Raw genomic sequence first — 144,179 nt, forward strand, 5'->3', positions numbered from 1 at the left:
GACAGTGTCACCGGCTCAGGGGTCACGCGTGGGGGGACTGATGACCGGTCCTCCAAGCGGAGGGACCCTGACTCTCCTGACAGACGACGGCCTTCTAAAGGACGGAAGTCAGATGAGGGCCCTGCTGAACCGGTATAGCTTCTGGGCATCGGTGGGTGAGTGCAACTCAGATGTTCCGCTTTTCATGGCGGTCATATTGTGTTTTTTTTATAGGATCGCAGTAAACCTAAGAAGTGTTTATCTAAATCCAGACATAAGGAATGCGCCTTGTGCTGTAAAGAACTTTCTGGTTCTTGGACTAAGAGATTGTGCAAAGGCTGCATTCAGCAGACTTTGTCGGAGGAACAGCCAGGATTTGCCTCCGACCTCCGGACCCTCATACGGGAAGAGGTCAGGGACTCCCTCCGATCCCTGTCTAGAGCACAAAGTGCTGGGGGTTCTCGAGCCCCTTCGCTTACCCACGAGACCTCTGATAGGTCGGATGGGGAATGTGATTCCTCTGGCTCTACTTCTCGCTCCTCCTCTGATAGTGATTCAGGGGGTCGCCAGTGCTTCCCACTAGATAACATGAAGAAGTTAGTTAAGGCGGTGAGGACCACCATGGGCCTCACGGATGAGAAACCTGAAAAATCTATCCAGGATAGGATGTTCGGGGGCATGGAGCAGAAGAAACGACGCTCCTTCCCGGTGGTGGATAAGATACAAGCCTTAATTACACGGGAATGGAAGAGACCTGATAAGAAGCATTCCATTCCTGGCGCCTTTAAGAGAAAATATCCATTTGAGGAGGCCTCCTGCTCCACATGGGATAAGGCGCCAAAATTGGATGTGGCTGTCGCTAAGGCGTCCAAAAAGTTTGCCTTGCCTTTTGAGGACATGGGCTCCCTGAAAGACCCATTAGATAAGAAAGCTGATCACTTCCTAAAAAATACCTGGGAAGCTGCTGCCGGAGGACTACGACCCGCCATTGCGGCTACCTGTACGGCTAGATCCCTGACTATATGGATTGACGAACTGGAAGACCAGTTTAGATCCCGAGCACCTAAGGAGGAGATTGCGTCCTCCCTCTCCAAGTTGCGGGGGGCGGCGGCCTTCCTTGCGGACGCCTCGGCGGACTCCACTAAGTTGGCTGCAAAGTCAGCTTCCCTCTCCAATGCGGCTAGAAGGGCTCTCTGGCTGAAATGCTGGCCGGGGGATCTGCAAACTAAGTCTAAACTCTGCAATATCCCTTGTCAAGGGGAATTTCTGTTCGGGCCGGTACTGGATGACATCCTGGAAAAAGCTAGTGACAAGAAGGGAGGCTTTCCCTTTCCATCGTTTCCTTCTTCACGGCGGTCCTTTCGGAGGAAGCCAGTTCGCCGCCCCACCCGACCACGGGATCGGAATACCTGGTCCGATAGAAAGACTCAGGGAAAGGGGTTCATGTTCAAGGGCCCCTCAAAAGATCAGAATAAGTCGTCCAAGTGACTCGCTTTCCCAGGTCGGAGGGAGGCTCTCTCAGTTCCTTCCGGCTTGGGAAAGGATTTCCTCCAGTGCATGGATACGGGCCCTGATACGCTCGGGCCTCCGGCTCCCCTTCCTTCGGCCTCCTTCTCCCCGGTTCGTGGTTACCCCTCTGCGTCGTTCTCCGGCGGAACAGCTGGCGTTGGAAGCAGAGGTTAGTCTCCTCCTCTTCAAGAGGGTGCTAGTGGAAGTTCCCACAAGGGAACAGGGAGAAGGGTTCTATTCCACCCTTTTTCTGGTAGGGAAGCCCGACGGTTCCTATCGCACAATCATCAACCTGAAAGCCCTCAACCGGTTCCTTCAAATAGACAGCTTCAAGATGGAGTCCGTGCGATCCATAGTGAAATATCTGTATCCCCACTGTCACATGGCGGTCATAGACTTACGCGATGCATATTATCATGTTCCAATCCACTCTCTCTTCCAATGCTTCCTCAGGATAGCCCTCCACATGGGCGGTCGGGTCTGCCATTTCCAATACAGAGCCCTCCCCTTCGGTCTGGCCATCGCCCCGAGGATTTTTACAAAGATAATAGCAGAAATGTCGGCATATCTGCGTCAGAGAGAGGTCCTTCTGATTCCTTATCTGGACGACTTCTTGATTGTGGGCGCCTCAGCTATTCATTGTGCGTCCCTTCTCCGGCAGGTGCAAGCTTCCCTGCGGGAGTTGGGCTGGTTGATCAACGAGGAAAAGTCCAGATTAATTCCATTAAAGGTTCAGCTGTTTCTGGGACTCACTTGGGACTCCAACTCTCAACTGTCGGTTGCCTCCTTCAAAAGTGGAAGCCCTTCGGAACCAGATAGACCGGACTCTGAGGCACCGGCGTCTGTCTCTCCGGGGTGCGATGTCCCTCCTGGGCTCCCTGACTGCGGCCATCCCGGCCGTCAGATGGGCTCAGGCACACACCAGGGTCCTCCAGTGGAATATCTTACAGCATCAGACGGCTCACGGGGACCATCTGGACAGACTCATCATTCTCAAACATCGCACGTTGCAATCCCTCTATTGGTGGCTAGATCCGGTCCACTTGGGCAGAGGGGTGCCTTGGAGGGCGCCAGAGCCCGTGGTGGTAACCACCGACGCCAGTCTCTACGGTTGGGGGGCACATCTGGACGCTCATTTCATTCAGGGACAATGGTCTGGAGAAGAAGCTCAAAATTCCTCGAATACAAGGGAATTGCTGGCGGTGGAAAAGGCGTTAGGTCATTTCATGCCGTGGTTAAGGGGTCGACATGTAAAAGTTCTGTCGGACAACCAAGCAACAGTAGCTTATCTCAACCACCAGGGGGGTACTCGCTCCAGACACCTCATGTCCGTCTCCAGCAGGATCATGTCTCAGGCAGAGGCTCATCTGAGTTCCCTGTCGGCAGTGCATATCCGAGGGAAGGAGAACGATTTGGCGGACTTTCTCAGTCGCACCCAGTTTCACCAAGGCGAATGGTCTCTAAATCAGTCCGTTTTCGACCGGATAACGGAGATGTGGGGGGTTCCCGAGATAGACCTATTTGCAACTCGAACCAACAGGAAGGTTCCCCGATTCTGTTCCCTGGATCCGAGGGATCATCCCCACTCGGTGGACGCGCTATTGCTCAAGTGGGACTTCCGCCTCGCATATGCCTTCCCTCCACTCATCCTCCTCCCGGCAGTGCTCAGGAAGATAAGGGAGGATCAAGCAGTCGTGATTCTCATAGCTCCCTTTTGGCCGAAGAGGCCTTGGTTTTATTGGCTGACGCACCTGTCCGTCACCGATCCGTGGGTTCTCCTGGACCTACCGGATCTCCTATCCCAGGGTCCAGCCTTCCACCCGCAGCACACCAGGTTACATCTGACGGCGTGGCTCTTGAGCAATCGCTGTTAGGCAATATGGGGTTTTCTCAGGGTCTGATATCCACCTTGATGCAGTGCAGAAAGCCTGTCACTACTCGCATTTATGGGCGCATTTGGGCCAAATTCCTGACCTCTACGGGGGCGGATCCTACTAAACCTCCTTCCGTCCCGGTTGTCCTGGAATTTCTCCAGAAGGGTTGGGAACTGGGTCTATCAGTTAATACCCTTAAGGTGCAAATCTCCGCACTGAGCGCCTTGTATAACCATGCCCTGGCCGGAGATCCCTGGATCTCTAGGTTCGTTAGGTCCTGTGCTAGGTCTAAGCCTCGGGGAACCATGCCACTACCATCCTGGGACCTTAACTTGGTCCTTTCAGCTTTAACACGGCCCCCGTTTGAGCCCTTAGATTCTATCTCTATCAAGCATCTGTCCCTTAAGACGATTCTCCTGGTCGCCCTCACTTCTGCCCGTAGGGTTAGTGACCTTCAGGCCTTATCCATTTCTCCTCCGTATACCCAGTTTTTTGATGACCGAGTTGTGTTACGAACTGATCCTGCCTATTTGCCGAAGGTGCATTCCCACTTCCATAGATCACAGGAAATAGTGCTCCCCTCTTTTTATGCCAACCCTTCTACTCCGGAGGAGGTGGGATGGCACTGCCTGGATGTTAGGCGTTGTCTTCAACGGTATCTGTTGGTCACCTCGGAAGGGAGGAGGGATAAGTCTCTGTTTGTGGTCTTCCAGGGTTGTAGAAAGGGGCTTAAGGCTTCTAAATCCACCTTGGCAAGGTGGATCAGGGATGCCATCTCGGTTGCCTACGCGGCCGGGGGGGAAGAAGTACCTCCTGGTTTGAAGGCGCACTCCACGCGAGCGATGGCATCTTCCTGGGCGGAGAGATCGGAGGTCTCCATTGAGCAGATATGTAAGGCGGCAACCTGGTCTTCTCCGTCCACCTTTTTTAATCACTATCGCCTTGATTTGTCGTTCACCGACATCACCTTTGGGAGACGGGTTCTGCAAACTGTTGTCCCTCCCTAGGTCTTCCTCTCTGTAATTCTCTCGTGGTGCCGTCATGGGTGCTGGAAAAATACGTAATTACTTACCGGTAATGTGTTTTTTCTGAACCCATGACGGCACCCTTACATTCCCTCCCTGCACTTGGGGTTGCTAGTTTGCTTCCCTTTTCACTACTCTTCACTGGGCGGTTATGGTGGCGGGATATGTTTTTTAACGGTGTTCCTTGTTTCGGAGGTCCTGTCACGCTCGGTAATCAACTGATGCGGGGAGAGGTGCCGCCCCTTTTTATTCTGGAGGTTTCCTGTCCTTGAAGGGCGGATCCCCTCTCTCGTGGTGCCGTCATGGGTTCAGAAAAAACACATTACCGGTAAGTAATTACGTATTTTTGAGCAACAATAGTAAAAGTTATATATTATATAGGACATTTATGCTTCATCCTACTGATGTGTCCATGCCGTTAGCAATCTTTGGTAATTATGGTGAATTGAGATCTAGGTATTATGATTGGAAAATATAGGTGCACTGACAATTGGGTGGAGGGGGGGGGGATGATGGTGCTGTTGATCACACAAATCAAACATTTGGTATGTGCACACATAAAGGTCTGAACACTGCACCCCGCTAACCCCCAGTGCAGAGTTTAGAGTGGATAGATCTCGACTTGACCGATTATCTGATCAGCAGCTGAATGGATGATACTCACTGAGCATCATAGCGATAAAAATAAACATGAAAAAAAAAAAAAAACACACGCAAAAAGCACAAAACTACATAAAAACAAAGCATACTAAACAAAAAAAAAAAAGTTGTCAAAATGAATGGATTTTGTAGCAGTTCAATAATCAGATATCTAAAATGAAGGAGGTGACCAGGTAAGGCAGATTCTTACACAATCCTGTAATCATACGGCGTGGCATTCCTGTTTTACACGGAGTGGCAGCTTTATTCTTTTTTCCCTGCTTCGTGAAATAAAAGTCTAAAACAGCCGTCATTTCACAGTGAGACGCCGGTCATGGGGAACTGATGTATGAACCATACCTACTATAAAAATACTCTACTACAGATTAGTACATGCCAGTTTGGATTAATTTATGTACATGTAGTGTTACCCTGATATACAGCTTTTATATACATATGTAAAAACTGGTGTTCCTCTACAAAAACTTTCTGCTAAAACAAAAAAAAGTTACAAAATCCATAATTGTAAAAGAGAAGTCTGAAGCGTTCTGAGCCCCTGGACACCTCGGCTTCAATATACGCTCTAAAATCTCCGCTTTACGGTCTTCTCAGGTGAATAAAGTGCCGCCACTCACGCTGAAAACCTGCAAGCAAAACAAAAAGGTTAGTTTAGCCGATGAGCTGCCTGTGGCATGCACGTACCGGTAGTATATATCGCTTCCCTCTAGTAACATAAGCATTTCCCCTGGAGCCTCTTCCATACAAACAATAAAATGAATTTTCATTACATGCTCATGCAGGACCGCTGATATTATTCGCCTGCTGTGAAATAGCAATAAGAAGCGTCACAGGCTGCGTGACATTTGGGGAATTTGCAGCTTTAGGGGATCACAGTGCCGGGCTATGTGCTGTCACATTAACAGGCTGTAAACCGTGATGCCTGATAGTGGGGATGTGTGAAATGACCAGACTACCGACGGCCAGGGGACCAGTTAGATTAAGCAGAGCAGGGAAGAAGCGTGTCAATTCATTTCACAGATGGAAGGGCTCAGACATTCTGCTGACACCAGATGAAGATGTAAAAGGGACTAATAATACAGTAGTGCGACCGTAAAGTAGTATGGCGAGCGATAGCCTGAAACGCACCGTGGAAGGAAAGATAGTTACAAAACTACCTGTAAAGTTTTCTATAAAAATTCTGGAATTTTTTTCTTTATTCTTTAAATTTCTATCCTTCTAAAATTAAATCCTGAATTTCTGCTCTCTTAAGATAAAACTTTTTGTCCAATTTGCAACTTGTGCAGAGTGTCCAGGAGGCAGGGTCAGCAGGCATCTCCGCTCGCCCCTGCAATGGTTACTGCAGAGAGATGGCACTGTATGCACGGTGGTACAATTACGTTTTTTTGCCATCAGTTACAATCTGTTTTTTAGACGGATCAGTCGCACATTGTGGCTAAACGGATGTGACGGATCCGTTTTTCGACAGATCTAACGAGCTGGGGGCTAAATAAATTGGAGCATGCTCAGTTACAAAAAAACGGAATCCGCCGCCAGATTCCGTCATTTGACTGACTACGGATCCCGCGCCCATAGGCTTCCATTCTACCCAACGACGGACAGCGACTGATCCGTCGCTGTCCGTTTTTTTGGACGTACACAAAAAACGTTACTTTGGCCATCGTCTCCGTCCGACGGACAAACATTTTTCGACGAATCCGTCAAATAACAGATGAAATGTGAGGCTATCCATCGCAATCAGTCGCTAATACAAGTCAATGAGGAAAAAAAAATGATCTATCGGCATCAGTCGACTGTTCCGTTTTTTCTAAAATTCGACGGATTGTGACTCATGGCAAAAAACTGATGCGTGAAAAGGGCCTAACACGGCAACCTTCCGGTACTCAGCAAGGAGCATGCACAGGTTGTATTTATAGGGATATGACCAAGATATGATTCCCATTGGGTCTTGACCTTGACAATAGTACAGTCTCATCTCGCCGCACCCAAGGGGCTATACTGTCTTGCACAGATTGGCTGCAGGACAGATTTCCTCCTTTCTTAAAAGCCCGCCTATATGATCTCACACGGACATTCACATGTCGTAAGCAGAATGCCCAAGATCTACTCATCATGGAAAGTCTAGCTCCAGGAAAAACCAGGGATCCCTGAACACTTTACCAGAAACTATTACTCACACTTCAGGTGTCCACCGAGCTCCGATTCTGTAATAAAGACAGAAACATAAAATTTTAGGCCACTTGATCACTTTAAAGCACAAAAAAACAAAAAAAAAAACAGAAGAATTGCAGGTTACTGAGCAGGACATGGCGCCTCTTCTATCTACCAAATATCTACATATTATATCTATACAATATTTATACAATATCTACCAAAGTAATTGTTTATGTGCACAGTAGGGGAAGAAATGCTATTAAATTCATTTCTAGAGCATGTTGAAGAGTGCCAGTCACTTACTATACATATATATATTATTATTATTACCAGGTATAAACACGGCTGTCCTCCTGAATCTGGTGTTTTGCCTTTGTTCCTGAAACTGTCTATTCGTGATATAAGGTCCTCAATTCCATGCATTTAAAACTAATCTTATTTAGCAAGTTGGTGTGGCCCTCAACACTTCTTGTGTGCACTCACGCCCCCTTGCCTAACAAGATTAGATTTAGTGAATGGGGGCCGTATCTCAGGGACAAAACAAGTACGAACAAATGGAAATAAGTGAAAAATTCAGGAGAAAGGCATTAAAATAAATCTTAACTTTTTCTTTTCTTAAATAGATATCTATCTATCTATAGCTATATCTAGCAGTGCAAAAAAGAGGAACATGAAAGGCATTGGCCCCTGAAAAGATGACAGTAACAAGATAATTATAAGGATCAAAGAAAAGGCTGAGATATTAAATAGGCACTTTTCATCTGTATTCAACAATGAACCGACTGATTTAGTCTTGCTGAATGATTCCTGGAACAAAAGTTCACCACCTGATATAACTAATTTAAGACAAGACATATGGTGCTAAATAAGTTAAATACTGATAAATCCCCAGGGCCAAATGGAATTCATCCACAGATATTGAAGGAATTGAGCTCAGTAATTGACAGACTGCTTAAATGTATTTTTTTGGCATATTGTGTGATACACAAACACTAAGCAGTAAGAATTTGTGAATTTTATAAAGGTTATGATGCATGGTTTTCTAAATATATTAAAAATATAAATCTAAATTTTGACATGCATTTGTATTCAGCCTCTTTAAGTCAATATTTTGTAGGACCATATTTTTATGTAATTACGGCTACAAGTCTTTTGGTGTATGTCTTTACCGGATTTGCACATGTGGAGGCTGAATTTTTTTGCTATTCTTCTTTGCAAAATAGCTCTTCTCAGTGAGATTGGATGGAGACCTCAGTGAACAGCAATTTTCAAGTGTTGCCATAGATTTTCAATGAAATTCAGGTCTGGACTGTGACTGGGCCATGTATACACATGAATATGATTTGATCTAAACCATCCGTTGTAGCTCTGGCAGTATGTTTAGGGTCAATGTCCTGCTGAAAGGTAAAGATACGCCCCAGTCAAGTATTTTGAAGCCTCATACAGGTTTTCCTCCAGGATTGCCCTGTATTTAGCTCCAGCCATCTTCTCATCAACTTTGACCAGCTCCCCTGTCCTTACCGAGGAAAAGCATCCTCACAGCAGGATGTTGGCACTACCACGTATGACAGTGGGAAAGGTGTAATTAGGGTGATCTACAGTGTCAGTTTTACACCACACAGTTTTGTATTTCCTAAAAAGTTCTACTATGGTCTCATCCGACAAGAGAACCTTACACATGCTAGCTGTTCTCCCACGTGGCAGTAGTTCTTATGGCTCACTTTCTTACCACTCTTCCTTATAAAAAGGTCGGATTTGTGGAGTATATGACAAATCGTTGTCCTGTGGACATATTCACCATGGACCTCTTGGCTGCTTCTTTAGTTAGTGTAGTCCTTGCTTGGGATATCAGTTTAGTTGGACGCCATTGTCTTGGTAGGTTTGTAGTTGTCCCATACTCCTCTTTTTGAATGATGAATTGAACAGTTTTGCCTGAGATATTCAGAGCTTGGGCAATTTTCTTTTTAATAACCTAACCCTGCTTTACTCTTTTCCACAACTATTCTATCCCTGACCTGTCTGTTTTCATTATTTTTTATGTTTATGTTTGATCCCTAATGTTCTCAAACAAACCACTGAGTTCTTCACAGAACAGCTGTAGTTCTAGTAATAATAAATTACTCCACTCACTCAATTTACTAATTAGGTGATTTTTGGTGTCCCTCAGGAGTTTATTTAAGGTTGTCAGTCTACAGGGGTCTGAAAAGAAATGTATATCACATTTTTGTGAGTATAACATAAAAAAATGTGGAAGTTTCATAGAGTATGAAGACTTTTACAAGGCACTGTATGTAAGTATGTATTAAAGGGAGTCTGACAGCCCAATATAATTGTATAAACCAAGAAGTGACATGGCCAGGTAGTTCAGTGCACCTAGTTATTTTCCAACCATCTCTGACGTCCTCAGACTACGGTAAAGCCAGACCTGTCGAGCAAAAAAGAAAGGGCAGAGATAGAGGGAAAACAAGTAGAAGGGAAGGTGTAATAAAATGCTCGGTCGTGCCAAGGGTGCGCCGAGCGTCTGTGCTAGGTTTGAACAGTCATGCTATGCTGACTGACTTCCTCTAACATTTTCTCCAGCTCAATTTATAATAAAGCCTGTATATTGCTTCCATTTCAGCACTCCATTATAGCAGGGCACACTGACTGCCAGGTTTCCATACCTCTGCCTCGGTGCCGCTTCGTTGCCTGGTGTCCACACTGACCGGTGTGGGAGGAACTTCACCATTTGTTGCTTCTGTGCCATCAGACATTAAACGTTTCCTTTCTTTAGACTTTGGCTCTACCTTTGTGACTCTGAACCTGCAAATGCAAATAACAGAAACCATAGAACTGTGAGAAGAAAAAAAAAAACAAAGCACATTCATAACCATGAACAAACATGGTCAAAAATACACGTGGTTAGAGTTCACCGTATGAGGACAAGTCAACATCGAGTCGGTCGGCGCCCCCATTCCCATTAGAGTCTTAGCTGAACCCATCGATAATGGTGGATGTAGCTGCTGGCATTGGGGCAATGTGTGTGGGGGGCTTTAACAGAGCACCTAATCTGATCACATACAATCTTGGCTGAATTTCAATTTAACAGATTTTGATAGGATCCAAAATTTGAGATTGACTAAGCTGCACAAGAGAAAGAAATAATCAGTGAAACAATCTGTTCACAAGGTCATTACCAATCGTACAAGGGAAGTTTTACGAAAAATCAAGCGGTGTGTTTGAAAATCTCCACTGAGGGCGGTCACTGCAGATTGAGGACGCAGCTCTGCTCATAGACAGGAGATAAAGCATATACAGATACAGAACGCTTCAAATGAATGTATTACCTCCAGCACAATCTGCATTATTAATCACATTTTTGGGAAGTTACAGCTTATAAATAAAACAATGAATATCTGAAAAGTTCTACAACTTTGTCTTTTACTTTGTGTTTTAATCCATTTCCAATCAAGCTATTTTTTTTACATCCAAAAGCAGCAAACCTGTGCCCTTCCTTAGCCCTGCACCCCTTAAAGGGAATCTGTCAGAAGATTTTTGCAAAGCTAAAGCCAACATGCTGCAAGGTTTAACACAGAAAATTCAGGCATGCCTGTCTTGTCACAATCCGATCAGTTTTTTATTTGAGATGTTTAAGCAGCCTTATCATTGCTGGACTACAATGTCACGCACACTGCAGTCTGACACACCCCCTCCTCTAACACCTCACTGTAGAAAGTGGGGTGTGGGCGGGGACAGCTCTCTTGATTTACTACATGAGTAAATCTAAAAATTCTGATTGTCTCAGAACGGCTGTACCCAGCAACCTCAGGTATAAATCGTTGGATTCAGGACCACTTTGCCTACACCAAAAAGCTCTCAGATGAGGTAACAAAAACCTGCTGACAGATACCCTTTAAGAATTGTGCCTGTAAGCCCAGGTCCCTTAGACCCTGCTACACACGTGGTTAAAATTTGTGGTACCCCTCATTTAATGAAAGAAAAACCCACAATGGTCATAGAAATAACTTCTAAAATCTATGAAAATGAACAAATGAAAGTCAGACATTGCTGCTTTTTAGCTTCCACAGAATAAAAAAAAAAAATATAACTCATGAAATCGGCCTGGACAGAAATGTTGGTTCCTCCTTAACTTAATATTTTGTTGCATAACCTTTCGAGGCAATCACTGCAATCAAACGATTCCTGTAACTGTCAATGAGACTTCTGCACCTCTCGACAGGTATTTTGGCCACTCCTCAAGAGCAAACTGCTCCAGTTGTCTCATGTTAGAAGGTTGCCTTTTCCAGACGGCATGTTTCAGCTCTTTCCAAAGATTCTCAATAGGATTTAGTTCAGGGTTCATAGAAGCCACTTCAGAATAGTCCAATCTTTTCCTCTTAGCCATTCTTGGGTGTTTTAAACTTTTTAGCTGTGTGTTTTGGGTCATTATTCTGTTGCAAGACCCATGACCTGCGACTGAGACCAAGCTTTCTGACACTGGGCAGCACATTTCTCTCTAGAATCCCTTGATAGTCTTGAGATTTCATTGTACCCTGCACAGATTCAAGACACCCTGTGCCAGATGCAGCAAAGCAGCCCCAGAACATAACAGAGCCTCCTCCATGTTTCACAGTAGGGACAGTGTTCTTTTCTTGATATGCTTCATGTTTCTGTCTGTGAACATAGAGCTGATGTGCCTTGCCAAAAAAGTTCCAATTTTGTCTCATCTGGCCATAGGACATTCTGCCAGAAGCTTTGTAGCTTGTCAACATGTAGGTTGGCAAATTCCAATCTGGCTTTTTTTATGATTTTTTTTTTCCCCAACAACTGTGTCCTCCTTGGTCGTGTCCCATCAAGTCCACTTTGTCTCAAACAAGGATAGATAGTGCGATCTGACTCTGATGTTCCTTGAGCTTGCAGTTCACCTTTAATCTCTTTAAAAGTTTTCTGGGCTCTTTTGTTACCATTTCTATTATCCGACTCTGATTTGTCAAAATTTTTCCTCCTGTGGCCACGCCTAAGGAGGTTGGCTACAGTCCCATGGATCTTAAACTTCTGAATAATTTGTGCAACTGTAGTCACAGGAACATCAAGCTGCTTGGAGATGGTCTTCTAACCTTTACCTTTAACATGCTTGTCTATATTTTTCTTTCTAATCTCCTGAGAAAACTTTTTCCTTCACTTCTTGTAGTCCATGTTGAATGTAGTACCCACCATGTCACCAAACAGCACAGTGAGTAACTGTAGCCCTATATACAGGCCCACTGACTGATTACAAGACTGTAGACATCAGTGATGCTAACTAGTGGACATACCTTGATTTAACATGTCCCTTTTGCACATTATTTTCAGGGGTACCATCATTTCTGTCCAAGCCTATTTCAGGAGTTTTATTTTTTTAAGAAATCTGTGGAAGCTGAAAAGCAGCAATGTCTGACTTTTATTTGTTCATTTTCATATATATTTTTTATTATTACTTTTGTCAGATTCAAGCTATTTCTTTGACTATTGTGGGGGGGGTTCTCCATTAAATGAGAGCTACCAACACTTTTGACCACGTGTGTGTACCTCAATCCCAGCTGCCGTTACAATAGAATAGTCTCCAGTGTAGGCAATGTTCAGCCTGGACTCCTGACAGACACATTGCAGCGATCCGTCAGTGAGATTTCTGCATGACCTTGTGATGTATGTAGCTCAAAGTATTGTCTATACTGGATAGAATTGCATCCAATTCTTAACTGCAAGGACTAGAGGATGTTCATAGTCACTGACTACAAACAAATTGTTTTAAATACAAGGGGCTGCTGATACGTTTTTGGCTTTACCCAGAAAGAAATGAGATGGGATGATGAAACTTTACATTTATTCCACATACTCTCCACGGATGTCAACACACTTCTTATAGTGGTATTCCAAGTTCTGAAAGCCGAGCAAAAAGAAGAATTTCAGTTGTTCTTTGGACAGTTTGCTGCGCCTTTTGGCCTTCAGAGTTGCCTTCATATGGTCCAAAAGTTCGATGTAATACCTTGCATTGATGGTGGAACCCTTTTGAAGGTAGTCCACTAGCAGCATTCCCTCCTTTTTCTAGAACACAGACGCCATCACCTTAGTGGCTGATTTTTGCACCCTGGACGAGGAGAACCACTGTGCCTCTACTCTTTTGACTGCTCTTTGTTTTCAGGGTCATACAAATAAATCCAGGTCTCATCCATAGTGACCAGTTGATCCAGGAAGTTCTGATCAGTCCAGAAACGCTGGCAAATGGACCGGGAAGTTCTCACTCGCATGCTTCTCTGATCTGTTGTCAAACATTTGGGGATCCACTTTGTAGATAGCTTCCTCATGTCCATACATTCATGATTAATTTACACAAACACGTTCACGGGAAATCCCCATGATGTCTGCTATTGCTTTAGCTGAAATTCGTTGATTCTCCAGTATGAGGTTGTGCACAGAATCGACGATCTCCAGAACAACCACCACTCTCGGTCGTCTAGGACGTTCCTTATCATTGGTGCTGAAGTGGCTGAGTTTTAAAGAAGTGTTTCACCCATATCTATTATTTGCTAGATCGATATGTTGAGAAACTATCTTTCTCTCAAATACCTTATGTTGGCAATAGTGCCTGTGAGCGGCGCTATTGCAGTCTGCTCTTCCCCATCGCTTGATCCCCGGTGTCCGTGACCTCGGGGGGATCCGATGATGTCACGCCAACTTCCTAATCACGTGACATCACTGAGGCCGGCCCCAGTCTTCCTGAGTCAGTGGGCTGTGTTTCACTGCTCGTCACAGCCCAGTGTGTCTCCTGCTTGCAGCACTCTGCTGTGAGGAAGCTGGGAGCTGATGGGTTGTCATGCTGGGTTGTGTTGAGCGGTGAAACTCCGCCCATAGCAAATCACTCATGGAGACTGCGGCCGGCCGTGGTGATATCAGGTCAGTAGGAAGTTGATGTGACATCACCGGATCCCCAAGGTCACAGAGCCCGGGGGTCAGGCGATGGGGAACAGCAGTGCGCAATAGCGCCACTCACAGGCACTATTGCCAACATAAGGTATTTGAGAAACATTGTTTCTCAACATAATATCGATCTAGCAAATAATAAATATGGTGAACCACCCCTTTAAATTTGTCAACCCAGTTCTTAAGTATGGAATATGAAGGGCATTGATCCCCCAATGTCTGTGACATATCACCAGCAATATCCTTTGCGGACTTTCCTTGCAGAAACTAGAATTTTATCACTCCTCTGCTTCCAGTTGCTGTGAATATCGCATTAGATGCTGCCTTTTTGTTTCCCCGCGTGTGTAGAACACTGTTGCCATAAGCAACAAACACAAAATTTTAAAATCATATATTAGACACATAAGGCTTTAGTGTGATGTAACATTCGTTACCATAGAAACAAAAAAGATCACAAACTTAGCAGCCCCTTGTACATGTAAAATCTCATTTATAGAGTGACACCAGAATCAGATCAGTGGTGATCCGACACCCAGTGATCACCGATCTGCTCTTAATCCAGCTCAAATCAAAATTAGTCACATCCCTCTATTGCAAAGTAAGGTTTATTAACTAAAATCTACAAACGTTGTGCCGTTTGCAATAAATAAAAAAAAACTCAAATACAAGTAATATAACAAGTTATTTCTCCAAGTTAATCACTAAAGGCAACTTTTACTGACTACTTCAAGTCTGAGAACTATTCACCCCCGTCTTGATGAGCCTCTTCAGTACTTAGTAAAGCACTTTGGCGGTTATAAACTGTTGCAAACGTGATTCAGAGACAGACACCAGCTTCCTATAGCATTTCTGAGGAATCTCAGGCCATTTCTCATGGCCAATGGTCTACAGCTCTCACGATTATTGTTTGGTGGCAGTAGCGCAGCTAGCAGGGGGGGCAGAGGGTGCAATAACCCCGGGCCCCGTGCTCAGAGCTATAATACAGCTAACTATATCAGTGACACTGCACCTTTAAATATATCGACTTGGCCGCGTCACGAGGTTTAGGTCCTATCATACAGCAGCGCATTGTGTGCAGAGGATTCCCTGCTGTCCTTCCAGGACCTGTGCCGGCTCTGCCTCCCTCTTCCTCTGCTGCAGACGGAGCTCTGGGCTGATAAAAGACGCAGAGAGGATCTAGATTATGTGCAGTGAGGAAGGGACAAAAGTTACTGTGGTGACAGGTGGCAGAGTGCTCATTACTGTGCAGTGTTTGGGCCTGATACCATGTATACAATGAGGGGATGTGTGTGGGGGAGGGGGGCTATTACACTGTACAGTGTTTGGGCCAGATACCATGTATGTAATGAGGTGGTGTGTGTGGGGGAGTGGGGCTATTACACTGCAATGTGGGGGCCCGATACCATGTATGTAATGAGATGATGTGTGTAGGGGAGGGGGCCAGATACCATGTATGTAATGAGGTGGTGTGTGTGGGGGAGGGGGGCTATTACACTGCAATGTGGGGGCCAGATACCATGTATGTAATGAGGTGGTGTGTGTGGGGGAGTGGGGCTATTACACTGCAATGTGGGGGCCCGATAGCATGTACGTAATGAGGTCATGTGTGTGGGGGAGGGGGCTATTACACTGCAATGTGGGGGCCCGATATCATGTATGTAATGAGGTGATGTGTGTGGGGGAGGGGGCTATTACATTGTGCAGTGTAGGAGGCCGATACCATGTATGTAATGAGGTGATGTGTGGGGGGAGGGGGCTATTACACTGCAATGTGGGGGCCCGATACCATGTATGTAATGAGATGATGTGTGTAGGGGAGGGGGCCAGATACCATGTATGTAATGAGGTGGTGTGTGTGGGGGAGGGGGGCTATTACACTGCAATGTGGGGGCCAGATACCATGTATGTAATGAGGTGGTGTGTGTGGGGGAGTGGGGCTATTACACTGCAATGTGGGGGCCCGATAGCATGTACGTAATGAGGTCATGTGTGTGGGGGAGGGGGCTATTACACTGCAATGTGGGGGCCCGATATCATGTATGTAATGAGGTGATGTGTGTGGGGGAGGGGGCTATTACATTGTGCAGTGTAGGAGGCCGATACCATGTATGTAATGAGGTGATGTGTGGGGGGAGGGGGCTATTACACTGCAATGTGGGGGCCTGACAACATGTATGTAATGAGGGGATGTGTGTGGGGGGGGGCTATATATTATAAGGGTCTGATAACATGTAGTGTGGGTTCATTACACTGTGAATAGGGAGCAGTGGGCCCATCATACTTTGTATAGGAGAGCTATGGGCCCATTATAATTTGTAGAGGGGAGCTGTGGGCCCATTATACTGTGTATAGGGAAGTTGTGGGCCAATTATACTGTATAGGGAGCTGTGGGCTCATCATACTCTGTATAGAGAACTGTGGGGACATCATACTTTGTATAGATAGCTATGGGGACCATCATATTGTGTACCTGGGAGACTCAGGAGACATTGTTAAATGTTAAGTAGTGGACACTTAAGAATCATTATTGTTATAGAGGAACTCAGGGTATTGTGACCATCACAGGCACACTGGGGGCATTATTACATTCTAGGGGCTAAATGTGGACACTTTTCTAGGGCACTTTCCAAGGGCAGTAATAATTTTGAATGGGGCAATTTTAATATCTATAGAGCACAAATGAGTCATTATTACCATGTGGGGGTACAGCGGTGGCATTAGTATGTGGGGTGCTAAGAGCAATGTTATTGTACCACACAGCAGGTGCAGTAATAGGGGCACATATGGCAGCAGTGGCTCAGTATTGGGGTATCAGGAGGATGAGGGGTTTGTGCAGGTCAGGAATAGATGGGGTCCGGGCTAGAAATGTGTAAAGTCAGATGAGTCTGTGTTGTCTTTTCTGCAGATGAGCCCTGGCTGGAGAAGTCGTCATGTCGGGCTGGGCCAGAAAGAAAAGACGAGTAAAGTGAATTACGCCATCAGAAAGAACATTAGCTGTAAGTCACTACCTATATCTGTACTATAATCTCTCACATGTACTGCAGGACTGATATCTACCACTATATGGTCACCATATGGCGGTAATATCAGTGTTGGCCTTTGTGTAGATTTATTTTTTTATTTTCAGTAACAGTGTGGTCATCTGCTGAGGCTCCTCTATACCCATTATTAAGGCGTGATACTATAGTTGTTACCAGGTTAGGCGCTCATTCATATGTTTTGCCCCCCCTCTCTCCCCCCCCCCCCCCCCCCCTGAGCTGAACCACTAGCTACGCCACTGTTTGGTTGTCAGTGTTTTATAAAAAAAAAAAAAAAAAAAAAAAAAAAAAAAGAAGAAAAGAAGGATCATTGTCTTGCACAAAAAAAAGATACAAAAAAAATAGCAAAGGCAATGAATATTGCTGTAGATACAGCTGGAAGCAGAGTTCACAAGTTCAAAGTTTAATGAAAACACGAGCTACACTCCCTGGACATGGCTGAAGGAGGAAACAGTCGCCGCCTTACATCAGATTCCTGAGAGGACGTTTGTCAAAAACCATCAAGTGACCACAAAAACCTGCAGCAAAACTTGGAGGCAGCAACCACTGAGGTTTCACATTGCACAGTAATAATACTACACACTGATGGTCTCTATGACCAAACCCAAAGACATATCCTCTACTGACCCAAAAGCACAAGGAATGTGAGATTCAATATACTCAAAGCCATAGTGCAGAATTTTGGAGATTTTGTTCTATGGAGCGATGTAACAAATATGTATCTTTCCAAGCCTATGGATCAGCAAATTTTGTAGGAGTAAGAATGAAGCATATGCTGAAAAGAAAACTTTGCCTACAGTGAAGCAGATCGGAAGCTTAGCGATGCCGACAATGAAGCATGGCAGAGGCTCAGCAATATCTACAGTGAAAGTGATCCTATAGTCAAGCATGGCAGTGGCTCTGTGACACCTACAGTGAAACATAACGGAGGCTTGGAAACACTTACAATGAAGCATGGCGGAGACTCACTGACACCTACAGTAAAGCAGGGCAATAGCTCTGTGATGCCTATAGTGAAGCATTGTGGTGGCTCGGTGACTAGTACCGTGAAACATAGCGGTGGCTCGGTGATGCCTACAGTGAGGCGTGGCGGTGGTTTGGTGGCACCTAGAGTGAAGCATGGCAGTGGCTCGGTCATGCCTATGGTGAAGTAGAGTAGTAGCTTGGTGACATTACAGTGAAAGATGGTGGTGGCTTGGTGGTCAGGAAATCCTAGGTGAAAATTTCATGCCACTGGACCTTTCAATGGGTCAATGAACCATCACACTAGAACCCCACTGAAAATCTTTGATTGGATTTGAATAAAGCATTGGGGATGTAGAGTGCAAGATCCCCGCCAATCTGAAAATGATAAACCTATTATAAGAACAGGTCATGAATAGCATATGACCAGGCAATCCCTTTAAGCTTTATTTAGATAAAACAAACTATCAGTATAGCTGTATACTACAACAATAAAGCAATACCCGATCTGGGAGAAATGGGAAATTAAGTTTTGCAGACACACAAATTAGCCTAAAATGCACTGTGAAGTCAAAGTACTCTGAATTTGCATGTGTTACTCACAGCAAGTTGGGCTGCAGTGTGTACATCGCCCTGGCCAAAAACTGATGCTCTAGCAGGATACAGCTAAACCCCCACTAAGTGAAGGCATCACAGGTGCAGGAGAAGCACATCACACTCACACCTTCATGGAATGGAGGGGAGGTGACTGCTAGATGATAAAACTGCACACAAGTGACTTGCATAGAGCGCTGTTCACATGCAGATGACACAGTCACAAACCCGCAGCCTATTAGGTAACGCCCTTCTATTAGATCAGGCGGGCTGCCAAGCCGTACTCCACTGTATATCATGCACGGACAGACACTCTACAATGCAAGGCCCAACAGAAAGGGGCCTGGCTGTATCCTGTACAAACAAAAAAATATGAGGTTTTTGTTGGTATTTATGGCCATAAAACGTAAGCCTACACCCTCGTCAAGGGACCTCATGTCTGTAGGTCCCTACACTAAATATAAAAAAGCAACAATAAGAGGATAATGTCCTCCAAAAATCAAGTATTACTCACAGCAAGTTGGGCTGCAGTGTGTACATCGCCCTGGCCAAAAACTGATGCTCTAGCAGGATACAGCTAAACCCCCACTAAGTGAAGGCATCACAGGTGCAGGAGAAGCACATCACACTCACACCTTCATGGAATGGAGGGGAGGTGACTGCTAGATGATAAAACTGCACACAAGTGACTTGCATAGAGCGCTGTTCACATGCAGATGACACAGTCACAAACCCGCAGCCTATTAGGTAACGCCCTTCTATTAGATCAGGCGGGCTGCCAAGCCGTACTCCACTGTATATCATGCACGGACAGACACTCTACAATGCAAGGCCCAACAGAAAGGGGCCTGGCTGTATCCTGTACAAACAAAAAAATATGAGGTTTTTGTTGGTATTTATGGCCATAAAACGTAAGCCTACACCCTCGTCAAGGGACCTCATGTCTGTAGGTCCCTACACTAAATATAAAAAAGCAACAATAAGAGGATAATGTCCTCCAAAAATCAAGTATTACTCACAGCAAGTTGGGCTGCAGTGTGTACATCGCCCTGGCCAAAAACTGATGCTCTAGCAGGATACAGCTAAACCCCCACTAAGTGAAGGCATCACAGGTGCAGGAGAAGCACATCACACTCACACCTTCATGGAATGGAGGGGAGGTGACTGCTAGATGATAAAACTGCACACAAGTGACTTGCATAGAGCGCTGTTCACATGCAGATGACACAGTCACAAACCCGCAGCCTATTAGGTAACGCCCTTCTATTAGATCAGGCGGGCTGCCAAGCCGTACTCCACTGTATATCATGCACGGACAGACACTCTACAATGCAAGGCCCAACAGAAAGGGGCCTGGCTGTATCCTGTACAAACAAAAAAATATGAGGTTTTTGTTGGTATTTATGGCCATAAAACGTAAGCCTACACCCTCGTCAAGGGACCTCATGTCTGTAGGTCCCTACACTAAATATAAAAAAGCAACAATAAGAGGATAATGTCCTCCAAAAATCAAGTATTACTCACAGCAAGTTGGGCTGCAGTGTGTACATCGCCCTGGCCAAAAACTGATGCTCTAGCAGGATACAGCTAAACCCCCACTAAGTGAAGGCATCACAGGTGCAGGAGAAGCACATCACACTCACACCTTCATGGAATGGAGGGGAGGTGACTGCTAGATGATAAAACTGCACACAAGTGACTTGCATAGAGCGCTGTTCACATGCAGATGACACAGTCACAAACCCGCAGCCTATTAGGTAACGCCCTTCTATTAGATCAGGCGGGCTGCCAAGCCGTACTCCACTGTATATCATGCACGGACAGACACTCTACAATGCAAGGCCCAACAGAAAGGGGCCTGGCTGTATCCTGTACAAACAAAAAAATATGAGGTTTTTGTTGGTATTTATGGCCATAAAACGTAAGCCTACACCCTCGTCAAGGGACCTCATGTCTGTAGGTCCCTACACTAAATATAAAAAAGCAACAATAAGAGGATAATGTCCTCCAAAAATCAAGTATTACTCACAGCAAGTTGGGCTGCAGTGTGTACATCGCCCTGGCCAAAAACTGATGCTCTAGCAGGATACAGCTAAACCCCCACTAAGTGAAGGCATCACAGGTGCAGGAGAAGCACATCACACTCACACCTTCATGGAATGGAGGGGAGGTGACTGCTAGATGATAAAACTGCACACAAGTGACTTGCATAGAGCGCTGTTCACATGCAGATGACACAGTCACAAACCCGCAGCCTATTAGGTAACGCCCTTCTATTAGATCAGGCGGGCTGCCAAGCCGTACTCCACTGTATATCATGCACGGACAGACACTCTACAATGCAAGGCCCAACAGAAAGGGGCCTGGCTGTATCCTGTACAAACAAAAAAATGAGGTTTTTGTTGGTATTTATGGCCATAAAACGTAAGCCTACACCCTCGTCAAGGGACCTCATGTCTGTAGGTCCCTACACTAAATATAAAAAAGCAACAATAAGAGGATAATGTCCTCCAAAAATCAAGTATTACTCACAGCAAGTTGGGCTGCAGTGTGTACATCGCCCTGGCCAAAAACTGATGCTCTAGCAGGATACAGCTAAACCCCCACTAAGTGAAGGCATCACAGGTGCAGGAGAAGCACATCACACTCACACCTTCATGGAATGGAGGGGAGGTGACTGCTAGATGATAAAACTGCACACAAGTGACTTGCATAGAGCGCTGTTCACATGCAGATGACACAGTCACAAACCCGCAGCCTATTAGGTAACGCCCTTCTATTAGATCAGGCGGGCTGCCAAGCCGTACTCCACTGTATATCATGCACGGACAGACACTCTACAATGCAAGGCCCAACAGAAAGGGGCCTGGCTGTATCCTGTACAAACAAAAAAATATGAGGTTTTTGTTGGTATTTATGGCCATAAAACGTAAGCCTACACCCTCGTCAAGGGACCTCATGTCTGTAGGTCCCTACACTAAATATAAAAAAAGCAACAATAAGAGGATAATGTCCTCCAAAAATCAAGTATTACTCACAGCAAGTTGGGCTGCAGTGTGTACATCGCCCTGGCCAAATACTGATGCTCTAGCAGGATACAGCTAAACCCCCACTAAGTGAAGGCATCACAGGTGCAGGAGAAGCACATCACACTCACACCTTCATGGAATGGAGGGGAGGTGACTGCTAGATGATAAAACTGCACACAAGTGACTTGCATAGAGCGCTGTTCACATGCAGATGACACAGTCACAAACCCGCAGCCTATTAGGTAACGCCCTTCTATTAGATCAGGCGGGCTGCCAAGCCGTACTCCACTGTATATCATGCACGGACAGACACTCTACAATGCAAGGCCCAACAGAAAGGGGCCTGGCTGTATCCTGTACAAACAAAAAAATATGAGGTTTTTGTTGGTATTTATGGCCATAAAACGTAAGCCTACACCCTCGTCAAGGGACCTCATGTCTGTAGGTCCCTACACTAAATATAAAAAAGCAACAATAAGAGGATAATGTCCTCCAAAAATCAAGTATTACTCACAGCAAGTTGGGCTGCAGTGTGTACATCGCCCTGGCCAAAAACTGATGCTCTAGCAGGATGTGAGTAATACTTGATTTTTGGAGGACATTATCCTCTTATTGTTGCTTTTTTATATTTAGTGTAGGGACCTACAGACATGAGGTCCCTTGACGAGGGTGTAGGCTTACGTTTTATGGCCATAAATACCAACAAAAACCTCATATTTTTCTGTTTGTACAGGATACAGCCAGGCCCCTTTCTGTTGGGCCTTGCATTGTAGAGTGTCTGTCCGTGCATGATATACAGTGGAGTACGGCTTGGCAGCCCGCCTGATCTAATAGAAGGGCGTTACCTAATAGGCTGCGGGTTTGTGACTGTGTCATCTGCATGTGAACAGCGCTCTATGCAAGTCACTTGTGTGCAGTTTTATCATCTAGCAGTCACCTCCCCTCCATTCCATGAAGGTGTGAGTGTGATGTGCTTCTCCTGCACCTGTGATGCCTTCACTTAGTGGGGGTTTAGCTGTATCCTGCTAGAGCATCAGTTTTTGGCCAGGGCGATGTACACACTGCAGCCCAACTTGCTGTGAGTAATACTTGATTTTTGGAGGACATTATCCTCTTATTGTTGCTTTTTTATATTTAGTGTAGGGACCTACAGACATGAGGTCCCTTGACGAGGGTGTAGGCTTACGTTTTATGGCCATAAATACCAACAAAAACCTCATATTTTTTTGTTTGTACAGGATACAGCCAGGCCCCTTTCTGTTGGGCCTTGCATTGTAGAGTGTCTGTCCGTGCATGATATACAGTGGAGTACGGCTTGGCAGCCCGCCTGATCTAATAGAAGGGCGTTACCTAATAGGCTGCGGGTTTGTGACTGTGTCATCTGCATGTGAACAGCGCTCTATGCAAGTCACTTGTGTGCAGTTTTATCATCTAGCAGTCACCTCCCCTCCATTCCATGAAGGTGTGAGTGTGATGTGCTTCTCCTGCACCTGTGATGCCTTCACTTAGTGGGGGTTTAGCTGTATCCTGCTAGAGCATCAGTTTTTGGCCAGGGCGATGTACACACTGCAGCCCAACTTGCTGTGAGTAATACTTGATTTTTGGAGGACATTATCCTCTTATTGTTGCTTTTTTATATTTAGTGTAGGGACCTACAGACATGAGGTCCCTTGACGAGGGTGTAGGCTTACGTTTTATGGCCATAAATACCAACAAAAACCTCATATTTTTTTGTTTGTACAGGATACAGCCAGGCCCCTTTCTGTTGGGCCTTGCATTGTAGAGTGTCTGTCCGTGCATGATATACAGTGGAGTACGGCTTGGCAGCCCGCCTGATCTAATAGAAGGGCGTTACCTAATAGGCTGCGGGTTTGTGACTGTGTCATCTGCATGTGAACAGCGCTCTATGCAAGTCACTTGTGTGCAGTTTTATCATCTAGCAGTCACCTCCCCTCCATTCCATGAAGGTGTGAGTGTGATGTGCTTCTCCTGCACCTGTGATGCCTTCACTTAGTGGGGGTTTAGCTGTATCCTGCTAGAGCATCAGTTTTTGGCCAGGGCGATGTACACACTGCAGCCCAACTTGCTGTGAGTAATACTTGATTTTTGGAGGACATTATCCTCTTATTGTTGCTTTTTTATATTGAATTTGCATGTGGTTGCAAAGCCTGATTTCTCTGCACTGGAGCATCGGATTACTGCAAATCAGATATCACTTTTATAAATGACTTGAGAACCATACCAATGTTTTCTGCAGAAAATCCTCCTGTCAGATCCCCCTTAGGCTAGGTTCACATTTCCGTTGTTTTGCATCAGTCATATGCGTTGCTTAACGCATGTGACTGATGCGTTGTACAATGGATGACAAAGAACAGAATTCATTGTCGGACTCCGTTGTGTGCGGGGGGTGGAGCACGAGGGGGGCGGAGTTCGAGGTGGGTGGAGCCGAGCGGGGCCGTGGCGCTGAGGACGTCAGTGCCGCGGGGACTGCAGGGCTGGGGACAGGTGAGTGAGTGCGCGTGCGTGAGTGTACATGCCGAGTGCGGGAGGGGGCGTAGCCGAGCGGGAAAGTGTCGGCCTCCCTGCACATGTATCCAGGGTAAATATCGGGTAACTAAAAGCAAAGCACTTTTTGCTTGGTTACCCGATATTTACACTGGTTACCAGCGTACTCCGCTTAGCGCTGGCTCCCTGCTCACGTAACCAGTGTAAATATCGGGTAACTAACCAAAGCGCATTGCTTGGTAACCCGATGTGTATCCTGGTTACGGGTGCAGGGAGCCAGAGAGAGCATGCGCAGCAAAATCCTACGGATTGCGCTGCTCAAAAAAGTTACAGGCTGCGTTCCTTCCGCCCTGCGGTCAGTCGTTCCACGACTGATCAGTCGGGCGGAGGGTGCAACACAGCATCATCAGTTACAATCCGCCGCTCATACAAGTCTATGGAAACAACGGAATCCACCAAACGGATTCCGTTGTTTACCAGAGCAGCGGATTGTGACTGATACAATTTAACGGAAGTGTGAACCTAGCCTTAGGAGCACTGTAATTAAGCGCACAAGGTGAATATAAGACTCATGTTTAGTAGGTAGATTATTATGTACACGCACACAGTAACACAGCTTACAGGGATATTACCTTCCTACAGAAAGGACGGTGACGGCTCCTGGTCTGACCTTCTTCAATTCTTTCTGCTTCAGTGGTGACCTGATCATATTCCAGCGTTTGTTGTTGCATCGACTGCACACGTTTTTGTCGGCCACTCCCCCAATAGTATGAAGATGGTGCCCACGACAAGAGTGCTTGGATGGAGTCCCGTCAGGAGAGGATGGGCTGACCGGAGACGTGGGGCTCACAGGAGTGTTCGGAGTGTTTGGGGTGGTTGGGCTAGAAGTAAAGGAAACAATCAGTATTGAAAGAGCGATGGCTGAACCCAAAACCCTGAGTATTTACGTAAGTAACCCAGGACCAGCAATTCCTTTCCTGGGATCATGGACAATCCAAAAATTGTTTAAAGGGATCATCAACTTATATATATATATATATATATATATATATCAATGCATTAAGAGTATCAACAGATTGCTTAGAATTCTACTTGTATTAAGAAAGTTGACCTATGTCCAGATTTCGGCGCCCGTCCTTACAGCTGGATGGCTATCTCGTGCTCGTGATGGGGCTCACTGACTCATCAGTCGCTAAGCCAGTCCCTTGCTTGGTCTATACATCAGATGTGAGGGAGGGGGCTGGCCAGTGAGCCCCTCACAAACATCACAAATTACATATTGGCCCAGGAAAGCCAAAAACAAACCAGAAGTGGAGGGCTGATATCCAGAGATCAGGCCATCTGTGTAACAATCCAAGTACAGAAATTAGCTGTGTATAACATCTAAGGTGAAAAACCTCTTCTGTGAATTGCTTCTTAAAGGGGTTATCCTCTACCCAACCAGTAGGTGAGTATTACTTTGTGTTTTGTGTGTGCACCATTCTGATCCCACCAATAACGTGTGTAAAGCACTGGTTTATCAAGAGGGAATATTAACAAAGGTAATACAATAATAGTGGGATCAATTTAGTAAGAAGCAATTACTGTAAATGAAGGGAATTTTGTTTACTTACCGTAAATTCCTTTTCTTCTAGCTCCTATTGGGAGACCCAGACAATTGGGTGTATAGCTTCTGCCTCCGGAGGCCACACAAAGTATTACACTTTAAAAAGTGTAACCCCTCCCCTCTGCTATACACCCTCCCGTGCATCACGGGCTCATCAGTTTTGGTGCCAAAGCAGGAAGAAGGAAACTTATAAATTGGTCTAAGGTAAATTCAATCCGAAGGATGTTCGGAGAACTGAAACCATGAACCAAAAGAACAATTCAACATGAACAACATGTGTACACAAAAGAACAACAGCCCGAAGGGAACAGGGGCGGGTGCTGGGTCTCCCAATAGGAGCTAGAAGAAAAGGAATTTACGGTAAGTAAACAAAATTCCCTTCTTCTTTGTCGCTCCATTGGGAGACCCAGACAATTGGGATGTCCAAAAGCAATCCCTGGGTGGGTAAAAGAATACCTTGATAAAAAGAGCCGAAAAACGGCCCCCTCTTACAGGTGGGCAACTGCCGCCTGAAGGAGTCGCCTACCTAGGCTGGCATCTGCCGAATCATCGGCATGCACCTGATAGTGTTTCGTGAAATTGTGCAGACTCGACCAGGTAGCCGCCTGACACACCTGCCGAGCCGTAGCCTGGTGTCGCAATGCCCAGGACACCGACGGCTCTGGTAGAATGGGCCTTCAGCCCTGCAGGAATCGGAAGCCTAAAAGAACGGTAGGCTTCAAGAATCGGTTCCTTGATCCACCGAGCCAAGGTTGACTTGAAAACCTGAAATCCCTTACTCTGGCCCGCGATAAGGACAAGAGCGCATCAGACCGGCGCAGGGGCGCCGTGCGAGAAATGTAGAGCCGGAGTGCTCTCACCAGATCTAATAAATGCAAATCCTTTTCACCTTGGTGAACTGGATGCGGACCCAAAGAGGGTAAGACGATATCCTGATTGAGATGAAACGGGGATACCTTAGGGAGAAAGTCCGGGACCGGACGTAGAACCACCCTATTCTGGTGAAACACCAGGAAGGGGGCTTTGCATGACAGCGCTGCTAGCTGAGACACTCTTCTGAGTGATGTGACTGCCACTAGGAAGGCCACCCTTTGCGAAAGGCGAGATAGAGAGATCCCGCATCGGCTCGAAAAGTGGCTTCTGAAGAGTCGTCAGCACCCTGTTAAGATCCGAGGGTGTTAACGGACGCTTGTAAGGTGGGACCGGAAAGCGCCGATACTTGTCCCTTGAGAGAGCCGAGAGACAAGCCCTTGTCCATTCCGGATTGAAGGAAAGAAAGAAAAGTGGGCAAGGCAAACGGCCAGGGAGTAAAACCCTGATCAGAGCACCAGGATAAGAAGATCCTCCAAGTCCTGTGATAGATCTTGGCGGACGTTGGTTTCCTGGCCTGTCTCATGGTGGCAATGACATCTGGAGATATCCCTGATGACGCTAGGAGCCAGGACTCAATGGCCACACAGTCAGGTTTAGAGCCGCAGAATTCAGAAGGAAATATGGCCCTTGAGGCAGCAAGTCTGGTCGGTCTGGGAGTGTCCACGGTTGACCCACCGTGAGGTGCCACAGATCCGGGTACCACGATCACCTCGGCCAGTCTGGAGCGACGAGGATGGCGCGGCGACAGTCTGACCTGATCTTGCGTAACACTCTGGGCAGTAGTGCCAGAGGAGGAAAAACATAAGGCAGTCGAAACTGCGACCAGTCGTGAACTAGCGCGTCTGCCGCCAGAGCTCTGTGATCCTTGGACCGAGCCATGAATGCCGGGACTTTGTTGTTGTGCCGAGACGCCATTAGATCGACGTCCGGCGTTCCCCAGCGGCAACAGGTCTCTAGAAACACGTCCGGGTGAAGAGACCATTCCCCTGCGTCCATGCCCTGGCGACTGAGAAAATCTGCTTCCCCGTTTTCTACGCCCGGGATGTGAACTGCGGAGATGGTGGAGGCTGTGGCTTCCGCCCACAGCCGAATCCGCCGAACTGCTCGGAAGGCTTGACGACTGCGCGTGTGCCGCCCTGGTGGTTGATGTACGCAACCGCTGTGGCGTTGTCCGACTGAATTCGGATCTGCCTGCCCTCCAGCCACCGCTGGAACACCTTTAGGGCTAGATTCACTGCCCTTATCTCCAGAACATTGATCTGAAGGGAGGACTCTGTCGGTGTCCAGGTTCCCTGAGCCGAGTGGTGGAGGAAGACCGCTCCCCACCCTGACAGACTCGCGTCCGTCGTGACCACAGCCTCAGCTGGGGGCCGGAAGGATTTTTCCTCCGCCCAGGAAGTGGAAAGAAGACACCACTGAAGAGAGGTTTTGCTGCAAGGGAAAGAGAGACGTTCTTGTCTAGGGACGTCGACCTCCTGTCCCATTTGCGGTGTCCGATAGAATCGGACGCAGACGAAACTGCGCAAGGGAACTGCCTCCCTTGCTGCCACCATCTTCCTTAGAAAGTGCATGAGGCGCCTCAAGGGGTGACTGGGCCCGAAGGAGAGATTGCACCCCTGTCTGTAGTGAACGCTGACTATGCAGCGGAAGCTTCACTATCGCTGAGAGAGTATGAAACTCCATCCCGAGGCAAGTCAGTGATTGGGTCGGTGTCAGTTTTAACCTTGGAAATTTGATGATCCACCCGAACCCCTGGAGAGTCTCCAGAGCAATGGTCAGGTTGTGTTGACATGCCACCCAGGAGGGTGTCTTGACTAGAAGATCGTCTAGGTAAGTGATCACCGAGTGGCCCTTGTAGGACCACCACCACTGCTGCCATGATGAAGACCCGTGGGGCTGTCGCCAGGCCGAATGGCAGTGCCACGAACTGAAGTGTTCGTCCCTGATGGCGAAACGCAGAAAGCGTTGAAGCTCGGGTGCGATCGGCACATGGAGATAAGCATCCTTGATGTCAATTGATGCTAGGAAGTCTCCTTGTGACATCGAGGCTTCAGAGTGTTCACCGCCTGAAAAAGTGCATCGGCTCGCTCGGGGGGCGGAGATGTTTTGAAGAAACGAGTCGGAGGACGAGAGCAGAGCTCTATCCTGTAACCGTGAGACAGAATGTCTCTCACCCATCGGTCTTGGACATGTGGCCACCAGGCGTCGCAAAAGCGGGAGAGCCTGCCACCGACCGAGGATGCGGTCTTGGTGAGGCCGAAGTCATGAGGAAGCCGCCTTGTGACTTAGACCGCCATGCAGAAGAGTTCTTCTAGCCCTCCTCTGACCTGTTGGACGTGGAGGAACGGAACTTTGCTGAGGACCGAAATGACCGAAACCTTTGGACTGGGGCAAGGACGAGACCTTTCCCTTGGACTGTCTAGTAACTTCATCCAATTGCTCGCCAAACAAACGGTCGCCAGAAAATGGCAAACCGGTTAAGAACTTCTTGGAAGCAGAGCCTGCCTTCCATTCACGTAGCCACATGGCCCTGCAGACTGCCACCGAATTGGTGGATGCTACCGCTGTACGGCTCGCAGAGTCCAGGAACGGCGTTCATGGCGTAGAACGAAAAAACCTACGCCTGAGAAGTGAAGGACACAACCTGCGGGGCAGAGGTATGTGCAACCGCAATAATCTCAGCCAGAGAAGTTGAGATAGCTTGGAGTGCCCTCACGGCTGCGAAGGCTGGAGCAAAAGATGCGACTATGGCTTCATAGATGGATTTCATCATAAGCTTTATTTGCCTGTCAGTGGCATTCGTGAGAGATGTGCCACTAATACTACGGATCTAGCCGCCAGCCTAGAGACTGTAGAATCCACCCTGTGACACTGAGCCCAACCCTTAACAACGTCAGGGGGGAAAAGGGGTAACGCGTGTCAATAAGGCGCTTAGTAAGCGCTTGTCCGTAAAGTTCTGTGCTTTTAGACGGCCCCTCTGGAGTTAGAGTGATCGAAACACGCACTCCTGATGAAGTCGGGGAAGGTTCCCAGCGGGCCCGCTTAGCCTATCAGAGGCCGCGGTCCGTGACGGAGTTCTCACCGTGGGATCTGGGTGTTACCCCAGGAGCCCCTTGTTGTACCGACCCAGAGGGACCCGGGAGCGATGAACTCACAGCTCCCTGGCCCTGTGTTATCGGTCTGGACTGCAAGGCTTCCAGTATCTTAGCAGACCCTCTGTCCATAGACTGAGTCCTGGAATGTGAAAGCTACTCAGAGATTTGCTGATTCCAACATGCAAACTCTGTCCCTGTCATCTGTGCAGTGGAAACCGGCGGTACCACCTGGCCGAGGGTCCCACCAGTGCCGGAGGCTCCGGCTGAGTGAGTGCCCTCGGGGCCAAGCATTGTACACAATGAGGGTATGTGGAACCTGCCTGTAATATAGCCGCACAAGAGGTACAGGTTGTAAAATAAGCCAGTACCTTGGCACCCTTACTCTTTAAGAGCAGACAACAGCATGTCGTCCGCAGAGTAATCAGTGAGGGTATACAGCCAAAAGCAAATAATGCTGCCGAACAGTGAGATCATATACCATATAAATAAACATATATATATATACACTGCGGCACCAAGGGGGGTCAGCACCTGAAAACTGGTGCCCCACAGTGCTCAGTGAGGGGGAAGGAGGATACCAACGTATGCTCCAGCCCTCCCTGCCGACGTCCAGTCGGCCGTCCCGTCGTTACCCCTGACTGGCAGGCCCGAGAACGGGAGTATATGGTACTAGGCCGCAAGAGCCGGGGACTAAATTTAAAAACGCGGCCGGCAAACATGGCGCGGTCGGCGCGGTAGTCCCAGTCTCACAAACCACTCAGCAACCGCTGCGGCATTTGTAACACAGATGCTGCATGCACCGTCCCTCAGGGGACACAGAGTACCTTATGATGCAGGGCTCTGTCCCTGATGATGTCCAGTCTCCTATCCGTCAGAATTCCCCAGGGGCTGCGGATGGAGTCCGGTCCCAGTGCATGGCGACCGGTTAGGATCCCCCTCTCCCAGAGCAGTGTTGAGCAGATTCTGAGATCCTCCACCGGCAGAATTATAACAATGGCTGCCGGCGTTCCGAGGGGAGGAGAGAGCCGTGGGCGGAACCGCAAAAGTGCGGGAACCTGGTGGCCCATAGTGATCAGTGAGGGGGGCGGAGGACAGCGAAGTGTGCTCCAGCCCTCACTGTCGGCATCATACCGACCGTCCCGCCTTTCTCCCTGACTGGCAGGCTCAGGGGCGGGAGTTTAACACACTAGGCCGCAAAAGCCGGGGACTAAAGTAAAAACCGCGGCCGACAAACAGGCACGGTCGGCGCGGTAGTCCCAGACAAAAAATCCACACCGCAGTCGCAGCTGCGTCTGAGGCCAAGGTACTTCATGCACCGTCCCAACGGGGACACAGAGTACCTGTAGATGCAGGGCCATGTCCCTGACGATACTCCGTCTCCTGTCCGGCAGATTCCCCCAGGGGCTGCGGAGGGAGCCCGGTCCCAGTGGCTGGATGACCGGTTAGGATCCCACTTCCCCAGAGCCCCTAAGGGATGGGGAAGGAAAACGGCATGTGGCTCCTGCCTGTGTACCCGCAATGGGTACCTCAACCTTAACAGCACCGCCGACTCAGTGGGGTGAGAAGGGAGCATGCCGGGGGCCCTGTTAGGGGCCCTCTTTTCTTTCATCCGATATAATCAGCAGCTGCTGCTGACTAAAATGTGGAGCATTGTGTGCATGTGTGCCTCCTTCAACACAAAGCATAAAACTGATGAGCCCGTGATGCACGGGAGGGTGTATAGCAGAGGGGAGGGGTTACACTTTTTAAAGTGTAATACTTTGTGTGGCCTCCGGAGGCAGAAGCTATACACCCAATTGTCTGGGTCTCCCAATGGAGCGACAAAGAAAGGGGGTTTATATGGGACGTCCATAACAATATTTCATGAACTCTTAAAGTAGATGGTTTGTAAGAAAAAGCAGACATGGAAAAGTGCTGGAAAATGTAATACCCCCCTCCCCCATACTGCTCACACAGAGCTTACATAAACGATGACTGAGGAAATCACCATGCAAATTTCCAATGACAAAACAGTCATTTCCAAAAACATCCACTAGGTGGCAGACGTTACCATTCATTTTCCTGCTCTAGAAGGAGCAGTCACTGCTGTTTAACCCCTTATATATGGCCCCTTTTCTGATGGCAGCTGGTGGGTCTACTGAAGCTCCCATCATTGTCATGTAGGTACCACTATGCTGCCATAGGAAGGGTTTTTATAACAAATGGATAATGTGCTCTATAGAATGTACCAGTCTGTGTACTCTAACTTATATCTATATTCTATATGTAACCCCTTCTAATGTACAGCACCATAGGATCAATGTTGCTCTATCCACCACCACCACCACTACTACTACTAATGATAATAATAATATGCATCAATACTAATGTACTGCAGCACATGGAACAGGCGACCAAGTAGCTGCAGGTTCCAGTTCATGGTTCCACAGATTTATAAAAAAACAAAAAAAGTAAAATTACAATATAACTACAACTCATTACCCCCCAAAACGAGCCCTCATATGCCTATGTTGCCTGAGAAAATTAAAAAAGGGACAAAGAACAAAGAACAAAGGCATCAAAAAATGGCTTTGATGGGGAGGGGGTTAAGAAATCATTAATCTGTACCAGGGCTGGAAATGTCATGGCACGAGCAAAGTGTATATTTCTGAAGTTATACAAGTACATCTCAAATTAGAATATTATCAAAAAGTTCATTTATTTCAGTAATTCAATGCAAAAAGGGAAACACATGTTATATAGTCATTACACACAGGGATCTATTTCAAGTGTTTATTTCTCTTAGTGTTGATGATTATGGCTTGCAGCCAATAAAAACCCAAAAGTCATCTCAGAAAGTTAGAATAACTGCCACAAAACACCTGCAAAGGCTTCATAAGCGTTTAAAATGGTCCCTTAGTCTGGTTCAGTAGGCTACACAATCATGGGGAAGACTGCTGACTTGACAGATGTCCAGAAGGCAGTCATTGCCAAGGAGGGTAAGTCACAAAAAGTCATTGCTAAAGAAGCTGGCTGTTCAGAGTGCTGTATCCAAGCATATTAATGGAAAGTTGAGTGGAAGGAAAAAGGGTGGTAGAAAAAGGTGCACAAGGAACCGGGATAACTGCAGCCTTGATAGGATTCTTAAGAAAAGGCCATTCAAAAATTTGGAGGAGATTCACAAGGAGTGGGCTGCTGCTGAAGTCAGTGCTTCAAGAGCCACCACACACAGACGTATCCAGGACATGGGCTACAACTGTCACATTCCTTGTGTCAAGCCACTCATGACCAATAGACAACGCCAGAAGCGTCTTACCTGGGCCAAGGAGAAAGAACTGGACTGTTGCTCAGTGGCCCAAGGTGCTGTTTTCAGATGAATGTAAATTTTGTATTCCATTTGGAAATCAAGATCCCAGAGTCTGGAGGAAGAGTGGAGAGGCCACAATACAAGCTGCTGGAGGTCTAGTGTGAAGTTTCCACAATCAGTGATGGTTTGGGGAGCCATGTCATCTGCTGGTGTAGCTCCACTGTGTTTTATCGAGACCAAAGTCAGCGCAGTCATCTACAAGGAAATTTCAGAGCACTTGATGCTTCCCTCAAAATTTTTGGAGATGTAAATTTCATTTTCCAGCAGGACTTGGCACCTGTCCACACTGCCAAAAGTACCAATACCTGGTTTAATAACCACAGTATCACTGTGCTTGACTGGCAAGAAAACGTGCCTGACCTAAACCCCATACAGAATCTACGGGGTATTGTCAAGAGGAAGATGAGAGACACCAGACCCAACAATTAGCAAGAAATTGGCCATAATAAAGTATTAGCTTATGGGACCACTCAGTAGTGTCCCATAAGGAATTGCCTGCTCCATGAAGCATAAATGACTGGAGAAAAACAAGAGATACGGCAAAGAGCATGTGTCAAAAGTTCCATTTTATTCATAAAAATATCAATTGTAATAAAATCACAACAATATGTGATAAGAAGGACAAGGATCGGACAGAATGTGGGGGAAAAGTGGGTATGGGGGGGGGGGGGTTTGAATGTGGAAGCAACCTGCCTCTCAGAAGCAACTAGGGTAAAAAATCAAGTGACTAGGTTGCCATCAACTGTAGGGCCAACCTATAGTAGAAAGCTGGTGGTGAATTGGGACCAAGAGAATATGTGTCATGTGAACCACATGAGATATGCAACCAAACAGCAAGTGGGTATATAAGCATGTAGTAAGCCCATCTGGAAAATGTAAGACCACAGTGAAAATAAGGCAGAGTGACTGCGCGGGGCCACAGGTGAGGACCAAGTGATTCCTCAATTTGCACATAAAAAAGTGTATATATATATATATATACACATGCACAGCAAGTCTGAGCCAGGTGCACCGCGCGATCAAAGCGCCTGAGAATATGGAAAGTTTCTCAGTTATGACTGTGGCAGAGAAGCTAACCAGAGAGGGGCTGCTGAAGTGTACATGCAACCATAATCACCGGCTGAAAGCAGCACACATATAATCTCCCATTATAATACCACAAGCAATTAAGGGTTAATGCTGGTGCTGGACAAACTAAGGGAGAGTATATGGCATTACAAGGCACAGGGTAAATGTGCGATTATTGGTCCCAATCCAAAACAGCCTCCTGACAGCTGTTTCGCAGCGTTGCTTTTTCGAAAAAGCAACGCTGCGAAACAGCTGTCAGGAGGCTGTTTCCTGCCCCTCAGAATCCACCACCAGGTATACTTATTGATGTTGCCTTTCCATTGTTCCGCCTTCCCTTGGCTGTACGGTGTTTTGGATTGGGACCAATAATCGCACATTTACCCTGTGCCTTGTAATGCCATATACTCTCCCTTAGTTTGTCCAGCACCAGCATTAACCCTTAATTGCTTGTGGTATTATAATGGGAGATTATGTGTGTGCTGCTTTCAGCCGGTGATTATGGTTGCATGTACTCTTCAGCAGCCCCTCTCTGGTTAGCTTCTCTGCCACAGTCATAACTGAGAAACTTTCCATATTCTCAGGCCCTTTGATCACGCGGTGCACCTGGCTCAGACTTGCTGTGCATGTGTATATATATATATATATATATATATATATATATACACTTTTTTATGTGGAAATTGAGGAATCACTTGGTCCTCACCTGTGGCCCCGCGCAGTCACTCTGCCTTATTTTCACTGTGGTCTTACATTTTCCAGATGGGCTTACTACATGCTTATATACCCACTTGCTGTTTGGTTGCATATCTCATGTGGTTCACATGACACATTCTCTTGGTCCCAATTCACCACCAGCTTTCTACTATAGGTTGGCCCTACAGTTGATGGCAACCTAGTCACTTGATTTTTTACCCTGGCTGCTTCTGAGAGGCAGGTTGCTTCCACATTCAACCCCCCCCCCCATACCCACTTTTCCCCCACATTCTGTCCGATCCTTGTCCTTCTTATCACATATTGTTGTGATTTTATTACAATTGATATTTTTATGAATAAAATGGAACTTTTGACACATGTTCTTTGCCGTATCTCTTGTTTTTCTCCAGTCATTTACCAGACCCAAGAATGCAGACGACTTGAAGGCTGCTATCAAAGCAACCTGGGCTTCCAAAACCCCTCAGCAGTGCCACAGGCTGATCGCCTCCATGCCACGCCGCATTGATGCAGGAATTCATGCAAAAGGAGCCCCGACCAAGTATTGAGGCATTTACTGTACAGACTTCTCAGTAGGCGCCAACATTTCTGACTTGAAAATCATTTTTTCAGTTGGTCTTATATAATATTCTAAATTTTCTGAGATAATGACTTTTGGGTTTTCATTGGCTGTAAGCCATAACCATCAACATTAACAGAAATAAACACTTGAAATAGATCCCTCTGTGTGTAATGACTATATAATAAATATATAGGAATAGATTCCTCTGTGTATAATGACTCTATATAATATATAAAAATAGATCCCTCTCGGTGTAATCACTCTATATACTATATAGGAATAGATCCCTGTGTGTAATGATTATATAGTATATGTGTTTCCCTATTTGTATTGAATTACTGAAATAAATTAACTTTTTGATAATATATTTTAAAGGGAACCAATTACCAGGATTTTCGTGTATAGCCTAAAGCCAGTGCTATACTGGCACTATCAGGCTGATTCTATACATACCATTAGTGGTCAGCTCGGTTGTTTAGGCTTTCAAATCCAAGAAAGTAAACTTTAAAAAATCATCAGCTACTTGATTGGCATTTGCAACGCAGCAAATATATATGGGTAGGTATTCATATGGATTCCCGCCCCCTTCCCCACCTGTTGTCCCTCCCTCTCTCTGTTCTCTATGGTAAGTATTATACAAACGATTCACTTTGTTGAAGGACCTGTGTGATGTCATACCCATGTGACCTGGTATCCAGCTATGTTGGCGGAGGCCCTGCCCCTTCTGGTCACATGGGTATGACCTCACACAGGTCCTTCAACAAAGTGAATGGTTTGTATCATACTTACCATAGAGAACAGAGAGAGGGAAGAACAACAGGCAGGGGGGCGGGAATCCATATGAATACCCACCCATATATCATCTGCTGCGTTGCAAATGCCAATCAAATAGCTGATGATTTTTTAAAGTTTACTTTCTTGGATTTGAAAGCCTAAAGATCCGAGCTGACCACTAACGGTCTATAGATAATCAGCCTGATAGCGCCAGTATAGCACTGGCTTTAGGCTTTATACGAAAATCCTGCTGATTGGTTCCCTTTAAATTTATATACCTGTTCATTATGGATGTAGCCAGGCTCTGCCTCCCGCAAGCATAATCCATACAGGCACCATTATACCTCCTCCCACCCCTCCAGAAATGAAAGACACTCACCAAGTCTGGCACCAGAGAAGCAAGGAAAAAATGCGAGATTTAAAAAATAAATAAATAAATAAATAAATAAATAAATAGAACAATGTATGGAGAATCCTCAGTCACTCACTTTGTAAGGTTGTTACTATTTTTAAAAAGGGTTATAATGTTGTTATAAAGGGGTTGTCCATTACTTGTATGACACTGTGTCCCATTTAAAATAAACAGCATCCCCTCCCCTCTTGGACCAGTGGTGTTGTAGCAGTGTCGGTGCTGCGACGCTCAAGTGACAGCATGTGTGCACCGACAGCTCGTTAGCGGCTGCTGAATGCGGTCACGTCATGACTGCAGACATAGCACTGACACCCTTGATCCAGGAGGAGAGCATATGCGTTTTCCAATTCACATGGAGCACTGGTGCATATTAGAAGTAGATGTCCAAATAGTGGACGACCCCTTTAACACTAGAAGTCCCAGGAATTTCGAGCTCCATAGGGTTCCAGTGGTAGAAATGTTAAATGATCCCTCTCTGGGACTTCTAGTGTTAATTCTAAAAACAAGACAATCACAGCATAAAATGGAAATAAGCGTGGATAGCCATTTGATAGCCACCAAACCATGTATCCTGCATTTTACTAAAAATATGAAGACCCCAATATTGACCAGTAAAAGTGGGGAGTTTCTGCGAACGATCCTGTGTGAACATAGGCACCCACTAAAGGTCAGTTTACATACACAGACCGGCGGCACAATCCAACCGCCAAATCGGTAATTTTTTCTATATCAGCAGACGTTTAATAGCCAGTTTACACAGTCACACCAAAGCAAACTATGCACAGAGCGACCTAGACTAGACCGTTCAGTGCACAAAGGCGGCCATAGTTCTGTAGTGCAGCACAAAGGATCATTTCCCCTGGTGAGCGAGCGTTTTGCTCATTCATCGGGGGATCCCGAGCCTGTTTACAAGGCAAGGTAATTGTGAAATGAGTGTTAATAACAAAACTCATTCAACGCGCCACTATCCCCATAAGGGAGAAGGCACACAGCCGTATGACTTGTCCGAGGATCACAACACAATGTTCGGACCGGCTGGCGGCTCTCCAGACCTCAACGTGATAGCCGCCTAGAAATACATGAAGCTGACCCGCTCGGGTCAGACAAGCCGCCGGCCAGTCCAAGAATTGCAATGTGATCCTCGGACAAGTCATACAGCCGTGTGCCTGCGCCCTAAGGCCGGGGCCACAAGAGGACTACTGCAATCCTCGCATGATACTCGGCTCACGCTGGCAGCACAGCAGGAGCAGAGTGTCATGCGAGTGTCACTGCGACTGAGGGCCGATCTTGCAATCGGACCACAGCTGCGGGGGGCGGGCCGTCTCTGAGGAGGGGAGGGAGGGACTTATCTCCCTCTCTCCTCTGTTACAGGCTATTGCCATTTTCACCCTGCACTCGCGGTACACCGATGTAATGCGAGTGCAGTGCGATTTTTCTCTCGCCCCATAGACTTGAATGGGTGCGAGAGAAACAAGGATCGCATTGCACCCACAGCATGCTGCAACTATTTTCTCGGTCCGATTAGGGCTGAGCAAATAATCGCTCATGTGTGCTGAAACATAGGCTAATATTGGCCCGAGTGGAATGCGATGTTTTATCGCACTCCACTCGCTTTGATTTTCATTCCATGTGTCTTAGGCCTAAAGAAGTGAAACACTCGACAAGCTATGTGCGCACATTGAGAATTTGGTTACTGAAATTTTTGCATTATTTCTCATTTCTGCATCTCTTGGCAGGAAAAAAAAAAAAAAAAAGAAACTGCAAAAATGCATGTTTTTGTTGCATTTTTACCTGCGTTTTTAAATGGAATTCAACGGGTGAAAAATGCAGGCAAAAATAATGAAAGAATTGACATGCTGCAGATTATATTCTGCACCAAATCTGCAAGGAGAAAATACACTTCAGGATTCTTATCGACTTTGCTCGAATTGGGATTTGCTTGCAATTTTTGTGACAAAACTGCACTAAAAAAAACCCTAAAAAATTAAATAAAAACGCTGTGTGAACACATCTTAAAACTTATGTACTTTTACGCTGCTCTGGTAAAGCAATTGGAGCTGTCTGGATGCTATTGGCAAAGAATATGATTTTACATTAAAGGACCCTATCCATAGACTAAGGGTACCGTCACACTTTAGCGACGCACCAGCAATCCCACCAGCGATCTGACCTGGTCAGGATCGCTGGTGTGTCGCTACATGGTCGCTGGTGAGCTGTCAAACAGGCAGATCTCACCAGCGACCAGTGACCAGCCACCAGCCAGAAGCGACACATGGAAGCGATGCTGCGCTTGCAGGGAGCCGACGTCTGGAAGCTGCGGACACTGGTAACCACGGTAAACATCGGGTATAGTTACCCGATATTTACCTTGGTTACCAGCGCACACCGCTTAGTGCTGGCTCCCTGCACTCGTAGCCACAGTACACATCGGGTTAATAAGCAAACCTTTGCTTATTTACCCCATGTGTACTCCGGCTACGTGTGCAGGGAGCCAGCACTGGCAGCGTGAGAGTGGCGGACGCTAGTAACTAAGGTAAATATTGGGTAACCACCTTGGTTACCCGATGTTTACCTTGGTTACAGCTTACTGCAGGCTGCCAGATGCCGGCTCCGTGCGCATTCAGATCGTTGCTCTCTCGCTGACACACACAGCGATGTGTGCTTAACAGCGGGAGAGCAACAATACAAAAATGAACCAGGGCTGTGTGTAACGAGCAGCGATCTCACAGCAGGGGCCAGATCGCTGCTCAGTGTCACACACAGCGAGATCGCTAATGAGGTCACTGCTGCGTCACAAAAACCGTGACTCAGCAGCGATCTCGCTATGTGAGAAGTACCCCATAAGCTTAATGAACCCCCGGACTACCTAAAGATAATTCTGGGGCCGGATAAGAACCCACACAAGGGAAACAGGCATGCATTATTTTGGCCTACTCTGCATAAGTGTCCTATAATAGTAATATATAGGAAACAACCTGAAAACCATTGTACCATCCCTGGCTTTCACCATAAGGTTGTAATCCCCAAGGATTGTGCTGATGAGACGGGGTCCCACCTCATACAGCCCGTGATCAGGTTACTATCACCCAGACGTATTTTGGTCAGTAATTGTAATGCAAATCAGTAGAAAAAACTACAGAAAAAAGCAGAATACTGGGAATACTTGTTTTTGAGTCGCTCCAGGTCTTTGCTTCCTACTAAGTGTGAAAGTGACGAAAGCAGAACTATTCCCAGTGGATGATCATTTTTCAGAGCAGACGTCAGCTCTGACCAAATAGTAAAGGCTGTCGCCAGTCCACAGCCTCTGATTGGCTGCAGCATTTGTGTGACAATATCCCATGATTGCCCCGAGACCCGGAGCAACATCACCGGAACAGTGCCGATCCAGGACGAGAGTATACATTTTACTTATTTTACTAGAGGGATTCAGCAATTTAAAGCAGTTGACCAAGTAGAAAAAAACACCTTTAAAAGGGATTTTCCCTCACAGAAATTTCTGTGATATTAGTAATACATGCTGTTCTTTACTAATTTGGTGGCGTCCAAAGGACCCAATAATAAAGCAGCTGGTCGAGGGCTGTGTATTCACTTTAATACAGATGTGCTGCAGTTTTCTTGGTGGTGGGTGGTACCACTAACAATTCTAGATGGCGCTCTTCTCACCAGGTCCTTTCTAGCAGGATGCCAAGCAGTTATAGAGATTGTCACTCCCCCAAACCCTGCTCCTGCATAGTGGGAGTCGTTACCAGTTTATGAGCATATGGTACAGATAGACTTAGCATCATACGCACCGTATTCTACAGTTACTGATGATCTTACCTTTCTGGGTCAAACAGGCTGTTGTCTCCCATCCCTGACGTGTCCGCGACCATGGCTTTCAGAACGTCAGCATTTGCTGCAGAGACAAATCAACTAATGTTATAAAACGACACCAATAAATGCAGACACCTACAGGGTCTCCTTACAGAATACACGTGCACAGCCTGCGATGTTCAGAGGAGCAGACCCCAGTGCTACATATGTAAGCGTCAGTACAATCACCTAAGGGCAGCACAAAGCCAGGAATATAATACGTGTGCGACTTCTACGCTCCATTATAGCATCCGCACCGGCACAAAGGGAGAAGCTCCAATAACACATGAAATAACTGTACTTTTCGCAATCCACAAAGAAGAAATTCCATCAGAATTGTTATTGCATTAAGTTTCCCACATACCTATATAATAATGATATGTGAGTGTATGAATATACTTAGCGACAGCCATTTTCTCCAGTGGTGTTCCAGTCCCACGTGACGCTCCTTTGGGGCAGAGTTGTGTGGGGCAGAGATACTTCCTTCTACATAAAGCTGTGAAACCTCAAAACGAGACTCTATAGACTTATAGAGAGAAAGCGACTTCCAGGTGACAAACTCCTGTGTCAGCCGCTTAGCCTGTTTGCAGGTCACATGGGAAAGAAGAGCACCGGAGCACCGCCGGAAACTGGGGAATACAGCAATCAGCAGGCATAGTAATACACGTACACATAACGACATAGCCATGAAGGACAGAATTTCTTCTTTAAGGAAAGTTCTACACATGCAAGGAATAAACAGACAAGCTTCCGGCAATTCTCCACTCACCATCACAGCAGAATAAGATCATAAGAAGTTCTTCGTACAGGTAGGTGTATGAATACATGCGACCATCACTTCTAGGTGACAGAGATGGAAGGTACAGGTCCGAGTCCTCTGCGTCTACAGTCACCAAGATGTAGGCAGGGTGAGGCGATGTCAGAGAAAGCTTTACCCTGGGAGAGTAGACACAAGCGTCACTGTCCCCTCACTCTGCCACCAAATGAGCTACACTATGGGCAGACGATAGACAGTGTGCCAACAGGCAAAGTAACATCAGACGGGAAAGGCAAGGTGCAGGGACACTGACAAGGGGATGAGCAATTTGATATCTGCTTCCCTGGTCTGCCATCTAGTCTGGCCCTCCCTGGCAGCCGGTCTTCAATTCTCAGCCTGGTGCCTCCTTTGCTTACTAGACCCTTCAACAAGGCCTAGCAAAGGCCAGAGGTGCCCAGGATGCTGAGGGCAGAAGACCGGAGGAGATATTGCTCCTCTACATCACAGCAAGTGTACCGTCACGTCCTAGCCGGCGAGGATTATTTATACCAGAACACATATCAGACCATATTGGATAACACAGCATGAGTGAGAAATGCGCTCATTGAGCAGCTTTAAAGGAGTTATTCACTACTTTTACATTGATGGCTACTTACTATCCTTAGAATAGGTCATCAAATGTCTGATCGGTCAAGGTCCGACACCCAGTCCCGCTGCCAAGCAGCTGTTTCTACTGCAGCCAGAGACAGCAGGGAGTCGGATATGCTCAGTTCTGGAGCTGCCCTGATTTCCGACAATGCCCGCAGTTGGATACTGCACATCCACCTCATACTGATTTGAATGGCAGGCAACTGTGCAGAAGCCAGACGTGGCAACTATCGGAAGATGGAGCAGCTCCGGAACGGAGCATTACCTGCTGCCGCCGGCACAGAGAACAGCTGACTGGCGGGAATATCGGACCCTGGCCGATCAGACATTGAGGCCATCAGTGTTAGGCCGGGGCCACACGGGGGACTAATTCGATCTTCACATGACACTCGGCTCACGCTGGCAGCACAGCGGGAGCTGAGTGTCATGCAAGTGTCACTGCGACTGAGGTCCGATCAAGCGATCGGACCTCAGCTGCGGTGGGCGGGTCGGCACTGAGGAGGGACGGGCCGGAGCTGAGGAGGGGCGGGCCGTCGCTGAGGAGGGGCGGGAGGGATTTATCTCCCTCTCTCCTCCGTAGCCTGCTATTGCCATTCTCGCACTGCACTCGCGGTACACCGGTGTACTGCGAGTGTAGTGCGATTTCTCTCTCGCCCCATAGACTTGAATGGGTGCGAAAGAAACTTTAGAGCTACAAGGACCCCTAGAAGTGAACTGCTTCAATACAAACAAAAAGAGGAAAATAGTCGAGTACCTCTGGTGGTGACCTACAACCCACAGCTTGAGGTACTGAGAAAAACGGCCAAGAAACTTCACCACATTCTACACAAGGATAACCGGTTAAGAACAATATTTAAAGATCCTCCATTGCTATGCTACTGACAACCTCCTAATTTAAGGAGCATCATGATCCGAAGCTCAATGCCCTCAGACACAACAAGAGGAACTTATCCTTGCAATGTAAAGAGCTGCAAAACCTGCTCTCATGTAGAGACCAAAGACCGGATACAGATCCCTAACACACAGAAGGACTATAAGATTCCTGGGACATTCACATGTTCCTCTTCCAACGTGGTGTACTATATCCTGTGCACTATATGTCCTATTGGGGGCCTCTATGTTGGAGAAACAGGATAGAGACTAAAGGGGGCTTTACACGGTAGCGATATTGCTAGCAATTTCTAGCGATAGCGACCGTGTAAGTACCCGCCCCCGTCGCATGCGATTGTTTGTGATCACTGCCGTAGCGAACATTATCGCTACGCAGCGTCACACATACTTACCTGGTCGGCGGCGTCGCTGTGACTGCCGAACAATCCCTCCTTCAAGGGGGAGGGACGTTCGGCATCACAGCGACGTCACCGCAACGTCACTAAGCGGCCGGCCAATGAAAGCGGAGGGGCGGAGCTGATCATGATGTAAACATCCCGCCCACCTCCTTCCTTCCGCATTGGGGCCGGCGGCAGGTAAGGAGACGTTCCTCGCTCATGCGGTGTCACACATAGCGATGTGTGCTGCCGCATGAGCGATGAACCACAACGCTAAACAACCCTTACCGATTTTTGACTTTGGGACGACCTCTCCATGGTGAACGATTTTCACCATTTTTGAGGTCGCTGGTAAGTATTACACGCTGCGATATTGTTAATGAGGCCAGATGTGCATCACTAACAATGTGACCCCGACGATAAAACATTAACGATATCGTAGCGTGTAAAGCCCCCTTTAGAGCAAGAATGAGATCTCACTGCCACACAATTACAGACAAAATAACCCATTTACCTGTGGCCAAACATTTCTGTGCTCCAGGACACAACATAAACCACATGAAAGTTGTCATATTAAAAGGCAACTTCAGATCACAGAGCCATAACAGGGTCTGGGAATACAAATTCATTACAATGTTTAACTCTATGGACATAGGACTCAATCTGTCAGGAAGATTTATGACACTACAGAATCTGAGGAGTCTGCTCCAGAGACTGAAGGCACCAGGCCTCTGATCCTACATGGATATTGGGACAATAAAACTCACACCACTAATCAAAGCTAATTAAGGATTCATTTTCTAAGGGGTACTTCACACACAGCGAGATCGCTACTGAGATCGCTGCCGAGTCACGGTTTTTGTGATGCAGCAGTGACTCATTAGCGTTCTCGCTGTGTGTGACACTGAGCAGGGATCTGGCCCCTGCTGTGAGATCGCTGCTCGTTACACACAGCCCTGGTTCATTTTTTTATTGTTGCTCTCCCGCTGATAAGCGCACATCGCTGTGTGTGACAGCGAGAGAGCAACAATCCTGAATGTGCAGGGAGCAGGAGCCGGCGCCTGACAGCCTGCGGTAAGCTGTAACCAAGGTAAACATCGGGTAACCAAGGTGGTTACCCGATATTTACCTTCGTTACCAGCCTCCGCCGCTCTCACGCTGCCAGTGCCGGCTCCTGCTCCCTGCACACGCTAAGCTAAGCGGTGTGCGCTGGTAACTAAGGTAAACATCGGGTAACCATACCCGATGTTTACCTTAGTTACCAGTGTCCGCAGCTTCCAGACGCCGGCACCGTGAAAGCGCAGCGTCGCTTGCACGTCGCTGCTGGCTGGGGGCTGGTCACTGGTCGCTGGTGGGATCTGCCTGTTTGACAGCTCACCAGCGACCATGTAGCGACGCAGCAGTGATCCTGACCAGGTCAGATCGCTGGTGGGATGGCTGCTGAGTCGCTAAAGTGTGACGGAACCCTAAGCTCAGTGTTTGTTTATTTAAAATGTCCTTTTATTATGCCATCCCTCTGCTCTGTTTGTGCATATATTTGTGTTTCTTCAGATATTTTGTCATACCATGCCTGATGAAGGGACCCGAGATGTCTCGTAGGCTTGCTTTGTAACATCATTTTATTTTAGCTAGCCATTAAAAGGTATCACAAGTACAAAAATTTTAATTTTGTTTCTCTCACTGAGAGCAATCAATCAGAAAAACCAGGATCGCATTACACCCGCAGCATGCTGCGATTGTTTTCTCGGTCCGATTAGGGCTGAGAAAATAATCGCTCATGGGTGCTGGCACATAGACTAATATTGGTCCAAGTGGAATGCAATGTTTTATCAAATTCCACTCGCTCCGATTTTCATGCCGTGTGGCTTAGGCCTTAACGTACCAGTACAAGCTCAACCTACAGAGTCCAAACGACTGAATTGGCCTTAATGGGTTAAGCTTTACGGACAAAGATCAGTATTTTTTTTTCAAGGAGACCTTGAGGGGGTAATTACTTTGATACACAATGGAAGAAACAATCAATGTCTAAGTAAACATACAAAAAAGTTAATCATTGACATGTCCCAGTGCAAAAATGACCACCTTGGGAGCTTTACCCACTAAGAATAGGAACAAATAGATGGAAGCTTAGGAGGAAATGTTTCAGGAACAGGAAGAACCAGCAGAATACCCCTCATACCATAACCCTGGGACCTATCAAATATTCACAGCAGAAATCAAACAAAATAGTGAAAATGCAAAGTAGTATGTACGCCGGGAGCGACTGTACGCTCGTACATGTGAGTGCACTGACTGTATAATTGTAGTTACACATAAGTGACCATACACTGTATTAAGGAGAATTTGTCAACCATTTTTTTCAGCAATTGCAAAAAATGTAAAGTATTACTGTTTCCATCTTTAAAAAATTTTGTTTAATGGCATAAATTATGAAAAATAATTTAACACTTTGATATTTTCAACTTTTAAACACTAGGGGGAGCTGCTGCTGAAGTCCGCCATGATAACCAGTGTACTGCTAGCTCGCCTTATGACTGCTGTAAAAGTGGGTGGGATCTGCTCACATCTGTCTGACATCACTCCTCCCTTTCTGGCTGCTTGCAAAAGGCAAAGGGAGGATAAAGTTAAGGATCACTGTAAACACAATGGATCCAATTCATCAAAGCTTCTACGCCAGGAATCTACTGCAAAAGGCTTTGAAAAGTTCCAACTTTTTGGCAAGTCTCAAAGATGCACTAAAAGTTATAACTTGGGTGACGTTAGGGAGCTGGGGCGGCATCTGATATCCAACAAATCTTCCTCCAGTCTTCAACTGGCGAGGCCGAAGATACACGGCTCAGCAGACTGCATCATCTATGGTGGGTTGAGATACATGGCTCTGCTGAAAAGTCTCATTTAGATGTCTGTAATGCAGGGAGGCTTTACACTAATTCAGTGGTGTCAGTGTGCAGAGCACAGCAGGCTGGCTGCTCAGATCCTTCCAGTAGTGAGCACAGCTCCGCTTCTGTTATCGGTGTGCTGTTCTAAGTTGTCCTCCTGACTTCCTGCCTGTAGGCGGGCGGGTAGACAGACATACACACACACAAACATACCTGGGTGATTTTGCAGGCAGGAAGTCGGGAGGACAACAGAATTGGAGCTACCCCACCAGCACATGCGCAGTAGATGCAATGGGGGGTGAATGAACGCAGGCTGAAGAACACTCTACTGCACACGTGCAGGATTTAACAGCTGTGACTCTGTGAATGTGATGCGGAGAAGAGGTGACAGGAAGGATAATGAAGCTGGGAGGTGGGAATTTCTTACAGGGAAGCAACCGCTCAGTAGCCGAAGCACAACGCCCAGTAGCCTGGTGGGAAAAACTGCATATAGCGATCTAAAGTAATATTTGTGGAATAAGGCATCTACTATGAGACATACAGGTAAGACTACTTTCAACATACTATTACCTGCATGCCCATAGTAATAGCTTAAAACGGTCAAAGGGGGTGACAGACTAATAGGAAGTTGATGTCAATTGGTAAAAAAAAAAACAAAAAGAAAAATCAAACAGTCGTCGTAACCTGTAATACACATCTGCTTTACATACCTTCATTTTTCATGATAAAGCTCACAATCTGTCCAACAGTATCATTGTTTGTGTCCACAACGCTATCTTGCAATTCTGGGAAAACAAAAAAAAAAAAAAAAAATAAGCAATTACATAAAAAAATAATAACAACATGCATAAATTGTCTGATAGAACTCAAAATCTATCTGCTAAGGAACAAGCACCAAGGCACCGCCGACGCTTGTTATAGAAATCGAGATTTTCTGCTGATCTGAGGTCGTGGTCGTCACACATAAGACTGGCGGCAGATGGCACAGAAATAGGCAGAGTATTCCAATGATCTGCAGATTAATGCCCAATTCCTGTGCTAACCCCCCATACACACTGCACTGATGTCACCCAACCTGCCGATGTTGGTCTACAGTCCTGTGTCAGGCTGTTCCCAACAGGTGATGTCAAGGGAGAAAAGTATCCGACAGGTTGGACTGATCTTCATGTTCTCCTAGAGATAATCATCAGCCACAAGAAATGTCTGGCAGGGGAAATCCCATAGAGAACACCGGTGCTGAGCATTCCTGTGCATGGGGCACTGAGGGTATAAGGCACAGCCTGCACACTGAGTATCGGAGCTATTAGGCCTCTTGTACATCGTACTATATGAGCAGTATTTTGCAGAAAAGGATCCACACCACAATATATTATTCAATTATGCTTTTTCTCTGTGTAGTTTCTCTAGTTTTTGTTAAATGTATAATAGTGACCCAAATACTGGTATGTGAATGTGACCGTACTGATAAAAAAGGAAGACTTATACCTTGCCCAATTACCACTCGCAGCCAATTATCACGAGAGAGGTATGCGGGATGCGGCTCCATCATAAAAAACACACCGCTATATTCAAACGGATTATTCCTTGTTGTGGATTTTGTAGACCCTTGTGGCCATTACAATAAAGCAAAAGAGTAAAAATCCATTTAAAAGCCCCGACCACATTCACGGAGAGGGATCATGGCCGCCTCTTGGCTAGGACCCGGCTCTTGTGTTACTTTTATTAGAGAATGATTGTGCCAAGTCTTCATTCAATGAACCATTTTTGTGCCATAACCCCAGAAAGCCTGCAAATATAATGGATCACATTCAGGTCATTGGGGTTTTCACAAACCAGTGCACGAACGCTAGAAAATATCGGTGCAGATTCTTTCTGAAAACACAAAAACCAGTGGATTAGGCCGGCTCGGGGTAAAGGCCGGCTCGGGGTAAAGGCCGGCTCGGGGTAAAGGCCGGCTCGGGGTAAAGGCCGGCTCGGGGTAAAGGCCGGCTCGGGGTAAAGGCCGGCTCGGGGTAAAGGCCGGCTCGGGGTAAAGGCCGGCTCGGGGTAAAGGCCGGCTCGGGGTAAAGGCCGGCTCGGGGTAAAGGCCGGCTCGGGGTAAAGGCCGGCTCGGGGTAAAGGCCCACTGAATGTGTAGATATCAATGTGTAATCCCTTGTTCCCTGTAAAGTGATTGGCAGCGGATTATGGATTAGTTTACATCTGTACAAAAGGGCCTTTAAACGAGAACTAATTGACTTATTACAAGGTCAGTAGGTGCTGTTTTGGGCAGGAAATCTGCCGGTGTACTGCCTTCAGGCGCCTGCAGCCTTGTGGAATCCAACGTATACGATGGCAGCGAAACCGTGCAGAAGAGGGATCTGCAGGGTTAGGCTATGTGCGCACGTTGCGTAATTACAAGCAGTTACGCTGCGCTTTGTAGCGCAGCGTAACTGCATGCGTCCTGCGTCCCCTGCACAATCTATGGAGATTGTGCAGGGGCCGTGCGCACGTGGCGTCTTAGAGGGCAGTGCTTCGGCTGCTGCCCGAAGCGCGCGTTCTAAGAATTGACATGTCACTTCTTCCGTGCGCTTTGCCGGCAACCCCTGCTCTGTCTATAGCAGGAGCTGCAGGCAGAGCGCACGTTCTCTGCCGGCACCATGAGAACGGAGCTTTTCAGCTGCGCTCTGAAGCGCACCTTTTAGGTGCAGTGTAGAGGGCACACGTGCGCACATAGCCTTAAACGTTACAATCCTATACCTTTTTTTAATAGACATTTATATTGCAGGATGAAGAGGCAGTGCAGGCAGATGTCTCGTGTGATCCACTTGAGCCTCCTTGAAAATTAAAACTTTTTAGCCACTTGTCACACAGAGACACAACCCCCTTCACACATGATAGAGACTCTGCACGCATCTCTCATCGCATCAGCCATGTGGCCAAACCAGTTTACAGGCTGCAACAATAAGGAAACGGCAGCCGTGTCCTCCCCTCCCCAAAGCCACTAAAGATACAGCACATCCCCCCCCCCCAGACAGAGCGTGGAGAAGAGGAAACAGCATGTGACGTCCAAACGTGCTTGTGTAAAGGCAGCGACTGTGCCCAGGCAGGGACGCCATGGATTGCATTACTAGTAGGTAATCAATTTAATGTACAATATACAACAGGTCATAAAGAAAACTCAAACTATCATAAAAAGAGTTCCAGCCATAAAGGTATTGACTATACAAAACACAAGGCTTTCCTCAGTGGTTGTTGGAGTGTTTTTTATATAAAAAAAGTTTAGTTTTACCGCCTTTTTATTTATTTTTTGCGCTACACATTAGGTAGCACATAGGTCTCAAAGTTTACCCTTAGAACCATGGAAATTGTCAGAAACTGAAATAAGTAAAACAAAACAAAAAAAAATAAATGGTACTTTTCAGTTTAATATCAACTACATCCACACAGCAGATTCAGACTAATAATAGGGGAAATTCTCAGCAAAGTGATTCCAAAGTAATCATAAAAGCTGGCCACTGATGACCATTAGGCTATGTCCGCACGTTGCTTTTTACCTGCTTTTTTGCTGCTTTTTCAACTGCAGCGTTTAATGCCAAAATGGATGTGTTCTGCTTTTCAAGCAAAGTCTATGGGAATTTGGGTTTCTTGTCCGCACTATGCAGTTCAAACTACTGCCTTTTTGTTGCAGAACTTTGGTCAAAAACTCAGCTTTGCAGTGCAAAACCCAAATGGCAAAAACAATTGTGTACCACGTGTGCAGAGTGAGAATTGCAATAGCCGGCTACGGAGGAGAGGGAGATAAATCCCTCCCTCCCCTCCTCAGAGCCGGCCCGCCCCCTGCAGCGGAGGTCCGCTCACACGGTCGGACCGCAGTCGCAGGGATTCTAGCATGACACTCGGCTCCCTCTGTGCTGCCAGCGCGAGCCGAGTGTCATACGAGCATCGCAGTAGTGCCCCGTGTGGCCCCGGCCGAAGTCTGAGCAGGACGCATCCTGAAAGAGACCGTAATAGTCTGATCATCTACAGCCGCACTTACCGATTCTCTCCCCGGTGATTTTCTCCTCCACCTCTGGCTCTGCTGCAGTAGTGCAGCGATATCCTTTCTTCTTAAGTATATGGCAGATGAAGACTCCTAGCAGACCCATGATGAAGAAAATAGGAACCAAGTAGAAGGCCACATATTCCGGATGGCCGCCAGAAGGGGAATTCGGGGAGTCACTCGTACTTGGCTTGGCTGCAGAAGGATTAATGGATGGCTGAGAATCTAAACCTTTATAAAAAAGAAAAAAAAGGAAACTATTAAGAGTGGAAAATATGAAAAAGAAAGAAAAGTTAAATATCCCCCAACAAAGTAAAGAAAAAAAAAAAAAAAAAAAAAGTCACCAGATGAAGGAGTTTCTCAGGCTTTGTATACAGATGATATAGTGCTCAAGTCATTGCTGCTCAGCTCCTATAGGAGGTCAGTCACTGGGATCTGAGCCACCGCACCCAGTAGTTGGCCGCTCACCTCCGGAGCTGAGGAAAGGTAATCAGTCTGGGTGTCGGGTGTCAGACCCCCACCCATACAATATTGATGACCTACTCTACGGCCCCACATATGGTCGATTTTTTTTTGTGTGTGTGTACAAGATGGACAGATTTTGATGATTGCTTATCTACTTTTCTTCCATTTTTGGTCTGTGTCGGTTTTAATCACTGTGGCATCTATTTTTCTTACATGCCAAAAACAGAAATTTCCCAGCGTCTCCTATACATTACAATATAAGGCCTTGTGCACACGCTGCTTTTTTTGCTGCGTTTTGGGTGCAGTTTGTGGTTCTAAACTGCATGTATGACCTTCCCCTGCAAAGTCTATGAGAAATCCAAAAGGCTGTGCGCACATTGCTTCTTTTTTCCTTGCAGTTTTGGTTACAGAAAAAAGAAGCAGCATGGCACTTGTTTTTCCCTGCGTTTTGTCATTTACAATGTTAAAAAAAAAACGTAGGGGCAAAAACGCATCAAAATGTGGCAAAAATGCAAGGTTTTTTGATGCTTTTTTTTGACAAGAGGTGCGTTTTTCACTGGAGAAACAAAACCGCAGTGTGCGCACTCATGTCATCACTGACCAATTGAATGAAATCGAAGATTTGGATCTGTAAATCAGATAAAAATTAAACATGACTCCATTTTTTTTTTATAGTTACTTGATACAAAACAAACAGCTCCATAGACTATAATGGGTACATGCTACATCAGTGGGACAAAAAAAAACACACATGAAACCCAGACATGTAAATGGAGCCTAAGGATGGGTCATAAATATTGAAAGCCTGGAGACCCCTTTGAAGGGAATATGCTTTCAGGTTTTTGCTACCCCATCAGGGAGCAAAATGTTGAGAAACACCCTGATTCCAGCAATGTGTCACTTACTGGGCTGCGTGCTGCAGTCCTGATAAAATCACAGCTTTATCTGCTGCAGATCTATGTGTTCTCTGAATGCTGAGCTCTGCATAACACCGCCCACTACCATGATTGACAGCTTTCTGCCCATGCACAGTGTACACGGAAAGCTGCCAATCAGTGGCTGAGGCGAGGTCATACAGAGCTCATGAATATGGAGGACTACCTGGCAGCAGATTTACTAGTCCTGTAGTGATAATCTCCTGCTAATAAAACACAGATCTTAATCAAAACTACAGAAGCAGACCAGTAAGTGACACATCACTGAAAGCAGGGTTTCTGACTGTACATTATGCTGCTCTCAGTTTAGACAGCAAAAAACTGGTAACAGATTCTCTATAATGGTTGTCAGGCCTGATTTTGAAATCCCCCTAGTCAACAATCTCAAGAATTACTAGGGAATACATGGTCAAATCAGAAGCTGAAACCACTGGCTTATAGCCGTGTGAAAAGAGTAGCATTAATGCAACACGACCCATAAACAAGAGTGCCGTCATTTCTGGAGACAGATCTTTTCTGCTAACCGCATAGGACCCCCTTAATTAAAGTCATAGGTGGTAAATAAGACGGTGAACACGGCACACATGGATACATGAATTTGGTGTCACTTATTAGGCAAAACAGACAAATCCCTATTCCGTTCTCCACCATGTCTGACAACCGCTCTTCTACAAACAGCGGCACTGATTATGGGGGGCCAGCCCCTAGATCCATGCTGTCAGCGGGAGATTACAAATAGCGATACAGTAATATAAACCTCTACAATGCAGAACACAAGAGAACAAGACACTACACATCAGGAACAGAAAGGATTTATCCTTAAGGCAAATCCTACTACAAGTCACAACCAGGAAGCTTCATGACGAGACATGACAGGTGATGTGCGGTGTGATATCTGAGGTAAATGCTTGGTCAGACCCAACCAAAGAATCGCATGGACCAAATCTAAAATTGCTCTGCTGACCCTGTCCCAGACCACACAGCAAAGCCGAAATGTGAGCCACAGGAAGCGGGAATTATTCTTTACATTTTCAGACTGTCTTTTCTTTCCGCAAATCTTGGGCTCGCAGGGGCATGTTGTTAATAGGGCTCCATAGCAAAAAAAAAATTTACCAAGTCAAAAAACTGGTTTTCCTTTCTTTATAGTATATCAGCAGGGAACGTCAAACTGTGATACGCTACTTCATACAGTGAAACAAACCAGGCACACCGACTATACCAGCCCAGAGTATAATAAAGGGCATTTCTGGGAGTATGGGACCTTTGATCTCCATTTCACAAGTCACCTTGGCTGCTTTCCTCATTCAGACAATGTGTAAGTACCACTCACACCCAGTATACACGGAGGATAAGAGCAGGAACCACTGTACACAATACAATGTGACATCTCAGTGTCATGGAAAATGATCCCTCGTGAGAAGTGAGTGATTCACCGGTCATGAGTGGATGAGGGGTGAAGCTCCGCTTTCTAGAAACAATGTGGACGTCTCGGGTTTGTGGAGGTGGAGTGATAAGGCCGCTCCGCTGCTGACTTCCCTCCTGAAATATCAGTCACTAGCAGATATCCGGCTCATGGAAACCCCTACATACAGCGAGCGAGGAGAACCGTCCACATACCACCATTACCACTAACAGTTATGTTAAATACAACCTTTCCAAGCCAATAATGTAATGTCTATATTATATTCCAGTACATCTAGCTATAGAGGGGTATTATAATGATTGCTTGTAGCAGGGTTACCTTTGTGCCAATTCATCAAAGTACTACATGATGTTTGATGACTTTAGTGCATCTCTATATAGAACAGAAATGGATGTGATAAAAAAAAAAAAAATCACTAAAAGGCTATACAAAAGTGGAGTGCAGATCCAGGACACATACTGAAGAAGTACAAGATATATAGACCGATATTACCCCGAAAAACTGACACTGGGTATACCCAAATAAAAAATGCAGCTAATTATGCTGTTTGAATGTCAATATACATGAAGTAGAACAAAAGGAAGGGACCTGTCAGGTCCAATAAGCACTGAGGACCATGAGCAGTTCTGAGTGCATATTTCTATTCTCTGCATGTAATAGCACAGCTAAGGCTGCTTTCACACTACGCTTTTTTAGCATGCGTCATGAACGTTTTTTTTTTAACGCAAAAACGGATCCCGTGCAAATGCGTTTTCATTTCAATGCATTTGCGTGTGTTATAGTGAGGATCCAGCGACTTGCAGTTTTTTAACATTTTTCAATGTAGCGTTTTTGAGCTGCGTCCAAATACTAAAAATTGCTGGATCCTGACTATACTGCATGCAAACGCATGTGAACGCTGGCATGCTGATAGACAGGATCCTGCTTGCTCTACTGAGCATGCCCAGAAACCAGCCTTGGGTGATCAGTCTCTCTCTCCCCCTCCCTCTCCCCCTTCCTCCCTCTCTCCCTCCCCCCCTTCCTCCCTCTCTCCCTCCCCCCCTTCCTCCCTCTCTCCCTCCCTCTCTCCCTCCCTCCCTCCCCCCCTCCCTCTCTCCCTCCCCCCCTCCCTCCCTCCCCCCCTCCCTCTCTCCCTCCCCCCCTCCCCGTCCCTCCCTTCCTCTCCCTCTCCCCCTCCCCCTCCCTCCGTCCCCCTCCCTCCCTCCCTCCCTCTCTCCCTCCCTCTACCTCTCTGTCTCTCTCCCTCCCCCGCCTGAGAGCTGCGGACACTCGTAACCAAGGTAAATATCGGGTAAGCAAGCAAAGCGCTTCTCTTAGTTACCCGATGTTTATGTTGGTTACGTGTGCAGGGAGCCTGGTTCCTAGCAGCTGCAGACGCTCGTAACCAAGGTAAATATCGGGTATCCAAGCAAGTTACCCGATATTTACCTTGGTTACGAGCCGCCGCAGCTGTCAGATGCCGGCTCCCAGTCTATCACTTTCAGTTCCACTGACTCCCGATCACATGACTCCAATGCCCGCCCATAAACTTAAAAGTGACAGGATCCTACAAAATGACATGCGTTTGCATGCGATTTTTTTGCTGTAAAAGCAGGATCCGCTTTTACAGCAAAAAAACGTTCATGACGCATGTTAAAAAAAACGTAGTGTGAAAGCAGCCTAAATAGATCTTCAGAAAAAAGTGTTTCTAAAGATCCTTTATGATATGCTAATGAGTGCAGGGACTAGTCGCATAGGCATTAGTTGATGCGCTCATGCCGCCCTCTTAGCATGTTAGCAAGCCCACAGGTGCGCGCAAACATGCTATTCAATGCCCACTGTCCAGCTTCATCTGCGGTGATGTGCGTACCTGTGTCCTCTGTCATCGCTTTAGACGCCGGGCAGTGCGTATGATCAGAAGTCCCAGCACTTCTGGTCACGAGCACTATGAAGTCAGGTGTACGTGTCCTGGCTTCAGAGAGGTCTAGTGCGCCTGACCGGAAGTGCCGGGTCTGCTGATCATGCGCATTGCCCAGTGTCTAAAGCGATGACAGCGGCCACAGGTACGTGCGTCACCGCAAATGATGCTGCATTGAGTAGCATGTTAGCACACCCACAGGGGTGTCCTAAGATGCTAAGGCTATGTGCCCACGCTGCGGAAAAGTTGCAAAATTTGCCGCGATTTTTTCGCAGAAATTCCGCGGATTTTTAAAAAATCCGCAGTACAGCGAGTCCCCAGCCATTTCTATGGCATTTGGGAACTGCTGTGCCCATACTGCGTTTTTTTCCTTAACAGAAATAATGCGGATTTCCCTGCAGCATGTGAATTATTCCTGCGGATTTCTCTGCAGGGTCCTATACTTACCTGCCTTGATAGAAGACACCGAAGTCACTTCCTCCGGTGCAGAGGAGCGCGGTGGAGCCAGGCACAGGAAGGAAGAGGTGGGCGGGGCCTGCACGAGCTCCAGTCATGTGACAGCCAGAGCTAGTGCAGGCCCGCCCACCTTCTCCTGCACAGTGCAGACACGGCCGAAAAGTGAAGTGCTGCGTGATGGAGGTAAGTATGAACTCCCCGATCACTCCAGCACTTGTTCTGCATTGAGGATGCAGTGCCGAAGCCATGGTACTGTATCCTCACTGCAGAATGACAGCAGCATATCCACAGGACATTCCGCAATACAACCGCAGCATGTAAACAGACAAAGTTGTGCTGCGGATTTCTGGGAGCTCCTGCGAATATATCCGCAGGACACTGTCCCCGTGGGCACATAGCCTAAGAGGGCGGACTACTAGGGGGATATAACCCCCTTGCGACTAGTCCCCTCACTCATTAGCATAAGATATAAGATCTTTAGAAATAGTTTTTCTAAAGATCTATTTATCTATGCTAGTATATACAGGGACAGTTAGGCAGGGAATAGCAATATACACCCAGAACTGCTCGTGATTCATTTTGCATATTGCACCTGACAGGTTCCCTTTAAAAATGTCACAGATGTTAAGAAAACATATGCAAAATGACTGATCCTAAGGACAGAAGTGTGGGGAGGGGGTGATAAGCATGTGAAGCCAAGCAAGTGATTACACTCAGATGTAAATAAATACTGAGCAAAGCAACATCTACATGACAAGACACATTAAACCATATGATGGGAGCAAGATGATAAATCAATATTGTGGGAATAATCACAGGGCGATGACCAGAAGCAGACACAATGTGCAGTTAGAATAGGCTCCATCTTCAAGCCACATAGGATTTTGTGACCACCATTGTATATCATGTTGGGCCTAATGAAGGATTTTGTAAAGGCAATGGATAAAAATGTCAAGTCTCTCATTGATACATTTCCAAAGTTGAGTGAAGCAGAGATAAGCGAAGGAGTATACGGATACTTTCACACATCAGTTTTTTGGCATCCAGCACAATCCGGCGTGTGCCTGATGCAATGGATACAGCGCAGAATATGAAAAAAACAAATGCACCTGATCCTTTTTTAATGGATCTGGTATACCTGATCCATCAAAAAACGGATCCGGCGCATCCGTTTCGTCAGTTTTTTGCTGGATCCTATTTTTTTTCCAATACATTGGAGCATGCTCAGTTTACAAAAACGGATCCAGCGGCCGCATCCGTTTTTTGCCGCATTATGCCGGATATGGCGTCCATAGGCTTCCATTGTAAATCATGCCGTATCGCGCCGCATACGGCGCAATGACGTTTTTTGTCAGAGACAAAAAACGTTAGAAGAGACGTTCCATCCGGCCGCCGCATTAGCCAATTACGACGGATCCAGCAAAAGCTGGATGCAACACAAGGCCATCAGGCACAATCCGGCGCTAATACAAATCAATGGGGATAAAACAAATCCGGCGTCGGATCAGTTTTATACGTTTTTTTCCGGATTGTGCCTGATGGAAAAACACTGATGTGTGAAAGTAGCCTTACAGTAGTTAGTCCTCAGAGTGTAAGCTTCTTCCAGATGAGGAGTCTACATTTGTTGCAAGGCAAGGAAAAGACTGCATGGGTAGCATTCGCGTTAATGGGGATACATTTTTGGGGAAACTCAAGACCAGATAACTATGAAGAGTTGGTGAAAAATCTCTTCAAAACATAAGGATCTTGGCTGTAACATGTCTGTAACCCCTTCACCACCTTTGACGTACATTTATGTCAAGGGTCATGTCTCTACCTTTGATGTGGGTTTTCCCTGTACATCAGCTGATTTAATCAGCTGTCTTGTGCCTCGGTGGATTGGCGATCTGGCCACAGCTGTTAAGTAGTTTAAGGGAATCTGTTCCCAGGTTTTTGCTCCTCCATCTGAGAGCAACATAATGTAGAGACAGAGACCCTTATTCCAGCAATGTGTCACTTACTGAGCTGTTTACTGTCATTTTGATAAAATTATGTTTTCTCTGCTGCAGATCTAGCAGTTATACAAAGCTCATGAATATACATGACTACCTGCAATATGTCAAGTAGTCCTGTAATGATGATCTACTGCTGACTAATCAGTGATTTTATCAAAACTACACTAAGCAGCCCAGTAAGTGACACATCGCTAGAATCAGGATCTCTGTCCCTACATTATGCTGCTCTCAGATTAGGTGGCAAAAACCTGGTGACAGATTCCCTTTAAATCTCACTGCCAATCTCGGACAATGGGATTTAACCCCTTAACGACCCATGACGTACTGGGTACTTCATGGATCGTGTGCCGTTAATCCCCGCCCCCTGCCCTGGGCAGGCGGCGGCAATCCGCGCACATATCAGCTGTTTTCAACAGCTGACATGTGTGCCTGCTAGCCGCGGGTGGAATCGCTTCCACCCGCGGCCATTAACCCCTTACATTTCGCTGCCAAAATCTGGCAGCAATATGTATATGGAAGCCATGACAGTTACTTACCCCGCCCCCACCGTAAGTCACGTGACATGATCACGTGACTTTCGGTGGTTGCCATCGTAGCACAGGGTCTTGTGATGACGCCTGTAGCTACGAAGTTTCACTTTCGTTTTCACCTGGCTCGGAGCAGGGTGAGACAGGAAGTGACTTAACTGCTGTTTACAGCTGTTTAGCTGTGATCAGCAGATAGATAAGAGCGATCGGATTGCTGATCGCTAAAGCCCCCTAGGGGGATTAGTAAAATAAAAAAAAAAGTAAAAAAACAAGTTTTAAAAAACAAAAAATAAAAAAAACCTAAAAGTTCAAATCACCCCCCTTCCACCCCTTTGAAAATTAAAAGGTTAAAAAAATAAATATAGACACATTTTTGGTATCGCCGCGTTCAGAAATGCTCGATCTATCAAAATATAAAATCAATTAATCTGATCAGTAAATGGCATAGCGGCAAAAAAATTCCAAACGCCAAAATTCCGTTTTTTGGTCGCCGCAAATTTTGCGCAAAATGCCAATAACAGGCGATCAAGACGTAGCATCTGCGCAAAAATGGTACCGTTAAAAACGTTAGGTCGAGACGCAAAAAATAAGGAGTCACTGAGTCTCAGATCCCGAAAAATGAGAACGCTACGGGTTTTGCAATATGGTGCAAAACGTGCGCCACTTTTTTTGAACAAGCTTGTGAATTTTTTTTAACCCCTTAGATACAAGTAAACCTATACATGTTTGGTGTCTACAAACTCACACCGACCTCAGGCATCACATAGATACATCAGTTTTACCATATAGTGAACACCGTGAATAAAATATCCCAAAAACTATTGTACAATCACACTTTTTTTTGCAATTTTTCCGCACTTGGAATTTTTTTGCCATTTTCCAGTACAATATATGGTAAAACTTATGCTTTCATTTAAAAGTACAACTCGTCCCGCAAAAAACAAGCCCTTATATGGCAAGATTGACGGAAAAATAAAGTTACGGCTCTTGGAAGAAGGGGAGCAAAAAACAAAAACGCAAAAACGGAAAGTGCCCGGGGGCTGAAGGGGTTAAAATGCATCGGCATGGGGTGCATCAGTCCCCCTTCCATTGGTGCACCCGTGACGTGATTAAGGGGCAGCGATAAGTAGTCAAGACAGCCAGGGATTAGCTGATGACCCCTGTGTTTGTCATGACGACAATCCTCCTGTGAACCTCAGCATTCACTAGAACACACCACTTGTGCTATAGAGAGGTGCTGAAGCATCGCTCTGTACAGCACAAGTGATCGGACGATTGCAGCTTTAAGGCTATGTGCGCACGTTGCGTACTAGCCCTGCAGAAATTTCTGCAGCGATCTGAAGAGCACACGTGCAGCGATCTGAAGAGCATACGTGCGCTTCAAATCGCTGCAGAAAATGTCTGTAGAAAAAAAAAAAAAAGCCGATTCCATGCGCTCTGCCTGCAGCTCCTGCCATAGACAGAGCAGGAGCTGCCGGCAAAGCGCACGGAAGTGACATGTCACTTCTTGAACGCAGCGCTTCGGGCAGCAGCCAAAGCGCTGCGCTCTATGACGCCACGTGCGCACGGCCCCTGCACAATTTCCATAGATTATGCAGGGGACGCAGGACGCATGCAGTTACGCTGCGCTACAAAGCACAGCGTAACGGCATGAATTACGCACACACGTGCGCACATAGCCTTAGTCTCCTAAGGGGACTAGTAAATACAGTAAAAAAAAAAAAAAAAGGGGGGAAAGTTTTTTTAAAAAAATGGTAAAAAAAAAAAATAAAAATCACCCACCTTTTTATTTCACTGAAAATAAAGCAATAAAAAAAAAAATAATTGGTATTTCTATGTTCGGAAATGTACAATCTGTGAAAATATAAAATAAGTTAATCCAATTAGCAAATATTTGCAAAAACAATAATGTTTAAGTACTGAAACTTTTATGTATTAATTATATGTAGCAGGAAAAGGAAAACTCTTTGATATCATAGAAAAGTAAAGCGCCGAACTTGTTGCATCTAATGGATGCAACAATACTGGGCGGCTGCAGGTAGCTATTTTTAGGCTGGGGGAGAGGGGGAATAACTATGGTCCTCCCCAGCCTGAGAATACCAGCCCCCAGCTGTTGGGCTTTATCTTGGCTGGGTATCAAAATTGAGGGTTTTTTAAATTATTTATTTAAATAATTAAAAAAAAAAAAAAAAAAAAGGTGCATGCAGTCCCTCTTATTTTGAACCACAGCCAAGATAAGCATACAGCTGGGGGGCTGCAGCCTGTAGCCATGGGCTTTATCTGTGCTAGGTATCATAATATGGGGAACCCTGCTCCAATTTTTTTTTAGTTTAATTGTACTGTACGATATAGACACGTACCGTCTGTGATTGGAGGCAGTCAGCTGACACTCAGAGTGGGGGCGCCTCTGACTACAACCAATCATAAGCACCAGTGGGCGGGGAAAGCAGTGAATATTCAATCAGGGTTAATTATCAGCTCAAGAAAGTGAATGTGCGACCTTGAAGCAGTGTACCGCCATGACAGCCCCTGTAAGTGCAGCGCATGTGCTCCCATCCCCCTATCCCTTCTACCAACATTTTCTGGTCCCCATAGACATACCAGATTTTAGAAAAAAAAGATAACACGGACCCGCTGGTCCCAGTTATCTGCAAGTCCACTCATCACTAGTCCCTTCATAACTGAACCTCACAATTTCTGAAAATATGTAGCACAGTGTAATGTGGAGGACAGGACAGTTCTACAGCTCATGGACGCAGCCAGTATGAGAAGCTGGTCCCAGTGCTGTGGTTCCAGTTCCTGCCACTGACGTGTATTCAGACCCACAGAAGCGTCTTCCCTTGATGTGACCTTATGTAAAAATGCAGGGATTTTCAGCTGTAATAAGATCTGGCACACTGCAGCCCGCACCGAGCAGCTGGGGATCGGACCAGGGCACATAACTGGAATAGTTTATATACCAGTGATAGCAAAGTAATAAAGAACATGAAAAGGGGGAAAAAAGCAAAAGGCACCCAGAGGCAGAGCGAATTACAGATCTACAAGGGGAACACACATTAGGGATGCACTTTTGATAACCATGGAAGTTCATATCTGGATATTTAAAGGGGTGGTTCACCCATTTTTTTTTTTCCCCAATGATTGTCACTTACCATTGTCTGCATCTTCTGCATTGGCTTCTGTTTCCAGTTCTGGCACTGAGCGGCGCTATCCTGCACGCTCAGTGCCTGTCACATGACCCCCTGGAGCTGTGGCCGCCAGCATCCTCTGACGTCCCGGCATTTCCGGGCTCTCAAACTTGACGTTTATGTCAGAGGATGCCGGCGCCACTCACAGTGATTGACTGGGCTGTGGGCGGTGACTACCGCACGTCACAACCCAGCATCGAGGGGAGGAGCCGGAGAGCTTTTAGTGTGGAGCGGTGAAGACAGAGCGCGTCGCTTACCATCCGTCAGCTGTGGAAGGTACGGGCTCCAGTGTGGAGTACAGGGGGGTTTCCTCCACTGAAATCCCCCGTCACGCAAGTATGTGATCACACTGTCCACCCGCCCGCTGTGCTCAGCTGTCAGGAGAGTGGGCGTGTCGGCAGTGTGATCATATAATCCCACCAGCAGCACAGGTGACCGGACGCTGCATGGGACCAATCTGCTCCACTCTGTCACCTGCACAACAAGTCCCAGAGTGGAGACAGTAAGTTACATGTAGCATCCGGTCACCTGCACAACAAGTCCCAGAGTGGAGACAGTGACATGCTCTGCTCTGACATATAGTGTGCTGCATGTCACTATCTTTCACCACTCTGGGACTTGTTGTGCAGGTGACCGGATGCTGCATGTCACTATCTATCTCCACTCTGGGACTTGTTGTGCAGGTGACCGGATGATACATGTCACTAACTGCCCCACTCTGATTTCTGCTGCATAGTACCAACTGTATACACTCTAACCTGCACAACAAGTCCCAGAGTGGAGACAGTTAGTGACATGTAGCATCCGGTCACCTGCACAACAAGTCTCAGAGTGGATACAGTGACATGCAGCACACTATGTGTCAGAGCAGAGCATGTCACCAACTTGCTCTGCTCTGTGACCCGCGGTGCTGCATGTCACCAACTAAGGGTAAGTTCACACAGTGCGTTTTTTGTGGCGTTTTTGCGCGTTTTTGTGGTGCGTTTTTACTCAGAAAACTGCATGACTTTGCTTCCCGAGTAAAGTCTATGGCCTTGTGCGCACTAGGCGTTTTTAGCGGCGTTTTTTAGCACGTTTTTGTGCTGAAAACATAGTGACATTGCTTCCCCAGCAATGTCTATGGGTTTCCATAAGTGCTGTCCGCACACAGCGTTTTTTTGGAGCTGCGTTTTTGTGGTGACCACAAAAATGCAGCATGTCAATTATTTCTGCGTTTTTCACCCATTGAGTTCAATGAGATGTTCAACAACGCAATTAAATACGCATATAGCCGCGTTTCTATGACTAAAAACGCAGCTATAAACGCAAGGGGTGGGCAGTAAAGTGACGTGTACAGGAAGAGGATTCCTTCTGTTGGTAAACACAGAAGCATGAATCCTCCCGGTACAGTCACCGCTGCCTCCAAAACCCGCCCGGTGCCATGTCAGCTCCGTGCGGCGCCATGTCTGGGCGGGAGGTGGAGGCAGCGGCGAAAACAAAAGTGAACAGTAGAAAAAAAAAATGTCATACTCACCTGTCTGCAGGGTCACGGTGCCATGTCCGCTCCCAGCCCCTGTCTCGGTACCGCCGCTCTGGCTGTGTGCAGTCTCCCCGGGGCACGTACGAAGCTTGCAGGACCTGGCGGTGGATCACCTGATGCAGTCACCAGACGCATCAGCTGATCGATTCTCGCGGTGTTGCCGGCTTTTTCGCGCCCGGCCGGCTATCAGCTGATCCTGCCGTCAGGGGAATTCATCAGCTGATTACCGGCAGCTCCTGCAGCGATGGGACAGGATCAGACTCCTGTCCAATCGATCGCTCCAGGAGCTGCCGGTAATCAGCACATAAGTGAGTATGTATTTATTTTTTTTTTTTTCTACTGATGCATCAGCTGATTGTATAATCGGCTTTTATAAAATCAGCTGATGTGTCATGTGATTCACGTAGTTTAACCTGACACATCATCTGATCGCTTTGCCTTCCAGCAAACCGATCAGATGATATTGGATCCGGATTGGACGGCGCGGGACCCTAACCCAGGATTACTGCGGAGGGGGATGCTTTATTTCAATAAAGATGGAGTCACTAATTGTGTTGTGTTTTATTTCTAATAAAAATATTTTTCTGTGTGTTGTTTTTTTTTTTTTATCATTACTAGAAATTCATGGTGGCCATGTCTAATATTGGCGTGACACCATGAATTTCTGGCTTAGGGCTAGCTGATAATATACAGCTAGCCCTAACTCCATTATTACCCAGCTAGCCACCCGGCATCAGGGCAGCTGAAAGAGTTGGATACAGCGCCAGAAGATGGCGCTTCTATGAAAGCGCCATTTTCTGCGGTGGCTGCGGACTGCAATTCGCAGTGGGGGTGCCCAGAAAGCTTGGGCACCCTGCACTGTGGATTCCAATCCCCAGCTGCCTAGTTGTACCCGGCTGGACACAAAAATTAGGCGAAGCTCACGTTATTTTTTTTTTTCAAATTATTTCATGAAATTCATGAAATAATTAAAAAAAAAAAAAAAAGGGCTTCTCTATATTTTTGGTTCCCAGCTGGGTACAAATAGGCAGCTGGGGGTTGGGGGCAGCCCGTACCTGCCTGCTGTACCCGGCTAGCATACAAAAATATGGCGAAGCCCATGTCATTTTCTTTTTCTTTTGGGGCAAAACAGTCCTGGATGGAGTATGCTGAGGCTTGTAGTTCTGCAGCTGCTGTCTGCTCTCCTGCATACACTAGTGAATGGAGGATGCTGAGCCTTGTAGTTCTGCAGCTGCTGTCTGCTCTCCTGCATATACTAGTGAATGGAGGATGCTGAGCCTTGTAGTTATGCAGCTGCTGTCTGCTCTCCTGCATACAATGAACATTTTGAATAAGGAAATGACATCAGACCTTTTTTATTTTTCATCAACAATCTTTAATGGCATTGTGCACTGATTAAAAACGCAGTGAGCAAAAACGCAGCAAAAAACGCACCAAATCGCGGCAAAAACGTGACATGCAGCACCGCAGGTGACAGAGCAGAGCAAGTTGGTGACATGCTCTGCTCTGACACATAGTGTGCTGCATGTCACTGTATCCACTCTGGGACTTGTTGTGCAGGTGACCGGATGATACATGTCACTAATTTGCTCCACTCTGTGACTTCTGCTTGATTGTTCCAACTGTATACACACTCTCACCTGCACAACAAGTCCCAGAGTGGGGCAGTTATTGACATGTATCATCCGGTCACCTGCACAACAAGTCCCACAGTGGAGACAGATAGTGACATGCAGCATCCGGTCACCTGCACAACAAGTTCCAGAGTGGAGACAGATAGTGACATGCAGCACACTATGTGTCAGAGCAGAGCATGTCACTGTCTCCACTCAGGTACTTGTTGTGCAGGTGACCGGATGCTGCATGTCACTATCTGTCTCCACTGTGGGACTTGTTGTGCAGGTGACCGGATGATACATGTCAATAACTGCCCCACTCTGGGACTTGTTGTGCAGGTGAGAGTGTATACAGTTGGAACAATGCAGCAGAAGTCACAGAGTGGAGCAAGTTAGTGACATGTATCATCCGGTCACCTGCACAACAAGTCCCAGAGTGGATACAGTGACATGCAGCACACTATGTGTCAGAGCAGAGCATGTCACCAACTTGCTCTGCTCTGTCACCTGCGGTGCTGCATGTCACGTTTTTGCCGCGATTTGGTGCGTTTTTTGCTGCGGTTTTGCTCACTGCGTTTTTAATCAGTGCACAATGCCATTAAAGATTGTTGATGAAAAAAAAAAGGCCTGATGTCATTTCCTTATTCAAAATGTTCATTGTATGCAGGAGAGCAGACAGCAGCTGCAGAACTACAAGGCTCAGCATCCTCCATTCACTAGTGTATGCAGGAGAGCAGACAGCAGCTGCAGAACTACAAGGCTCAGCATCCTCCATTCACTAGTGTATGCAGGAGATCAGACAGCAGCTGCAGGACTACAAGGCTCAGCATCCTCCATTCACTAGTGTATGCAGGAGAGCAGACAGCAGCTGCAGAACTACAAGGCTCATCATCCTCCATTCACTAGTGTATGCAGGAGAGCAGACAGAAGCTGCAGAACTACAAGGCTCAGCATCCTCAATCCAGGACTGTATGCAGTTTTTTACCTAAAAAGAAAAAAAAAATGACGTGTGCTTCACCATATTTTTGTATACTAGCCGGGTACAGCAGGCAGGTACGGGCTGCCCCCAGCTGCCTATTTGTACCCGGCTGGGAACCAAAAATATAGAGAAGCCCTTTTTTTTTTTTTTTAATTTCATGAATTTCATGAAATAATTTTAAAAAAAAATGACGTGAGCTTCGCCTAATTTTGGTGTCCAGCCGGGTACAACTAGGCAGCTGGGCATTGGAATCCACAGTGAAGGGTGCCCAAGCTTTCTGGGCACCCCCACTGCGAATTGCAGTCCGCAGCCACCCCAGAAAATGGCGTTTTCATAGAAGCGCCATCTTCTGGCGCTGTATCCAACTCTTCCAGCTGCCCTGATGCCGGGTGGCTAGCTGGGTAATAATGGAGTTAGGGCTAGCTGTATATTATCAGCTAGCCCTAAGCCCGAAATTCATGGTGTCACGCCAATATTAGACATGGCCACCATGAATTTCTAGTAATGATAAAAAAAAAATACAACACACAGAAAAATATTTTTATTAGAAATAAAACACAACACAATTAGTGACTCCATCTTTATTGAAATAAACCCCCCTCCGCAGTAATCCTGGGTTAGGAAACCGCGCCGTCCAATCAGGATCCAATATCATCTGATCGGTTTGCTGGAAGGCAAAGCGATCAGATGATGTGTCAGGTTAAACTACGTGAATCACATGACACATCAGCTGATTGTATAATCGGCTTTTATACAATCAGCTGATGCATCAGTAGACAAAAAATAAATAAATACATACTCACTTATGTGCTGATTACCGGAAGCTCCTGCAGCGGAGTCTGATCCTGGCCCATCACTGCAGGAGCTGCCGGTAATCAGCTGATGAAGTCCCCTGACAGCAGGATCAGCTGATAGCCGGCCGGGTGCGAAAAAGCCGGCGACACCGCGAGAATCGATCAGCTGATGCGTCAGGTGACTGCATCAGGTGATCCACCGCCAGGTCCTGCAAGCTTCGTACGTGCCCCGGGGAGACTGCACACAGCCGAAGCGGAGGTACAGAGACAGGGGCTGGAAGCAGGCATGGCACCGGGACCCTGCAGACAGGTGAGTATGACATACACACACACATACACACACACACTGTATATACACACGCACACTGTATATACGCACACACACTGTATATACGCACACACATACACTGTATATACGCGCACACACACACTTTCTTCCCCTGGCTGTGTAGAGCTGCTGCTGTCTCTGTGTGATTGCTCTCAGTGCATCCACTGGGAAGAGGCAGGGAGGAGGGTTTGGGTGGGAGCAGAGTGGGTGTATTAGACACAGTGGGTGTGTTAGATAAGCTAGACACCGCCCTAGAGCCACAAAGAATTCTGGGACTTGTAGGAACTGAACACAGGAAGTCAGAGGAGAGATTAACCCCATCAGAGCTGGAGCCAGCAATGAGCATGTGCTGCTGGTGCACAATAAAAGGTAATTTTGCTGAAAAAACATAATAGATGTGTTGAGGGGCACATATTAGCAAGATTTATCAGAAAAAAAAAAAATCAGTTTTGGTAACTGGACAACTTCTTTAAATAAAAAAAATTGGAACTAATCTGCTGCGTCGTCTCTAGTACCAGTGCTACTTTCTCTCCCTCTTCATCTGCGCAGTCTTCTATCTGCCGCACAACATCACATTCCGCCGGTTCTTATGCGCATGAGCCTGCGCTCACAGCTTATACACTTTTTTGAGCTTTGCTGCGGGCTGCATTTTGCACACGCCTACGTCCCACAAGATCCGGACCCATGCCAGCGTCTCATTTGGACAGGTGCCTATCATGTCCCTAATATCACATGTATTTATACCTTTATAACAGGTCATGCCTACACTCCCCCTGATGAAGCCGCTGCAGCGGCGATACGCGTGGCCCATTGCTTGGGGACTGCCCCCCCCCCCTCCCCGAAAGGATCCAACCTACATGTGAGATTGTGCAAGGTTCCCTGCTTGAGCTCCCACATTCTATTGCTACCCATTTGATTTTTATTGGGGGCATATTGTGTGATTATTGTACGCGGCTTGCCTCTTTCTGGGACCACATGTACATACCGTGGGCGAGATTCATGTTGTATTATTGTCATTGTCGGTCCTATAATCTGCATATACATTTTTTTTGCATTCTATTGTATAGAAATGGTTACCTCATTGACTTCCAAGTGTATTTTGGGGTAGTTTGTGTTTGTTTTATGTGCCATATGGTTTTAATTGTTTTTATGTTGGAGTTGTAATAAAGGTCATGTTTTATTATACTATATAAGGTTGTCCTCTCTTTTCCATGTTTAGGGTATTTTTCTCCTCTCTCTACGTTTGGTTACTCCACTGCACTAGTGAGCACCCGCTTTATGTATATCTATATTTATCTGAGCGGTGCACCCATCCTTATTATACATACATTTTGTAAGAAAACGGAAGAATGACATAACAGTAATGTTTCTCAACATGCAGGAAATTGTACTTGTGCATTACATAGTACAGCTCTCTCCTGATATTTCCCTCTTATAATAAAATATCCCTAAAAATAAACAACGAAGACAATGTACGCGCTGCGGTAAGGGCACAGGGGCTGCGGCAATAAGGGCACAGGGGCTGCGGCAATAAGGGCACAGGGGCGCTGCGGCAATAAGGGCACAGGGGCGCTGCGGCAAGGGCACAGGGGCGCTGCGGCAAGGGCACAGGGGCGCTGCGGCAAGGGCACAGGGGCGCTGCGGCAAGGGCACAGGGGCGCTGCGGCGGCAAGGGCACAGGGGCGCTGCGGCGGCAAGGGCACAGGGGCGCTGCGGCAAGGGCACAGGGGCGCTGCGGCAAGGGCACAGGGGCGCTGCGGCGGCAAGGGCACAGGGGCGCTGCGGCGGCAAGGGCACAGGGGCGCTGCGGCGGCAAGGGCACAGGGGCGCTGCGGCGGCAAGGGCACAGGGGCGCTGCGGCGGCAAGGGCACAGGGGCGCTGCGGCGGCAAGGGCACAGGGGCGCTGCGGCGGCAAGGGCACAGGGGCGCTGCGGCGGCAAGGGCACAGGGGCGCTGCGGCGGCAAGGGCACAGGGGCGCTGCGGCAAGGGCACAGGGGCGCTGCGGCAAGGGCACAGGGGCGCTGCGGCAAGGGCACAGGGGCGCTGCGGCAAGGGCACAGGGGCGCTGCGGCAAGGGCACAGGGGCGCTGCGGCAAGGGCACAGGGGCGCTGCGGCAAGGGCACAGGGGCGCTGCGGCAAGGGCACAGGGGCGCTGCGGCAAGGGCACAGGGGCGCTGCGGCAAGGGCACAGGGGCGCTGCGGCAAGGGCACAGGGGCGCTGCGGCAAGGGCACAGGGGCGCTGCGGCAAGGGCACAGGGGCGCTGCGGCAAGGGCACAGGGGCGCTGCGGCAAGGGCACAGGGGCGCTGCGGCAAGTGTCTGATTGTGTCAGAACCACTGCACCCAGTAACCTAAGGGTACCTTCACACTTAGCGATGCAGCAGCGATCCGACCAGCGATCTGACCTGGTCAGGATCGCTGCTGCATCGCTACATGGTCGCTGGTGAGCTGTCAAACAGGCAGATCTCACCAGCGACCAGTGACCAGCCCCCAGCCAGCAGCGACGTGCAAGCGACGTTGCGCTTGCACGGAGCCGCCGTCTGGAAGCTGCGGAGACTGGTAACTAAGGTAAACATCGGGTATGGTTACCCGATGTTTACATTAGTTACCAGTGTGAGCAGGGAGCAGGGAGCCGCGCACACTAAGCGCTGGCTCCTTGCTCTCCTAGCTACAGTACACATCGGGTTAATTAACCCGATGTGTAATGCAGCTACATGTGCAGAGAGCAGGGAGCCGCGCACACTGAGCGCTGGCTCCTTGCTCTCCTAGCTGCTGTACACATCGGGTTAATTAACCCGATGTGTACAGCAGCTACATGTGCAGAGAGCCGGAGCCGGCAGCACAGGCAGCGTGAGAGCTGCTGGTAACTAAGGTAAATATCGGGTAACCACCTTGGTTACCCGATGTTTATCTTGGATACAGCTTACCTCAGCTGTCAGATGCCGGCTCCTGCTCCCTGCTCGCTTCATTTGTCGCTCTCTTGCTGTCACACACAGCGATCTGTGTGTCACAGCAGGAGAGCGGCTTTGAAGAAAACGAACCAGGGCTGTGTGTAACGAGCAGCGATCTCGCAGCAGGGGCCAGATCGCTGCTCAGTGTCACACACAGCGAGATCGCTAATGAGGTCACTGCTGCGTCACAAAAAGCGTGACTCAGCAGCGATCTCGGCAGCGAGCTCGCTGTGTGTGAAGCACCCCTAAGATTTTAGATTTAGGAATGCAGAGTGGAGAGCGCCCCACACCCACAGCAGGCTCTCTATAGAGATTGTACATTGACAGTGAAGCACTAAATCAGAGGAGTGGGAGTGTCAGACAACATGGCACAAGCCAGTCACTCACAGCAATGATAAGGTCCTGCTGCTAAAACAAACACTGCAAATAAACATCACCACAGACCTTGAGAAGAGAGGCTCCACTGAATTCTCTGTGTCACCCATTACAGCATGCCATCTCCTGCTGACAAAATACCCTTTAAAAGGCAAAACAAGGCAAAAACACCCACAAACAAGGAACAACTGAAGTCAGCTGCAATAAAGACAAAGCATCACAAAGGAGGAGACCCAATGTTTGGTGACGTCCATGGCTTCCAGACTTAAGCCATCATTGCCTGCAAAAGATTCTATACACGGTATTAAAAATGAGCATTTTATTTATAGTAAAGTTAATTTGTCCAATTACTTTTGAGCCCCTGAAATGAGGAGGTTTTGGAGTAAAATGGCTGCAATTCCTAAAATATTTCACAGAATTTTGTTCAACCCTTTCACAACCTTTAATGTACACATACATCATGATCTGGAAGGGGTCCTCGTCCTATGAAGTATGGGTACATCATGGCAATCATGTGGGGCACAGGAGCGGTGCCCGCACAATCGCAGCTGTGAGCTAAGCTGTCATCGCTGAGCTCCGGCTATCAGAGCCAGGGACGATGCCCGTAATGCCCCTGGCTATTGAACCCTCTAGATGCCAGAATCAATAGTGATCTCTGCATTTAGGAGGAAGTGTGCCCCCTCTCCTACTCGATCAGGCCCCCATAAACTGATCACAGGGTCCTGACCGTTGCCATTGCAACCCAAGGCCAAATAATGCCCTTCGGGTTTGCTGGCTAGTCGCCAGTAGACCGTGCCAGCATCATGGTCTAAGAGGCATTTTGTAATCGGTGTAATGCATTGCCATGCATGTACACAGCAACGCATTATACCAGCGATCAGATCAATAAACATTGATGTCCCATAGAGGGACCAAGTATATATACAGTAAATCACAAAAAAAATAGTTAAAGCAAATGAAAAAAATATTATACCAATAGACACATATGATTTGTAAAAACAAAAAAAAAAAAAAAAAAAAGTACAAATATATGTTATCTTCGCATCCGGTACAACCTAATGTATAAAACTGTCACAGTTTCAGTGAACAACACAGAATTAAAAACAAAAAAAAACTATGCTTTATCATCATATTGCCGAAAAAAGTGAAATAACACAAGATCAAAAAGACGTATGTAAATAAAAATTGTATCACTGAAATCTTGTCCTGCAAAAACAAGTCACCATACAGCTTCGTCAGCGAAAAAATAAAAAAGCTACTGCTCGCAGAATGAAGCGATGCAACAATTATTTTTTTTACTATAAAATTGTTTTTATTGTTTAAAAGTAGCAAATCATTTAAAAAAAAAAAAAAAACAAAAAACGTGGTATTGCTGTAGTCCTGCTGACCTGAAGAATGCCATAACAATTTTACCACAAGGTGAACTGTGTATATAACAAAAAAAAAAAAAAAAAGCGCCTCCCCGATGACTTAAACCCAAATGCTGCCAGGAGCATTAAAGTTAGTTTCCTCACGGCAGCGAAATTCAATGTGCAGGCACTGGGCAGGTTCACTCCATAGTTGAAGGTTAATAGTAATTTTTCACGTGACAGGTTCCCTCTAGATGAATTTTATAGGGTTTTAGGTGATACCCCATCACTAAGTAACAAGTATTTGTGAAGTGTAAAGGAAATGATACATTGGTTCTCTAAATATTTAAAAAATATAAATCTGAAATTTGTGATGTGTTTTCAGCCCCCTGTCGTCTGACACTCCGAAATGAAATCCTGAATTGTCTCCAGAAGTCACCTAATAAATGAATCTGTGCCGCTGCTGCAGCACTCGGACTGCTTGGATCCGGGGGGTTTTGCAGTGGCTCGAGGGTCCCTGGACCCGGGGCTCAGCGGCCACTCGAATAAAAAAGGGAGGAAATATTTACAAGGGACAGTTCCTGACGCCACCCGTGATGTGCAGTAAGGGAGTACCGCTGCTGCCGATGGGAGTACCCAGGGATGATGGAGCGGGACAGCCAGATGGTGATCCCTCCACGGGTGGGGAAGGCCCCAGGGCTCCGGAGAAAGGTGAAACGGTATGGTGGAGTATATTTGGGCATGTCAGGACCCGGTGAGGCAAGTGTACTCACTCAGGCGGTGCAGTTCTTAATCTGGCCAATCAGCAGACTCTGACACAGAAGTAAACCAAGTCTCTGGGTGCCGTTGCCACTCTGGGGAGCTCGTCCGGGTGTCGGTCTCCACTGGTATTCCTTAGTGGTCCGGAGCCTGCCTCCATGCACAATTGTGTAGATGCTCCTGAGTGACCCTTCGGCCTGAAGCTGTCAGGGTCCTGCTCCCTATAGTGAAATAGTGGAGCTGTGCTCTTGATGGCTGACACTTGGGATTTCAGTAGGCTGCATAAGCTGGAAGGCCCTATACCCCTTTTTGTATTGATGCCTTCGATCTCTGAGCTCTTGGGGAAAGTTCATAAAGAGACTATCCTCCACAGGTGAATTATCAGGTTGTATGTAGACTCCCTGATCTAGGGACCTGTACCCCGCCGTGCTCAGTACCGGTCCGGTTACTGGACTTTCTGGTGCTGACCGTTCTCCAAAACTAAGTCAGTACACCCTTTTCCAATACCCTGCGACCGTGTCTCCGACTCCTCTGGTCCCAGACTACCGTCTGCGACCCAGCCAAGGTCACACAGGGAGCTACAACTCCCCCAGCTCCTCACTCTTTGAGGGCTACTACTGAACTGACTTCCTCCCTCCCACCAGTCTGCCTGACCCCTAGGTGGGTGGCCCTATTCCAGCTAGACCACCCACTGGTGTGCCTGACAGGGTGTGGTTTGAGGTGTGGTTAGGATTTGAGTGCTGATGGAAGCAATACCAGTAGTTAGGATCCCAGAACCATGGAGGGTGAGTTCTGCACTAAGAGAAAGGAAAGTGCAGTTCCCTGTGACACCCTGATAGTCAGGGGCGTCACAAATCCACCTGTGTGTAATTCATTTTCAGTAACTTCAACTGTTCTGTGAAGGCCTCAGAGGATTGTTTCAGAGCATTAGGGATGAAACAGCATCATGAAAACCAAGGAACACACCACACAGGTCAGGGATAAAGTTGTAAAGTTGTGGAAAACAGTAAAGCCGGGTTAGGATGAAAAAAAAAAAAAATAGCCCAAGTTCTAAACATCTCACAGAGCACTGTTAAATTCATCATCAAATGAGGTATGGCACAACACATCGCCATTCACCTAAAATTACATCCCAGGGAAGGATAGGGCTAATTGAAGAAGTTAAGAGGCCCATGGCCACAATGGAGGAGCTGCAGAGATCCACAGCTCAGGTGGGAGAATCTGTTCACAGGACTACCATTAAGGCCCAGTCACACTAAACAACATCGCTAGCAACATCGCTGCTAACGAACAACTTTTGTGACGTAGCAGCGATGTTGCTAGCGATGTTGCTGTGTGTGACATCCAGCAACAACCTGGCCCCTGCTGTGAGGTCGTGGGTTGTTGCTGAATGTCCTGGGCCATTTTTTAGTTGTTGCTCTCCCGCTGTGAAGCACAGATCGCTGTGTGTGACAGCGACAGAGCAACAACTGAATGTGCAGGCAGCAGGAGCCGGCTTCTGCGGACTCTGGTAACCACGGTAAACATCGGGTAACCAAGAAGCCCTGTCCTTGGTTACCCGATATTTACCTTCGTTACCAGCCTCCGCCGCTCTCAGCTGTCAGTGCCGGCTCCTGCTCTGTGCACATGTAGCTGGCTGCAGTACACATTGGGTAATTAACCCCATGTGTACTGTAGCTAGGAAAGCAGGGAGCCAGCGCTAAGTGGTGTGCGCTGGTAACCAAGGTAAATATCGGGTTGGTTACCCGATATTTACCTTATGTTACCAAGCGCAGCATCGCTTCCACGCGGCGCTGCTGGCTGGGGGCTGGCCACTGGTTGCTGGGGAGCTCACCAGCAACTCGTGTAGCCACGCTCCAGCGATCCCTGCCAGGTCAGGTTGCTGGTGGGATCGCTGGAGCGTCGCAGTGTGACATCTCACCAGCGACCTCCTAGCAACTTACCAGCGATCCCTATCAGGTTGGATCGTTGTTGGGATCGCTGGTAAGTTGTTTAGTGTGACTGGGCCTTTAGTCATATACTCCACAAATCTGGTCTTCATGAAAGAGTGATAAGAAGAAAGATATTTTTGAAAATAAGCCATAAATTGTCCAATTTACAATTGCAAGAAGCCATGTAGGGAACACAGCGAGCATGTGGAAGAAGGTTTTTTGGTCAGAGCAGTCTAAAATTGAACTTTAAGATTATGCAAAATGATATGTGTGGCAGAAAACTAAATACTGCACATCACCCTGAAAACACCATCCCCACTATCACACATGGTGGTGGTAGCATCATGCTATGGGGAGGCTTTTCTTTAGGATGGACAGGGAAGTTGCTCAGAGTTGATGGGAAGATGGATGGAGCTAAATACAGGGCACACCTGAAGGAAAAACTGTGAGAAGCAGAAAAAACTTGAGATTGGTATGTAGGTTCACCTTCCAGAAGGACAGTGACCCTAAACATATTGCCAGAGCTACAATAGATGCTGCAAAGAAGAAAACACATGACCAAAATCCAAATTGCAAAGGTGATAATCTTTATTGACACAGGGGTAGGTGCGGGGCGGCACGAATAGATGGTTTAGATCAAAGCATGTGTGTGTGTGTGTGTGTGTGTGTGTGTGTGTGTGTGTGTGTGTGTGTGTGTGTATGGTCCAGTCACATTCCAGACCCAAATCCAAAATCCCATTGAATATTTGTGATAAGACTTAAAAGTTGCTGTTCACAGACGCCTCCATCCAATCTCATTGAGCTAAAGTTAGTGTACAAAGAAAAACAGGCAAAAATTTCAACTCTAGATGTGTAACGCTGGTAGACATATCCCAAAAGACTTATAGCAGTAATTGCAGCAAAAGGTGGCCCTACAAGGTATTGACTCAGGGCTGAATACAAATGCATGTCACAATTTTCAGATTATGATTTTTCAAAAATTTAGAAAACCATGTATCATTTTCTTTACACTTCACAAATACTTGCTATACAGTTAGGTCCAGAAATATTTGGACAGTGACACAAGTTTTGTTATTTTAGCTGTTTACAAAAACATGTTCAGAAATACAATTATATATATAATATGGGCTGAAAGTGCACACTCCCAGCTGCAATATGAGAGTTTTCACATCCAAATCGGAGAAAGGGTTTAGGAATCATAGCTCTGTAATGCATAGCCTCCTCTTTTTCAAGGGACCAAAAGTAATTGGACAAGGGACTCTAAGGGCTGCAATTAACTCTGAAGGCGTCTCCCTCGTTAACCTGTAATCAATGAAGTAGTTAAAAGGTCTGGGGTTGATTACAGGTGTGTGGTTTTGCATTTGGAAGCTGTTGCTGTGACCAGACAACATGCGGTCTAAGGAACTCTCAATTGAGGTGAAGCAGAACATCCTGAGGCTGAAAAAAAAGAAAAAATCCATCAGAGAGATAGCAGACATGCTTGGAGTAGCAAAATCAACAGTCGGGTACATTCTGAGAAAAAAGGAATTGACTGGTGAGCTTGGGAACTCAAAAAGGCCTGGGCGTCCACGGATGACAACAGTGGTGGATGATCGCCGCATACTTTCTTTGGTGAAGAAGAACCCGTTCACAACATCAACTGAAGTCCAGAACACTCTCAGTGAAGTAGGTGTATCTGTCTCTAAGTCAACAGTAAAGAGAAGACTCCATGAAAGTAAATACAGAGGGTTCACATCTAGATGCAAACCATTCATCAATTCCAAAAATAGACAGGCCAGAGTTAAATTTGCTGAACACCTCATGAAGCCAGCTCAGTTCTGGAAAAGTATTCTATGGACAGATGAGACAAAGATCAACCTGTACCAGAATGATGGGAAGAAAAAAGTTTGGAGAAGAAAGGGAACGGCACATGATCCAAGGCACACCACATCCTCTGTAAAACATGGTGGAGGCAACGTGATGGCATGGGCATGCATGGCTTTCAATGGCACTGGGTCACTTGTGTTTATTGATGACATAACAGCAGACGAGAGTAGCCGGATGAATTCTGAAGTGTACCGGGATATACTTTCAGCCCAGATTCAGCCAAATGCCGCAAAGTTGATCGGACGGCGCTTCATAGTACAGATGGACAATGACCCCAAGCATACAGCCAAAGCTACCCAGGAGTTCATGAGTACAAAAAAAAGGGAATTTTGTTTACTTACCGTAAATTCCTTTTCTTCTAGCTCTAATTGGGAGACCCAGACAATTGGGTGTATAGGCTATGCCTCCGGAGGCCGCACAAAGTATTACACTCAAAAGTGTTAAGCCCCTCCCCTTCTGCCTATACACCCCCCGTGCTCCCACGGGCTCCTCAGTTTTGGTGCAAAAGCAAGAAGGAGGAAAAAGAATTATAAACTGGTTAAAAGTAACTTCAATCCGAAGGAATATCGGAGAACTGAAACCATTCAACATGAACAACATGTGTACACAAAAAAACAGGGGCGGGCGCTGGGTCTCCCAATTAGAGCTAGAAGAAAAGGAATTTACGGTAAGTAAACAAAATTCCCTTCTTCTTTGTCGCTCTATTGGGAGACCCAGACAATTGGGACGTCCAAAAGCAGTCCCTGGGTGGGTAAAATAATACCTCATAATAGAGCCGTAAAACAGCCTCTTCCTACAGGTGGGCAACCGCCGCCTGAAGGACTCGTCTACCTAGGCTGGCATCCGCCGAAGCATAGGTATGCACCTGATAGTGCTTCATGAAAGTGTGCAGGCTCGACCAGGTAGCCGCCTGACACACCTGCTGAGCCGTAGCCTGGTGCCTCAAAGCCCAGGACGCGCCCACGGCTCTGGTAGAATGGGCCTTCAGCCCTGAGGTAACCGGAAGCCCAGCAGAACGGTAGGCTTTGATAATTGGCTCCTTGATCCACCGAGCCAGGGTTGATTTGGAAGCCTGTGACCCTTTACGCTGGCCAGCGACAAGGACAAAGAGTGCATCCGAGCGGCGCAGGGGCGCCGTACGAGAAATGTAGAGTCTGAGTGCTCTCACCCAATCTAACAAGTGCCAATCCTTTTCACATTGGTGAACTGGATGAGGATAAAAAGAAGGTAAGGAGATATCCTGATTAAGATGAAAGGAGGATACCACCTTAGGGAGAAAATCCGGAACCGGACGTAGAACCACCTTGTCCTGGTGAAACACCAGGAAAGGAGCTTTGCACGACAATGCTGCTAGCTCAGACACTCTCCGAAGAGAAGTGACTGCTACTAGAAAAACCACTTTCTGCGAAAGTCGTGAGAGGGAAATATCTCTCATTGGCTCGAATGGTGGTTTCTGAAGAACCATCAGAACCCTGTTTAGATCCCAGGGTTCTAACGGCCGCTTGTAAGGAGGAACGATGTGACAAACCCCCTGCAGGAACGTGCGTACCCGTGGAAGCCTGGCTAGGCGCTTCTGGAAAAACACAGAGAGCGCTGAGACTTGTCCCTTAAGGGAGCCGAGCGACAAACCCTTTTCCAGTCCAGATTGAAGGAAGGACAGAAAAGTGGTCAAGTCAAAAGGCCAGGGAGAAAAACCCTGAGCAGAGCACCACGACAGGAAAATTTTCCACGTCCTGTGGTAGATCTTGGCGGACGTTGGTTTCCTAGCCTGTCTCATAGTGGCAATGACGTCTTGAGATAACCCTGAAGACGCTAGGGTCCAGGACTCAATAGCCACACAGTCAGGTTGAGGGCCGCAGAATTCAGATGGAAAAAACGGCCCTCGAGATAGCAAGTCTGTTCGGTCTTGTAGTGTCCACGGTTGGCCGACCGTGAGATGCCACAGATCCGGGTATCACGACCTCCTTGGCCAGCCTGGAGCGACGAGGATGGCGCGGCGGCAGTCGGTCCTGATCTTGCGTAACACTCTGGGCAACAGTGCCAGCGGAGGAAACACATAAGGGAGCTGAAACTGCGACCATCCTGAACTAAGGCATCTGCCGCCAGAGCTCTGGGATCTTGAGACCGTGCCATGAACATTGGTACCTTGTTGTTGTGCCGGGACGCCATGAGGTCGACGTCCGGCACCCCCCAGCAGCAACGGATCTCCTAAAACACGTCCGTGTGAAGGGACCATTCCCCTGCGTCCATGCCCTGGCAACTGAGATAATCTGCTTCCCAGTTTTCCACGCCTGGGATGTGAACTGCGGATATGGTGGATGCCGTGGCTTCCACCCACATCAAAATCCGCCGGACTTCCTGGAAGGCTTGCCGGCTGCGTGTGCCGCCTTGGTGGTTGATGTATGCCACCGCTGTGGAAATGTCCGACTGAATTCGGATCTGCTTGCCCTCCAGCCACTGCTGGAACGCTTTCTGGGCAAGATACACTGCCCGTATTTCCAGAACGTTGATCTGAAGCGAGGACTCTTGCTGGGTCCACGTACCCTGAGCCCTGTGGTGGGGAAAAAAACGCTCCCCACCCTGACAGACTCGCGTCCGTCGTGACTACTTCCCAGGATGGGGGTAGGAAGGATTTCCCCTTCGATAACGAAGTGGGAAGAAGCCACCACCGAAGGGAAGCTTTGGTCGCCTGAGAGAGGGAGACGGTCCTGTCGAGGGACGTCGGCTTCCTGTCCCATTTGCGTAGGATGTCCCATTGAAGGGGACGCAGGTGAAACTGCGCGAAAGGGACTGCCTCCATTGCTGCCACCATCTTCCCCAGGAAGTGCATGAGGCGCCTCAAGGGGTGTGACTGGCCTTGAAGGAGAGATTGTACCCCTTTCTGTAGTGCCTACTGCTTGAACAGCGGAAGCTTCACTATCGCTGAGAGGGTATGAAACTCCATGCCAAGATATGTCAGCAATTGGGCCGGTGTCAGATTTGACTTTGGAAAATTGATGATCCACCCGACACCCTGGAGAGTCTCCAGGGAAGCGTCGAGGATGCGTTGGCATGCCTCTTGAGAGGGTGCCTTGATCAGCATCCAAGTACGGGATCACCGAGTGACCCTGCGAGTGTAGGAGCGCTACTACAGTAGCCATAACCTTGGTAAAAACCCGTGGGGCTGTTGCCAGGCCGAACGGCAGTGCCACGAATTGCAGGTGTTCGTTTCCTATGTCGAAGCGCAAGAAGCGCTGGGCTCTGGAGCAATCGGTACGTGTAGATAAGCATCTTTGATATCGATCGATGCAAGGAAATCTCCTTGGCACATTGAGGCGATGACGGAGCGGAGGGATTCCATCCTGAACCGTCTGGTTTTACATGTTTGTTGAGCAGTTTCAGGTCCAGGACCGGGCGGAAAGACCCGTCCTCCTTTGGGACCACAAACAAGATGGAGTAAAAACCGTGGCTCAGTTGCTGAAGAGGAACCGGGATCACCACTCCTTCTGCCTTCAGAGTGCACAGCGCCTGCAGAAGAGCCTCGGCTCGCTAGGGAGGCGGGAATGACCTGAAGAATCGAGTCGGGGGACGAGAGGTGAACTCAATCTTGTAACCGTGAGGCAGAATGTCTCTCACCCAGCGGTCTTTTATTTGTGGCAGCCAGGTGTCGCAAAAGCGGGAGAGCCTGCCACCGACCGAGGATGCTACTAGAGGAGGTCGAAGTCATGAGGAAGCCGCTTTGTTAGCGGCGCCTCCGGTGGCCTTTTAAGGACGTGACTTAGACCGCCATGCATCAGAGTTCCTTTGTTCTTTCTGAGACCTTTTGGACGAGGAGAATTGGGACCTGCCCCGCCCTGAAAGGACCGAAACCTCGACTGCCCTCTCCTCTGTTTGGGTATGTCCTGTTTGGACTGGGGTAAGGATGTATCCTTTCCCTTGGATTGTGTGATGATTTCATCCAGACGCTCGCCAAACAGCCTGTCGCCTGAAATTGGCAAACTGGTTAAGCGCTTTTTTGGAAGCAAAATCTGCCTTCCATTCCCGTAGCCACAAGGTCCTGCGGAGTACCACCGAATTGGCGGCCGCGACCGCCGTACGGCTCGCAGAGTCCAGGACAGCAATAATAGCGTAAGACGCAATTGCCGAGGTCTGGGTGGTAATGGATCTAGCCGCCAGTCTGGAGATTGGAGGATCCACTTTGGGACACTGAGTCCAACCTTTAACCACGTCAGGGGGAAAAGGATAACGTGTATCCTTAAGGCGCTTAGAAAACCGCTTATCTGGACAAGCATGATGAATCTGGACTGCCTCTCTGAAATTAGAGTGGTCCAGAAACATACTCGGTGTAAGAGAAGTTGACTCCTCCGCCGGAGGAGCTGAGGGAGAAATATCCAGCCTTTGATCGATGGACGCAATAAGAACGTTCACTATGGCGTCCCCGTCTGGAGTATTAAGATTGAGAGCGCCCTCAGGATCAGAATCCTGATCAGCTACCTCCGCATCATCAACCAGAGATTCCCCCCGCTGAGACCCTGAACAATATGATGTCGAGGGAAATTCTAAGCGAGCCCGCTTAGTCGGTCTGGGGCTGGGGTCTAAGTCAGAACCCTCAGTCTGGGATGTATGAGATACCCCGGGAGGACATTGTTGGTCCAACTGAGGGGGGCCAGGGAACAATGATTCAACAGAGTCCCTTTGCTGAGATACCGGCCTGGACTGCAAGGCTTCTAGTATCTTAGTCATAGTCTCAGAGAGTTTTGCAAACTCCGTCCCCATCACTAGGACAGTGTCAACAGGTGGCTCCCCCTGGGCCCCTCTTAGCAGAGGCCCTGGCTGAAGAAGTGTCACAGGGCCGAACATTGCACACAATGAGGGTCAATGGAACCTGCCGGCAGCTGGGTCGTACAAGCGACGCAGGCAGCATAATAAGCCTGTGCTTTGGCACCCCTGCCTTTTGTGGGCGCCATGCTATTGTTTTCCCTGAGTAACACACTAGGGTATATAGCCAGAATGAACTGTGCTCATACAGTGTAAAATATATACTATAAACAAATAATGTATCAATACACTACAGCACCATGGGGCTAGCACCACAGGTGCTGCTTACCATCCGCCTAAAGCGGTTATGAGGCCACCAGAGACCGTGTCTGGGTCTCCCAGGGTTAATCCCTCTCTGCAGCGTCGGAGGAGCTGACAGGAATGGCTGCGGCGTCCTGACGAGAGGAGGGAGCCGTGGGCGTGGCCGAGGTGCTCACACTGTGCCCAGTGAGGGGGGTGGAGTATGGAAATCATACTCCAGCCCTCAGTGCTGCTCGTTCCGTGCAGCGTCCCGCCCTTCCCCTGCCTGTCAGGGCTGAGGGCGGGAGAAAGGGAAACTAGGCCGCAAGCAAGCCGGGGACTCGAGTATACGCGTGGCCGCCGTAAAAGCGCGGCCGACGCCGAAGTCCCCGGCGAACTTCAAGTCCCAGCCGCGCCGCAGTTTCCCATGGCAGCGGCGGTTAGCGCGGTAGCCCCTACATATAAACACACTCAGCGACGCTGAGTGTGTAATGGCACAGTTTAACCCGGTCAGCGCCGCGGTCCCCGGTGCACTAGCACACCCAGCAAAGCTGAGGTGTTGCCGTGCGCGTTCCCCACAGGGATACAGAGTACCTTCACGTAGCAGGGCCATGTCCCTGAACTGTACCCGGCTCCTATCCAGCAGGCTCCACAGGAGTTGTGGATGAAGCACGGTCTCAGTGCCTGGAGACCGATAGGATCCCACTTCACCCAGAGCCCTGAGGGGGATGGGGAAGGAAAGCAGCATGTGGGCTCCAGCCTCTGTACCCGCAATGGATACCTCAACCTTAACAACACCGCCGACAAGAGTGGGGTGAGAAGGGAGCATGCTGGGGGCCCTATATGGGCCCACTTTTCTTCCAACCGACATAGTCAGCAGCTGCTGCTGACTAATCTGTGGAGCTGTGCTGTGCGTGTCTGACCTCCTTCGCACAAAGCAAAAAACTGAGGAGCCCGTGGGAGCACGGGGGGTGTATAGGCAGAAGGGGAGGGGCTTAACACTTTTGAGTGTAATACTTTGTGCGGCCTCCGGAGGCATAGCCTATACACCCAATTGTCTGGGTCTCCCAATAGAGCGACAAAGAAAGTGGAACATTCTGCAATAGCCAAGTCAATCACCAGATCTTAACCCAATTGAGCATGCATTTCACTTGCTCAAATCCAGACTTAAGACGGAAAGACCCACAAACAAGCAATACCTGAAGGCTGCGGCTGTAAAGGCCTGGCAAAGCATTAAGAAGGAGGAAACCCAGCGTTTGGTGATGTCCATGGGTTCCAGACTTAAGGCAGTGATTGCCTCCAAAGGATTCGCAACAAAATATTGAAATTAAAAATATTTTGTTTGTGTTTGGTTTATTTGTCCAATTACTTTTGACCTCCTAAAATGTGGAGTGTTTGTAAAGAAATGTGTACAATTCCTACAATTTCTATCAGATATTTTTGTTCAAACCTTCAAATTAAACGTTACAATCTGCACTTGAATTCTGTTGTAGAGGTTTCATTTCAAATCCAATGTGGTGACATGCAGAGCCCAACTCGCGAAAATTGTGTCACTGTCCAAATATTTCTGGACCTAACTGTATCTCAAACTCCTAATAAAAATACATTTAAATTTGTGGGTGTGACATGGAAAAATGTAGAAAAGTTCATGGAGCAGGAATACTTTGACAAGGCATTGTATATTTAAGCAGATAACATGGGGGTGGAATATAACACACAAAAGATACTCTAATTCAAAAAGGACAATTCCTTTAAGTTGGATTTTACACATATGGCACACACAGTATGTCGCCCAGTGCCATGATAAATTGAGCTCTGTTGATGGGTTATAAAGGCACTGTCTGATGTACTCCATAAGGAATCGCAGCAGGACACTCAGTTGTGTCGGATTATTGGATATACGGTATAGCGGCAATTCCGGTTCTGTTCAGCTGCTATCCACTGTCTGGTTTCCAGTAAATAATGGTCAGAGAATCGTTCTCTGCACTCAGATACAAGGGAAGGGGTTGGGTTATTACGTGGTTGTACGCTTCTTAACCATACAAAGCCTCTGGATGTGGAGTACATAAGTAAAGATCAATGTCTATGTCCTGCCCACAAAACTGTAGGCGCTAAGTAAACGTCCTGATCATTCTGCCGCTTACATACAATACAGATCTGCAATCAAACAATGTAATCTCAACCATTGTTGTAGAAGTGTATCACCTACTAATGGGATATGTGCTAAGAATAGTATGGAGGGTGGGGGCCCCCATTGAGGAACCCTTCCTCAATGCTGGGACCTTCAATGATCAGGAGATAGAACATCATGAAACCAAATCAATATTCTTGATTGTATGAGAACATATACTGCAGCCTCACTCCATGTCCATGGGGTTCACTGAACCATCCGGGAACTGTGTGATTCTGTAGAGCAGAGGTCTCAAACATGCGGTCCTTCATGCTGCTTCTTGCGGCCCGCAGGCCTGTGGACCCAGTAAAGAAGGCGGCCGATGCAGGGGCAGCAGTCGCCAGCTATGTATTTCAGCTGATCATTTTGCCGATGCTGCACACAGTCAAGTTGTCACTGTAGAACACGATAACAGTCACCCGCCAATCAGAGGCAAGCACCTGCTGCGTATGACCTCAGCTGCTTGCCTGTGACTGGTCAGTGTCTGTTGTGCAGGGAGAACTTGGATCTGCGCGCGCCAGCAGAATGTTCAGCGGTGACAGCGGCTGCAATCATTACTGGGTCTATGTGCCTGCATGCCGCTGCCAACGGAACAGAGAACAGGTGAGAAGAATGTTTTGGTGTGTGTGTGTGTTGCTAGCTGAGGCTGCACAGGGTGTGTGTGTGTTGCTAGCTGAGGCTGCACAGGGTGTGTGTGTTGCTAGCTGAGGCTGCACAATGTGCGTGTGTGTTGCTAGCTGAGGCTCAACAGTGTGTGTGTCTGTGTGTGTCTGTGTGTGTCTCTGTGTGTCTCTGTGTGTCTCTGTGTGTCTCTGTGTGTCTCTGTGTGTCTCTGTGTGTCTCTGTGTGTCTCTGTGTGTCTCTGTGTGTCTCTGTGTGTCTCTGTGTGTCTCTGTGTGTCTCTGTGTGTCTCTGTGTGTCTCTGTGTGTCTCTGTGTGTCTCTGTGTGTCTCTGTGTGTCTCTGTGTGTCTCTGTGTGTCTCTGTGTGTCTCTGTGTGTCTCTGTGTGTCTCTGTGTGTCTCTGTGTGTCTCTGTGTGTCTCTGTGTGTCTCTGTGTGTCTCTGTGTGTCTCTGTGTGTCTCTGTGTGTCTCTGTGTGTCTCTGTGTGTCTCTGTGTGTCTCTGTGTGTCTCTGTGTGTCTCTGTGTGTCTCTGTGTGTCTCTGTGTGTCTCTGTGTGTCTCTGTGTGTCTCTGTGTGTCTCTGTGTGTCTCTGTGTGTCTCTGTGTGTCTCTGTGTGTCTCTGTGTGTCTCTGTGTGTCTCTGTGTGTCTCTGTGTGTCTCTGTGTGTCTCTGTGTGTCTCTGTGTGTCTCTGTGTGTCTCTGTGTGTCTCTGTGTGTCTCTGTGTGTCTCTGTGTGTCTCTGTGTGTCTCTGTGTGTCTCTGTGTGTCTCTGTGTGTCTCTGTGTGTCTCTGTGTGTCTCTGTGTGTCTCTGTGTGTCTCTGTGTGTCTCTGTGTGTCTCTGTGTGTCTCTGTGTGTCTCTGTGTGTCTCTGTGTGTCTCTGTGTGTCTCTGTGTGTCTCTGTGTGTCTCTGTGTGTCTCTGTGTGTCTCTGTGTGTCTCTGTGTGTCTCTGTGTGTCTCTGTGTGTCTCTGTGTGTCTCTGTGTGTCTCTGTGTGTCTCTGTGTGTCTCTGTGTGTCTCTGTGTGTCTCTGTGTGTCTCTGTGTGTCTCTGTGTGTCTCTGTGTGTCTCTGTGTGTCTCTGTGTGTCTCTGTGTGTCTCTGTGTGTCTCTGTGTGTCTCTGTGTGTCTCTGTGTGTCTCTGTGTGTCTCTGTGTGTCTCTGTGTGTCTCTGTGTGTCTCTGTGTGTCTCTGTGTGTCTCTGTGTGTCTCTGTGTGTCTCTGTGTGTCTCTGTGTGTCTCTGTGTGTCTCTGTGTGTCTCTGTGTGTCTCTGTGTGTCTCTGTGTGTGTCTGTGTGTGTCTGTGTGTGTGTGTCTGTGTGTGTGTCTGTCTGTGTGTGTGTCTGTCTGTGTGTGTGTCTGTCTGTGTGTGTGTCTGTCTGTGTGTGTGTCTGTCTGTGTGTGTGTCTGTCTGTGTGTGTGTCTGTCTGTGTGTGTGTCTGTCTGTGTGTGTGTCTGTCTGTGTGTGTGTCTGTCTGTGTGTGTGTCTGTCTGTGTGTGTGTCTGTCTGTGTGTGTGTCTGTCTGTGTGTGTGTCTGTCTGTGTGTGTGTCTGTCTGTCTGTGTGTGTGTCTGTCTGTGTGTGTGTCTGTCTGTGTGTGTGTCTGTCTGTGTGTGTGTCTGTCTGTCTGTGTGTGTGTCTGTCTGTCTGTGTGTGTGTCTGTCTGTGTGTGTGTCTGTCTGTGTGTGTGTCTGTCTGTCTGTGTGTCTGTCTGTGTGTGTGTCTGTCTGTGTGTGTGTCTGTCTGTGTGTGTGTCTGTCTGTGTGTGTGTCTGTCTGTGTGTGTGTCTGTCTGTGTGTGTGTCTGTCTGTGTGTGTGTCTGTCTGTGTGTGTGTCTGTCTGTGTGTGTGTCTGTCTGTGTGTGTGTCTGTCTGTGTGTGTGTCTGTCTGTGTGTGTGTCTGTCTGTGTGTGTGTCTGTCTGTGTGTGTGTCTGTCTGTGTGTGTGTCTGTCTGTGTGTGTGTCTGTCTGTGTGTGTGTCTGTCTGTGTGTGTGTCTGTCTGTGTGTGTGTCTGTCTGTGTGTGTGTCTGTCTGTGTGTGTGTCTGTCTGTGTGTGTGTCTGTCTGTGTGTGTGTCTGTCTGTGTGTGTGTCTGTCTGTGTGTGTGTCTGTCTGTGTGTGTGTCTGTCTGTGTGTGTGTCTGTCTGTGTGTGTGTCTGTCTGTGTGTGTGTCTGTCTGTGTGTGTGTCTGTCTGTGTGTGTGTCTGTCTGTGTGTGTGTCTGTCTGTGTGTGTGTCTGTGTGTGTGTCTGTCTGTGTGTGTGTCTGTCTGTCTGTGTGTCTGTCTGTGTGTGTGTCTGTCTGTCTGTGTGTGTGTGTGTCTGTCTGTCTGTGTGTGTGTCTGTCTGTCTGTGTGTGTGTCTGTCTGTCTGTGTGTGTGTCTGTCTGTCTGTGTGTGTGTCTGTCTGTGTGTGTGTCTGTCTGTGTGTGTGTCTGTCTGTGTGTGTGTCTGTCTGTGTGTGTGTCTGTCTGTGTGTGTGTCTGTCTGTGTGTGTGTCTGTCTGTGTGTGTGTCTGTGTGTGTGTCTGTCTGTGTGTGTGTCTGTCTGTCTGTGTGTGTGTGTGTCTGTCTGTCTGTGTGTGTGTCTGTCTGTCTGTGTGTGTGTCTGTCTGTCTGTGTGTGTGTCTGTCTGTCTGTGTGTCTGTCTGTCTGTGTGTCTGTCTGTCTGTGTGTCTGTCTGTCTGTGTGTCTGTCTGTCTGTGTGTCTGTCTGTCTGTGTGTCTGTCTGTCTGTGTGTCTGTCTGTCTGTGTGTCTGTCTGTCTGTGTGTCTGTCTGTCTGTGTGTCTGTCTGTCTGTGTGTCTGTCTGTCTGTGTGTCTGTCTGTCTGTGTGTCTGTCTGTCTGTGTGTCTGTCTGTCTGTGTGTCTGTCTGTCTGTGTGTCTGTCTGTCTGTGTGTCTGTCTGTCTGTGTGTCTGTCTGTCTGTGTGTCTGTCTGTCTGTGTGTCTGTCTGTCTGTGTGTCTGTCTGTCTGTGTGTGTCTGTCTGTCTGTGTGTGTCTGTCTGTCTGTGTGTGTCTGTCTGTCTGTGTGTGTCTGTCTGTCTGTGTGTGTCTGTCTGTCTGTGTGTGTCTGTCTGTCTGTGTGTCTGTCTGTCTGTGTGTCTGTCTGTCTGTGTGTCTGTCTGTCTGTGTGTCTGTCTGTCTGTGTGTGTCTGTCTGTGTGTGTGTGTCTGTCTGTGTGTGTGTGTCTGTCTGTGTGTGTGTGTCTGTCTGTGTGTGTGTGTCTGTCTGTGTGTGTGTGTCTGTCTGTGTGTGTGTGTCTGTCTGTCTGTGTGTGTCTGTCTGTCTGTGTGTGTCTGTCTGTCTGTGTGTGTCTGTCTGTCTGTGTGTGTCTGTCTGTGTGTGTGTGTCTGTCTGTGTGTGTGTGTCTGTCTGTGTGTGTGTGTCTGTCTGTGTGTGTGTGTCTGTCTGTGTGTGTGTGTCTGTCTGTGTGTGTGTGTCTGTCTGTGTGTGTGTGTCTGTCTGTGTGTGTGTGTCTGTCTGTGTGTGTGTGTCTGTCTGTGTGTGTGTGTCTGTCTGTGTGTGTGTGTCTGTCTGTCTGTGTGTGTGTGTCTGTCTGTGTGTGTGTGTGTCTGTCTGTCTGTGTGTGTGTCTGTCTGTCTGTGTGTGTGTGTCTGTCTGTCTGTGTGTGTGTGTCTGTCTGTCTGTGTGTGTGTGTCTGTCTGTGTGTGTGTGTCTGTCTGTGTGTGTGTGTCTGTCTGTCTGTGTGTGTGTGTCTGTCTGTCTGTGTGTGTCTGTCTGTGTGTGTGTGTCTGTCTGTGTGTGTGTGTCTGTCTGTGTGTGTGTGTCTGTCTGTGTGTGTGTGTCTGTCTGTGTGTGTGTGTCTGTCTGTGTGTGTGTGTCTGTCTGTGTGTGTGTGTCTGTCTGTGTGTGTGTGTCTGTCTGTGTGTGTGTGTCTGTCTGTGTGTGTGTGTCTGTCTGTGTGTGTGTGTCTGTCTGTGTGTGTGTGTCTGTCTGTGTGTGTGTGTCTGTCTGTGTGTGTGTGTCTGTCTGTGTGTGTGTGTCTGTCTGTGTGTGTGTGTCTGTCTGTGTGTGTGTGTCTGTCTGTGTGTGTGTGTCTGTCTGTGTGTGTGTGTCTGTCTGTGTGTGTGTGTCTGTCTGTGTGTGTGTGTCTGTCTGTGTGTGTGTGTCTGTCTGTGTGTGTGTGTCTGTCTGTGTGTGTGTGTCTGTCTGTGTGTGTGTGTCTGTCTGTGTGTGTGTGTCTGTCTGTGTGTGTGTGTCTGTCTGTGTGTGTGTGTCTGTCTGTGTGTGTGTGTCTGTCTGTGTGTGTGTGTCTGTCTGTGTGTGTGTGTCTGTCTGTGTGTGTGTGTCTGTCTGTGTGTGTGTGTCTGTCTGTGTGTGTGTGTCTGTCTGTGTGTGTGTGTCTGTCTGTGTGTGTGTGTCTGTCTGTGTGTGTGTGTCTGTCTGTGTGTGTGTGTCTGTCTGTGTGTGTGTGTCTGTCTGTGTGTGTGTGTCTGTCTGTGTGTGTGTGTCTGTCTGTGTGTGTGTGTCTGTCTGTGTGTGTGTGTCTGTCTGTGTGTGTGTGTCTGTCTGTGTGTGTGTCTGTCTGTGTGTGTGTCTGTCTGTGTGTGTGTCTGTCTGTGTGTGTGTCTGTCTGTGTGTGTGTCTGTCTGTGTGTGTGTCTGTCTGTGTGTGTGTCTGTCTGTGTGTGTGTCTGTCTGTGTGTGTGTCTGTCTGTGTGTGTGTCTGTCTGTGTGTGTGTCTGTCTGTGTGTGTGTCTGTCTGTGTGTGTGTCTGTCTGTGTGTGTGTCTGTCTGTGTGTGTGTCTGTCTGTGTGTGTGTCTGTCTGTGTGTGTGTCTGTCTGTGTGTGTGTCTGTCTGTGTGTGTGTCTGTCTGTGTGTGTGTCTGTCTGTGTGTGTGTCTGTCTGTGTGTGTGTCTGTCTGTGTGTGTGTCTGTCTGTGTGTGTGTCTGTCTGTGTGTGTGTCTGTCTGTGTGTGTGTCTGTCTGTGTGTGTGTCTGTCTGTGTGTGTGTCTGTCTGTGTGTGTGTCTGTCTGTGTGTGTGTCTGTCTGTGTGTGTGTCTGTCTGTGTGTGTGTCTGTCTGTGTGTGTGTCTGTCTGTGTGTGTGTCTGTCTGTGTGTGTGTCTGTCTGTGTGTGTGTCTGTCTGTGTGTGTGTCTGTCTGTGTGTGTGTCTGTCTGTGTGTGTGTCTGTCTGTGTGTGTGTCTGTCTGTGTGTGTGTCTGTCTGTGTGTGTGTCTGTCTGTGTGTGTGTCTGTCTGTGTGTGTGTCTGTCTGTGTGTGTGTCTGTCTGTGTGTGTGTCTGTCTGTGTGTGTGTCTGTCTGTGTGTGTGTCTGTCTGTGTGTGTGTCTGTCTGTGTGTGTGTCTGTCTGTGTGTGTGTCTGTCTGTGTGTGTGTCTGTCTGTGTGTGTGTCTGTCTGTGTGTGTGTCTGTCTGTGTGTGTGTCTGTCTGTGTGTGTGTCTGTCTGTGTGTGTGTCTGTCTGTGTGTGTGTCTGTCTGTGTGTGTGTCTGTCTGTGTGTGTGTCTGTCTGTGTGTGTGTCTGTCTGTGTGTGTGTCTGTCTGTGTGTGTGTCTGTCTGTGTGTGTGTCTGTCTGTGTGTGTGTCTGTCTGTGTGTGTGTCTGTCTGTGTGTGTGTCTGTCTGTGTGTGTGTCTGTCTGTGTGTGTGTCTGTCTGTGTGTGTGTCTGTCTGTGTGTGTGTCTGTCTGTGTGTGTGTCTGTCTGTGTGTGTGTCTGTCTGTGTGTGTGTCTGTCTGTGTGTGTGTCTGTCTGTGTGTGTGTCTGTCTGTGTGTGTGTCTGTCTGTGTGTGTGTCTGTCTGTGTGTGTGTCTGTCTGTGTGTGTGTCTGTCTGTGTGTGTGTCTGTCTGTGTGTGTGTCTGTCTGTGTGTGTGTCTGTCTGTGTGTGTGTCTGTCTGTGTGTGTGTCTGTCTGTGTGTGTGTCTGTCTGTGTGTGTGTCTGTCTGTGTGTGTGTCTGTCTGTGTGTGTGTCTGTCTGTGTGTGTGTCTGTCTGTGTGTGTGTCTGTCTGTGTGTGTGTCTGTCTGTGTGTGTGTCTGTCTGTGTGTGTGTCTGTCTGTGTGTGTGTCTGTCTGTGTGTGTGTCTGTCTGTGTGTGTGTCTGTCTGTGTGTGTGTCTGTCTGTGTGTGTGTCTGTCTGTGTGTGTGTCTGTCTGTGTGTGTGTCTGTCTGTGTGTGTGTCTGTCTGTGTGTGTGTCTGTCTGTGTGTGTGTCTGTCTGTGTGTGTGTCTGTCTGTGTGTGTGTCTGTCTGTGTGTGTGTCTGTCTGTGTGTGTGTCTGTCTGTGTGTGTGTCTGTCTGTGTGTGTGTGTCTGTCTGTGTGTGTGTCTGTCTGTGTGTGTGTCTGTCTGTGTGTGTGTCTGTCTGTGTGTGTGTCTGTCTGTGTGTGTGTCTGTCTGTGTGTGTGTCTGTCTGTGTGTGTGTCTGTCTGTGTGTGTGTCTGTCTGTGTGTGTGTCTGTCTGTGTGTGTGTCTGTCTGTGTGTGTGTCTGTCTGTGTGTGTGTCTGTCTGTGTGTGTGTCTGTCTGTGTGTGTGTCTGTCTGTGTGTGTGTCTGTCTGTGTGTGTGTCTGTCTGTGTGTGTGTCTGTCTGTGTGTGTGTCTGTCTGTGTGTGTGTCTGTCTGTGTGTGTGTCTGTCTGTGTGTGTGTCTGTCTGTGTGTGTGTCTGTCTGTGTGTGTGTCTGTCTGTGTGTGTGTCTGTCTGTGTGTGTGTCTGTCTGTGTGTGTGTCTGTCTGTGTGTGTGTCTGTCTGTGTGTGTGTCTGTCTGTGTGTGTGTCTGTCTGTGTGTGTGTCTGTCTGTGTGTGTGTCTGTCTGTGTGTGTGTCTGTCTGTGTGTGTGTCTGTCTGTGTGTGTGTCTGTCTGTGTGTGTGTCTGTCTGTGTGTGTGTCTGTCTGTGTGTGTGTCTGTCTGTGTGTGTGTCTGTCTGTGTGTGTGTCTGTCTGTGTGTGTGTCTGTCTGTGTGTGTGTCTGTCTGTGTGTGTGTCTGTCTGTGTGTGTGTCTGTCTGTGTGTGTGTCTGTCTGTGTGTGTGTCTGTCTGTGTGTGTGTCTGTCTGTGTGTGTGTCTGTCTGTGTGTGTGTCTGTCTGTGTGTGTGTCTGTCTGTGTGTGTGTCTGTCTGTGTGTGTGTCTGTCTGTGTGTGTGTCTGTCTGTGTGTGTGTCTGTCTGTGTGTGTGTCTGTCTGTGTGTGTGTCTGTCTGTGTGTGTGTCTGTCTGTGTGTGTGTCTGTCTGTGTGTGTGTCTGTCTGTGTGTGTGTCTGTCTGTGTGTGTCTGTCTGTGTGTGTCTGTCTGTGTGTGTCTGTCTGTGTGTGTCTGTCTGTGTGTGTCTGTCTGTGTGTGTCTGTCTGTGTGTGTCTGTCTGTGTGTGTCTGTCTGTGTGTGTCTGTCTGTGTGTGTCTGTCTGTGTGTGTCTGTCTGTGTGTGTCTGTCTGTGTGTGTCTGTCTGTGTGTGTCTGTCTGTGTGTGTCTGTCTGTGTGTGTCTGTCTGTGTGTGTCTGTCTGTGTGTGTCTGTCTGTGTGTGTCTGTCTGTGTGTGTCTGTCTGTGTGTGTCTGTCTGTGTGTGTCTGTCTGTGTGTGTCTGTCTGTGTGTGTAGGACATTACTACAAGAAGGGGTCCTGCATGGGGCACATTACTACAAGAAGGGGTCCTGCATGGGGCACATTACTACAAGAAGGGGTCCTGCATGGGCCACATTACTACAAGAAGGGGTCCTGCATGGGCCACATTACTACAAGAAGGGGTCCTGCATGGGCCACATTACTACAAGAAGGGGTCCTGCATGGGCCACATTACTACTGGATGGATATAAGGATGGGCACATTTTCACAGAATGGGGAACAGGATGGGGCACATTACTACAAGATGTTGGCCAAAATTACTATGTGGTGCTAATTGTAAAATTGTATTACTTACAAAAAGGGGATGAAATGTAAAAAAAAACAAAAAAAAAAAACGTGTGTGTGTGTATATATATATATATATATATATATATATATATATATATATATATATATATATATATAAATGTTTATACAAAAAAGTACACATTTGTTATAATAAACAAATGAAAAATTTTCAAAACCAGTGATCCCAGGGTATATAAAAAGAAAAAAAATTGTACCGACCGAACTTTCAGCGTTTCCCACTCTCACACCACTTCCTCATCTCGCCCCCTATCTGTCGGTGTCCCCCAAGGCTCAGTTCTTGGACCCCTGCTGTTCTCCATCTACACCTTCGGCCTGGGACAGCTCATAGAGTCCCACGGCTTCCAGTATCATCTCTATGCCGATGACACACAGATCTACCTCTCTGGACCTGACATTACCTCTCTACTAACCAAAATTCCACAATGTCTGTCTGCTATTTCATCCTTCTTCTCTGCACGATTCCTAAAACTTAACATGGACAAAACAGAGTTCATTGTCGTTCCCCCCTCCTCACTCATCTCCTCCAACATGCCTTTCAATCAAACTCGATGGTTGCTTACTCTCCCCAATCTCACAAGCTCGTTGCCTTGGAATAACCCTCGACTCTGCTCTATCCTTCAAGCCACACATCCAAGCCCTCTTCACCTCATGCCGATTACAACTCAAAAACATCTCCCGGATCCGTACTTTCCTTAACCAAGAATCTGCAAAAACATTAGTGCATGCCCTCATCATCTCCTGCCTCGACTACTGCAACCTCCTGCTCTCTGGCCTCCCTTCCAACACTCTTGCACCCCTCCAATCTATCCTTAACTCTGCGGCCCGCTTAATCCACCTCTCCCCTCGCTACTCCCTGACCTCCCCACTCTGCCAATCCCTTCACTGGCTTCCCATCACCCGACGACTCCAGTTCAAAACATTAACCATGACATACAAAGCCATGCACAACCTGTCTCCTCCCTACATCTGTGACCTAGTCTCCCGGTACCTACCTGCACGCAACCTCAGATCCTCACAAGATCTCCTACTCCGCTCCTCTCTTATCTCCTCTTCCCACAATCGCGTACAAGATTTCTCCCGTGCATCCCCCATACTCTGGAACGCTCTACCTCAGCACATCAGACTCTCCACTACCGTGGAAAGCTTCAAGAGGAACCTCAAGACGCACCTCTTCCAACAAGCCTACAACCTACAATAGCCCTCAGTCCAGTAGACCACTGCGCAACCAGCTCTGTGCTCACCTATTGTACCATCACCCATTCCCTGTAGATTGTGAGCCGTCGCGGGCAGGGTCCTCTCTCCTCCTATACCAGTCTGTCTTGTACTGTTAATGATTGTTGTACGTATACCCTCTCTCACTTGTAAAGCGCCATGGAATAAATGGCGCTATAATAATAATAAATAATAATAATAATAATAATAATAAATGGTACCACTAACAATGTCACTTGGTCCTGAAAAGAATGCGGCCCCTCAAATTATATTTTTTGTGTGCAGCCCATACACCCAGCTGAGTTTGAGACCCCTGCTTATAAAGCCTAAAATACACTACTCACAAAAACTTACAGAAATTTGGATTTCTGGTTAAATTTTAGGATGATCCTAAAATGCAAATTAACTTTTTCAGGTGAATTAATGTGACCTTCTATAAGTGTTTGAATAAACATGTCCGACTATTTATTGTTTCAGTACTTTTTGCACATGTTGCTGTTCTCTAACAAGGAGCTTAATGGCAAAATTAACTATGTGTTTGATCTATGAATCGCCAAATACATTTCAGGGTTCCGTTAGAATTGGTATTAAACAGGCCTGCTTATTAATAGGCCGAGACGACATTTACCAATTGATGAACAGCACTGCACAACTGCGAGCCTTCAAACAGGATGGTCTCAGACGGAAGTGGCCACTGAGCCTTCAAACAGGATGGTCTCAGACGGAAGTGGCCACTGACTACAAGATTCACAAAAAGGCACAGAAGTGGACATCCTTTGGCCACATCCCACACTGACGACTGATTCATTGTGAACAATGCCCTTTGGAACCAGATGATGAATGCCACACAACTCCAGGCACATTTAGGGAGGTGAGAAGCACCTGTGTGTCACATCAGACCATTTGAAACTGTTTACATCAGCGTAATCTGTGCGCTAGAAGACCTGGAAGGTACCTGACCACACCAAAAGGGACAGGCATCATCTTGAGGGACGAGGGATCAGTGGATCTCAGTGTTGTTCACTGAAAAATAATTCATGCTGAGCAGAAATGATGGTCGCCTACAATGTTGAAGACGTCAAGGAGAGTGCTATTTATCAGCCACTGTTGTCACCAGATAAGTTTTTGGTGGAGTTACAGTGTGGGCGCCGATGTGTTTAGTCACTTAAAAACTGCCCTACACTTTGTGAATAGTACAGTGACAGTCCCTACTACTGGAATAACATCATTAATCCAGTCATTGCGCCTCTACATGAACACCACAGGACTAATATCATCTTCATGGATGACAATGCTGCAGCTCATCAAGGTCAGATCATTAAGGAACATCTGCTGTAGACTCTAGTACAGGGTTCCCCAACTCCAGTCCTCGAGGGCCGCCAACAGTGCATGTTTTCAGGATTTCCTTAGCATTGCACGGGTGTTGGAATCATCAACTGTGCAGGTGATTAAATTATCACATGTGCAATACTAAGGAAATCCTGAAAACATGCACTGTTGGCGGCCCTTGAGGACTGGAATTGGGGACCCATGCTCTAGTACCTCAAATTGAGCAGCCGGCACTTTCTCCAGACCTTAATCCCATAGAAAACCTATGGGATCAGCTGAGTCAAAGTGTAGAGTGTCGTAACTCTATACCCTAGAAAGTCAACGACCTGAGGGCCGCCCTACATGAAGAGTGGAATGCCATGCCTCAGCAGACAATAACTCCACTTGTGACCAGCAGAAGACGTTGTTGTCAGCTGTAACTGATACTCAAGACCACATGACAAGTTATTGAGACACTGACATTTTGGAGGGTATACCCACCACTGTTTTGGCTTTTGTTTCAATAAATTGTTACAAAAATGCCCTACTTTCATGATAAATGATCACTGTAGTGTGAACTTTTCGTGTTTTCCAGAAATTTCACCAGAAAGCCAAATATCAATAACTTTTTGTGAGTAGTGTATGTCATCCACCAACTCTAATTTGGCATCTCATATAAAAGGTAGTTAAATAAAAAAATAATGCAAAAAGGGTTGTTCCCTACTTTACATAAGGGTATGTGTACACCAAGTCTTTCATTCAGGTTCACAAGCAAAAAAAAAATTAATGTATACATTTCTATGTAAAACATCTTGCCGTGAACATGGTCAGTGTTTGGAGCATCTTTCAATCACTTTAGGTTTCCAAAAAAAACCTAGAGGATAAAAGAAGTGACCTGTCCATTGTTTAGTGTTTTCTGCTCAGAATACGCTCTATACTTTACAATACAGTCATGAAAATGATGGGAAAAAAATGTTAGAAAAAAAGTTTGTGGCCAAATATAATAAAAAAACAAAAACAAAAAAAACAACACAAGCGTTTCTTGTACAGAGTGTTAACTTTTGAAAAATTAGGGGAGTTCAGCCGCCAGAAATGGCCATTGTGTGCATTTACCCCTTATACCTCATTGCCACAGTTGGATTAAAATGGAACTTTACCTTCAACAAACTTTGCATAACTCAGGCAAATAAACATTGTGATAGCTCATATCAAAGAAATCTGCTTCCTTCCTCACTTATCAAATCGACTCCTAAACTTGTCATCTACTCTGAAAAAAGGCAGCCCGTCAGCACAGTGAGGTGTCACAGCCCAGTACACTCTATGGAGAAGGGAGGGCAGAGGAGCAGAGGGAGGAAACAGGCAGAGGGAGACACCAAAACATCGCACGGACCTTTCTAAGGTTGCTTTCACACTACGTTTTTTTAGCATGCGCCATGAACATTTTTTTGCTGCAAAAGCGGATCCTGTTTTTGCAAAGAAAAACGCGTGCAAACGCATGTGTTATTTTGCAGGATCCTGTTACTTTAAGTTTATGGGCGGGCATTGGAGTCATGTGATCGGGAGTGAGGGGAACTGAACGTGAAAGACTGGGAGCTGACATCTGATAGGTGCGGACGCTAGTAACCAAGGTAAACATCAGGTAACTTGCTTGGATACCCGATATTTACCTTGGTTACGAGCGTCTGCAGCTGCTAGGAGCAGAGCTGCCTGCTCCCTGCACACGTAACAAAGGTAAACATCGGGTAACTTGCTTGGATACCCGATATTTACCTTGGTTACGAGCGTCTGCAGCTGCTAGGAGCAGAGCTGCCTGCTCCCTGCACACGTAACCAAGTTAAACATCGGGTAACTAAGCCCGCGGTTACCCGATATTTACCTTGGTTACAAGCGTCCTCCGCTCTCGGGAGGGGGAGAGAGGGAGGGGGAGAGACTGATCACGCGAGGCTTATTTCTGGGCATACTCAGTAGAGCAAGCAGGATCCTGTCTATCAGCATGCCAGCGTTCACATGCATTTGTGTGCTGTTTAGTCAGGATCCAGCAATTTGCAGTATTTGGACGCAGCTCAAAAACGCTACAAGTAGCGTTTTTGAAAAAAGTTAAAAAACTGCAAGTCGCTGGATCCTCACTATAACGCACGCAAACGCATGTGAACGCATGTAGACGATAGTCCATTGCAAATGCATTGAAATGAAAACGCATTTGCACTGGATCCGTTTTTGCGTTAAAAAAACGTTCATGGCGCATGATAAAAAAAACGTAGTGTGAAAGCAGGCTTACATGTTTTACCTCCCCCCTGAGCTGGATTCACATCCGCATGGCTCAGCACTGCTGTCTAATGTCCAGAATGCTGCTGCTTCTATCTTTGTGTTAAATAAGTTCACATGCCCAGTAATCACCCGTTTGAAACAAATCAATAAGTTGCATTTATTAAGGAAGAGAATGAATCCATGTGTGCTGCAGATGGGAGAGATCACAGCAGATATTCTCCCCACAGAAGAGAAAAATTAACTGCAAATGTGAGCTAGAGCGCCCACAGGAAAAAAATGGTGAAAATGCAGAATACAGGTCACCTAACAGCCAGTAGTGTAATTCCTCCTGGACACAGCTTATCCTGAAAGGTTACTTTAAAGTACAATTACCTCACATACCCTTTGATCAACTGCAGCATCAGTGGACATAATGTGGCCTCTGATCGCCTGCTGCATCTGTCTGGGGACATTATGAGGCCTGTGATTGGTTGCAACATCTGTAAGTTGACATCACGTGGCTTGTGATCAGCTGCAGCATCTGCCAGGGGACGTCATGTGACATCTGATCGACTGCAGCATGTCTTAGGGGACGTCACGCCACCTCCGATCGGCTGCAGCATCAGTCAGGGGTTGTCACGTGGCCTCCGATCGGCTGCAGCATCAGTCAGGAGACGTCACGTGGCCTCCGATCGGCTGCAGCATCAGTCAGGAGACGTCACGTGGCCTCCGATCGGCTGCAGCATCAGTCAGGAGACGTCACGTAGCCTCCGATCGGCTGCAGCATCAGTCAGGAGACGTCACGTAGCCTCTGATCGGCTGCAGCATCAGTCAGGAGACGTCACGTAGCCTCCGATCGGCTGCAGCATCAGTCAGGAGACGTCACGTAGCCTCCGATCGGTTGCAGCATCAGTCAGGAGACGTCACGTAGCCTCCGATCGGCTGCAGCATCAGTCAGGAGACGTCACGTAGCCTCCGATCGGCTGCAGCATCAGTCAGGAGACGTCATGTAGCCTCCGATCGGCTACAGCATCAGTCAGGAGACGTCATGTAGCCTCCGATCGGCTACAGCATCAGTCAGGAGACGTCATGTAGCCTCCGATCGGCTACAGCATCAGTCAGGAGAGGTCACGTAGCCTCCGATCGGCTGCAGCATCAGTCAGGAGAGGTCACGTGGCCTCCGATCGGCTGCCGCCTAAGTCAGGCACATTACCTGGGCTCTGATCCACTGCAGCACTTCTCAGGGGACGTCACGTGGCCTGTGATTGACTGCAGCATCAGTCAGGGGACGTCACGTGATGTCCCCCACAGGATGTTGATGCTGGCAGGCTGGCATAGGGTGCAGTGGCAAATGTGGAATGTGATAAACTAATTTTTATTTAACAAAGTTGAAAACGAAAGATAAATTTAAAAAAATAAATAAAATATGTATATTATATATATATTTTCACGGCCCAATTCACACTATAAGAGCAAAACACCTTTTACCAGTTTTAAAGTACACAACAATTTGTGCCTCAATAACTCAAACAAGCTCTGGTGCGGCGATGGTGGTGGAGAAATAGGAACAGAGGGGGACAGGGCAAAGAACGGAAACAAAACTAGGCAGAGGCAGAAAGGAAGGGCATGTTTAATGGCAGACACATCTGGTGATGGGAAGAGCACAGACCTGGTCTTTGAGAGGTTTTCCCATGAACATAAATAATTTTAAAGTTGATTTTAATCAATAGATCCTGAAAAAATACTAAGTTCCACAATTAGATGTGATTATAAATAATGTTCCTGTGCTGAGATAATCCTATATATGTGTCCCTGCTGTGTACTGTGTAATGGCTGTGTCTGACCGTACAGGGACATGGTCTGATCATACCACAGCTCCTAGGCAAGGGAGGACACAAAAGAGAGTATACAGATAGTACACAGCAGGGACACATACATAAGAATATCTCACCACAGGGACAGATTTTAGAGTCACATCCAAATGTGGAAATAATTATTTTTAATTATTATTATTCCAAGATCTATTAATAAAAATGAACTTTGTTTATGGGACAACAACCCATAAGACGATGCCCAGCAGATGAAGCATAACCCTGACATTACAAGGCACTAAGGTGTCATTATATATACACACACACACACACACACACACACACACACATATATATATATATATATTAGATATACACACAATATTGTGTGTGACCACCTGCCATACCAGAGCCCTATACTGCAGCATAGTTAGCTGTCCTGGCATGCTGGGAGTTGTAGTACCACCACAGTTTAAGGGCTGCATGTTACTGACACAATAGTCAGACACCCCCATGTAGCGCTCCGGCTCCCTCCCTACACACCCCGCCGCCCCGTACAGCCGTGCACAGCATACCCCGGCGCCCTGCCTGTGTCTCCGGGCTGCACACAGCGCTGCTGCAGGTGAGAAGTTTGCAAAGTTGCAGGGAAGTTCCCGTGCCCCTGGTAGGGGGTCGTCCTCTTACCGGCGCTGCGGACCACCCTCCACGGTCCCAGAGGCTTGACTACCGGAGACATCTCTGCTCTGCCGCCCGCGCTCTGCTGCCTGTCACTCAGCGCCGCCACCGGGGCACACAGTGGGCGGGGCGTGCAGCAGGGCGGGGCGCTGTGTCCTCCCTAGCCGCCATCTTGGAGGAGGACGAGAGGATGTTGCCCGGGGCTGTATACAGCTGAGGCAGCTACGTGCAAACGTCAAGAGAGTGTCTGTAGCAGCCACATTAGTTGTTATAGGAAACTGCTTGGGTTTTCTGGGTTTCATCGTACACACAAGTGACACAAAGTTATTGCCAGTTGTTGGCTATTCTGTATTGGGTTTATGGTGGGGGTCGCCTCCAATCACTACCACTCATTGTCTGTGCTGAGCCCCGTATTACTTCAGTCAGTCCTACTGAGTGGAAGCGAGCGGAGACCCTAGACCACTCCAGGCATTTCGGGTCCCGTCCTCAGGCTCGGTGGGCACAAGCGGTGCCGCACCCAAAATAAGCAAATTAAAGTATAGGTGACAACGTGCTCTGACCACCCTAAACCCCCCATACAATCAGTAACAGCCACACCCTACAAAATCAATGGGTTCTGCCAAAAGTAAAAAGTCAAGTTGGTAGCCCTGGTACGGGAGTCCCAGACAGGCGATGTCATGGGATAGAAGGGCCCGGCCTATCTAATTACGGATTACCCTCTAGGGCAGTGCTCCCCAACCTTTCTTCCTTGAGATCCACTTTCAGCTCAGAGAGGGTCGCGAGCCACTTTCAGGTTTTATAGAGGATCACAAGCCACATTCAGTGCTGAGAGAGGGTCATAAGCCACATTCAGCTCCAAGAGAGGGTCGCGAGCCACATTCAGCTATGAGAGACGGTCTTGTGCCACATTTAGCTCTGAGAGAGAGATGCCTGCCACATTTAGCTCTGAGAGAGGGTCATAAGCCACATTTAGCTCTGAGAGAGGATAAGAAGCCACATTTAGCTCTGACAGAGGGTCGCAAGCCACATTCAGCTCTGAGAGAGGATCACAAGCCACATTCAGCTCTTAGAGAGGGTCATAAGCCACATTCAGCTCTGAGAGTGGATCACAAGCCACATTCAGCTTTTAGAGAGGGTCATAAGCCACATTCAGCTCTGAGAGAGGGTCGCAAGCCACATTCAGCTCTGAGAGAGGGATGCCTGCCACATTTAGCTCTGAGAGAGGGTCAGAAGCCACATTTAGCTCTGACAGAGGGTCGCAAGCCACATTCAGCTCTGAGAGAGGGTCTCGAGCCACACTCAGCTCTGAGAGAGGGTTGCCAGCCACATTTAGCTCTGAGAGAGAATCATAAGCCACATTTAGCTCTGAGAGAGAGTTGCGAGCCGCATTCAGCTCTAAGAGAGGATCATGAGCTGTAATTAGCTCTGAGAGAGGGTCGCGAGCCACATCCAGCTCTGAGAGAAGGTCATAAGCCATATTCAACTCTTTGAGAGGGTCGCGAGCCACATCCAGCTCTGAGAGAGGGTCTCGAGCCACATTCAGCTCTGAGAAAGGGTCTTGAGCCACTTTCAGCTCTTTGAGAGGGTTGCGAGCCACATTCAGCTCTGAGAGATGTCCGCGAGCCACATTCAGTTCTGAGAGAGGGTCTCGAGCCACATTCAGCTCTGAGAAAGGGTCTCGAGCCACATTCAGCTCTGAGAGAGGATCACACGCCACATTCAGCTCTGAGAGAGGATCACAAGCCACATTCAGCTCTGACAGATGTCCGCGAGCCACATTCAGCTCTGAGAGAGGGTCTCGAGACAAATTCAGCCCTGAGAGAAGGTCTCGAGCAACACTCAGCTCTGAGAGAGGGTTGCCAGCCACATTTAGCTCTGAGAGAGGATCACAAGCCACATTTAGCTTTGAGAGAGAGTTGCAAGCCATATTCAGCTCTAAGAGAGGGTCATGAGCCGTAATTTGCTCTGAGAGAGGGTCACGAGCCACATCCAGCTCTGAGAAAAGGTCACAAGCCACATTCAACTCTTTGAGAGGGTTGCGAGCCACATTCAGCTCTGAGAGATGTCCGCAAGCCACATTCAGCTCTGTGAGAGGGTCTCGAGCCACATTCAGCTCTGAGAAAGGGTCTCGAGCCACATTCAGCTCTGAGAGAGGATCGCACGCCACATTCAGCTCTGAGAGAGGATCACAAGCCATATTCAGCTCTTAGAGAGGGTCATAAGCCACATTTATTCTGAGAGAGGGTCTCGAGCCACATTCAGCTCTGAGAAAGGGTCTCGAGCCACATTCAGCTCTGAGAGAGGATCGCACGCCACATTCAGCTCTGAGAGAGGATCACAAGCCATATTCAGCTCTTAGAGAGGGTCATATGCCACATTTAGCTCTGAGAGAGGGTCGCAAGCCACATTCAGCTCTGAGAGAAGGATGCCTGCCACATTTGGCTCTGAGAGAGGGTTAGAAGCCTCATTTAGCTCTGACAGAGGGTCGCAAGCCACATTCAGCTCTGAGAAAGGGTCTCGAGCCACACTTAGCTCAGAGAGAGGGTTGCCAGCCACATTTAGCTCTGAGAAAGTGTCTCGAGCCACACTCAGCTCTGAGAGAGGGTTGCCAGCCACTTTTAGCTCTGAGAGAAAATCACAAGCCACATTTAGCTTTGAGAGAGAGTTGCGAGTCGCATTCAGCTCTAAGAGAGGGTCATGAGCCGTAATTAGCTCTGAGAGAGGGTCGCGAGACATATCCAGCTCTGAGAGAAGGTCATAAGCCACATTCAACTCTTTGAGAGGGTTGCGAGCCACATTCAGCTCTGAGAGATGTCCGCGAGCCACATTCAGCTCTGAGAGAGGGTCACAAGCCACATTCAGCTCTTAGAGAGGGTCATAAGCTACATTTAGCTCTGAGAGAGGGTCGCGAGCCACATTCACCTCTGAGAGGGTCACAAGCCACATTCATGTCTTAGAGAGGGTCATAAGCCACATTTAGCTCTGAGAGAGGGTTGCGAGTCACATTCAGCTCTGAGAGAGGGTTACGAGCCACATTCAGCTCTGAGAGAGGGTCAGAAGCCATATTTAGCTGTGAGAGGGTCGCGAGCAATATTCAGCTCTGAGTGAGGGTCACATGCCACATTCAGCTCTGAGAGAGGATCACAAGCCACATTTAGCCCTGAGAGAGGGTCGCGAGCCACATTCAGCTCTGAGAGAGGGTCTCGAGCCAAATTCAGCTCTGACAGATGTCCGCAAGCCACATTCAGCTCTGAGAGAGGGTCTCGAGCCAAATTCAGCCCTGAGAGAAGGTCTCGAGCAACACTCAGCTCTGAGAGAGGGTTGCCAGCCACATTTAGCTCTGAGAGAGGATCACAAGCCACATTTAGCTTTGAGAGAGAGTTGCAAGCCATATTCAGCTCTAAGAGAGGGTCATGAGCCGTAATTTGCTCTGAGAGAGGGTCGCGAGCCACATCCAGCTCTGAGAGAAGGTCACAAGCCACATTCAACTCTTTGAGAGGGTTGCGAGCCACATTCAGCTCTGAGAGATGTCCGCAAGCCACATTCAGCTCTGAGAGAGGGTCTCGAGCCACATTCAGCTCTGAGAAAGGGTCTCGAGCCACATTCAGCTCTGAGAGAGGATCGCACGCCACATTCAGCTCTGAGAGAGGATCACAAGCCATATTCAGCTCTTAGAGAGGGTCATAAGCCACATTTAGCTCTGAGAGAGGGTCGCAAGCCACATTCAGCTCTTAGAGAGGGTCATAAGCTACATTTAGCTCTGAGAGAGGGTCGCGAGCCACATTCACCTCTGAGAGGGTCACAAGCCACATTCATGTCTTAGAGAGGGTCATAAGCCACATTTAGCTCTGAGAGAGGGTTGCGAGTCACATTCAGCTCTGAGAGAGGGTTACGAGCCACATTCAGCTCTGAGAGAGGGTCAGAAGCCATATTTAGCTGTGAGAGGGTCGCGAGCAATATTCAGCTCTGAGTGAGGGTCACATGCCACATTCAGCTCTGAGAGAGGATCACAAGCCACATTTAGCCCTGAGAGAGGGTCGCGAGCCACATTCAGCTCTGAGAGAGGGTCTCGAGCCAAATTCAGCTCTGACAGATGTCCGCAAGCCACATTCAGCTCTGAGAGAGGGTCTCGAGCCAAATTCAGCCCTGAGAGAAGGTCTCGAGCAACACTCAGCTCTGAGAGAGGGTTGCCAGCCACATTTAGCTCTGAGAGAGGATCACAAGCCACATTTAGCTTTGAGAGAGAGTTGCAAGCCATATTCAGCTCTAAGAGAGGGTCATGAGCCGTAATTTGCTCTGAGAGAGGGTCGCGAGCCACATCCAGCTCTGAGAGAAGGTCATAAGCCATATTCAACTCTTTGAGAGGGTCGCGAGCCACATCCAGCTCTGAGAGAGGGTCTCGAGCCACATTCAGCTCTGAGAAAGGGTCTTGAGCCACTTTCAGCTCTTTGAGAGGGTTGCGAGCCACATTCAGCTCTGAGAGATGTCCGCGAGCCACATTCAGTTCTGAGAGAGGGTCTCGAGCCACATTCAGCTCTGAGAAAGGGTCTCGAGCCACATTCAGCTCTGAGAGAGGATCACACGCCACATTCAGCTCTGAGAGAGGATCACAAGCCACATTCAGCTCTGACAGATGTCCGCGAGCCACATTCAGCTCTGAGAGAGGGTCTCGAGCCAAATTCAGCCCTGAGAGAAGGTCTCGAGCAACACTCAGCTCTGAGAGAGGGTTGCCAGCCACATTTAGCTCTGAGAGAGGATCACAAGCCACATTTAGCTTTGAGAGAGAGTTGCAAGCCATATTCAGCTCTAAGAGAGGGTCATGAGCCGTAATTTGCTCTGAGAGAGGGTCACGAGCCACATCCAGCTCTGAGAAAAGGTCACAAGCCACATTCAACTCTTTGAGAGGGTTGCGAGCCACATTCAGCTCTGAGAGATGTCCGCAAGCCACATTCAGCTCTGAGAGAGGGTCTCGAGCCACATTCAGCTCTGAGAAAGGGTCTCGAGCCACATTCAGCTCTGAGAGAGGATCGCACGCCACATTCAGCTCTGAGAGAGGATCACAAGCCATATTCAGCTCTTAGAGAGGGTCATAAGCCACATTTATTCTGAGAGAGGGTCGCGAGCCACATTCAGCTCTGAGAGGGTCACAAGCAACAGTCAGCTCTTAGAGAGGGTCATATGCCACATTTAGCTCTGAGAGAGGGTCGCAAGCCACATTCAGCTCTGAGAGAAGGATGCCTGCCACATTTGGCTCTGAGAGAGGGTTAGAAGCCTCATTTAGCTCTGACAGAGGGTCGCAAGCCACATTCAGCTCTGAGAAAGGGTCTCGAGCCACACTTAGCTCAGAGAGAGGGTTGCCAGCCACATTTAGCTCTGAGAAAGGGTCTCGAGCCACACTCAGCTCTGAGAGAGGGTTGCCAGCCACTTTTAGCTCTGAGAGAAAATCACAAGCCACATTTAGCTTTGAGAGAGAGTTGCGAGTCGCATTCAGCTCTAAGAGAGGGTCATGAGCCGTAATTAGCTCTGAGAGAGGGTCGCGAGACATATCCAGCTCTGAGAGAAGGTCATAAGCCACATTCAACTCTTTGAGAGGGTTGCGAGCCACATTCAGCTCTGAGAGATGTCCGCGAGCCACATTCAGCTCTGAGAGAGGGTCACAAGCCACATTCAGCTCTTAGAGAGGGTCATAAGCTACATTTAGCTCTGAGAGAGGGTCGCGAGCCACATTCACCTCTGAGAGGGTCACAAGCCACATTCATGTCTTAGAGAGGGTCATAAGCCATATTTAGCTCTGAGAGAGGGTTGCGAGTCACATTCAGCTCTGAGAGAGGGTTACGAGCCACATTCAGCTCTGAGAGAGGGTCAGAAGCCATATTTAGCTGTGAGAGGGTCGCGAGCAATATTCAGCTCTGAGTGAGGGTCACATGCCACATTCAGCTCTGAGAGAGGATCACAAGCCACATTTAGCCCTGAGAGAGGGTCGCGAGCCACATTCAGCTCTGAGAGAGGGTCTCGAGCCAAATTCAGCTCTGACAGATGTCCGCAAGCCACATTCAGCTCTGAGAGAGGGTCTCGAGCCAAATTCAGCCCTGAGAGAAGGTCTCGAGCAACACTCAGCTCTGAGAGAGGGTTGCCAGCCACATTTAGCTCTGAGAGAGGATCACAAGCCACATTTAGCTTTGAGAGAGAGTTGCAAGCCATATTCAGCTCTAAGAGAGGGTCATGAGCCGTAATTTGCTCTGAGAGAGGGTCGCGAGCCACATCCAGCTCTGAGAGAAGGTCACAAGCCACATTCAACTCTTTGAGAGGGTTGCGAGCCACATTCAGCTCTGAGAGATGTCCGCAAGCCACATTCAGCTCTGAGATAGGGTCTCGAGCCACATTCAGCTCTGAGAAAGGGTCTCGAGTCACATTCAGCTCTGAGAGAGGATCGCACGCCACATTCAGCTCTGAGAGAGGATCACAAGCCATATTCAGCTCTTAGAGAGGGTCATAAGCCACATTTAGCTCTGAGAGAGGGTCGCAAGCCACATTCAGCTCTGAGAGAGGATCACAAGCCACATTCAGCTCTTAGAGAGGGTCATAAGCCACATTCAGCTCTGAGAGTGGATCACAAGCCACATTCAGCTTTTAGAGAGGGTCATAAGCCACATTCAGCTCTGAGAGAGGGTCGCAAGCCACATTCAGCTCTGAGAGAGGGATGCCTGCCACATTTAGCTCTGAGAGAGGGTCAGAAGCCACATTTAGCTCTGACAGAGGGTCGCAAGCCACATTCAGCTCTGAGAGAGGGTCTCGAGCCACACTCAGCTCTGAGAGAGAGTTGCCAGCCACATTTAGCTCTGAGAGAGAATCATAAGCCACATTTAGCTCTGAGAGAGAGTTGCGAGCCGCATTCAGCTCTAAGAGAGGATCATGAGCTGTAATTAGCTCTAAGAGAGGGTCGCGAGCCACATCCAGCTCTGAGAGAAGGTCATAAGCCATATTCAACTCTTTGAGAGGGTCGCGAGCCACATCCAGCTCTGAGAGAGGGTCTCGAGCCACATTCAGCTCTGAGAAAGGGTCTTGAGCCACTTTCAGCTCTTTGAGAGGGTTGCGAGCCACATTCAGCTCTGAGAGATGTCCGCGAGCCACATTCAGTTCTGAGAGAGGGTCTCGAGCCACATTCAGCTCTGAGAAAGGGTCTCGAGCCACATTCAGCTCTGAGAGAGGATCACACGCCACATTCAGCTCTGAGAGAGGATCACAAGCCACATTCAGCTCTGACAGATGTCCGCGAGCCACATTCAGCTCTGAGAGAGGGTCTCGAGACAAATTCAGCCCTGAGAGAAGGTCTCGAGCAACACTCAGCTCTGAGAGAGGGTTGCCAGCCACATTTAGCTCTGAGAGAGGATCACAAGCCACATTTAGCTTTGAGAGAGAGTTGCAAGCCATATTCAGCTCTAAGAGAGGGTCATGAGCCGTAATTTGCTCTGAGAGAGGGTCACGAGCCACATCCAGCTCTGAGAAAAGGTCACAAGCCACATTCAACTCTTTGAGAGGGTTGCGAGCCACATTCAGCTCTGAGAGATGTCCGCAAGCCACATTCAGCTCTGTGAGAGGGTCTCGAGCCACATTCAGCTCTGAGAAAGGGTCTCGAGCCACATTCAGCTCTGAGAGAGGATCGCACGCCACATTCAGCTCTGAGAGAGGATCACAAGCCATATTCAGCTCTTAGAGAGGGTCATAAGCCACATTTATTCTGAGAGAGGGTCGCGAGCCACATTCAGCTCTGAGAGGGTCACAAGCAACAGTCAGCTCTTAGAGAGGGTCATATGCCACATTTAGCTCTGAGAGAGGGTCGCAAGCCACATTCAGCTCTGAGAGAAGGATGCCTGCCACATTTGGCTCTAAGAGAGGGTTAGAAGCATCATTTAGCTCTGACAGAGGGTCGCAAGCCACATTCAGCTCTGAGAAAGGGTCTCGAGCCACACTTAGCTCAGAGAGAGGGTTGCCAGCCACATTTAGCTCTGAGAAAGGGTCTCGAGCCACACTCAGCTCTGCGAGAGGGTTGCCAGCCACTTTTAGCTCTGAGAGAAAATCACAAGCCACATTTAGCTTTGAGAGAGAGTTGCGAGTCGCATTCAGCTCTAAGAGAGGGTCATGAGCCGTAATTAGCTCTGAGAGAGGGTCGCGAGACATATCCAGCTCTGAGAGAAGGTCATAAGCCACATTCAACTCTTTGAGAGGGTTGCGAGCCACATTCAGCTCTGAGAGATGTCCGCGAGCCACATTCAGCTCTGAGAGAGGGTCACAAGCCACATTCAGCTCTTAGAGAGGGTCATAAGCTACATTTAGCTCTGAGAGAGGGTCGCGAGCCACATTCACCTCTGAGAGGGTCACAAGCCACATTCATGTCTTAGAGAGGGTCATAAGCCATATTTAGCTCTGAGAGAGGGTTGCGAGTCACATTCAGCTCTGAGAGAGGGTTACGAGCCACATTCAGCTCTGAGAGAGGGTCAGAAGCCATATTTAGCTGTGAGAGAGAGTTGCAAGCCATATTCAGCTCTAAGAGAGGGTCATGAGCCGTAATTTGCTCTGAGAGAGGGTCGCGAGCCACATCCAGCTCTGAGAGAAGGTCACAAGCCACATTCAACTCTTTGAGAGGGTTGCGAGCCACATTCAGCTCTGAGAGATGTCCGCAAGCCACATTCAGCTCTGAGATAGGGTCTCGAGCCACATTCAGCTCTGAGAAAGGGTCTCGAGCCACATTCAGCTCTGAGAGAGGATCGCACGCCACATTCAGCTCTGAGAGAGGATCACAAGCCATATTCAGCTCTTAGAGAGGGTCATAAGCCACATTTAGCTCTGAGAGAGGGTCGCAAGCCACATTCAGCTCTGAGAGAGGATCACAAGCCACATTCAGCTCTTAGAGAGGGTCATAAGCCACATTCAGCTCTGAGAGTGGATCACAAGCCACATTCAGCTTTTAGAGAGGGTCATAAGCCACATTCAGCTCTGAGAGAGGGTCGCAAGCCACATTCAGCTCTGAGAGAGGGATGCCTGCCACATTTAGCTCTGAGAGAGGGTCAGAAGCCACATTTAGCTCTGACAGAGGGTCGCAAGCCACATTCAGCTCTGAGAGAGGGTCTCGAGCCACACTCAGCTCTGAGAGAGGGTTGCCAGCCACATTTAGCTCTGAGAGAGAATCATAAGCCACATTTAGCTCTGAGAGAGAGTTGCGAGCCGCATTCAGCTCTAAGAGAGGATCATGAGCTGTAATTAGCTCTGAGAGAGGGTCGCGAGCCACATCCAGCTCTGAGAGAAGGTCATAAGCCATATTCAACTCTTTGAGAGGGTCGCGAGCCACATCCAGCTCTGAGAGAGGGTCTCGAGCCACATTCAGCTCTGAGAAAGGGTCTTGAGCCACTTTCAGCTCTTTGAGAGGGTTGCGAGCCACATTCAGCTCTGAGAGATGTCCGCGAGCCACATTCAGTTCTGAGAGAGGGTCTCGAGCCACATTCAGCTCTGAGAAAGGGTCTCGAGCCACATTCAGCTCTGAGAGAGGATCACACGCCACATTCAGCTCTGAGAGAGGATCACAAGCCACATTCAGCTCTGACAGATGTCCGCGAGCCACATTCAGCTCTGAGAGAGGGTCTCGAGACAAATTCAGCCCTGAGAGAAGGTCTCGAGCAACACTCAGCTCTGAGAGAGGGTTGCCAGCCACATTTAGCTCTGAGAGAGGATCACAAGCCACATTTAGCTTTGAGAGAGAGTTGCAAGCCATATTCAGCTCTAAGAGAGGGTCATGAGCCGTAATTTGCTCTGAGAGAGGGTCACGAGCCACATCCAGCTCTGAGAAAAGGTCACAAGCCACATTCAACTCTTTGAGAGGGTTGCGAGCCACATTCAGCTCTGAGAGATGTCCGCAAGCCACATTCAGCTCTGTGAGAGGGTCTCGAGCCACATTCAGCTCTGAGAAAGGGTCTCGAGCCACATTCAGCTCTGAGAGAGGATCGCACGCCACATTCAGCTCTGAGAGAGGATCACAAGCCATATTCAGCTCTTAGAGAGGGTCATAAGCCACATTTATTCTGAGAGAGGGTCTCGAGCCACATTCAGCTCTGAGAAAGGGTCTCGAGCCACATTCAGCTCTGAGAGAGGATCGCACGCCACATTCAGCTCTGAGAGAGGATCACAAGCCATATTCAGCTCTTAGAGAGGGTCATATGCCACATTTAGCTCTGAGAGAGGGTCGCAAGCCACATTCAGCTCTGAGAGAAGGATGCCTGCCACATTTGGCTCTGAGAGAGGGTTAGAAGCCTCATTTAGCTCTGACAGAGGGTCGCAAGCCACATTCAGCTCTGAGAAAGGGTCTCGAGCCACACTTAGCTCAGAGAGAGGGTTGCCAGCCACATTTAGCTCTGAGAAAGTGTCTCGAGCCACACTCAGCTCTGAGAGAGGGTTGCCAGCCACTTTTAGCTCTGAGAGAAAATCACAAGCCACATTTAGCTTTGAGAGAGAGTTGCGAGTCGCATTCAGCTCTAAGAGAGGGTCATGAGCCGTAATTAGCTCTGAGAGAGGGTCGCGAGACATATCCAGCTCTGAGAGAAGGTCATAAGCCACATTCAACTCTTTGAGAGGGTTGCGAGCCACATTCAGCTCTGAGAGATGTCCGCGAGCCACATTCAGCTCTGAGAGAGGGTCACAAGCCACATTCAGCTCTTAGAGAGGGTCATAAGCTACATTTAGCTCTGAGAGAGGGTCGCGAGCCACATTCACCTCTGAGAGGGTCACAAGCCACATTCATGTCTTAGAGAGGGTCATAAGCCACATTTAGCTCTGAGAGAGGGTTGCGAGTCACATTCAGCTCTGAGAGAGGGTTACGAGCCACATTCAGCTCTGAGAGAGGGTCAGAAGCCATATTTAGCTGTGAGAGGGTCGCGAGCAATATTCAGCTCTGAGTGAGGGTCACATGCCACATTCAGCTCTGAGAGAGGATCACAAGCCACATTTAGCCCTGAGAGAGGGTCGCGAGCCACATTCAGCTCTGAGAGAGGGTCTCGAGCCAAATTCAGCTCTGACAGATGTCCGCAAGCCACATTCAGCTCTGAGAGAGGGTCTCGAGCCAAATTCAGCCCTGAGAGAAGGTCTCGAGCAACACTCAGCTCTGAGAGAGGGTTGCCAGCCACATTTAGCTCTGAGAGAGGATCACAAGCCACATTTAGCTTTGAGAGAGAGTTGCAAGCCATATTCAGCTCTAAGAGAGGGTCATGAGCCGTAATTTGCTCTGAGAGAGGGTCGCGAGCCACATCCAGCTCTGAGAGAAGGTCACAAGCCACATTCAACTCTTTGAGAGGGTTGCGAGCCACATTCAGCTCTGAGAGATGTCCGCAAGCCACATTCAGCTCTGAGAGAGGGTCTCGAGCCACATTCAGCTCTGAGAAAGGGTCTCGAGCCACATTCAGCTCTGAGAGAGGATCGCACGCCACATTCAGCTCTGAGAGAGGATCACAAGCCATATTCAGCTCTTAGAGAGGGTCATAAGCCACATTTAGCTCTGAGAGAGGGTCGCAAGCCACATTCAGCTCTTAGAGAGGGTCATAAGCTACATTTAGCTCTGAGAGAGGGTCGCGAGCCACATTCACCTCTGAGAGGGTCACAAGCCACATTCATGTCTTAGAGAGGGTCATAAGCCACATTTAGCTCTGAGAGAGGGTTGCGAGTCACATTCAGCTCTGAGAGAGGGTTACGAGCCACATTCAGCTCTGAGAGAGGGTCAGAAGCCATATTTAGCTGTGAGAGGGTCGCGAGCAATATTCAGCTCTGAGTGAGGGTCACATGCCACATTCAGCTCTGAGAGAGGATCACAAGCCACATTTAGCCCTGAGAGAGGGTCGCGAGCCACATTCAGCTCTGAGAGAGGGTCTCGAGCCAAATTCAGCTCTGACAGATGTCCGCAAGCCACATTCAGCTCTGAGAGAGGGTCTCGAGCCAAATTCAGCCCTGAGAGAAGGTCTCGAGCAACACTCAGCTCTGAGAGAGGGTTGCCAGCCACATTTAGCTCTGAGAGAGGATCACAAGCCACATTTAGCTTTGAGAGAGAGTTGCAAGCCATATTCAGCTCTAAGAGAGGGTCATGAGCCGTAATTTGCTCTGAGAGAGGGTCGCGAGCCACATCCAGCTCTGAGAGAAGGTCATAAGCCATATTCAACTCTTTGAGAGGGTCGCGAGCCACATCCAGCTCTGAGAGAGGGTCTCGAGCCACATTCAGCTCTGAGAAAGGGTCTTGAGCCACTTTCAGCTCTTTGAGAGGGTTGCGAGCCACATTCAGCTCTGAGAGATGTCCGCGAGCCACATTCAGTTCTGAGAGAGGGTCTCGAGCCACATTCAGCTCTGAGAAAGGGTCTCGAGCCACATTCAGCTCTGAGAGAGGATCACACGCCACATTCAGCTCTGAGAGAGGATCACAAGCCACATTCAGCTCTGACAGATGTCCGCGAGCCACATTCAGCTCTGAGAGAGGGTCTCGAGCCAAATTCAGCCCTGAGAGAAGGTCTCGAGCAACACTCAGCTCTGAGAGAGGGTTGCCAGCCACATTTAGCTCTGAGAGAGGATCACAAGCCACATTTAGCTTTGAGAGAGAGTTGCAAGCCATATTCAGCTCTAAGAGAGGGTCATGAGCCGTAATTTGCTCTGAGAGAGGGTCACGAGCCACATCCAGCTCTGAGAAAAGGTCACAAGCCACATTCAACTCTTTGAGAGGGTTGCGAGCCACATTCAGCTCTGAGAGATGTCCGCAAGCCACATTCAGCTCTGAGAGAGGGTCTCGAGCCACATTCAGCTCTGAGAAAGGGTCTCGAGCCACATTCAGCTCTGAGAGAGGATCGCACGCCACATTCAGCTCTGAGAGAGGATCACAAGCCATATTCAGCTCTTAGAGAGGGTCATAAGCCACATTTATTCTGAGAGAGGGTCGCGAGCCACATTCAGCTCTGAGAGGGTCACAAGCAACAGTCAGCTCTTAGAGAGGGTCATATGCCACATTTAGCTCTGAGAGAGGGTCGCAAGCCACATTCAGCTCTGAGAGAAGGATGCCTGCCACATTTGGCTCTGAGAGAGGGTTAGAAGCCTCATTTAGCTCTGACAGAGGGTCGCAAGCCACATTCAGCTCTGAGAAAGGGTCTCGAGCCACACTTAGCTCAGAGAGAGGGTTGCCAGCCACATTTAGCTCTGAGAAAGGGTCTCGAGCCACACTCAGCTCTGAGAGAGGGTTGCCAGCCACTTTTAGCTCTGAGAGAAAATCACAAGCCACATTTAGCTTTGAGAGAGAGTTGCGAGTCGCATTCAGCTCTAAGAGAGGGTCATGAGCCGTAATTAGCTCTGAGAGAGGGTCGCGAGACATATCCAGCTCTGAGAGAAGGTCATAAGCCACATTCAACTCTTTGAGAGGGTTGCGAGCCACATTCAGCTCTGAGAGATGTCCGCGAGCCACATTCAGCTCTGAGAGAGGGTCACAAGCCACATTCAGCTCTTAGAGAGGGTCATAAGCTACATTTAGCTCTGAGAGAGGGTCGCGAGCCACATTCACCTCTGAGAGGGTCACAAGCCACATTCATGTCTTAGAGAGGGTCATAAGCCATATTTAGCTCTGAGAGAGGGTTGCGAGTCACATTCAGCTCTGAGAGAGGGTTACGAGCCACATTCAGCTCTGAGAGAGGGTCAGAAGCCATATTTAGCTGTGAGAGGGTCGCGAGCAATATTCAGCTCTGAGTGAGGGTCACATGCCACATTCAGCTCTGAGAGAGGATCACAAGCCACATTTAGCCCTGAGAGAGGGTCGCGAGCCACATTCAGCTCTGAGAGAGGGTCTCGAGCCAAATTCAGCTCTGACAGATGTCCGCAAGCCACATTCAGCTCTGAGAGAGGGTCTCGAGCCAAATTCAGCCCTGAGAGAAGGTCTCGAGCAACACTCAGCTCTGAGAGAGGGTTGCCAGCCACATTTAGCTCTGAGAGAGGATCACAAGCCACATTTAGCTTTGAGAGAGAGTTGCAAGCCATATTCAGCTCTAAGAGAGGGTCATGAGCCGTAATTTGCTCTGAGAGAGGGTCGCGAGCCACATCCAGCTCTGAGAGAAGGTCACAAGCCACATTCAACTCTTTGAGAGGGTTGCGAGCCACATTCAGCTCTGAGAGATGTCCGCAAGCCACATTCAGCTCTGAGATAGGGTCTCGAGCCACATTCAGCTCTGAGAAAGGGTCTCGAGCCACATTCAGCTCTGAGAGAGGATCGCACGCCACATTCAGCTCTGAGAGAGGATCACAAGCCATATTCAGCTCTTAGAGAGGGTCATAAGCCACATTTAGCTCTGAGAGAGGGTCGCAAGCCACATTCAGCTCTGAGAGAGGATCACAAGCCACATTCAGCTCTTAGAGAGGGTCATAAGCCACATTCAGCTCTGAGAGTGGATCACAAGCCACATTCAGCTTTTAGAGAGGGTCATAAGCCACATTCAGCTCTGAGAGAGGGTCGCAAGCCACATTCAGCTCTGAGAGAGGGATGCCTGCCACATTTAGCTCTGAGAGAGGGTCAGAAGCCACATTTAGCTCTGACAGAGGGTCGCAAGCCACATTCAGCTCTGAGAGAGGGTCTCGAGCCACACTCAGCTCTGAGAGAGAGTTGCCAGCCACATTTAGCTCTGAGAGAGAATCATAAGCCACATTTAGCTCTGAGAGAGAGTTGCGAGCCGCATTCAGCTCTAAGAGAGGATCATGAGCTGTAATTAGCTCTAAGAGAGGGTCGCGAGCCACATCCAGCTCTGAGAGAAGGTCATAAGCCATATTCAACTCTTTGAGAGGGTCGCGAGCCACATCCAGCTCTGAGAGAGGGTCTCGAGCCACATTCAGCTCTGAGAAAGGGTCTTGAGCCACTTTCAGCTCTTTGAGAGGGTTGCGAGCCACATTCAGCTCTGAGAGATGTCCGCGAGCCACATTCAGTTCTGAGAGAGGGTCTCGAGCCACATTCAGCTCTGAGAAAGGGTCTCGAGCCACATTCAGCTCTGAGAGAGGATCACACGCCACATTCAGCTCTGAGAGAGGATCACAAGCCACATTCAGCTCTGACAGATGTCCGCGAGCCACATTCAGCTCTGAGAGAGGGTCTCGAGACAAATTCAGCCCTGAGAGAAGGTCTCGAGCAACACTCAGCTCTGAGAGAGGGTTGCCAGCCACATTTAGCTCTGAGAGAGGATCACAAGCCACATTTAGCTTTGAGAGAGAGTTGCAAGCCATATTCAGCTCTAAGAGAGGGTCATGAGCCGTAATTTGCTCTGAGAGAGGGTCACGAGCCACATCCAGCTCTGAGAAAAGGTCACAAGCCACATTCAACTCTTTGAGAGGGTTGCGAGCCACATTCAGCTCTGAGAGATGTCCGCAAGCCACATTCAGCTCTGTGAGAGGGTCTCGAGCCACATTCAGCTCTGAGAAAGGGTCTCGAGCCACATTCAGCTCTGAGAGAGGATCGCACGCCACATTCAGCTCTGAGAGAGGATCACAAGCCATATTCAGCTCTTAGAGAGGGTCATAAGCCACATTTATTCTGAGAGAGGGTCGCGAGCCACATTCAGCTCTGAGAGGGTCACAAGCAACAGTCAGCTCTTAGAGAGGGTCATATGCCACATTTAGCTCTGAGAGAGGGTCGCAAGCCACATTCAGCTCTGAGAGAAGGATGCCTGCCACATTTGGCTCTAAGAGAGGGTTAGAAGCATCATTTAGCTCTGACAGAGGGTCGCAAGCCACATTCAGCTCTGAGAAAGGGTCTCGAGCCACACTTAGCTCAGAGAGAGGGTTGCCAGCCACATTTAGCTCTGAGAAAGGGTCTCGAGCCACACTCAGCTCTGCGAGAGGGTTGCCAGCCACTTTTAGCTCTGAGAGAAAATCACAAGCCACATTTAGCTTTGAGAGAGAGTTGCGAGTCGCATTCAGCTCTAAGAGAGGGTCATGAGCCGTAATTAGCTCTGAGAGAGGGTCGCGAGACATATCCAGCTCTGAGAGAAGGTCATAAGCCACATTCAACTCTTTGAGAGGGTTGCGAGCCACATTCAGCTCTGAGAGATGTCCGCGAGCCACATTCAGCTCTGAGAGAGGGTCACAAGCCACATTCAGCTCTTAGAGAGGGTCATAAGCTACATTTAGCTCTGAGAGAGGGTCGCGAGCCACATTCACCTCTGAGAGGGTCACAAGCCACATTCATGTCTTAGAGAGGGTCATAAGCCACATTTAGCTCTGAGAGAGGGTTGCGAGTCACATTCAGCTCTGAGAGAGGGTTACGAGCCACATTCAGCTCTGAGAGAGGGTCAGAAGCCATATTTAGCTGTGAGAGGGTCGCGAGCAATATTCAGCTCTGAGTGAGGGTCACATGCCACATTCAGCTCTGAGAGAGGATCACAAGCCACATTTAGCCCTGAGAGAGGGTCGCGAGCCACATTCAGCTCTGAGAGAGGGTCTCGAGCCAAATTCAGCTCTGACAGATGTCCGCAAGCCACATTCAGCTCTGAGAGAGGGTCTCGAGCCAAATTCAGCCCTGAGAGAAGGTCTCGAGCAACACTCAGCTCTGAGAGAGGGTTGCCAGCCACATTTAGCTCTGAGAGAGGATCACAAGCCACATTTAGCTTTGAGAGAGAGTTGCAAGCCATATTCAGCTCTAAGAGAGGGTCATGAGCCGTAATTTGCTCTGAGAGAGGGTCGCGAGCCACATCCAGCTCTGAGAGAAGGTCACAAGCCACATTCAACTCTTTGAGAGGGTTGCGAGCCACATTCAGCTCTGAGAGATGTCCGCAAGCCACATTCAGCTCTGAGAGAGGGTCTCGAGCCACATTCAGCTCTGAGAAAGGGTCTCGAGCCACATTCAGCTCTGAGAGAGGATCGCACGCCACATTCAGCTCTGAGAGAGGATCACAAGCCATATTCAGCTCTTAGAGAGGGTCATAAGCCACATTTAGCTCTGAGAGAGGGTCGCAAGCCACATTCAGCTCTTAGAGAGGGTCATAAGCTACATTTAGCTCTGAGAGAGGGTCGCGAGCCACATTCACCTCTGAGAGGGTCACAAGCCACATTCATGTCTTAGAGAGGGTCATAAGCCACATTTAGCTCTGAGAGAGGGTTGCGAGTCACATTCAGCTCTGAGAGAGGGTTACGAGCCACATTCAGCTCTGAGAGAGGGTCAGAAGCCATATTTAGCTGTGAGAGGGTCGCGAGCAATATTCAGCTCTGAGTGAGGGTCACATGCCACATTCAGCTCTGAGAGAGGATCACAAGCCACATTTAGCCCTGAGAGAGGGTCGCGAGCCACATTCAGCTCTGAGAGAGGGTCTCGAGCCAAATTCAGCTCTGACAGATGTCCGCAAGCCACATTCAGCTCTGAGAGAGGGTCTCGAGCCAAATTCAGCCCTGAGAGAAGGTCTCGAGCAACACTCAGCTCTGAGAGAGGGTTGCCAGCCACATTTAGCTCTGAGAGAGGATCACAAGCCACATTTAGCTTTGAGAGAGAGTTGCAAGCCATATTCAGCTCTAAGAGAGGGTCATGAGCCGTAATTTGCTCTGAGAGAGGGTCGCGAGCCACATCCAGCTCTGAGAGAAGGTCATAAGCCATATTCAACTCTTTGAGAGGGTCGCGAGCCACATCCAGCTCTGAGAGAGGGTCTCGAGCCACATTCAGCTCTGAGAAAGGGTCTTGAGCCACTTTCAGCTCTTTGAGAGGGTTGCGAGCCACATTCAGCTCTGAGAGATGTCCGCGAGCCACATTCAGTTCTGAGAGAGGGTCTCGAGCCACATTCAGCTCTGAGAAAGGGTCTCGAGCCACATTCAGCTCTGAGAGAGGATCACACGCCACATTCAGCTCTGAGAGAGGATCACAAGCCACATTCAGCTCTGACAGATGTCCGCGAGCCACATTCAGCTCTGAGAGAGGGTCTCGAGCCAAATTCAGCCCTGAGAGAAGGTCTCGAGCAACACTCAGCTCTGAGAGAGGGTTGCCAGCCACATTTAGCTCTGAGAGAGGATCACAAGCCACATTTAGCTTTGAGAGAGAGTTGCAAGCCATATTCAGCTCTAAGAGAGGGTCATGAGCCGTAATTTGCTCTGAGAGAGGGTCACGAGCCACATCCAGCTCTGAGAAAAGGTCACAAGCCACATTCAACTCTTTGAGAGGGTTGCGAGCCACATTCAGCTCTGAGAGATGTCCGCAAGCCACATTCAGCTCTGAGAGAGGGTCTCGAGCCACATTCAGCTCTGAGAAAGGGTCTCGAGCCACATTCAGCTCTGAGAGAGGATCGCACGCCACATTCAGCTCTGAGAGAGGATCACAAGCCATATTCAGCTCTTAGAGAGGGTCATAAGCCACATTTATTCTGAGAGAGGGTCGCGAGCCACATTCAGCTCTGAGAGGGTCACAAGCAACAGTCAGCTCTTAGAGAGGGTCATATGCCACATTTAGCTCTGAGAGAGGGTCGCAAGCCACATTCAGCTCTGAGAGAAGGATGCCTGCCACATTTGGCTCTGAGAGAGGGTTAGAAGCCTCATTTAGCTCTGACAGAGGGTCGCAAGCCACATTCAGCTCTGAGAAAGGGTCTCGAGCCACACTTAGCTCAGAGAGAGGGTTGCCAGCCACATTTAGCTCTGAGAAAGGGTCTCGAGCCACACTCAGCTCTGAGAGAGGGTTGCCAGCCACTTTTAGCTCTGAGAGAAAATCACAAGCCACATTTAGCTTTGAGAGAGAGTTGCGAGTCGCATTCAGCTCTAAGAGAGGGTCATGAGCCGTAATTAGCTCTGAGAGAGGGTCGCGAGACATATCCAGCTCTGAGAGAAGGTCATAAGCCACATTCAACTCTTTGAGAGGGTTGCGAGCCACATTCAGCTCTGAGAGATGTCCGCGAGCCACATTCAGCTCTGAGAGAGGGTCACAAGCCACATTCAGCTCTTAGAGAGGGTCATAAGCTACATTTAGCTCTGAGAGAGGGTCGCGAGCCACATTCACCTCTGAGAGGGTCACAAGCCACATTCATGTCTTAGAGAGGGTCATAAGCCACATTTAGCTCTGAGAGAGGGTTGCGAGTCACATTCAGCTCTGAGAGAGGGTTACGAGCCACATTCAGCTCTGAGAGAGGGTCAGAAGCCATATTTAGCTGTGAGAGGGTCGCGAGCAATATTCAGCTCTGAGTGAGGGTCACATGCCACATTCAGCTCTGAGAGAGGATCACAAGCCACATTTAGCCCTGAGAGAGGGTCGCGAGCCACATTCAGCTCTGAGAGAGGGTCTCGAGCCAAATTCAGCTCTGACAGATGTCCGCAAGCCACATTCAGCTCTGAGAGAGGGTCTCGAGCCAAATTCAGCCCTGAGAGAAGGTCTCGAGCAACACTCAGCTCTGAGAGAGGGTTGCCAGCCACATTTAGCTCTGAGAGAGGATCACAAGCCACATTTAGCTTTGAGAGAGAGTTGCAAGCCATATTCAGCTCTAAGAGAGGGTCATGAGCCGTAATTTGCTCTGAGAGAGGGTCGCGAGCCACATCCAGCTCTGAGAGAAGGTCACAAGCCACATTCAACTCTTTGAGAGGGTTGCGAGCCACATTCAGCTCTGAGAGATGTCCGCAAGCCACATTCAGCTCTGAGAGAGGGTCTCGAGCCACATTCAGCTCTGAGAAAGGGTCTCGAGCCACATTCAGCTCTGAGAGAGGATCGCACGCCACATTCAGCTCTGAGAGAGGATCACAAGCCATATTCAGCTCTTAGAGAGGGTCATAAGCCACATTTAGCTCTGAGAGAGGGTCGCAAGCCACATTCAGCTCTGAGAGAAGGATGCCTGCCACATTTGGCTCTGAGAGAGGGTTAGAAGCCTCATTTAGCTCTGACAGAGGGTCGCAAGCCACATTCAGCTCTGAGAAAGGGTCTCGAGCCACACTTAGCTCAGAGAGAGGGTTGCCAGCCACTTTTAGCTCTGAGAGAGAATCACAAGCCACATTTAGCTTTGAGAGAGAGTTGCGAGTCGCATTCAGCTCTAAGAGAGGGTCATGAGCCGTAATTAGCTCTGAGAGAGGGTCGCGAGACATATCCAGCTCTGAGAGAAGGTCATAAGCCACATTCAACTCTTTGAGAGGGTTGCGAGCCACATTCAGCTCTGAGAGATGTCCGCGAGCCACATTCAGCTCTGAGAGAGGGTCTCGACCCACATTCAGCTCTGAGAGAGGATCACAAGCCACATTCAGCTCTTAGAGAGGGTCATAAGCTACATTTAGCTCTGAGAGAGGGTCGCGAGCCACATTCACCTCTGAGAGGGTCACAAGCCACATTCATGTCTTAGAGAGGGTCATAAGCCACATTTAGCTCTGAGAGAGGGTTGCGAGTCACATTGAGCTCTGAGAGAGGGTTACGAGCCACATTCAGCTCTGAGAAAGGGTCAGAAGCCATATTTAGCTGTGAGAGGGTCGCGAGCCATATTCAGCTCTGAGTGAGGGTCACATGCCACATTCAGCTCTGAGAGAGGATCACAAGCCACATTTAGCCCTGAGAGAGGGTCGCGAGCCACATTCAGCTCTGAGAGAGGGTCTCGAGCCAAATTCAGCTCTGACAGATGTCCGCGAGCCACATTCAGCTCTGAGAGAGGGTCTCGAGCCAAATTCAGCCCTGAGAGAAGGTCTCGAGCAACACTCAGCTCTGAGAGAGGGTTGCCAGCCACATTTAGCTCTGAGAGAGGATCACAAGCCACATTTAGCTTTGAGAGAGAGTTGCAAGCCATATTCAGCTCTAAGAGAGGGTCATGAGCCGTAATTTGCTCTGAAAGAGGGTCGCGAGCCACAGCCAGCTCTGAGAGAAGGTCACAAGCCACATTCAACTCTTTGAGAGGGTTGCGAGCCACATTCAGCTCTGAGAGATGTCCGCAAGCCACATTCAGCTCTGAGAGAGGGTCTCGAGCCACATTCAGCTCTGAGAAAGGGTCTCGAGCCACATTCAGCTCTGAGAGAGGATCGCACGCCACATTCAGCTCTGAGAGAGGATCACAAGCCATATTCAGCTCTTAGAGAGGGTCATAAGCCACATTTAGCTCTGAGAGAGGGTCGCGAGCCACATTCAGCTCTGAGAGGGTCACAAGCAACAGTCAGCTCTTAGAGAGGGTCATATGCCACATTTAGCTCTGAGAGAGGGTCGCAAGCCACATTCAGCTCTGAGAGAGGGATGCCTGCCACATTTGGCTCTGAGAGAGGGTTAGAAGCCTCATTTAGCTCTGACAGAGGGTCGCAAGCCACATTCAGCTCTGAGAAAGGGTCTCGAGCCACACTTAGCTCAGAGAGAGGGTTGCCAGACACATTTAGCTCTGAGAAAGGGTCTCGAGCCACACTCAGCTCTGAGAGAGGGTTGCCAGCCACATTTAGCTCTGAGAGAGAATCACAAGCCACATTTAGCTTTGAGAGAGAGTTGCGAGTCGCATTCAGCTCTAAGAGAGGGTCATAAGCTACATTTAGCTCTGAGAGAGGGTCGCGAGCCACATTCACCTCTGAGAGGGTCACAAGCCACATTCATGTCTTAGAGAGAGTCATAAGCCACATTTAGCTCTGAGAGAGGGTTGCGAGTCACATTCAGCTCTGAGAGAGGGTTACGAGCCGCATTCAGCTCTGAGAGAGGGTTTCCTGCCACATTTAACTCTGAGAGAGGGTCAGAAGCCATATTTAGCTGTGAGAGGGTCGCGAGCCATATTCAGCTCTGAGTGAGGGTCACATGCCACATTCAGCTCTGAGAGAGGATCACAAGCCACATTTAGCCCTGAGAGAGGGTCGCGAGCCACATTCAGCTCTGAGAGAGGGTCTCGAGCCAAATTCAGCTCTGACAGATGTCCGCGAGCCACATTCAGCTCTGAGAGAGGGTCTCGAGCCAAATTCAGCCCTGAGAGAAGGTCTCGAGCAACACTCAGCTCTGAGAGAGGGTTGCCAGCCACATTTAGCTCTGAGAGAGGATCACAAGCCACATTTAGCTTTGAGAGAGAGTTGCAAGCCATATTCAGCTCTAAGAGAGGGTCATGAGCCGTAATTTGCTCTGAAAGAGGGTCGCGAGCCACAGCCAGCTCTGAGAGAAGGTCACAAGCCACATTCAACTCTTTGAGAGGGTTGCGAGCCACATTCAGCTCTGAGAGATGTCCGCAAGCCACATTCAGCTCTGAGAGAGGGTCTCGAGCCACATTCAGCTCTGAGAAAGGGTCTCGAGCCACATTCAGCTCTGAGAGAGGATCGCACGCCACATTCAGCTCTGAGAGAGGATCACAAGCCATATTCAGCTCTTAGAGAGGGTCATAAGCCACATTTAGCTCTGAGAGAGGGTCGCGAGCCACATTCAGCTCTGAGAGGGTCACAAGCAACAGTCAGCTCTTAGAGAGGGTCATATGCCACATTTAGCTCTGAGAGAGGGTCGCAAGCCACATTCAGCTCTGAGAGAGGGATGCCTGCCACATTTGGCTCTGAGAGAGGGTTAGAAGCCTCATTTAGCTCTGACAGAGGGTCGCAAGCCACATTCAGCTCTGAGAAAGGGTCTCGAGCCACACTTAGCTCAGAGAGAGGGTTGCCAGACACATTTAGCTCTGAGAAAGGGTCTCGAGCCACACTCAGCTCTGAGAGAGGGTTGCCAGCCACATTTAGCTCTGAGAGAGAATCACAAGCCACATTTAGCTTTGAGAGAGAGTTGCGAGTCGCATTCAGCTCTAAGAGAGGGTCATAAGCTACATTTAGCTCTGAGAGAGGGTCGCGAGCCACATTCACCTCTGAGAGGGTCACAAGCCACATTCATGTCTTAGAGAGAGTCATAAGCCACATTTAGCTCTGAGAGAGGGTTGCGAGTCACATTCAGCTCTGAGAGAGGGTTACGAGCCGCATTCAGCTCTGAGAGAGGGTTTCCTGCCACATTTAACTCTGAGAGAGGGTCAGAAGCCATATTTAGCTGTGAGAGGGTCGCGAGCCATATTCAGCTCTGAGTGAGGGTCACATGCCACATTCAGCTCTGAGAGAGGATCACAAGCCACATTTAGCCCTGAGAGAGGGTCGCGAGCCACATTCAGCTCTGAGAGAGGGTCTCGAGCCAAATTCAGCTCTGACAGATGTCCGCGAGCCACATTCAGCTCTGAGAGAGGGTCTCGAGCCAAATTCAGCCCTGAGAGAAGGTCTCGAGCAACACTCAGCTCTGAGAGAGGGTTGCCAGCCACATTTAGCTCTGAGAGAGGATCACAAGCCACATTTAGCTTTGAGAGAGAGTTGCAAGCCATATTCAGCTCTAAGAGAGGGTCATGAGCCGTAATTTGCTCTGAGAGAGGGTCGCGAGCCACATCCAGCTCTGAGAGAAGGTCACAAGCCACATTCAACTCTTTGAGAGGGTTGCGAGCCACATTCAGCTCTGAGAGATGTCCGCAAGCCACATTCAGCTCTGAGAGAGGGTCTCGAGCCACATTCAGCTCTGAAAAAGGGTCTCGAGCCACATTCAGCTCTGAGAGAGGATCGCACGCCACATTCAGCTCTGAGAGAGGATCACAAGCCATATTCAGCTCTTAGAGAGGGTCATAAGCCACATTTAGCTCTGAGAGAGGGTCGCGAGCCACATTCAGCTCTGAGAGGGTCACAAGCAACAGTCAGCTCTTAGAGAGGGTCACATGCCACATTTAGCTCTGAGAGAGGGTCGCAAGCCACATTCAGCTCTGAGAGAGGGATGCCTGCCACATTTGGCTCTGAGAGAGGGTTAGAAGCCTCATTTAGCTCTGACAGAGGGTCGCAAGCCACATTCAGCTCTGAGAAAGGGTCTCGAGCCACACTTAGCTCAGAGAGAGGGTTGCCAGCCACATTTAGCTCTGAGAAAGGGTCTCGAGCCACACTCAGCTCTGAGAGAGGGTTGCCAGCCACATTTAGCTCTGAGAGAGAATCACAAGCCACATTTAGCTTTGAGAGAGAGTTGCGAGTCGCATTCAGCTCTAAGAGAGGGTCATAAGCTACATTTAGCTTTGAGAGAGGGTCGCGAGCCACATTCACCTCTGAGAGGGTCACAAGCCACATTCATGTCTTAGAGAGGGTCATAAGCCACATTTAGCTCTGAGAGAGGGTTGCGAGTCACATTCAGCTCTGAGAGAGGGTTACGAGCCACATTCAGCTCTGAGAGAGGGTTTCCTGCCACATTTAACTCTGAGAGAGGGTCAGAAGCCATATTTAGCTCTGCGACAGGGTCGCGAGCCACATTCAGCTCTGAGTGAGGGTCACATGCCACATTCAGCTCTGAGAGAGGATCATATGCCACATTCAGCTCTGAGAGAGGGTCACAAGCCACATTCAGCTTTGAGGGAGTGTCTCGAGCTACATTCACCTCTGAGAGAGAGTGTCGAGACACATTCAGCTCTGAGAAATGGTTGCGAGACACATTCAGCTTTGAGAGAGGATCTCGAGCCACATTCACCTCTGAGAGAAGGTCGCGAGCCATATTCAGCTCTGAGAGGGGTTCACAAGCCACAATCAGCTCTGAGAGATGGTGAGGAACTACATTGAGCTCTGAGAGAGGTTCGCAAGACACATTCAGCTCTAAGAGAGTCACGTGCCACATTTAGCTCCTAACCCTCACAGTAGTGACCATTACCAGTGGCGTAACTACCGCGGTCGCAGCGGTCGCGAGCGCGACCGGGCCCGGGAGGTTAGGGGCCCGGCGGCCGCCAGGCAGATCAGCAGCCAGCTCCTGTCAGTGTGAGAGGAGCTGCGCTGATATGTCACAGACCTCGCGGCCGCTATTTGACCCGCTGCCGCCGACGACACCAGGCCCCCCTGCCTGATGTTAGCGGCGGCACCGGGGCCCCCTGCCTGGTGTCAGCGACTGCAGCATCTCCCCCGTCACCGCTCACAGTAATGATGAAGCATAGCGCGTCCGGTGCCGCGCTGTGCATCACCATTCTCCCCCTGTGCGATGACCTCACTCCCGAGCGACTGCTGTGCTGAGTGCACAGAGTGCAGGACGGGAGGACGCCGACTGCAGCACCGGGAGAACGAGCAGCGGGGAAGACAGCAGCGGTGGAAGGAAGAGAGAAGGTGAGTACTTGGGTTTTTTTTTTAAATATAAGTGAGTAAACGGTGGCCAGAGGCTTGGGAAGGCAGTTCTGGGGAAGCTGCATTATTGTATATGGAAGCCTGGAGAGGCTGCTTTATACATAGAGGTCTGAGGAAGCTGCATTATATGTGGAGGTCTGGGGTAGCTGCATTATTATACATGGAGGCCTGGAGAGGCTGCTTTATACATGGAGGTCTGAGGAGGCTGCATTATATATGGAGGCCTGGAGAGGCTGCTTTATACTTGGAGGTCTGAGGAGGCTGCATTATATATGGAGGCCTGGAGAGGCTGTTTTATACATGGAGGCCTGTAGAGGCTGCTTTATACATGGAGGTCTGGGGAGGCTGCATTATATATGGAGGTCTGGGGTGGCTGCATTATTATACATGGAGGCCTGGAGAGGCTGCTTTATACATGGAGGTCTGGGGAAGCTGCATTATTATACATGGAGGCCTGGAGATACTGCATTATACATGGAGGCCTAGAGATACTGCATTATACATGGAGGCCTTAGGAGGCTGGGTGCATTGTTATACATGGAGGCCTGGAGAGGCTGGCTGCTATATTATACATGGAGGCCTGAGGAGGCTGGGTGCATTGTTATACATGGAGGTGGTCTGGAGAGACTGGGTGCTATATTATACATGGAGGCCTGGAGAGGCTGGCTGCATTATTATATATGGAGGTCTGGGGGGGCTGCATAATACAAAATGAAGGACACCTTATACATGGAATATAGGGGTGTCTTATGCATGGAGGAGTATGGGGCTGCATAATACAATATGAAGTTTTATGGGGTTGCGTTATAATACATATAGGATTATGGGGGCTACATTATAATATATGGAGGACTATGGAGGCTACCTTATACATGGACTATGGGGGTGCATTATAAAACATTGGGGACTATGTGGTGCAGTGTAATATATGGAGAACTATGGGGTGAATTATAATATATGGAGAACTATGAGAAATTCATTATAATAATTGGAGGGCTACTTTATACAAGGAGGACTATAGGGCTGCATTATAATATATGGAGGCCTATGTGGTGCAGTATAATACAGGGAGAACTATGTGGGACCCTTTATACTATTTGGAATGTGGGTGCCATTATTGTATTTGGAGAACTATATACAAGGGGGGACAAAGATACAAGCAGGGGATGGGAACGTTTTGTGCTGAGGGAAAAAGGCTCTTTTCCCTCAGCACCCAGCTTTCCCATGCTCTGCTATACATCTTCTCTCAGCACCCAGCTTTCCCATGCTCTGCTATACATCATGTCTCAGCACCCAGCTTTCCCATGCTCTGATATGGGAAAGCTGGGTGCTGAGGGAAAAATGTATAGCAGAGCATGGGGAAGCAGTGTGCCGAGGACAAGATGGATATCAGAAAATAGGAAAGCTGGGTGCTGATAGAGGGATTTCAGATCATGGGAAATCTGGGTGCTGTGGGTAAGAGCCAAGTGTCAGCGTCATTATCCTGTACCCCGAGTGTCAGTGTCATTATCCTGTACCCTAAATGTCGATGTACGTGGAGGGGGGCCCAGGTCTGAACTTTGCACCGGGGCCCATCAAACTCTAGTTACGTCCCTGACCATTACCGATATAATGACAGCCAAATCTTTCCCACAGAAATCACGACACCAAGATCCAGGGGTTCCTACCTCCATTCAGATCTGCTCTTCTGTGTGGCGCTACTCACAAATGTCACCATCTGGAGACCTGCTCTTCATTGTTGTTTGCAAGACCTGGTGCAAATGCAGCTAGCTGTCAGGCAGCCGCAAGCCACACATCATGGGCCTGTGAGCCACAGGTTGGGGACCCCTGCACTTCAGTATGTGCACACGACATCTTTAAGACGTCTTTTGCAGCAGCTTTATTGCTGGATTTTCATTTTTATTTTTTTTTTTAAATTGTACTTTGTACACTAGTGTCGGCTTCCAAGCAGAAGCAGCTAGAAGAATATGGAGATCACTTCTTTTTGCCTTTTCTCAAGCTTAAAAACACTGGACATGTGCAAAGTAAGTGCATATGTTGATTATTTTGGGTGGTCTTTTTTTGTTTTTACAGGCAGATTCCTCCTGAAAAAGGCATTTTGTGAACAAAGTCTTAAGGCCCTGTCACACACAGAGATAAATCTGCGGCAGATCTGTGGTTGCAGTGAAATTGTGGACAATCAGTGCCAGGTTTGTGGCTGTGTACAAATGGAACAATATGTCCATGATTTCACTGCAACCACAGATCTGCCAAAGATTTATCTCTGTGTGTGACGGGGCCTTTAGATATAAGTTGCTGCCAGAGATGTCTCTCATAGAAAGCAGAGCAATCGTTCCTGTGTACGAAGAAGTTGGCAAAATGTCTACCGGCAGAACTATTGTTTGGCCAACAGCTATATAAAGTGTATGGAGGGCTTTAGGCCACAATCACACTGCTTGTTTGTTGGGTTTTTTTTGCGTACAAGAGAAAATGGACTGTATTACATGTGTGATAGATCCATTTTTCATCATTTATTGGAACGTGAATACCTTTTTACCATCAGTTTGGCATCCATTTCTCATATAAAAAAAATTAACGAAATACGATTTCCAAGCTTCTCCTACTGATTAAGCTGTAAAAGCACCAACAGAGCACACGGATGATATCGTATAACACGCTGATGCCATCCATGTGTAGCGCCCCTGAAGTCATCAGGGAGCTACAAGGTACTGCATCCCCACCGGGATGCAGGGCCTACCCCTAGGGACCCGGAAACCCAGTGACGGTAACATAGAAACACTCCAGGTAATCCCTGTTTTTCCCCAAATCACCAATAGAATGGTACAAGGCTAGGGTCGGACCAATGGATGGCCACCTAGCGGTGGAGTCTCTCCAGTCCACTAGACAACCAGGTGAGCGGGGCAGACAGTGGAGAGTCAGACAGTGGAGAAGAGACACAGTAATGGTAGTAGTGGAGGAGAATTTGTCAGAGGAAGTGCAAATGAGTAGACAGACTGACAGGAGTGAAGAGTGACCTGAGGGCCCAGGCGGTTAGTTGCCGGTGGAGTACGGTGGAGTACTCCCGGAACTACACACCAATGGGGTACAGAATCCTAGGTCAGGCAAAAGCTCCAGGTAGACCTGATAAAATCTGCACAGTGAGGGGACCATCAAGGACCTCACTGACCTTGAAGTCCGGGACTCAGTAGCAAAGAGAGAACCGGGGACAGGACCAGAGACTCTAACCCCACAGGGTTCACGCTACTGTCATACGGACTGCTGAAGAAGACAACCAGGAGGGGACCCCCAGCTGCTCTACGCCACGGGGACCCACCAACCAAAGACAGGTGCAGGGGAAAGAAGCAACCAGGTCACTAAACCGGCACTGGGACTAAGGGGACTTGCGGTTAAGAACAGCCAGCCTCGGGTGACCGGTTACCAGCTTGCAGTGAGTAAAAAGACCCAGTTACACCGAACTCCCGTTGTGGCCTCCCTTCTTTCAACACCCACCTGCAACACCTATCCTCTAGGGCCTGGCCCTGCTTGCAGAGGACCTAACATCCAGGCTGCCACTAACACCAGCCCCAGTAGTGAACATTGTGCAGCGGCGGCTCCATCCCTATAGCCGCAATCCGCAAGTGCCATCACGTATGAACTTTATTCAACAATCTCCTGTAAATATTGCCTTTTTCAAAAAGCACCTAGGGCACAGAACTGGGCAACGGCCACCAAAGTGACATTCCCCAGATATACACCGCCCGGGACTGAGTACCCCATAACCCTGGGCGACACAAATGCAGTGATTGTTTTTGATTGGAGTAGATGCGTGTGATCCATGACTATTTTTGGTTTATCTCAAAATTTGTGTGTACCCCAAATTAGTGCCAATTGGACGTGCAAAAAATAAGTCCTCACACAGGTCCGTGGGGGAAAAATAAAACTGTTATGGTCTTGGTATGCAGCAACATAAATATACATTTTTAATGTGTTTTCATTGTGGAAAAGTAGTAAAACATTTAGTAAAAAAATAACTAAATAAATTAATATGTGTAATTGTACAGAGCAGCGAGATCAAGGTTATTTATGTTGCACATTGAATAATGTAAAATATGTGCTGTAAAAGAACATTAATTTCACGCCTGTAAGGGCTTGCTCACAGGAGCTTATGACACGGGCATTGTTTTTTCAGATAGCACTTGGGCCAGTTGTGATGGTGGTTATGGGGGGTTGTGTATAATTTTGTGTAGGTTTCTATTTTAGGCGTGGTGATCTGTCCATTCTGTGTATTCCTTGTGTGTACATTGTCCTGTTTGCAGGTTAATCACCCACCGCTTTTGACCCTCAGTCTGGGGGAGGAGGCATGGGATACACCAAAACTATCTGCTGACCTAGGAGATTATTCAGTCTGTCTGAGAAAGACAAGAGAGAAGGAGTATGATTGATCCTCTGAGGGAGAAGCTGACACCCCAGAGAGATTGTGAGAAACCCCGATTTCCCTGGAAAAGGACTGCTGGAGGATTGTGACTGATCCCCGAGACACTTATCCCATCACTGGACTACTTTACACTCCGTGTGGTGGATTATTTTTATGAACCTTCTGACTTGCTTGGAATAAATGTTCTTTGGATTGTTCAATCATCTCTCCCTCTGTTGATTGTGTGATATCGGAGAAGGACCCCATGACAACTAAGGACAATGTACACACAAGGAATACACAGAATAGACAGAGCACCACGCCTAACATACAACCTACACAAAATTATACACAACCCCCATATTACACCATCACACCAGTGTTATACTATAGAGGAGTACAGTTCTGTGATATTTTTCCCAGGCAAATTTGGCACAGGAAAACAATTTCCGCATGCTGCGAGAGTGTCTGCAATTTGCATCACACGCACCCATACTGGTCTATTGGTGCGTGTGACATCGGACTGCACTGATATAATTCAAGTATCCGATATAAACAGACAGACAATGGAAAAGATGGAGAAATTAAGCTCTCCTTCTACCCCACACCTGTGCTCACGAGAGAATCGGATCACAGCAGATTTTGAGCCAAGTGTCATCAGAATATAGCACCAATTCTCTTGCATCGGATGATATGCAACAGTGTGACCCCGGACTAAAGGCTGCTTTACATGCAGCGACATCGCTAGCGATGTCGCTCTTGAAAGCACCCGCCCCCGTCGTTTGTGCGTCATGGGCAAATCGCTGCCCGTGGCGCACAATATTGCTAGTACCCGTTACACGGACTTACCTTCCTAGCGGCGTTGCTGTGGCCGGTGAACAGCCTCTTTTCTAAGGGGGCGGTTCGTGTGGCGTCACAGCGGAGTCACACAGCAGCCGTCCAATAGAAGCGGAGGGGCGGAGAGCAGGGGCATGAAAGACACGCCTACCTCGTTGCCGGAGGACGCAGGTATGGTGTTGTTCGTCGTTCCTGAGGTGTCACACGTAGCGATGTGTGCTGCCTCAGGAATGACCAACAACCTGCGTCCTGAACCAGCAACGACATTTGGGAAATGAACGAGGAGTCAACAATCAACGATTTGGTGAGTATTTTATATCGTTAGCGGTTGCTCGTACGTGTCACACGCAACAACGTCGCTAGCGAGGCCGAATGTGCGTCACGAATTCCGTGACCCCAACGACATCTCATTAGCGATGTTGTTGCGTGTAAAGCGGCCTTAAGAGTTAATAAAATATAATCGATGCATTATATGTTCCTCTAAATGGTGCCCTTAAAAATACAAAATATACTGCAAAAATGTGCTACATCCACAAATATTAAAGGTAATAAATGTGAAGAATAAGATTGAGAAGATAAGAATGGTATGAAAACCTGCCTGGAATGTTTGTATCAGGAAAACTGGGTGTTTTCCACATTAAGATTTTCTGTAAAGCCTGTTTAATAGGGCATGACTATTCTGTAGGGAAAGTCTGGGGGTTCTGTACTACATTTAACCCCACCAAAAATTTGGGATGATTATGGCTAATTACCTGTAAAGCTCAGGTGATGCTGTAATGGGGCAGAGAATTCACAAGCTGAAGTCTCTCCGCTCCTGGGACAAAGCTGATGTGAGTAAAGTAAATGGTATGCTGTGTACGCTATGTATAGTCTCTCTATTACGGTTCGCTAACATCTGCATATAAACAATCGCTCTGATTTTCATGAAGAAAAGTTGGACGAATGAAATCTGTTTGGTGTTCCACCTATCAAGCCAGGGCTTTTGAAGTGTGCAATTTTTTTTTCTCACCCAGCATCCGCATGACATGCGTTTTCCATCCGTATACTGTGTTTTATTTCTCAGCAACTATTAATCAACAATCATTTACATGACCATTTACAGTGTTCTGCACTACAGAATAGTAATGAGTCCTTAGCGGCAAATCTCAGCCATCTTACGCGACCATATGCAGCATGCTGAAATATTTTCCGCAGGCCAAAAACAGTTGCAGAAAAAAAATCTCAGATCAGCACTGCCTTGTTGTATAACATTGGTGCAAGTGCAATGCGTTTTTTTTTTTTCAGATTTCACTTAACATATTTACACGCAGATGTGAGCAAACCCTAAGGCTATGTGCCCACGTGTGTGCGCTCTGCACAGCAGCGTAACGTCACTGCATGTGCGCTTCAGAGCGCAGCTGAAAAGCTCTGTTCTGAAGCTTCGGTGACTGCCGATTTCATGCGCTCTGGATGCAGCCCCTCCCATAGACAGAATGGAGACAGCATGCAGAGCGCACGAAAGAAGTGACATGTCACTTCTTAGAATGCAGCGATTTGGCAGCAGCCGAATCGCTGCGTTCTAATATGCCACGTGCGCATGGATTCTGCACAATCTTCATAGATTGTGCTGAGGACGCAGGACGCATGCAGTTACGCTGCGGTGCAGATCACAGCGTAACTGCATGAAAATACGCCACGTAGGCACATAGCCTAAAAGGGGATGTCTAGTCACAACAAATTGATGACCTATCTGTGGGTTACCGTAGGTCATCCTTATTAGATTAGTGGTAGTCCGACACCCAGAACACCCACCAATTAACTGTTATTTGCTTGGACTCCAATTCATCAAGCAGTGTTAGGCCCCCTTCACATGTCTGTTGAAAAAACGCATGTGTTCCACAGTTCGTTTTGTCCGTCCGTGTGCGCGTATCTGTCTTCTGTGTGTCATCTGTGTACTATCAATGAGACATCTGTGTGACACGTGCCGGAAAAAATGCATGATACTGAAATGAATGGTGTCAAAGATGTGCAAAGCAAGAAAAATGCTAGATAAGTGCTAGATAGCTGGATAGATAGATAGATATAGATAGATGCCCTCTACTTTTGATAAGCAGCAGAGGTAAAACAGCAGCTGCTAGGCTGCAGCCCTCAGCAGTCTGCTGTACCTTGGCTGGTTATGAAAATTAGAAGGGATCCCATTTTTTTAAATATTTAATAAATATCTTAAAGAAAGCATGTGGCTGTCTCCATTTCTCATAACCAGCCAAGATACACCAGACAGCTGGGGGCTGGTATTATCAGGGTGGGAAGGGCCATGGTTATTTGAACCTTCCCAGCCTACAAATAGCAGCTCGCATGTACCCCATAAGTGGCACATCGATTGGATGCGCCAATTCTGGTGCTTTACCTGGCTCTTCCCAATTACCCTGGTGCGGTGTCACTCAAGGTATTACTTGTGGGGTTGTCAGCTGTGAATTGACAGCTGGTATCAAGCCTGGTGTTAGTAATGGAGAGGCGTCTATCAGACACCCCCATTACTAACCCAGTATATGTAAAAAGAAAAAAATACAAAAAAATATTTTATTTAAAAAAACACCCCCCATTTTAGCTCTTATTCACTAATTCATTAAAAAAAAAGGTATGAAGTTCCAAAGTAATTTAACGAATCTGAAGTAGTAAACAAAAATGAACCTTACAGACATAAAGAGAATTAAAGAAATAAAGAAAGGACACAATCCCTCGTTCACAGATTCATTCCCAAAAGAATTCCCACACAGCTCCGATGTAATCCACATGGAGATCCCACGATGTTTCCGATGTTGGGCACCCAACATATGGAGAACGTTCACAAAACGAGACCCATAGGTTGGAACATCAGCCACTATTGGGTATCAAGCTGCGTTCCATGAGAGTGGGTCCCAGTGATGAGTGGTGCAGTCATGAGGTTACCACAATTCACAGCAGCCAGATCATATAGAAGGTAGCGTGAGATCCACCGGCAGCAGTGAACTGCGGTTATCTTATTACGTCACCGCTTGTCACTTGCCAGCTCTCAAGCTACCCTCTGTGTTACCTGGCTGCTGTGAACTGCGATAACCTCATGACATCACTGCTCTGCACCACCGCAGTCAGCTCTTGCAGGGTGCAGCGTTAAACCCGGCAATGGCTGCTGTTCCAGCCTATGGGGCTCGTTCTCTGTATGTTCTCCATATGCTAGGCGACTAAGTCTGGGAATGTCGTGAGACCTCCATGTGGATTACGTCAGAGCTGCGTGGGATATTTTAGGTTACCAGATCTCATAGCTACCGGGTCTCATGGCATCTGTCTACCCAGTAAGTTTAAGAGAGCCTTTAACGTTCCTTGAGTTCCCAGCTGCTGGAACATCTGGAGACTGAACTGTTACCAGAATTTACAGCTTCCAGGTGTCCCAACAGGTGGGAACTCCAAGAGACTTAAAGGCTCTCTTAAAGGCTCCTTTAATGTTTCCAGGCCTCACAGCTGCCGGGAGATCCCGTGGCTGTGAGCTCCGGTAACCATGTCTCGCGGTGGCTGTCAACCCGTAACTTTCAGGGATCCTTTAACAGACCCTTTAATATTCCTTGAGTTCCCAGCAGCTGGGATAGCTGGAGGCTGTGAACTGTTACCAGAGTTCACAACCTCCAGGTATCCCAAGAGCAGTGAAATTCCAAGAAACTTAAAAGCTCCCTTAAAGGCTCCTTTAAGGTTTCCAGGCCTCACAGCTGTCGGACTGCTGTGCCAACGTCTCCTGCAAGTTGATAGTCCAGCAATCAGGCTGACAGTGAACTCAGTTGAACCCAGTGCCGGATTAAGTGATGTGCGCACATTGAGTATTTGGGTGCAAACATTTCTACACAGCAACTCTGCATGATGTATATACAGCAGTCCCAGCATCTCCTATGTAATGTATATACAGCAATCCCAGCGTCTCCTATGTGATGTATGTGCCCCCAGCCCCTCCAGTAATGTATGTGCCTCTAGTGTCTCTTGTGATTTATATACAGCTGTCCCTGCATCTGTTATGTGATGTATATGGTTTACCAATCTTATTATCACAAAGAGTTAACTCCATCCAAGACAAACTTGGAAAAGCAAATTGTGAGAAGCAATATGATTAGTATCACTGAATATCACAGCCGCACCAAAGAGAAACTGTTCCAGCCACCACTGTAGGGGTGAGTTAATTGTTTGACCAAATATACGGTATATAGCAGGGTCATTTTCAGATTGATAATTTTGTGCGACTTCTAAGGTTGTTAGAAATTTTGAATTGGCCCTTGACAGAAAAAAGGTTCCCCAACCCTGCATTATAGCCACAGGCTCTGCCAGTCCACTTCTCACCCAGTTTCCTGATGAACCTGCATCCTTTGAGGGAAATTGTCTTAGGGCCTTATTAAACAGAAGTAACGCACTTCTTTTGTTTGTGTTTCCCCCATATGTAATTTATGCCTTTTAGTGCATTATGTGAACCACTAGTGCTTATTGCACACATTATACATAATAATAAGGCCCTAAGACACAATTTCTTCCCACAATCGCGTACAAGATTTCTCTCCTGCCTCCCCAATACTCTGGAACGCTCTACCACAGCATATCAGACTCTCCCCTACCGTGGAAAGCTTCAAGAGGAAACTCAAGACCCACCTCTTCCAACAAGCCTACAACCTACAATAGTCCTCAGTCCAGTACACCACTGCACAACCAGCTCTGTCCTCACTTATTGTACCATCACCCATTCCCTGTAGACTGTGAGACCTCGCAGGCAGCGTCCTCTCTCCTCCTATACCAGTCTGTTTTGTACTGTTAATGATTGTTGTACGTATACCCTCTTTCACTGTAAAGTGCCATGGAATAAATGGCGCTATAAAAATAAATAATAATAATAATAATATGCACTGCACAACCAGCTCTGTCCTCACTTATTGTACCATCACCCATTCCCTGTAGACTGTGAGCCCTCACGGGCAGGGTTCTCTCTCCTCCTATACCAGTCTGTTATGTACTGTTAATGATTGTTGTACGTATACCCTCTTTCAGTGTAAAGTGCCATGGAATAAATGGCGCTATAAAAATAAATAATAATAATAATAATAATAATAATATGCACTGCACAACCAGCTCTGTCCTCACTTATTGTACCATCACCCATTCCCTGTAGACTGTGAGCCCTCACGGGCAGGGTCCTCTCTCCTCCTATACCAGTCTGTTATGTACTGTTAATGATTGTTGTACGTATACCCTCTTTCAGTGTAAAGTGCCATGGAATAAATGGCGCTATAAAAATAAATAATAAATAATAATAATTATACATGTACACTGGTACACTGGTGATCAAAATTAGAGAACAATGTATGATCACTTGCTTTTTTTCAGAAATAATGTAATCGACATGAATCAACATTTGCAGGTTTTGTGTAAGGAATACTCCATGCTGCTAGAACAGGGTTTTACAAAAGATCCAAAGTTTATCAACATAAAACCCTTATTTTGCTCAAACCGTGATGATCATAATTAGAGAACAGCAATGACTGTAGCACAGATAAAGGTTATAAGTAAAGTTTCTGAAGGTAACAACAGTCACCAATCAGTAGGAAGTGTACAGGACTTTGCTTTGAATGATTTCAGCATACCTGCAGCCACAGGAGTAACTAGTCTCTCACACTGCTCTGGTGTGATTTTGGTCCACTCTTCTTACATTCATCTTCCACAGTTCTTTGACTATTGTGGGTTTCTTGGGCATAATTTTGCTACCAAGGATTTTCTATTGGGTTTAGATCAGGACTATGGGCTGGCTATTTAATTTTTTCAACATTTTCTGATTCAAGAAACTGTTTTACCCGTTTTGCTGTGTGACAGGGGGCATTGTCCTCCGTGAAAATTTCTGGCTGAGTGATTGATGAACGCAAGTAAAGGCTACGTCTCACTAAGCGACATCGCTAGCGACATCACTGCTGAGTCACGTTTTTTGTGACGCAACAGCGATCTTGCTAGTGATGTCGCTGTGTGTGACATCCAGCAACGACCTGGCCCCTGCTGTGAGGTCGCCGGTCGTTGCTGAATGTCCTGGACCATTTTTTGGTCGTTGTTCTCTCGCTGTGAAGCACATATCGCTGTGTGTGACAGCGGGAGCCAATGTCGCGGGCGGATGAGGGGACGCCGCGCTCTCCCACTGCTGCTCAGGTCCGGCTGCCGCGGCCGCTGCGGCCTGCTGCTGCTCGGTGGCTCGAGCGATGAGCCGGATCCCGGGGACTCTAGCGGCGCTCCTCGCCCGTGAGTGAAAGGGGGGTTGTTGGGTGTGGGGATGGTTTATTGTCCGTGACGCCACCCACGGCTGTGGTGATTTATTGGCACCACCGCTGCTCTGTATGGGGGATCCCGGGAAGGGTGGTATGGAGCAGCCAGTTGTTGTGTTGCCCCTCCGTGGGTAGGGGTTGGTGATCCCGGGGCCCAGTGAGGAGGTGGGAGATGCAGGGCTTGGTGGGCGCAGGGACGCGGGGGCAGCGCTGTGCCTTGCGGCACTGTGGTACTCACTCAGCCTGAGACGTTGACACAGTTTTACGGTAAACCACACGGCTGGAAAGACGGTTCCCACGGACGGCTGCACTTGCTCTCCCAGTAGGTAACGGTGATGTCCCTTTGACCTGCACCTAGTGTTTCTGTGTTGGTAGCGATGGGTTCCCACCGGTAACCCGCTCCCCGGCTTGGATATGGGCCGGAGGAGCCCTGCTTTGCCCGCAGACGCTGGCCCCGAGGAACTGGTGCCCTGGCGGTGGCGGTGTTCCTCCTTAATGGTTGGACTTTTGCCTTCAGTCGGGACTTGGTTGTTGGGGGATCGACGTCCCCTTCACTGACGGATTTGGCAAATTATGGCGACTCCTAGCCTTGCCGGGGTCCGAGAGGCCCCTGCCCTGGTGCTGACTGTCCTTCGTATACTGCTCCAGACCACCGGGCCACTACCCGTCCGCGGTCCTTCCAGCAACCTCCGAGCAGTCCCCCTCCAGACAATCACCGCTGTTGCTGACCTTGCTGACACTGTCCTGCACTTAGCCGGACCAACTTCAGGGCTTTCTAAGCTCACTTTTACTCTTTTCTTCTTTGCTCCACTACTACTTCACTTTCACTTAGCTCCTCTACCACTTCCTTCTACTTTGAACTTCCACTTCTATCTGCCTGGTTCTTCCCGCCTCCAGGGCTGTGTACTCCTCGGTGGGCGGAGCCAACCGCCTGGCCCACCCCCTGGTGTGAACATCAGCCCCTGGAGGAAGGCAACAAGGATTTTAGTAGCTTTGGTGTTCCTAACTGGGATGTAGGGTGTGGTGGTGTGATGACCTGTGACCCCTGGCTTGCCCAGGGCGTCACACCAACAATCTGAATGTGCAGGGAGCCTGCTTCTGGCAGCCTGCGGTAAACTGGTAACCAAGGTACATATCGGGTATCCAAGCAAGGTGCTTTGCTTAGTAACCCGATGTGTACCATGGTTACGTGTGCAGGGAGCCGGCTTCTGGCAGCTGCGGACACTGGTAACCAAGATGCATATCGGGTATCCAAGCAAAGCGCTTTGCTTAGTAACCCGATGTGTACCATGGTTACGAAGCACAGCGTCGTTACACAGATAGCTAGTGGCTGATCTCTGATCGCTGTAGAGATCTGCCTGATTGACAGCTCACCAGTGACCATGTAGCGACGCACCAACGATCGCTGCCAGGTCAGATCGCTGGTGGGATCGCTGGTTGCGTTGCTTAGTGTGACGGTAAGTAACCACGTGTTGTTGAAGAAGGTTCTGATACACACTTGCATTCACTCTGCCATTTAGCTGTAAGAGAGGTTCAACTCCTCCTTACCCTGTTCAGTGTTGAACTGGTGAGCAATTCCATCTGCAGTGTTAAAACGATAACCCATGGAGATTCTCCATATTATCATGTCCTCTCTTGCATTTGTTTTTCAAGGGTGACCAGCTTTCTTGGGTGACATAAAGGAGTTTGTGACGTTGTAAAGATGCAATATTCTCGAAATCACAGCCTTGGAATCACCAATTTCTCTTGCTATGGCTAATAGGGTCACTCCCTTGGCCTTCATCTGGGCAACCTGCTGCCGGATGATTTCAATCACTTTGGAACGGCACACCATTTTTGCAAAGTCAGTGCAAACTGGAAAGTTAGGCTGCCTGTTACTGAGGAATTGACAGATAATTAAGGAAATTAGCACCAGGTGGCAGATTAACACCAATAACTTGAAGGTATTTAAAAGTGTTCTCTAATTTGGTCAGTGTTCTTTTTCATTTATCTCATTTACATTTTTATTACCGTATGTGTTTTTGAAAAAAATAAATTCATGAAATAACCTTAAAATACTGCTAGTTTACTCATGTTAGGATATAATCACATAGGATGACACAATTACCGCAACATTTAGGACACTGTGTGTTGTTCTCTAATTTTGATCTCCAGTGTAGTTGTAAGGATGCATTACCAGGGTTGGGGGGCCACGCCTGGATTTCTACCCAACACCCACCTATGTTATCCTTCCAGCTACGCCTATAAACCTACTGATAGGATAATGGTCAGAAAATTGTATTATGTTATCTAATGCCGCATCCAGCCATAGGCTTTGTTCTCCTGCAGGAAAATAGACTACATGATCTAGTAATTCTTCAGGCGTGTAAACTAATAGCTAGGGTTAGTCATAGACAGCCACACAAGTGAATAGTTGCCCATGTAATACAAGAATGTGCCTCTTACATCAGAGCTGGGCCCCTTGTACAGACCCGTACATTTATTTCCCTTGTTTTCTCCCATTCATTACCAGGTCATTTTTGGTAGATTATAATGAGGGCTGAAATTTCTGCCTGTGCCCTAAGAAATGATAATGGAGAAATAATAATATTGTGGAGCACATACTTGCTGCTCAGACCAGCAGAATTAATGCCAGTCCTTTTTTCATGTGCAAATACATTACATTTTTTGTCACTTCAAGACTAAGCCCCGAGTCTTCTATTTCCTGAATTCTTCAACTTTTACTTATGTGAACAAAATCGGAACAAAAAGTCCAAAGCCTCCTTTAAAATATCTATCTTACACACCAGTCCTAACACATCGAGTTTAATAAATACTTAAAGAAACACTCCCACCAAACTTGTTATTGCCTAAACTTGTGTAAATGTGTAGCTGCATTAATATACCTCCCTAGTTTCCAACATGTTTTCTGTATCATATGATGGCTATTCAGACCAGCCAGGTCACATTGGGGTCTCTGGGGGTGAGTCGGTAATGGCTTTAAAAATGTAAGTCTATGGAGCCTCATTCTGAGGTTCCATAGACTTACATTGTAAAAGCGACCTCTAGCTCACACACAGACCCCAGTGTGATCCGAGTGGTCACATGACCCAGTAATTAACAATATAAAATGAGGAAGATGGCGATCAGTAAAGTAAATATATTTACCTGTACTATGCGTCATATAAATTGACACAGGTTTAGGCAATAAAACGTTTGGTGGAAGTACGTCTTTACTTTCCCCCCAAAATAACATGCCTAGCTCATAATTTCTCCTAATTCTGCATTGTCCTATTTCTCCGAAATTCCTTCTAGAAATGTATAAATAAATTAACAATTAGGAGTTATCATTACCAAGGTGGTTGTTCGTGCACAATATGATACTGCCAGCACTGATTGCACAATGTCAGATTGTGTACACACACCTCCAAATTGTAACACCCACTTGTCAATTTAGTCATCAGTTTCTTAAAGGAATGAGGAAAGGCAGAATGCAGAGGTTATAGGTAGGAACAGCACAAAGTGTCATTCACATTAAAAATGGACACCACAACCTCATTATATGTCTATATTCCCACAACAAATCAGTAAGGGTGGTGTCACACACAGTGACAACGACGTCGCTGCTACGCCACCATTTTCTCTGACGTAGCAGCGACGTCCCGTCGCTGTCGCTGTGTGTGACATCCAGCAACGACCTGGCCCCTGCTGTGAGGTCGCCGGTCGTTACTGAATGTCCAGCTTCATTTTTTGGTCGTCGCTCTCTCGCTGTGACGCACACATCGCTGTGTGTGACAGCGAGAGAGCGACGAAATGAAGCGAGCAGGGAGCAGGAGCCGGCGTCTGGCAGCTGCGGAAAGCTGTAACCAGAGTAAACATCGGGTAACCAAGGGAAGACCTTTCCCTGGTTACCCGATATTTACCTTCATTACCAGCATCCGCCCCTCTCGCTGCCAGTTCCGGCTCCTGCTCTGTGCACATTTCGCTGCAGTACACATCGGGTAATTAACCCGATGTGTACTGTAGCTAGGAGTTCAGGGAGCCAGCACTAAGCAGTGTGCGCGGCTCCCTGCTCTCTGCACATGTTGCAGAACAGCGACGCGTGTCGTTATGATCGCTGCTGCTTCTGCTGTGTTTGACAGTTAAGCAGCGATCATAACAGCAACTTACAAGTTCGCTGTTGCGTCACAGAAAATGGTGACGTAACAGCGACATCGTTGTTGCTGTCGCTATGTGTGAACCCAGCTTAACATTGTACCAGTGGGCATGACAGGATAGGGGAGGAAATTAGTGGGGACTCACCTAACAAGTCAGAGGAGTGATGGAAAATCAGTGGGGGATTATGTGATATTATTCATAGCACACTCTGGCTATACTTCTGACTCGCCCACCCCAGGGCTATGGGACACCCGGTGCCGGGCCGGACTAGTGCGGGGGTAGTCAGTGGTGGCGGGGCTCAACTCCGTGGCCCTGGTGGGTGTCAGTTAAATATGGCTGATAACTTGGGGGTGATTAAAGTTTGTGTTCGTGACGCCACCTGTGGTATGCGGCTATTAAGCCGCCGCTGCTGTGTAAGGCCTCCGGGGTGATGATATGGCAGCAATGGTGGTACTGCTCCCCACAGGTGGAGCGGTGCCCCGGGGACACTGTTGGTGCTCGTGAGAGTCTATGGTGTAATGGAAGGCTAAGCAGATAAAATAACAGAGACCACTTCAAGGGTGCAGTTTCAAGTTCTTTACTCACACATCCTGGTAGGAGCTCACTGGTGCCCTCAGACGACTGGAACCCACTGTCAGGGACCTCCGCCATTTCTGGGTGATTCCTGGAGTGAAAACCGGTACCCTTCTCTCTAAGGTGTCTCTGTCTTCAGCTGTCTTCCTAAGCCTAGCTCTTTTAGGATGTACCTGCTCGGCCTCCACTACAGCCTCCAGGCTGGGGGGTCACCTGTCGGATGATTGTCCCCTTTCTAGAGGTTCTGCTGTGGGCTGTGGCCCGGGGAGTTTACAACTTTCCCTGGGCCTCGGTTTTTACTGTTTGGAGATGATTTTGCACTCCTCCGGTTTCTAGGGACCGTCCCCTGTTGCAGCTTGATCCCTCCACCGATGTTCCTGTGGAGCAGGCCACCACAGCTCAACAGCTATCCGTGGCCCTGGAATCCCTTCTTCTCTCTGCTTGGTGTCACCTGGACCCTCTGAGTCCCAGGATCTTCACCAGGAAGCGTCTCTTTATTCTTCTTAGCTCCTGACTGACTAGAGCTGTCTTTCCTTCTCTCCTCCTTGCCTGCCTCCTGCAGACCTCCTCCTCCTTCCCCACTCTCTCTCAGACTACTCAAGCTTGACCTTCCTTTCTCTGTCTGCTCTCTGGTCGCTCCTCCCACCTCCCCAGTTGCTACGCTGTACCCTATAGGAGCAGGGATGGGTCTTACGGCCCTTCCCAGCATGCAGCATGGGAGGGTACTGCTACTGTCCCTGGTCCCAATATGTACCTAACAATGGGTGTTGTGTAGATTTACCAGGGGACCGGTGTTCACTCCTTTCCTCACCCAGAATGGGGCATCACACCGCTGGATGGGGTGCAATGTCCTGTGGCGACGGAAGCCTCAGGGGCGCCACACTTCAATTTAAGAAAAAGGATTTTCCTGGATGGCTACATACTGTCTACATTAGTGATGAGCGAGCATGTTCACCACTGCTTAATAATCGAGCATTGTGGTGCTCGGGACGCTAATTTGCCAACGCACCAGGGCAAATCGGGAAGAGCCGGGTACAGTCCCAGAACCGTCGCATCTAATGTATGCGGCAATTCTGGGCGTCTGCTGGCTGATATTGTTAGGCTGGGGGGCTCCCCATAACATGGGGCTCCCCATCCTGAGAATACCAGCCTGCAGCCGTATGGCTTTATCTGGCTGGTATTAAAATAGGGGGGACCGCACGCCGGATTTTTTAATTATTTATTTATTTTACTGCACAGTATAGACACGCCCACCGGCTGCTGTGATTGGGTGCAGTGACACAGCTGTCACTCAGCGTGTGGGCGTGTCTCACTGCAACCAATCACATTTGCCAGTGGGCGGGGAAAGCAGGGAATACGAGATTGTTTAATGAGCGGCCGGCTTTTTCAAAAAAGGAAAACCCGCCGGAGCAGTGTGAACGCCGTGCAGCGCCGGTGATCGGGGATCGGTGAGTATGAGAGAGGGGGGGAAATCACCAGCAAATGAGGTGAGTAACGCGATCAGCTGCTGTCACTGAGGTTACCCGGTGGCCGCCACTGGATCCAGCGGTGGCCGCGATTAACCTCAGTGACAGCTCAGCTGATCGCGCTACTCACCTCATTGTGGAGCTGACAGGAGCGGCGGTGAGTAGCGCGATCAGCTGAACTGTCACTGAGGTTACCCGCGGCCACCGCTGCATCCACCGCTGGATCCAGGTAACCTCAGTGACAGCTCAGCCGATCACAAGCCTGTCTTCATTAGCTGCGTGGAGGTGACAGGAGCGGCGGTGTCTTCTGCTGCTCCTGTCACCTGCATGCAGCAGAGCTGGATGCCACGCTGGAGGACCATGGATTACGCCGGACATGGAGGGCTTTGTTGTGGGTAATAAATTGGTAATGAGGGAATTTGTTAGTGTTTTTTATTTCTAATAAAGGATTTTTCGGGTGTGTGTGTTTATTTACTGTAATTTACAGATTAATCATGGAAGGAATCTCGGGGAGACGCCTGACATGATTAATCTAGGACTTATTTGCAGCTATGGGCTGCCAATAACTCCTTATTACCCCGATTTGCCAACGCACCAGGGCAAATCGGGAAGAGCCGGGTACAGTCCCAGATCTGTCGCATCTAATGTATGCGGCAATTCTGGGCGTCTGCTGGCTGATATTGTTAGGCTGGGGGGCTCCCCATAACGTGGGGCTCCCCATCTTGAGAATACCAGCCTGCAGCCGTATGGCTTTATCTGGCTGGTATTAAAATAGGGGGGGACCGCACGCCGGATTTTTTAATTATTTATTTATTTACACGGCACACAGACAGAGCCGCGCGGCATTAAATGAAGTCGGGTGAAGTTCACCTGCTTTTTTGACACGTCCCGAACGACCAGCTAGTCGTTCTGCAGGTCCAGATCGCTGTTAGGTCGTTGCCCAGGTCTGCCTGTTTGACAGCTCACCAGAGACTTTGTAGCGATCCCGGCTAGGTTGAGATCGCAGGTTGGATCGCTAGAAAGTCTCAGTGTGTAAACCCAGCTAAAAGTAGAATTATTTACAGGGCAACATACTGTCCTTTCTTTAGTAAAACTGCTGGTACCTGTATTCAGTGTAGCTGGTTTGTGGAGGAGGGGTATTTTAGAATTAGACTCAAATAGGCAGGGTCTATTACCTTACAGTCCTTCTATACTTATATTGCTGCTGCAACCCAAAAAAAGTCAAATATTTTCTTTTCCCTATTAATAGTGGAAAGTTTGAAGGCATACAGTATATAGTGTCTACCTTATTTAAAATGCACAAGGCATCTGGTGAATGATGGGCAAGTAGATATGCTGCTGATTGTGCTCACAGATGCCGTGAGCCAGGTGAAACTGTGCCTGCTGAGGGAGCAAACCAACCTGCTCATCCACAAGACCTAGGTTCCTGTCCCATTTTGCAGGGGGGCGCGAGACACCACTCTTGAAGCTGGAGCAGTGCAAACAAGTGATTGATTGGATGGCAGACAAAACTTCCAGTATGTCTTCCACACAGACCAGTCTCACTAGCCAAGAGTCTGGACCACATAATTTTCACAATGATGCTCCTTCCTCTCACCATGGCAGGTTCCAGGAGACAAGTGATGCCAGACTTAGACACTCTTAGAAGCTCTTTACATTTCTATTTAGGATTTTGGCCTCTAGCCCTACATTTTTCAAGAGGGACATGAGGAGATTGTGTGTAGTGAAATATTTGAGTAGCCACGGTCAGAAGAAGACAACGGTGGGGAATGGCAATTAGTATCTGAAGAGGTAGATCATGATGATACATAGCTGATAACAAATAATGTTGTTAAGTCAACAAGTCAGGAGGACCGGAGTGCGGAAGTGAAAAACGAGGTGGTAGACGATGAAGTCACTGACCTAACCTGGAAGGTGCCATGCAGAACAAGCATAGCTGGGCAGAGGAGGAGTGATCTGCAGCATCGCAACAGGCAGTAAGAGGCAGTGGCGTGGACAGAGGGACAAGGTGGGCAACTGTTGACCATAGCACCCACACGGGCAAGTTCCCAGATCATGGTTTAGGTGTCCCCTAGTGGGGCACCTTTTTCATGAAGGTGCATATGACTAAAGAACGGTCATTTTCAATCTGTGTCTTACCACGATAAGCAGGGGCTTGACTACTACCAGCCTGACCACCACCACCATGCTCAGGCACTTATCATCAAAGCACTTGCTTAGGTAGACCAAATGCCTGGGTCCACAGATAGTATCTGCTGATGACATCACTGCCTCTTTCCTGTGCTATTTGCTTGTCAATCCTCTGTCCAGGAGGCAGGCGTGGATGCCTCCCACTCTGCACCGCTCGTTGCACATTCACAAGCACTATCAACAACCACATTCAGTTCTTTGTCCCAGTGCAGTGTTCAGCTGTCTCTACTCCAGGTCTTAGGCTAGGTTCACACACTGCGGTTTTTTTTACGCTGCGTTTTTGTGTGTTTTTTGTGGCAAAAACCGCACAAAAACGCACCCGCGTCAAAAATGTGCCAAAAAACGCACGTGATTTGGTGCGTTTTTTTGCTGCGTTTTTGCTCACTGCGTCTTTATGCGTTTTTTTTTATCAGTGAACAATGCTATTAAAGATTGTTGAAAAAAAAAAAAAAAAGGTCTGATGTCATTTCCTTTTTCAATATGTTCTTCATTCTCCACTAGTGTATGCAGGAGAGCTGACAGCTGCAGAACTACAAGGCTCAGCATACTCCATCCAATACATGAATAGGAGGACCAAGGGGATACTAGTCAAAAGGTCATAATCAAGACCAATCAATTAAAAATAACATCAACGCTGCTTTTTTGCAAAAATATAACAAATATTTATTGAATATAATAAATAGCAAAAAAGTGACATCAAAGAGTAATAAAGTGTACATTAAACAGAGATCA

General features: G+C 48.0%; 1 protein-coding gene across 1 annotated transcript; it reads right to left on the reverse strand.

Annotated features, from left to right (window-relative positions):
* Positions 1-4,730: 4,730 nt before the first annotated feature.
* RELL1 (RELT like 1) lies at positions 4,731-98,581 on the reverse strand. Its single transcript, XM_075346954.1, has 8 exons — positions 98,485-98,581; positions 50,136-50,369; positions 46,828-46,902; positions 40,533-40,608; positions 24,899-25,147; positions 9,862-10,000; positions 7,222-7,248; positions 4,731-5,670 (listed from the first exon to the last, which is right to left on the reverse strand). The coding sequence occupies exons 1-7, from the start codon at positions 98,534-98,536 to the stop codon at positions 7,225-7,227; spliced, it is 849 nt and encodes a 282-aa protein (XP_075203069.1). The 5' UTR covers positions 98,537-98,581; the 3' UTR covers positions 4,731-5,670; positions 7,222-7,224.
* Positions 98,582-144,179: the final 45,598 nt, after the last annotated feature.

Source organism: Anomaloglossus baeobatrachus, chromosome 1 (genome assembly GCF_048569485.1).
Source record: "Anomaloglossus baeobatrachus isolate aAnoBae1 chromosome 1, aAnoBae1.hap1, whole genome shotgun sequence".
Taxonomy (NCBI): Eukaryota; Metazoa; Chordata; class Amphibia; order Anura; family Aromobatidae; genus Anomaloglossus; species Anomaloglossus baeobatrachus.

Bases quoted from the DNA above. Each gene is read 5' to 3' on its own strand.
- RELL1 (XM_075346954.1), bottom strand. From the start codon at position 98,536: ATGTCTCCGGTAGTCAAGCCTCTGGGACCGTGGAGGGTGGTCCGCAGC. The intron at 50,370-98,484 runs GTAAGAGGACGA...TTTTTTATAAAG, and splicing joins GAGGGTGGTCCGCAGCGCCG to GTTTAGATTCTCAGCCATCC. The intron at 40,609-46,827 runs GTATGTAAAGCA...TTGTCTCTGCAG, and splicing joins CTTTATCATGAAAAATGAAG to CAAATGCTGACGTTCTGAAA.